Raw genomic sequence first — 109,936 nt, 5'->3', positions numbered from 1 at the left:
CATATGCTAGTGTATGAAGTCCGGAAAATACTGTCACCTATTCTAAAATAATATTGGTTTACGATTGGATTTCCTGTATTCAAATTAAGTGACAAAAAGAGGATAGGTATAACGCAACGCAACTAACAATAGTGGTTTTGTTAAACAGGATATCCTTAATTATGAGGGGTTAGGGAGAAATGACTGCTAGTTCCGGGCAGAGGACTAGTTCTTTCATGTCTATGCTTAAAGCTCAGTATTTGAAAAAGTACATATTGCATCACAACCTATTGGGGGGTATATGGCCCCAGAGTCCCAGAGAGTATCTATCACACAGATAGCTAACAGAGACGGCAGATGTTTACAGCTTCTGGGTGCTTCTGTTAAAGATAGTCAAGGAATGCAAAACAACACGCAAAGAACTGACGACAACACGTGGAAATATACTGGATCCAGACTTAACATCACGTAGAAGATTATGACGACAACATCATGGAAGAAGCCATGAGAGTTGTGCAAGTGGGACTCCTGTCCTGCGCATCCAAGAAGGCCCATCACTTGGGCCATCAATGTTGAAGGCAGTACAAATGCTGAAGAAGAAGGGACTGCACCTTCTAAATCACCTTTTGTGGAGGAAAGGACCATGGAACTCAATGATATATGTGAAACTCCAAATTACCCCCTACAAGGAGAATCATCATCTTCTATTGCTAGTCTGGTCATGGCTCATTTACGCTAGGTGATACTTGTTAAGCTAGGACATAATTTTCTAGAGAAGAAAAGCAATGTATCCAAGGCAGTACTGAAACCCATGTGAAGGAAGGCTAGTGACTGAGCAAAGGTGAAGCAGGAAATGGTAATACATATTGCCATAAAAGAGACTAGTAACTAGAAAACAGCATCATGGTCATTACTCCATAATTTTCAGCAGCAGCAACTAGAAAGGAGACCATCAACAAAGTGAGAATATCCTAGACATGTAGTTGGTGAATAGACAACTCTATTCTTATCATACATCCACGACAAGAAATCTATTCAAATAGGGCCAAGTTCGACATTTATCATAAATGTCCTCTTTTTACTTTGCAACTGTATAATCTTTCTAAATCTCTTCCTCTTTTTGGGTGTTAAAAGGTCCTTTAATCCCAGAACGAAAGATGCTAATGAATGGCAAGTTAGAAAGCAAGAACTTATAGTTTCTATTCAAAGTGCTCATAATTCCAGGCGCATGACAAGAGCAAAAGGCAAACGAGGACAATAATGAAGTCATAAAAGTAATACTATTAACATTAAAAGTTAAAACTCATTACATTTAAAATTTATCCAATATGTATTAGAAACAGATAAAAATATAACATGGAGAAACAGAAGCTAGGAATTCATACTAAACTATTGAATGATGCACATAGCTGATGTACGTCCCTTTTTTCATCAAACAGACAGATCCATGGAGTAACAGCCTAAAGGAACAGATCCACTTAGCGAGTAGCCACCAGATTCCCCATGAGTCCACCAGCAATCTCGTAAAATTTGACATCTGAAAACCCAACCGCAAGAGCTAGCTGCTCCAATTCCTTTCCTGCACCAAGACAACCTCAAAGATTGAATGCAAGTATGCAACTAGGTGCCCTCTTGAAGTCTTCTTACAAATTAATAAAAGTATGTATAAATAGTTATGATGGAAGGATGGACAAGCGAGGGAAAGAGAGGGAAAGGAAAGGGAGGTGAAGGGATTGAAGGAGTGAGCTTGCATTTTCCTCTCAAATAGTTCCAAACTTCCAACATTGGAAGGATTATTTATTAAAAGGGAGAGGACGATGGATCCCCTTAATTCACTTCCCGTCCCTCCTCACGAGTCATATCCAAACAAAGAAAAATCAACCCTTCACTTTCTCTCCTCCTCCAAATTACCGTATCCAAACACACTAGTTTCCCCTTGTGGCATTCTTAACAAACACAAACAGAAGCATTTAAAAAGAAAATGCATCATATGAAACTTCAGTAAGAATTAAGAATTGAAGAGAGTGCCCACATAACCAATCTACGCTACACAAACCCGAATTATTGGGTAAATTTATTGCACTCACCTGTCAGAAACTCCTGAATTGAGCTTTTCAGATATCTGTACTCCTCAGCCAGGCCATAGCTAGTAGCAATAGGAACAACGACATTGTCTATCATCAATTCCTAGATAACAAGCAAAATATAAATAAAAGAAAAATTATTCTTTCATTCATTGTGCATTGCTTTAAGTGCAGCTGAAGCTATGAGATTCAAATAATGCAACAAATATCATAAATATTCATCATGGAAATAGAATATCAAGCTCAACTCTCTTTATAAATTAACTACTCCTATATGCTATTTTGGACGATTGCAAATGAAATTCAGGGTAAATTAAAGCAGCCTTACAGGGAATAATTGTCTACTTTCTAATATACTGCAACATTCTATAATTTTTCAAGTACTCATATATATTCTTATGTACAAGTTAGTAACCAAATACACTCTTATTCATAGTTAATGGCATAAATTTCTTAGAATACAAAAAAAATGAACACCAATCTGTAGCTGTAGGGTGCCACAAAAGCCAAACACAAGTACACAACAGAATTCATGTCTCAGCTATAAACTCTGTAAAAACAATACCTGGATTACACCAGTGATCGGTTCCATGCTTTTATTAAAATCGAGGATTGAAGCCTTGCATCCTAACAAAGAAATTCACCATTTTACTACATAAAAGATATAATCTCCTCCATAAATGTGCAGGCAATTGAAGAGATCGACAAGACCTGGTTTAAGAACTCGATATATCTCTTCTATAGCTCTCTCTTTATCTCTTACGTTCCTCAATCCATAACCCATTGTGATGGCATCAAAATGATCATCACGGAATGGTAAATTAAGTGCATCACCTTCCAACCACCTGTGGTGCATTAGCTACAAATTTAACTCCCTCTTATGAAATTGTATACAAACGGAATACTCGAACAACATCCCCAGAATTACCAGTGCTCACTCTATGTTTTTGTAGCAGGGAGTTGACCTTTCTTTCTGCCGCAATGAAGCAACTAACAATTGGTTCCTCGAAAAATCCAAACCGGTCACCTGCAAGTAGACACCTAGTGTGACGCACAGAAATCTAGGTAGGTACACTTTCACAAAGACAGACAAAGAAACTGAAGACCTGTCCATCAAGGCCAACTTTTTCGGACAAAAGAAACGCCAAATCCCCACTTCCGCAGCATATGTCCAACACACTATCCCCTCTCTTTGCACTGTTGCCAATATAGAAATGACAGAAAGGAAACTAATCATGTTTTCAAAAAGAAGTTTGGAAAGTTATGTTAAAAACACATAAGTTTGGAATCCAAATTACATGCTTTGTTGTTTGGGAAATTATGTTTAAACACAGAAGTTTGGAACACATATTATCAGTATGTTGATTTATTTTATTTATCTTGACAGGAGTTAAATAATTCCATTTACATGTATAATCATACACATTTCCCATAACGTCCCTTGCCACAAGAAGAAAAGGCATAAAATGCTCCCCAATTAAAAGTTAAACTTATCCATGTCCTTCAAATTAGATTAACCTTTTCCTAAACGTGTTGGTTACTGCAACAGAGCCCTTTTCTTTCACCAATACAACAAGCTCGCCCTTTCAAGCATTTCAACAGTCAAAACATTATTCACTTCTTCTCTTCTTCATGCACACATAATAGGAAGTCTGGAACCATACTAGTATTAAAATAACCCTAATGTCTCCAATTATAACATTTCTGCAACAGGTGAAGTTTATCATCGATGTATCACTTGAGACATCTTACAGAAGTATAACAAAAATCCTATTCTTACACAACTAAAAGATACTATTTCAACCACATCACAACAACGAAAAGTTTTTAAATACTTCATTTATACTATCCATATTTTCTAAAACAAGTGCCTTCTCTAACTTCTTATCCAAATATCATCAAAAAAAAGGTCAATTTCATATGAATGACCTAAATACCTAATCAATCAAAGGTTAAACAGTGATGATCACTACATTGGTGACAATCTAAAGCTATTTCTAATCGATTCAAATGAAATAGGAGAAACAAAACCAAAAATACATTTGATAATTGGTTAAAAATGCAAGGATCAAGGATAATTGGGTATATTACAAAATGTTCAACGATTACACTTCAAATAAATTGTAAAAATTTTGACACACAATTAAACTTCAAATAATCAAAGATAAAAATTATAACCAGAATTATGCTGTACAAATTTGAGAACAATGGTGAAAATTTACCCGCTCCAGGACACGGCCATGCGCTTCCAAACACGGTGTTGCCCTAAGCTGAGCAAATCATTCAACTGCGGGAAAAAATTCAGTTTTAGATTTTCCAAAAAAAAGAGGGGGAAATCGGCAAATTAATCATCGAAAGGAGAAGTAAAAGCATAATTGAAGTGAAATTTACAGGAAAACACAATTGATTGAGAATGCATACGCTGTCGTAAACAGGAGCAATGCGGCTAAAAAGCGTCAGGCGTTCATCTGAGCATCGAACAATGAATTTCCGGTGACGGGAAATAGATTTTCCCGGCGAGAGGAGGGAAGGACGGCAGTGTGATGGTATTAGTTGCAGTGTTGTCATTTTGGCTTATCCTCTCCCTCTCTTTCTGATTTTGGAGATGTTGTCACTGTTATGGGATTGATTGGGCCGATAATCTGGTTGGGCTTTGTGAACCATAAATTCGATAGTTTTGGTTGGCCCTTGTCATTTTGCCTCTGTTCTGTTCGTCTGATCTGATTTAGTCTGGTTTTTTTGATTGATGGTTTGGTCTGGCTTAATTTTTCTAAGGGTGCGTTCTGTTCAACTTATTTGACCTGAACTTATCTGAACTTATCTGATCTTATCTGAACTTATCTGATCTTAATAGAACTTATCTGAACTTATCTGATCTGAACTTATCACCCAACATTGGTTGGTTACTCAAATGAGCTCTCCATTACAATTAATTGTATTTTTAACTAAAGTTATTATTCAATTTTCAAAGTTACTCCCCACTTTTCAACGAGAATCAACTCTTGAAGGGCTATTGGGCAAGAGCTACCTTTAAGTAGCTCTCCATAAAGAGCTACTCAAGAGCCCCTCAAGAACCACTCAAGAGCCCCAATGTTGGCCAAGAGATAGTTCTTGTTGGAGAGCTACTTGGAGGGAGCCACTCCAAGAGCCCCAATGTACATGCTTAGTCAGAAAAGAAAGAGAAGAGATTTTGCTTTTGTATGTTTGGTTTAATGGAAGGGAAAGAAAATATAAATGACAACATTTAATTTTTACGGCCCCTTGCAAAAAAGGGCGACTGCTACACGGATATAACCAAACTTAGAATTTCTTCTCCTATGGCAATACGAACTTTACGAACATCAATTTTAATAATCCATTGGTTAGAATTTCTTCTCCTATGGCAATACGAACTTTACGAACATCAATTTTAATAATCCATCCGTCCTTAAATGATTGCTCTAAATTTCTTTTTGGATGTTCCTAGTTATTTGCCCCATGCCTTATTTAGTTAAATTTTCCACTTTATCTATCTCTTCCCTATTACTCACTTTACCAAGCCAAAGTGTACATTTAACGCCTAAATATTAATAAAATGTTTAAGAACAGAGTAAGCAGTCGTTAATGAAGACAACAATTTTCAGCTGAAAACTATCAGGAACTGAAGAAAATCAAATAAAAAGTACTAACACAATCTTCTGAGAAATTAGCCATTTCATTTTTATGAGGATACATTAGTAGTACATCGTTTGGTTTACATTGCAATGAGAATACAAATGGTGGAGGGAGGATATATTTTCCCTCCATTAATCGAAAATGAAATTAAGGATCGAAGTGATTCTCAAATTGGCAAGGTAAGATTACCATTAGCACATATACATAAGCAGCCAGATTAAATACGATTCTCGTGTCAAGAAGTGAAGGGTTGAGTCCTTACTCCTTAGTCATCTGTGAAGTATTGCCCGTTGAAATTATCCATGAGCGCGTATTGCATGTTCTCGGATGGTTTCCAATGACGCTTCCGTTGGTTTATGAACCAATTGTTGATTTGCCTTTGATCAAGACCTGTCATTTCAGCTAGTGCAATTTTATCGGCTTCCTGCGCAACAAAAGCCCAAAGATGTGAAATGATACTAAGGCTCTATTCTGTTCACCTTATTTTCACTCATTTTAGGAAAAATAAGTTCAGATAACTTATGTTCAGAAAAAAGAAGGATTGACCAAGTACAATTTATAACTAAAATAAGTTTTGATAAGTTTTGATAAGTTTAGATAAGTTCAGGAAAAATAAGTGAAAATCAGGTAAATAGAACGCATCATAATATTCATGAATTATGAAACCTCAAACACGAAACAAACAAGCTAAACCATGAAATTCAGATTATTGCACTAACATCATGCCATTATAAATTCCACCAAGGCTTATTGCAATGTACAATTAAGATAATGGATTATACATACAACGCGAATAAAAGCTAAGGAGAAAGGGGTACGTGATATGGTACTTACAGTAGGATATGGCCACTTATAGTGAGCGTTCCACCACTCGAAAAGCATTTGCCTTGCTTCCCTTGGTAGCTTCCCTTTCTTCTTTTTCTTGGAAAATTCAATCTTGAGGCTGCTTATATGACTCCCAAATCTACGTAAGAGCTGATCCTTAAGATCCCGTTCTTCATCTTTTTGCTGCAGATCATGTACATATATCTCTCCACCGCTATACTCCTCGTCTGATGACACGGCACCTTCCTCTGATAACGTAGAAATACATTATTAATGAGAAGAAAATAACGGATGGAAGTGGATCCTCAGACAAATAGGAGGTGGCATGTAAAATGTGTCACACCACAAAGTTAATCCAAACCTTACACAGCTAATCTATATTCTACGTATAATTAGTTGAATCATTTTAATAAAGACCAGGAGTTACACTTCTATAACAACCTAATCCAGAAAAAAGCAAGACTTGAGGGAAAACTAGCAAGGTTTCAACAACCTATCGAATTTCTAACCTTTCACTGATTAGTCAAACACAAAAACAGATTTGTTATTTTACATGAAGTTGCCAAGTTAAAACAAACTGTTGATCATATCAACAAAAACACGAGGTTAATAACTATAACTATAAGATGTCTTGCTTGCAATCTGATGTTACCACGGGGGGGGGGGGGGGGTCATAGACATAGACACATAGTCCAACATCCGTGGTTAATAGTTTGTACTCAATAACAGCCTTACACATCTTATTCGTAATTGATCTTGGTAAGTACTCCTTAATAGGGACGACATTCAAAATGAAACCAACTGTCCCTACTGCATTGAAAAGAAAACATGACATTTTTTGTGTCATGAAATGCTAGCTTTGATTTATCAACTCCAAAATCATGTTTCTACAACAACAGATTCCTGATTAATATTCTTTAAGTCTTCTACTCCGCACAAGATAACTTCTTGCCACTAAGTAAAATGCAAGAATAAAGGGTAAATCTGCATTAACTAGAATAACCTCTCTTTTTTAACTTTCAACACCAAAAGAATAAAATTTAATTTTATAAATCACCAGTTCACCACAAGCCTTCAAGAAACTACTGCCGTAATGTTCTGTAATCTTCAGTCACTTGATCTCAACATATACGTTTAAAAACTCATCTTAATGGGTTCTTAAACATGGGTTGGGGGAATGACGGAATGAGCTTTAAGATTCAATATGGGTTTTCCACATTTGCTGGGCTGCTAATGTCAAAGTGAGATTTGTTTTCAAATGTTCAATATTACTCCCTATGAGTAGCAATAGAAGAGTTATCTTACTATATTACTGAGCAAAACGAACTTGCGAAGTATAAAAATCCAACTATAAATTACGAAATTTACACAATCAAGCAACTACTTTAACTAGCTACTCCTACAAACAATTAGTAACCCGCTAATACAAACAGCTGGTCTAACCAGCTAACACAAACATCCAGTCAAACCAGCTAATATAAACAACGCCAGATTGCTAGAGGGAAACAAGAGAAACACAGTATGGTGTAAATGTGTAATACTCCTACTAGTCGTACGCATGCCAAAATTTGGAAAAAATAAAAAGGGAAACTTAGAGCATCAATTGTAATGCACTCTTAGCCCACTCTTAAAGAGAGAGAAAAATTAAGAGTTAGCTCTTAATAAAAAAAGAGCTAACTCTTAGCTACCTCTTATTTAGAGGTTGATTAAGACATCCTCTAAATAAGAGGTAACTCTTAGAAATAAGAGTGGGGTGAGGTGGATGATTGTGGAAATATTATACTTATTTTTGACATTTTTGTTAAAAAATAATAAAAATAAATACATGTAAAAGGTGTTTAAGAGGGAATAACTAAGAGATTGCTATTTCTTGGATTTTTTGAGAGGTAACTCTTACTTCGTATTAGGAGAGGGTGATGAGGTGGATGAAGAGAGAGATTAAGAGTGGGTAAATAAGAGTGACCCTTATAATTGATGCTCTTAAGAAAGTAAGGAGAGGGAAAAGGTGGTGGAGGACAACAGGAGAAGGTAAAAAGAAAAGAGTCATAGACCAGTCCTTTCCCAAATCAGAATGGACAAGACGGCACAGTCAGAGGCTGCAAATATCAAAAACTACATTTTTGATTAAAAAAAATTACATAAAAAACAAAGGGCAGTCAAATCCCCGGAAGGCACGCTGATAAGTTGTCACTTGATGTCAGGGTATGTGACCCCCTACCCCTATAGACCCTAATCTACTCTTTTCGTGGGTCCCACTATTATTATTTTATTATTTTTACTTCCACTTTCAGGAATCATGCAAGTAGCAGAATATAAACAGTGACATAGTTCGTCCAAACAACAAAAGATACGAGGAAAATTACTCATTTTACAACTATACTTTCATCTGCTTCGTCAATCATGCCATTGGGACTCATCACTTATTTACCTGTATCACTTATTTGAAGTTCTCCACAAATGAATGCCTTAACCGTTAACGGCAACATCATCGGCTAATTGAACTTCTTGTCTTCTGACTTTGTGAGCCAAGTCAATTACGGAGTACGAGTGACAAGTTATACAAACTTCTTGCCTTCCGACTTAGTGAGCCAAAGCAATTACGGAGTACGATTGACAAGTTACACGAATTACTCCATATGAACTATGAAGTTAAGCAAACAATTCTAACTCTTGTGATGAATGTTTTTTGGTGTAGAAAAAGCCACAAATGACAAGACGACAAATGGTGTAAACAGAATTTGATTATAGGTCTTGGCTTCTTGGGAAAATGTTTAAGTATGCTCTACTCCGTACTGACTAAGCTAGTTGACATTCACAACCTGGATGAACGTGATAGTGTTTGGGATCCAAGATGAAAGATGAACAACGGTATTACTCAATTCTTACATACTAACCATCTAAATGGTGCGATATTTAGGGAACGGGAGAAAAAAAAACACAATTTGTACAGACTACAGACTACAGAGTGATGGGAAACAAGGAAAAATGAGAACTAATTGGGATATATGAAAATACAAAGAAGGCGAGAGTCGAAAGACTATTGTGGGGCGAAAGGAGTGCGGAGTATGATACTCCGTATAAGAGTGCTGACGTACAATAAAATAATTGCAATGCATAACTAATTATTTTATGGGATTAAGATTGAGAACGAGGCAGAAGTACTAACAAGGTGGCGGATAGATTAGCCAAGATTTGTACAAGATTTGTTGCGGGTTTTCCCTTGGAGATAGAGCTCCATAGACTTTGTTATTTTGTAAAACTTTGAACTCTTTAGTATATTGCCCCTAGCTTGTATAAAAAAAACTTACTATTTTAGTGAAGTCGTAATAAGTTGTGAGGTGTGTTTAGTTCAACTCATTTTTAACCTAGTATTTTAGAAGGAAAAATAAGAAGACAAGTTCAATTCACATCAAAAACAAAATATGATTATTTCTTACTTCGTATAAGATTAATTACAACTAAATTACTCCTAATTTCAAATATTAGTTCAATAAAACATACCCTGGATTAGTACCACCTAAGAAATACGGAGTACAGACCAACATTGACCTCGCCCAATCCAAACAGTAATCCAAACCCACACATATCTGAACCAACTAAAGATATCCGTTATAACCTGTTGTAAATTCAATTCTGAAGTATTGAGCTTAATCCAGAGTAATCCGTATTGGTTTACTAAATACGAGGACGGAGAGGCCAATATCTGATATGTATTTCAAGATACATATAATCCCACTAAACGACAAAATAGAAATAAGACAAAAATGAAAGCAAGTGCCATTTTTCAAATAACAAATGCCATTTTGAAAAAACGGATACCATTTTTAAAAAACTAGTGCCATTTTTAAAAAACGGATGTCATTTTCAAAAAAAATTGATTTTGTCCTTTGATGTTTGTCTTATCCTTATTTTGTCGTTTAGTGGGAGATATGTATTTGTGAAATACATATCAGATATTGATTTATACTTCCTCTACCAAATACAAAGTCTTGGGAGTTAAAAAATTTAAAATCATGTTTGGTATATACCGCGACGTATATATGACATCAATTAACGATTTTCATTACCTAATGTTTGGTATAGGATGGGTGGCAAGTGACAACACAATTCATTTTCTAAAGGGTAACCATTACCTATACGTTACCTCTCCCAACGTTATGATAACAAAATAGTTACCTCCTCAATCATCAATTTATTACAAGCGATTCCTTTTCTAAAGTATACCAAACAACTAATAATGGTAATAGTTAACATTACCATTTTCCCTACTTATTTATTTTGTTTCCGTTCAATTTCCTAAGTTTATACCAAACCTGCAAACTAGATAAGGAAGAAATCGACCACAACAAATACCCCGTAAAAGGCAGGGAAACATCCTCACGCTCACACCTTAACTACCACCACCTTAACTACCACACAAGCTAAATCAGTTTACAAAACACAACCCTTGTACAATTCCCCATCAATGTCGTCCGTGTCGACTAATCAAGTACTCGTAGTAAGAAAAATCTAAACCAAAGAATCAAAACGCACAAAACATAGTCAAGTGACAAAGAGATAAACAGAGAAAAGGCAAGTAGGGACATGACAAAGTAGTAAAAAGACAATAGGGACCCCCGGCCACTCCCCTTCATAAAACCATGGTAGCGTCTTAACTAGAGAGAACTCTGCAAAATCATACATGCAAAATTGACCCTTCAATGCAGAAACTCAATACAGGAAAATGACCCCCCAAAACAAGAAGACCCACCACCTTTGCCAACAAAATGTCAAGCCATATATTAAAAGATGTTGCATTTATAACCCCTACTTTTTTGGTCATTTTCAGCGTAAACTCCGGGAGTTTCCATGTGAGATGATGTGAATTTAAACCCCTCCACCCAACTCTCTCATCCTTCTCCAATAATTTCATACTCTTTGCTTTCCCTTTCAAAAAGGAAACTGACAACGACTACGACGACATTAACCGTATCATCCAGTATGATTCCCGGGTTTTGGCTGGTCGATATGTATGTTACCGGTTATATATCAAGTTAGAAACTAGAAACAGCGTAATACATACTAGATCCAGTATGAAGTACTCGTATATGCTTTGAAAACGATATATGGAGTACAACCATTCATAAAAGTACACTAGAATAAAAACAGTTCATAATAACTATCGATCCAATAAGCCAGCCAAAATCAGTCAATACCTCGTTAACATTTACCCGGATCCAACCCTTGTACTCCCTCCGTCTCATTTCACTTGTCCTATTTTGACTAAAAACTATCACACAAAAATGGTCAAATTGAGCGAGTAAACTGAGACAGAAAAGAGTAAAAGTTTACCATGAGGAACTCCCATAGTGTCTCATTAGAACTAATTTTATTTTGAAGTCATCTCACTTTCATTTTACACTAATTTTATGCAGAATTGATCTCTTTATATACTCGTGTGACCTTTTTGAATACTACTTGTCTATAAGAAAACCTAGGATACTAGACACTAGCTTCCATCAACATCTAAAGATCAAGCATTTTCCTCAAGAAAATCCATGACAAGCTAAGGGATTGCTCTTTGCACAGGTTATCCTCAAAACATGCTAAACTGTAAGCATTTGTCTATACGACTACCAACCACGGTTATGTTGCTCAGCTCGTGGACCATGGCTTTATGAGCCTCTTCACAGACTAAAAAAACATACTTGTATCTAGTTTCAACGGGATTTCACGAAATGATTGTTTAAATCAAGCTTTCAAAGACAGTCCCGTAATGTTAGAACCTTTTTAAAAAAAATATCTGAAAGCATACTAGTCATAAACCCAATCTATAACATAATTACCTTCAAGTGAGCCTTGTTCTTGAGAGGACTCCCTTATTGTCTCTGAATCACCTGTTGTACCGAAAGGAAAGACATGTTAAAGACACTTCATTGTCAGCTTGAATCTTTACAAATTTCCCACATTGCACAAAAGAATTATGACAACTAAACAAAGGTATATAAAGCATGTTGGGCAATCAAGACTAGACCAAATTTATATGAAGGCAAAAGGAAGAGGATTCCAATCTCAACAAAGAAAAGTACACATCATACACTCTAAAGAAGCTTTGGCACAAACTATCCCTAGATAAATTAGAAGTTTCTCCATGGCTTCGGCCATAAGCCTGAATTTCACAGCCGACCACAAATTCATATCCCAAACCATGTTGTAAGCCAACTTCAGAATCAAGGGCAAGCAAGATTTCACGGAGAATAAGAATGGAAAGGCTGAACACTTCAAGCAAGCTAGTGATTCAAGAATATATAGCTACAAATACATTATCATCTCCTTAACTATTTGATCAGCTGACATTCCGAGACAATTCAAGGTTTGTTCTGCTAGCTAAAAAGCAAAGTTGACAATATTTCCTAAAAAAAGGGGGGAAACTGATTTTTATCGCTAGAATAATAAAACTATCGTGTGAGTTAAACTTTTGCAAGTTAAATATCAAAAGATTTAGCCCTTATTTTTGGCCAAGTGGAAGTTACCAAGAATAGTACAAATGAACTAAGATATACGGAGTAGATGAAATATCGACAATAAGAATAGATGCATATCATAAAAGGATTAAATTAAGTTCCAACAATGTAGCCAGTGGCGAATATTAGAATCGAAGTAATTAATAATAAAACCTTTCTACGGCTAAATGTGCGACTGAAAAGAAAGCAATCACATAATCACTGTGTCTTAAATGGCAAGTACAAGGTAAGCATGTGGTATATGTCAAAACTCATCCAAGTGGGTATGCGCATGTGTCGAAGAGAATCTTAATCAGACTGAAAACAATTAGCAATTAAGTGCAAGATTAAGATAAAACAGACCACACGGGGCAAATCCACAGATCAGATTAGAGTGCCAGAAAGTTAGTTTGTACTTTGAATGAAGAAAAATAGTTTCCTAACAGAACCAAAGATCGCCTTCATTATGCTTTTGAATAGTTTAAGCATGAGAGATGTTTCAAGCATACAATCTTTTTAAAGTATCAAGCAGTTAAGCCCAAAATAGTTGGATAACCGCGAGAACTAGCAAATGGAAATGGTTGCAGCTTTTTTCCTGACAAAGGATGTTAATAAAACACATCTTTGTACTTTCATTAATCATATAATCGAGTTTAAAAGTCACATAATCATCTACAAGATGTGCTTAACAACAAATGCCACCAGTACATGGTCTGCCTAATCATCATCTCAGCTTTAATTAATTTAAACAGCAAGACTATCAAACACACAGCATGACAAGAGATCTTAAATTTCAAAAAAGTACCCGGGAAAAGACATTTTGCAAATAAAAGAAAGCAAGTCAGTGAAGAGAAACAGCACACTGTCCATGCAAGCACGATATCAGAATAGCTCGTATGCGAATCTTTATCTTAAGATAATTTTCTTATTTTCGATAGGTAGCGAAATGGTGGCAACAAAAGTACCTAATTACCACTTCAAAAATAATCACACACAATCTGATCAGCCTTCCTTTATTCTTTATGATGATAAGAAGATAATCCTTGAGATAAAAAGCCTTGATAAATAAAGCAGTCCAAAGCAGGCATTCCCGAGGCCCAATTCCACCTCTTATTAGCTGCAATAAAGAACTCTCATGCACCATTGGAACTTGAAACCCTTTGAAAGTTACAAGGCATGGCATTATCAAAGGCAACAATGAGACTCAATTAAAAATAAAGACCATATATTCACTTGCCTACATCCAGATAAGCCAATTGGATGTCCAAACTTTTGAATTGACATTATACAACAAGCTTTTTCTATGCCTCAATATGATAGGAAGCATTTTCTTTTTCTTCTATCTATCTTAGTTTTAAAAGATGATGATTGTTCAACAACCCCCACACTCACCAAGGCCTTCTACATCCTCTTTTTAGCTCTCGGAATAAATGCGGCAATCTCAAGAAGGAAGAAAAGTTTGTTAATGTCGATGCTTATTAGGGAGTATCAACTTATAGTGATTGTACCCATTTGTTCTTTTAACGAGGGCATGAGGCTAAATGGAAGTTTGCCAAATCATTCCAAGGATTTCAATATATTTAGAAAATAGGACTTTTGACAACAACATTTTGTAAGGTAAGTAATGCAAGAGATGAACTTTAGCTGACATGCAAGCGCAACACTTTCAAGTCAAACAAGAAGTGGAGTTTCTAGCAGCAAAAAGGTTCGAACATGTATGAACATACACACGTAACGATTTAAACCAACAAAATCATTGTACTGTATGCACTTTGATTATCAACTAGCATGATTTTCTTGAAAGAATATTTATGATTGGATGTAATACATGGTATTCTTATAAAGGAAAGAAGCACGAACAAATTACCCTACAAAACTTAGTGTTAAAGTTTCCCATACATCAAATGCTATACTGATCACCAAGAAATGTGACCTCTAAGATGTAAGTTGACATAATTGATTAATTCTCTTTTACTTGTATTCTTTGTTCTACCTCAAGTACCCATGTTGAACCCTGGCCACTTCAGCATAAATATGGTTGTAAAGAAACTTTAACACTTCATTTTGGACCGACCGACATGAAATAATTTTTTGGACACGTACATATGTCCAACATGAACTTCCAAAACCAAAGTCCGAGTATAACTAACCTAAACACAACCGGAAAAAGGGAGTACATATGTTCTAAATCCAAAAGAGAGATGTTAAAGATTGACATAAACTAACATTACAAACACACACATCGTTATCCGAACCACATAACCATTGCCATTTTAAATGTGTTAAGAGACTGCCAGATCAATTATTTTACCTCAAAAACTTAGGAGAAAGAAGCTGGAGGAATTTCTCTTAAGAAAGAAAACAGGTCATGGAAGAGCTATAAATAAACACATGATTACAATTGAAAATGGGTGAAAATTGGACCTACAATTTCAGAACTTTTCCAGGCTTCCACAACTCCACAAGACTACAGTTATTTTAGGGAATGACAAAAACCAGATGATTTTTAGTACTACTACTAAAAAAATCTAAAGCTATTAAATTTAATAAAAAAAAAAACTGTAAATATTCTGCAATGAACTGTTTTCATCACTATACTTTACTTCATCTGAAATGTCAAATTCAGAATCTCTTAACCGTGATTTCAAGTCACAATCTTTCCCTTTCCCTCTCCTTCTCCCTTTATGATCTTATCTGACACAATACTCAGTAATTTCAAGGTAAAAAGATGAAAAGAGAAACCATAAAATCCGAAAAGAAGAAAAGCATTTAAGATGATCTTGGTTACACTTACACCCGTTACGGACATTCGGACAAGGCATTAGTGTATCGCATGTACGGCACGTACGACATTACGAGAGATTGTTCTCGATTAATCCTTTGACGAATAATCAAAGAAACATGTAACAAGAAGTAGTACTCCGTAATAAAAAATTAAAAAAAAATGAATGCTCTCCACATTGCTAGGGTTTTATAATGTTGGTTGAAAACTACTAGTATAGTTTTTTTTTGGGTTTGCTTACTCTATACTCCGTACTCCTTAGCATAGAACCATGGACAACCAATCGTTAAAACAATCATCAGACGAAATTCTATGCACAAAGCTCAATGAATTTAAGATGAACAATAATGAATAATCTACTAGTATACATAATCATATAAGCATTACGGTTAAAAAAATATGGAGTATTACACGAAAGAGAAACAACAGTTAAGAACAATCAACAGACAAAATTCCGTGCACTAAATTTGGTGCACACAGCTCAATGAAACTAAGCTAAACAACAATCATATAGGCACTACGGAGTAGTATTGAAATTAAAATATTGAAATAAAAATAAGAGATGAAAACTAACCAGCCGCAGCGGCGCTCTTTACAAAGGCTCCCTTGCATAGATTCCGGAGCTGCGTCTCCATTTGGTTTAAGAAGTTGGTAGCTTCGTCAAAGGGTCTTGAAAGATCTGACTTATACTTGTCCAAAATCTCACAGTAAGTCTCCTGAATAAATTATGCATTTTTTTCCCAAATAAAGTCAAAAACATATACTCCTAACATAATCCAAAGATCATACGGAAAAAGGGCGTTTAAGTAGGGGACCATGAATTCATCAAGCTCAGGATCAACTCCTATACACGTCCTCCCTCCTCCTCTTCGTCTATACAAGTCGTTTTCCTGCTTCATTTCCTCCAGCATATTCGCTATTTCCGGCGGCGCTCCCACCTATAACTCATAATTCTCAAATCTCAATTACTCATAATACTCCATACTTGTACGACAACAATATCAGTATAAAAATACTCTTTACATACTGATATTGTTATCGCACAACAGATTTCCTCATATATACCGGGAAAGCTGTATGTGATGGTACTCTGATAGTACCATCGCATACTGATCAAAATTTACAACTGCGAATTTTGAAAAAATAAATAATAAACAAAAAAAGAGAGAGAGAGAGAGAGAGAGAGAGAGAACAAAAGGACTGCACCTTGTGGCAATTGATATAGGATTGAAGAAGGCGAGAATAATGAGGATGAGAGGCGATCTTAGCCTTGATGGAGGTAGACGTGTCATCATCTCGTTGCTGCAACTCAGGAGTGACGGAAGCAGACTCAGAAATACAAGTAGCGGAGATCAGTTCATCGGAGCCGAATCGGACAGCGGCGGCGCTACCGGAATTCATGATCAATGAATGATAATCTGAATTCAGGATAAGATTATCCGGCGACATCAACGCCTTATCGGAATAATCGCCACCCGCAGCCACCACCGGATGAAGGCCGTATATCTCATCCATCATAACCACCTCTTTCACAACACTAACACTACCTTCTTCGAGAACATTCAACAATTTGACGGGAGAAAATGACGAAAAAATGGAAGTTAGGTTTTTTTTTGTTTTGGTTTGGGGAGGAGAGAGAAAAGGTGTATAAAACGGAAATGGAGTGGCAAAAAGAAAGGTCTGTGATGTTGGGAAGTGTGAAGTCTAAGAAGAGGAAGTATTGCAGTGATTCATCCACTGGATTTTAGCAACTGATAGAAGGAAGAAGAAAAAAAAAGGAGAATAAAAAAAATTAAAAAGGGGAAGAAATAATACCGGAGTAATAGATGCTGATGAATGATGATGGAAGAAAGGGGTAAGGTTATGGAGATAGTAGTAGAGATGTTTGTTCATGTGCCTCTTGTTTTATTTTGTTCTTTTTCTTTTTCTTTTTCTGTACTTTCTTATTATTATTTATTACGGATAATTTGTTATTTTGTAAATGGATTTTTTCTCTTGTTATCTTTTCAGATAAGCTTGATTAAGGTTAAGATTAAGATGCTTGTTTTACTATCTTAAGATATGGAGCATAAATTATGATGAATAGTGTTTATGTATTTCATGCAAGACATAATTAGTTGTATTTGGTTAGTGGTGCCGTTGTTTGTTGCTTATTGAGTGATTAAAAGAATTTAGAGTGATCTAATTGTTATACTTGGTTGCTTGGTCTAACTAGAATATGACTTACACTTAATTTTTAAACGTTATTTGTAATTTCGTACAATGTTGCCCACATGCAGAATGATAATAGGTACATCATCAATGGTGTAATTGACAAATATGTGAGTTAAATCTGTAGTAGGTGAGATATTTGTCATAATATACAAAGTATTATTGATTTATCAGTCTAAGTACATTTTTAATTACAACAATCGTTAAAGCTTTTCTAACGTAAATTGACTTTAGACATATCAAATCAATAGACCAAGTAAAGTCAAGGGGATCAAATAGATATCGGTTATTATAAAGGTGACAACTTTTGAAGCTAGCCATATTGTGTAGACAATATTTTTATTTGGATAGTGAATTCCGAAAACTTTAATTTCACAATCAATTATACGAGTTTTCTTCGATTTTTAAAGCATGTTCTTATTTGAAATATGTCAACTAAAAACTTACTTAATTTGTCCATAATTTTTCACTAGTATTTGTGTATAATAAGAAATATAACTATACTCATGTGCATGTAATTAATTTCAAAAACTTCTTGTTAAAGCTTTGTTACGTTCGACTTATTTTGACTTATTTTGACTTATTTCAGACAAAATAAGTTTTGTTAAGTTCGGATAAGTTCAGTTCAGCAAAAATAAGTTTTTTTCAGACATTTTCACACACAAATAAGTTTATTTCAGACAAATTAAGTTTTTCAGATAAAATAAGTTCAGTTAAGTTCAGATAAGTTCAGGTAATATAACTCCAGTCAAAATAAGTCCAATAGAACAGAGACTAGGTCTTTAGAATTTAAGCTCTGTTCTATTGGACTTATTTTGACTGAACTTATGTTATCAGAACTTAACTGAAATTAACTGAACTTATTTTATCTGGAAAAAAACTTATTTTGTCTGAAATAAACTTATTTGTGTGTGAAAATGTCTGAAAAAAACTTATTTTTGCTGAACTTATATTATCTGAACTTAACTGGACTTATCGGAATTTAACTGAACTTATTTTGTCTGAAATAAGTCAAAAAGAACAAAGCCTTAATAAAAGATATAGAACCCTCCATGGAAAAGGCAGTAAATCACATCAATATAATAGAGGGTATGCAAAATGTCCGATTTACAACAACGTTTGATGAAAGAAAATTTCTATTTTATTCAATTGGCATGTATTTATATGACTTTTTATCAACGAATTAATTTAATTAAATTGATGGTCGCTAAAAATAGTAATAAAACAAAATCTATCAAATCCATGTTTTTTTCATTGATGTCAATTAAATCTTAAATATTGTATTATTGTCGTTTGGCACATGAGAATGTGATAAGTAAGACAGAAATGGTGTTGTAGTCATAAATGAGAAGGAAATAAATCAATCAATAAAAGAAAACAATCTAATGCAACCATTTCCATTTATGCAACTATTTCCATTTTTGAGATTTGTTGAATTTTCTACTTCATAGTGTGTTGACAGTTTGCTCTCATCTTCATTTATTGCTAATTCAAACGGCCAAATTCTTAACCATTTAGGTGTATGTAAAATAAACATTGTGCGGATAGTACGATAAGAGTAAAATTATCCTAAAAATGATCAAAACTTCAAAAGTAAATAATAGTTACCTAAACTTTACCGATAAAATTATCTCTTCACGGAAAATTTAGCCATAAAACCACTTCATTACGTGATTCAGACATGGTAAATTTTTTTACCTAAATACTGATATACAAAGTATAACGTTTTACAATAATATTGATGTATACACGAGACTACGAGAGTATGTGACCCATAAAATATTTGTACACATGAGCCTAAACACTATTGAATTATTGAATTTAAATTGGGCTTTTCAATTCAAAGAAGAAGAAAAAACAGAAAATAAAACTAAAACCGAAATCAAAATAAAACAGCTCCACTTTTTATTTAGCGATATTTTGCTCGGGTTGTTGGTTAAATTGACCTCAAATTTATCACGACGATGTGGGCATGCAATACCTGGCAATTTTACTCACTCTGCCTACATTAAATTGGAAAATTACACAACACGAGTGACAATTTTACTCACTCTCCCTCCATTAAAATGGAAAGATTGCACGAAGTACAAGTACAATATAATGTTGGCCACGATATGAAATAAATGTATTTTAGATTATTAGAGTATGTTACAAATATGCGATTCTCATTTTCATTTTCATAATATTCTTACCATATATATGTTGTTTGTTTTGACACTATTCAAATATGCATCGTGAATCAGATAAGGTAATAAGCCGCGGAGTATTTGTTTTCCTCCCGGAATTAAGTGTTCTTTTCTTTTGACGGGCGGATTGAGTGTTCTTAAATGGGTTTTTATGATATGATTTGATTTACCGGTTTGACTAAACTTTGATAATAATTGCATGTGCATGTCAGTATAAGGAAAAAAAACATTATTAATTAAGTTGGGAATTGTTAGAATCTTTATCATGTGTATTTTTCAATTATCAATTTTTTTTTTAATAATTTCTACTACAAATACGGAATTAATGATACATGACATTAAGGAAACAAAAATCACGAGATCACTTCGAACGTTCTGGGACGATATAATATGGTTTAATTAAAAAAAAAAAAAAAAGTAACAAGTTTTTGAAATATAAGACGAATATAATAGAAGAAATCCTAAAGCTGCATTTTACCTAAATACAAATACGAGTTAAAAGTTCCATGCAAAATCAAATTAAGTTTCAACGTAGATGATGGTTAACTTCATCTACGTATATGTTAAAGTTTGATGTCATACTATATTACATTATTACTATATAGCATATTAGAAGATTGCACTATAAAACTCCATATGATCGGGAACTAACATCAAAATTCAATGTTTGTTTGAGTTCTCCAATTGATCAATCTCATGTTTTATGTTGGTTAAACTCGAAATACTTCCCAAAAAACTGTTTCATTATCTCATGTAGTGGTTTTTTTTAACATGTGCAAAAGGTTGTCTAGTTAACCATGAAAATAACTTATTTGGTGATTACCAACAACAGTTGTACATTTTTGGTTTCCGCAAATTTCCACTTCCCATTACTTTTTTGTGTTAACTAAACGAGCACTAAATTAATTAAAGATGCATGAACGAGATGAATTAAAATACCCATAACTAACTATGCTTTGATTAATTCTAATTATTTTGACAATATATATATACCTATGTGCATGGACTATTTATTTGCTAATTAAGCAATCAACAATAATATTTGTTTGGGCTCCTAATTGAATACCAATTGGGCCACTAAGTCCAAAGCCCAATGGCTCAACACAACAACATCAAACCCACTGTCCACTCAACATGGCTATCCAACCACCAACAAGGCCCACGACTCAACAGTAATAAATGACCTATGGGCACATTTATTACACAAACACTATAAATAGGCCACCAAGGCTCACACCTCAAGGTACGTCCAATTTATCGCCTTAAGACTACTCTCTAGAGAACTTCTCTCTAGAATCCGAGCATCGTTCTTACTTATGCATCGGAGGGCTTTCCTCGGAAACACCCCCGAGGTTAGTAACTTTGCCTTTGTGCAGGTGAATTCGGACACAACTCATTCAAGCTAGCAAGATCTTCAACACACTCGAAAGGGTCTTCATTCGAAGCCCATTGTTTCCACCGTTTCAACACCGGAACAATATTCACATGAGATAATCAACTCTACTAATCTAGGGTTAGAGGGGGCGAATTCAGAAAAATATTTTCGTCATACAATCGATTTTAATTTGCCTATGTTTTATAAGTACATGCACATAGGTAAAAGAAAAAGAAAGATAAGTGTACAATCGATTGTAAATAGAAAATTACGGAAAGGAGAGGATATGCAAATCGAATACAATTAAGAAAAAGAAAGGAAAGTTAGAGCTTGTGGCCGACACGATTCCTATTGTAAGCCCAACCTAGCACAGTTGTAATCACCAAACATAAAATTGATTATCTAATTCGCAATTAACTCCATTTTCTTAATCTGGAAATTTCTGGTCAAAGCATCTTTGACACTTACCATATTTTGACTTCCGTAAAATAGAGGATTTCTTTCTACAGATGGATTCCATACATATGCCAAATTAAGAGAAGTGCATAGTTTAATGATTATCTCATAACAAATAGTTTGTTTTTAAAATTAAGATTATTTAATTGGGGTATTATCTGTCACATACTCACATTATATACTCTCTAAAGTTTAAAGAACCGGACATAACTTGCTCCTTTCTTACTTAGTTTTTGGAGGTCACTTCTAAAATTTAAGTTCAAACAATGTTATATACTAACTCCATTTCAATAAGTTCTTTACACTTATTATTTGCACAGATTTTGGTATAATATTTGACCATTAATATATTCACTACCGTAAAGCAAAAAAAAAAAATTGATATTTATAAAATACATTTCGAGACGAGATATTTTGTTAGATTTTTCATTTCGAGACGAGGCGATACATAGAAAAAGTTAAGAGATATTTTCATTAAGTTCTTCAGGGGGCGTTTGGTAGGCACGGGGTAATGGGAATGGAATCAACAAAGGGAAAGAAAGAGAATGTGAATAATTCCCTTTGATTTTAAATGTTGTTTGGTTATTATTTTCAATATCTCTTCTTTCTCTCACCCTTATACCTCTGCCAGACTGCCACAACCAACATCAAGGGCAGTTTGTACATTTAGACCACTGGCGAACAGGAGGCAGGCGACGATCAAAGCCGCCGCGAACAGGATGCAAATGACGTTAAAAGCCGTAAATGACCCAATTAACTCGGCGGCGAACTGCACAGATCCTGGTGGCAGGAAAGAGAACAGATTTCGGCGGAGGAGGGGGAGTGGCAGTGAGGCAGAGGTTTAGGGTTGAAGATCTAGGGTTAGAGGTGGTGGTCTGGCAGCGAACGACATAGATGGTGGTGGTCTGGCGGCGGACGGAAGAGACGGTGATGGTCTGGTGGCGGACGGAAGACGGTGGTGGTCTGGTGATTGTTGGTTGTGGGTTGAAGATGTAGGCTTAGAGGTGGGAGAGAGGGGGTGGGAAGTGAAGTGGGGAAAGGGAATGGGAAAATCTAGGGGGGGTGGGGAATGAGTGTAGAGGGTTTTAGGGTTAACTCATACTTGAAAAAGGTTAAAGGTAATGGTACAAGAGACCTACCAAACAATAACAAAGGGAATGGAATCAGCCCATTCCCTTTCCCTTTGATTACTACCTCAAACTAAACGCCCCCCAGTAAGTCGTATTACCACCCTTATTTGTTTATTGCATTACCCTCAATCTAAGTATGCCTTTAGGTGTGTCAACGGGTGTCTATTAGATGTTCATGTTCAAAGAGGATTCTTATGTATTAGTCACTTTACAATCTCGAGGATTTACGTACTACTCCTGTTACAAAATGCATTGATTGTGATGAAAATTCATTTAAAATTGTAAATGGTCCAAACTACCTATTAAGAATATTCTCACATGTGAGTTAAGATTAATTATGTCACATTGAGAAAGGAGAGAGACAATTCCACTTGGCCCAGTGAAATTATCACTATTGCATCCTTATTTTTAGAAATCCCATGCCTATTTTCATAGCTAAGGATGTATTATAAGTGTATCCTCCATAGTTTACAATCATTCATGGTTGGACTCGACTTGAATCCGGATTGATCATCATTTAGTAGGCTCTGATTATCGGGTGATCCTCGGTAAAAATTAGACATTGTATTCAGTAAGTTGTAGTCAACTAAAGAACATTCACCTGCAACAATAATTGAGAGGAGACTGGAAACCTATCTCCCAGACATCGCCACGAATCCGGATTAGCTCCTAGGGTGAATCGGGTACTTAATTCATAGCCTAGTACTAGTGTACTACGTAACAAACAACCAACTGGTTTGCATCAAAAAAAACAAACAAACAACCAACTCAAACTTTAGAGGCCCAAAAGGGCCCATTAGTAATTGGAAACATCCAAACTTGCCATATGATTGGGCTCCGAATAGGTATCCAGACAGGGCCCGATTTCAATAACGAACATACTGGCTAGTGGCTTCTGCCTACTGGTACCGTTTCTCCAAAGAAACTGTGAGATTAATTCTTCAATTTCAAATTATTATTTTAAGGTCAAAGTCATGAATTTCGACCATGTATTTTTAACTCACATAAAAAAGATACTACTCCGTATTTCGTACTCCATCCGAATCTAAATATTTTTCTCATTTCCTTTTAAGGTGTCTCAAAATGATCTTCCTATTTATTTCTTTCCTTTTTAATCTCTTCCTTGTAATTTTAACTTTGTAATTCTATTGGTTTATCAATAAAAACCTTGTAATCTCATTGGTTGGTTTAAGTTTGGATGGATTAATGAGTTGACATTTTTATTCCTTAAATTCTATTGGCTCAACTATTTTGTTTTTTTGTGAAAATAGAATAAAAAAAACAACAATTCCCCATAAAACTACATTAATAATAGTAATCTTACAATGTTTCTTTTTCCTTAATAACCGCGTAAAGTGATAAACGGGAAAAACATTTAGATTCGGAGGAAGTATAATAGTTGCATGATATCTTGCTATTTTCATTCGTTATCCTCCCTCCTTTCCTTTTTGTATGCACTAATTTTCATATTGATATGTTGAATGTCCTTAAATACACTTACATATGTTTCAAATCATATACGAAGTATGATCATATACGAATGATGAAATGATACAACCTATCTACTTGACCTCCTTATAAATTATGTAGACCTAATCAAGAGACAAGTTGAGTAGGTTTTGGATCGGGCCATGACCAAAAAAATATGCCTTTTATGGGGTATGGGCCAAACTATGTGATGCTTATTTCTACCAAAGATCTGCTAATTCGGGTAAAAAATATAGAGCTTTTCGTGTCATGTTTGACCGGGCCAATTTTCAATTTTGAGTTTCCAAGAACCCACCCAACAATTTCCTCTACTTACTAAAAGAATCTCCAACTCCTAATTTTAGCATCATTTTTTTTTTCTATTATACCCCTTAGTTTGTTTATTATTTTTTGTATTTCCATAACGGCATAACCTTACAACTCATCGATAAATTTCCTTTTTCTTTTTTTTAATATAAACACTTGTATTTTTTATATTTTCTCTATTACTTATTTTTATCTTTTCCCTATTACTTACAAAAGTCGAACACTCACCCCTCGTTTGCGTTTTTTTTCTCCAATTTTTCTCCTCATCAATGTAATGACATACTTAGCTTTGTTTGGATGCCTATTGGACAAATCCATATTGCATTTGACGTACTAAGGTTCTCTATGACACTCATTTTCCCAAAAAACTTATAATAAGTATATGGCCAAATCCATATTACTATTACTTTTAACCATATAAAAAAAAAATAGTTATGAATTTATGATGTAAGAGTATGATTATCAAGACTTCAAGAATCAAGAGTGTATGATCAATTTATCTTATTTCCATACGTCAAAAACATTTTCAGATTAATAATTCTTTGCATTATTTTTGCTTGTTTGGCGAAGAATTACATCATACACAAATATATACGCATAATTTTAAATATTTAAATGAATATAATTATTGAATACTCTATATAGTTATGTGGTATTTAAATAAGGAGTGGATTCATCGTGTACAAAATGTCAAAACTAATGGAGTTACCGGTTAATAAAATTAAAATGAATAGGCCTATTTCGGGTTCACTCGGAGCTTTAGCATTGAACAACACAATGTAGAATGTAGTTCAAGCTTTCGAGAAGTTTTACAACTTTATCATACGTAAACATCATATACGGATCGAGTACTCAATCGTCAAGTTTTGATTAATCTCATAAATAGTTCATTTGAAGGATATTCGTTTTCTTTTAATTAGTTTCTTTATGATCAGCAGAAGGATCACCCCGAACTTACTCATCAAATTAAAGCACCGATATCCTTCTTACATGAAAACCAGAGTCGTTTGTTGAGTATCACACTATTTTGATTTTTATACTATTAACACTATGACTTTAACCATTTTTGTGATTCATACGTAAGAAAATTGTTGTCATACGGGACCATGTAATCCTGTTAGATTCGTACTGATTGTTTATAATTTTACTTATACATAGATATTAAGAATCAAAGTGTATTGGAGGAGTAAAAATCAACCATTGTGCCACATTTAAGGAACGGAGGAATTAAGTACAAATTACCATTTCTACCCTTATATCACATCCCCTCCTCAGTCCCTCACTCAGTTAACTCCACCCAGACCACAACCATAACGACCAGACCCACCCTACCCCCACTTAAATTTCCCGGCCACCACCACTACCACAGCCACTCACCCGAAGCCCTAAATTAGGAAATTGAATATGATTATACTTTATTAACCTAAATTAGGTTTTCAATTAGTAACGATTAACTGTTTGTTGTTGCTATTTCCAGGGAATTTCAATTAATTTGGTTTGTTGCTGATAGAAATGGCTACTTTTTCTGGGTTGTCGTCAAATTCTTCAGGTACCAACCTCATTTACTCTACAAATCACTGAATTTTCTGAATATTGTGAATAGTTGTATGGAAGACATTGAAAAATTTCTCACTGCGCTTTTTATTTAATGTAGTTTTGGGTTATAATAATGGCAACCCAATGCTTTCATTTCGATATCGAATGTCGATTGAAGCCAACACTAGAGGCTTGGTTACTTGTAAATTTGTACCAAAATGGGTAAAATATTTGTCTAATTGTTCTATTGATTATGATTTCTCTAAGCATATTAGTGTTTTGTATTGATTTTTTAAATTGCCTATTTTTATATATTGCTAGGATTTAAGGTCAGAGATCCATTATTCTCACAAGAAGCAGGTTCAACCTCGGTTTTCGATGTCTCGGGGAGGAAATTATGGTTTAAAGTTTGATGATGAGTGTGCTGAGGACCCATTTTGGCTACGTTTCTCTAAGGAAACAATCAGGTATTAAGATTAGAAGCAATTGTGTGGATTCTGGTTTCACATTGGGGTACTAGTAGCCTGTAATTGTACTGAGTTGTTTGTTGTGCCATATTCTTTTCAGGGGTTTGAAATCATTGGTTAGGTTCCTTGTTCAACAACCTGGGCAGCTGAAGTACATAGAATGGCCGAGTTTTAACGACACGGTACAATCCTTGCCTAAATAATGGATACATCTTTGTTTATTGCATTTTATTTGCTTCTGTAGAATAGTTTAGGCCTTGTTCAGTTTGAACAGATACTTGTCTGAATTGTGGTAGTATGATTGCCTATGTTATTTAACTTTAAACAGAAATCGTCGAATAAGAATATGTCAATCATCAGGTCATTGTGCGAACAAGATGCATACTACTTCTGTTTTAACATAGTCTAGTCTCTTAGTACTCGTAAATGAAAGTCCATAGATGAATTGATGGAGTTTCTAGGACATCGTATCTCTTGAAACCTTTGGCAAAGTTTCTATGTAATTTTGCTATATATGGAGCATACTACAATTAGATGCTGCAGTTGAATGATTAGACCTTGCTGGGGTTGAACTTGTTGTAAAATTTGTTTGAATGTGTTCTTGAAATATATTGACAAAAGACTTAGAATGCAAACTTGGGAGCTCTAATAACTTGGTTTTTTTTTTGGGTGCAAACCTACAAAGTTTTGCTATTTATCTCATTGGCGCTTTTAGTGTAATTTCCCATGGAAACTATCCTGGTAGACTGGTAGTTTGTTTGAGATCTACAGGACATCATCTCATCATATTGCCTTAGACTCGTGAGTCTAAGAACAGCACTGTAAGTGCCTTATTGATTATATTTCATTTCTTTCTTCCAAACCAAGCCCTTATCGAAGAGCATGATTTCAATTTAATTGTAACAACTTGATGTGTCTGGAACATGTCGATTAGGTATAGTAACAACGTTGATTTGGTTACAGAGATGCATAATATTTATACGGAGTACATAACAGTCTTGTGTATTTTCTTTTTTCTCCCCTCTTCTCTCCCAATAATGGCGCTGGGCCTGGACATGCTTGCAATATTATTTGGGTTATTTTCTATGATGTTTTAAATCCTTTCTGTTGTTAGAAAGCATTATTGTATGACTCTGACTGAACAAAGGGACCCTAGATTGCCTATCAAAAAACCTGTATGTTTAATGCTAAGTGTAAGGGTAGTTTGGGTATTATATTAAAGGTGAGGGCATTTGGTGAATTTTGTGAAAATTGAGGGGCATTTCATGACAAATCCGTATTTTTTTAATAGTTTGTAAAATGACATCCATTTTGCTATACTTTGAACATGTTTAAATTTTAGTAATCATTTACTTGATGAAAGAGTGGAAAATGGGTGAGGAATTGATGAGTGTTTTTTTGGGGTGAGGGAACCAGGAGAATGCAAATCACTACTCTGTTTAGCTTTTTGGTGAACGCCTCAAGTTATTTGATGAAATTAGTCTGACCAAGATAATAAGGAGAAAAAAATTTAGAAATAAAAGAGATCAAATATGTACGAGTTTTCCACAAGGGCAATACAAATTAGTGAAATTACAAATGGGGAAATATGATAGCTCTGCTAATGGGGCTAGGTTATGACTTTTGAGTGGGGGGTTTGGAGAGAGGATATACTAAAATCATGTAAATGAATTAGAATTACTTCCATCGACTCAGATATCATACAGGATATACTGTTCTGTTTATTTAATCGGTCTTCACTTACTGGTTACATAAAGCAGTTCTAGATCAGAAGATAGTGACCTCGAGTGTTTGGTTTAGAGATCTGTGGAACTTTACTGTGTACTGTCAATTAGTTGTAGCTCAGACGCCTAAGGATTCAAGAAGATTAAGTTGAGTCGGCTGTAGGTGGTGAAGAGCAGGTTGGTTTTGAGTCAGCTGGTGGTGGAGCACCTAGCTGAAAATAGCATGGTTTAAAAGTCAAATTGATTTGATGCTCCTGGTTCACTTGAATAGTTAAATCTGCCGAAGAAGTTGGGGTTTTGATTGATTTAAAACTTGGGCAGATTGAAGCTTAATACTAAAATCTGTGAAGTATTCACCTTAGTAACAACTAACAAGGCAGTTGATTTCTTTGCTTGCAGCTGATGGCTAATTCTGTTTAAGAAAACAGGTTTGTTTGATTGATTTATTGCATAGGCTGCCTTAGATGAAACTAATCTAGCCTTTGCTAAGGTCCAATTGGGTAACTTTGCCAGAGATTACACAAAGTAGTTTTGACAACAGGGTTAGGGGAGTAGAGGCAGAAGAAAGAATGTTTAGCACATTAATGCTGTGTGCCATAGAAAGCAGTAAAGTGGTGCATATAAAAAGTCCGAAACCTAACCTAGCCTGACATAACCTTTGGTGCCTGATGTATTGATTAAGAATTAAGATGCTTGATTGCTTGTTTGTGTCAAAAGCATGCGTTTTGTGAGGGGGAATCTAATAGTTTTCTCCTTTTGTTTTTGGTTGCAGCTGCGAACTGCCACCCTCACCCTTGTACTTGTAGCCGGGCTTATTGTTGCTTTGTCTTCAATTGATGCTGGACTTTCTTATGTGTTGGCACTACTTCTGCGAAAACCTGCATGACACAACCTGTTTTGGTCTCGGCTCTAGCTTTTCTGACAGACAACACTGATTTTACCAGTAGCGTCGACAGAATTTCATCTTTGGAGGCTCAACTTGATAGATTTAAGATCAGTGTACATTGTAAACTAGTCAACTAGGACAAAGGGCTTTGGTAAAAGTATGCTGTAAGTTTGATCTTGTCTATAACATAGTACTTTGTATTTCCTTACCATTAAAGTATGTTGATCATATAATTGTTTTACCATTAAATGGCAAGTAACTAAACATTTTCCGTTATAAGTTGCTCTGTTGGTAACCAACACAAGTTGGTTGAGTTGATGGGGAACTCACCTTGTGATTTGGAGGTTTATAGGGTCCAGCCGAGCTTCCTCTGGCCATGAACAACTCCTTGCACCTTCAAAACTTCTATTAGATTGATTAGAAATTACCCGACTTTCAAAATCATAAGACCGTGAACTAAAAAATGACAGTAATATACTAATATCGAACAAACCCTTAATTCTCAAGAATCTCAACCTCAACAACTGCAAATCTTTAAGGTATTTCTTATAAGTTGTTGAAAATTCTTATATGCACCTTAATGCACCCAAGGTATTCCCCGTGAATAAACCGACCCAACCTATACCGGAATCGTACCCGAAACTGGATGTATCAAAAATCATGACTAGACCCGACCCGACCCGACGTAAATCTAATGTAGTCGAAATTGGTTAGTTTTTGTACCCAAATTCATTGGGGGAGAGTCAATGGAATAGTAAAACCAACCAAAACAAGAGTCACCAAATAAATAATTTGGCTTATGATGGACCACGGCCCGTGTTGGCGGCCCAGTGTTTTACCAAGATCAATTGGTTCCGGATCAGCCTCAAAAATCATGCGAATCAACTGCCATCTCAGACGTATACCTTGCGGTAATTTCTCTTTTTTCGTTAATTCAATGAAGTTGAATGATCAGTTTGTGATGCTCAGTTATCGAAAGATAAAAATTTGGATGATTTTGTTTATTCATGTTTATGGGTTATCTGTTTCTAAGTATTGTGAGAAATTTGTTTTTGGAATTTAGAAATGCAATTTGTGACTTTAGACGAAACTACGAATACAAATTTACCCTTGTGTTGAACTATCAAAGTGCAAATTATGTGTTTGTGAGATGATTTCACATTTTGTTTGTTAAATTCAAGGTTTGTGTGCTTCCAATTTCTGTTTTGGGAAACCTAGTTCTTTTGATAATTGGTTCTGAAAAGAGATTAATATGTGTAGTTATTATGCATAATGCTCATTTTGTTTGACCGGATGCCGTTCAAAGATACTCCCTTCGTCCCGGAATACTTGCAACGCTTTTCTTATAAAACCGTTCCGGATTACTTGTACCGTTTCTATAAATGGTACTCCGTATACTTTATTAATATTATACTTACCCATAGACCCACCTATATATCTAGAGTTAAGCTAAAGTTTGGGGTCCAACCTTTTGGGTTTTTCACCATTCAGGACCTATACTTTTTTTTTCACCTTTTGGGACCTCATTCACATTTTCCAGCCATTTAACCCACCTTTAACTCACCGGTGGTTAATATCAATTAAGATCCTTTATTTTATTTTATTTTTTTAAAAATACAGCATTTTACAACCAAACTGGTATTACCGCGAGAGCCCAAGATAAGATGCGATGAATTCGGAGCGCGATCACAATTTTGCGATGTTGTAATTATAATTGCGATCAAAATATTTGATTGCTCAATTCAACTCCAGACATTAATTAGAGATTCATCTTGATCCAATGTTCGTTGTTGGTGCTTCACCCTGCTCTTCTTTTTGTCCCTACTCCGATCCAACGATCAACTAGGCTATCATCGTGTGCGAGCGCCACCTCAGTTTGGTGTCTACCGTCCGCATCAACATCTTATTGCAGTGTCGTATTGTTGCTACACAATATTCTCAAAAATGGAAAAATTCGCAAACCTAATAGACCTGTCCTCTCAAAAGACCAACCACAGCTTTAGTGTTCTATTTAAACAATAAGGGAACGGTTATTTGAAACGTATGGTATCTTTACATGAGTAATTCATTCAACCCTTTGAAATAAATATTAATTTTTTTTTTTTTTAAATATGTACCCATGTATATTAAATTAATACAATTTATTATTTGAACTAGTTAAATTGATTGATAAGTGTTTGCATGTTTTAGCATATAATTCCTATACATGTAGTCGTAAATTAAATAAAAAGTTACGGATTAATTAATAAGTTTACAAAAAGCGTAATCGTTAATTAAATAATTAATAGTCTTATTATTATTATTTAGTTTATTATGTACATCGTTATTAGGGAATGAGTACACCTACGGTGTATAAACCAAATTAATGGCGTTGTATTAAGTTTACCCATGATAGCAAACCAGGCAAAAATTTCTATCCGATGGAGAACACCGTAGGTAATGGAATGAATTAACAAATCGAAATTTATGAAGCCCCAAATTTTCCAAAGTTGTTTCTCCTCTCATCACTTTATGAGATTTTTAACATTAGGGTCTAACCTTTTTAACTTGAAGATAACTTTAAGGGTGCCATGTGAATTTTTAACTCAAGGGTCCAACCTTTTAACTCAAGGGACTAATCTTTTCTATGCCTTGGTTAAATTTGGCCGGAAAATGAATAGTAGGTCTCAAACGGTGAAAAAAAAAAGTATAGGTCCCAAACGGTGAAAAGTTGTAAAGGTTAGTCCCCAACTTTGTACTTAACTCTATATATCTACTCCCTAAAAAATATATTAAAAAGTGAGTCATTTTCCACTATCTCCTCGTAAAGTTGACACATTTTCCACTATCAATATTAAAAAAAAACCGGCTATCAACTATTCCCTCCGTCCCAAAATTATAGTCCTGTTTTCCAAATCGAAAGAAAATGTACTTTATTCCTTTTAACATGTACTATTTTCTCTTCCCCATATACTTTATTCTTTTTTACATGTACGGAGTATTATATTCTACTTTTTTATCATCAATGAACTATATTTCAATTTCCCACACAGTTAATTCTATTTTTCTTAAAATTCGTGTTTTTAGTCAAACAGGACTATAATTTTGGGACGGAGGGAGTACCATCTAATTAAATAAGAAGTCAATTACATTGCATTAAACTGTGTAAACCGATTCGAGTATTCCGGGACAGAGAGAGTATTGTTTAGTTAAAAATAATTTACAAGTAAGTTAGAACATTTGAAAGTTAGACACGTACATCAGTACATTGTACAAGATGGAGAGTGGGAGATGACATCATCATAACCCACAATTGATTATTCAAGTACAACCATCATCAATTAATCATCGGCTAAACAAAAGGCTTATAGAGCTCCAAACCTCGGCTTAAAAGTTCTAAAACTTGTCCATTTAGGAGTGGTGCCACGTAAGAATGCTAGAAAATTAGAAGCTTGTGATTGGTCCGAGTAAACTGGCTAAGCTAGCTAGCTTGTTAGCCAAGCCGCACGCCGGCTAGCAAATAATAAGAGGGAACATAAGTTAGTGGTTCTACCGGTACGGCTTGGACCGTGGTACATACACCATATATAGCAAAAGACAACCCACTCAATCAATAAAAAGTAGCCACGAAAGTAAGAAAGCACCTCTTATTTTCAACTAATATGTTTAGTACAATGTCTGTTATACCCCTCTTGAATTTAGCACGAGTAAATAACAAAAATAGTCTCAAGTTACATAAAACAAAATACTCCGTAGTTCACAAACTACAATCTACTCCCTCCATTCCCTTTTGTTCTTCCCCTAAAGAATGTTGGGTGTGGTTTAAGAAAACTGAATCTTGGTTTGTATTGGGATATGAGTAATGATTGGGTGTAAGAATAATGATTGGGTGTAAGAAATTGAATAAAATAAAGAGAGAGAAAGTATTTAATTAATAGGGAGAAAAGTAGATATTTTATTAAAGTAATGAAAGAAATCAGAAAAAAAATTCAGTCACATGGGGTATGGGACCCATCAGCTGTTACATGGACCAATCAGATTTAATCATACAATGACTCACGTTTTTTTTGGCTGGAAATTAAGCCCAAACAATTGATTTCAGTTTTCCCTCCAAATTTTCCCCCCAAATAAAAAAACAGGGGATTTTTAATTTCCCTCCAAATTTTTGAGGGGTTGACATAGTGAATTCCCTTTATAAATAGGGTCACTTTCCCCCCACAAAAGACCAAAATCTGACTTTTACCAAGTTCAATAAATACAAGCAAAACACCAAAATTTCTTCCTCAATTCAGCATTAAATAGCAAAAAAACAGGGGACTTAATGGCTTCAGATCAAGAGGATGACGATTTCCTCGGATTTTCTGATGATGAAGGCGATGGCATTAACTCCGATTCTGACTCAGAGGTAGGTGATGATGCTGCTGACTTGGTACAAGCTTCTCAAAATACTGCTGCTGATTTTGGGGACATTGGGTTTATTGAAGATGTACCAAACAGCACTGAATATGTACAGCAAGTACCAGAAGTAGAAGGGGAAGGGCACCAGCAAACTACCAACTTTCAAGAGGTACCATTTCTTTTTGATTTGAACTTTCCACCACCATCAGAAAATGCATCACCAATTCATCATCAAACAGCAACACCCAGAACAGATCATCATAAGCCTAGGACTCCTAGAATAAATAATGAATTGAGGCTTGAAATTTTGGTGTACCTGCTGAATAGAAAAATTCCAGATTCAGAAACTCTTTTGTTTGGGACAATAAGGGATGCAGCCATAGAATTTGATTACAACAGAAAAACCATAGGGTCAATATGGGACAAAGCAAAAAAGCAGAAGGCAGCAATGAATTCATATGTGGTGGAAAGTAAGTATCACAAGTGTGGCAGGAAAAAGGTTCAAGTCACATATGACTCTATTGCACAAATAGCCATGGGGGACAGAACATGCATTGTAGATCTTGCAAGAATGCTCAATTTGGGACCAACAATAGTATGGAGGCTCATCAAGAGGAAAATTATTAAGCCACACTCAAGTCCCTTGCATCCAGGCATTTCAGATGCATGCAAAATGGCAAGGATGAGGTGGGTACTCAGACTAATAATGGATTACACTATACCACAGGAACCAACTTATTACAGCATGTATGACTTCATTCATATTGATGAGAAGTGGTTTTATTTGACTCAAAAAAACCAGAGAGTTTATCTTGCAAACAATGAACCCTATCCACATAGAAGTGCAAGTTCAAGAACCAAGATACCAAAATTCATGTTCATGGCAGCAGTAGCCAGACCAAGGTGGGGTGAAAATGGGAATTGTGAATTTGATGGTAAAATAGGCATATTTCCATTCACAAATGCAGTTGCAGCCAAGAGGACATCAAAAAACAGAGTAAAGGGGACCATTGAAACAAAGCCAGTGAAGTCTGTGAATCAAATTGAAACAAGGGCAATGATGATCAACATGCTAATTCCAGCAATCAAGGCAAAGTGGCCACCACATGAAGGGGAAAAGGTCATCTATATCATTCAAGATAATGCAAAGGCACATATATTGCAAAATGATCCTGAATGGCAACTACACTACAAACAAGATGGGTTCACTTTTGTGTTGACTCAACAGCCAGCAAACAGTCCAGATTGCAACATCTTGGACTTGGGATTTTTCAGGTCAATACAATCACTTATGCACAAGAAAATGCCTAAAACTGTGGAGGACTTAAGTGGAGCAGTGTATGATTCTTTTAATGAGTTGCATCCTAAGACATTGTCTAATGTGTGGATGACATTACAGTTTGTTTCTAATGAGATTCTAAAACACAAAGGCAACAATGATTACCAACTTCCACACAACAAGAAGAAGATTTTAGAAGATGAAGGCAGACTGCCAGAGCAAGTCAAGGCACCTATATGGGCAGTTAATGAATGCATGCAACTCTATGATGAATGGAAAGCAAACCAGTGAAGCAAGGTGAAAACAATTAGATAACTTTTTGTGTTTTGGGGACATGTTTTTAAATTGACAAGTAAAACCAATGTGTCACTTTTGTAAGCTTAAATGCAAGCATAACATGTAGGCAAAACATTTTGTAAGCATATCTTTTGGAAGCATCAATGAATGAATCTCATGTTTAAGTTTAGTAAAGTTTTTTTTCCATCATTCTTATTCACATCAATGTAGAGTAATCAAGGCAAGGCAATAAACATCAAATGAGTACATAACAAGAACAAGGCAGCATAGGCACAAGAGGTAAGGCAGCATTGGCAACACTATAAACAAGGCAGCATTGGGTTCTTAAGAACAAGGCAGCATTTGCAATATCACAACTCTAAACACATCGGCTTCAAAATGGAAATAAATAATAATATCACATCATTTTCAGATGGAAATTATTCCCATTTTGAAACCGATGTGTCAAAAGATGTAATTTTGACAAAAACAATCAATTCATCATTGATAACACATGGAATATGCCTCACATAAACAAAGATTCATAAATATCTCAGAATGTCCCCAAAAATCATTGAATCAAACCCTTTCCAATTAAACTTAGCTCCTGAAAAACATCATGGATGCTAATGGTGCATGAGTTTGATTGAAAAACAAAGGGTTTGACACTCATAAAATGAAGACTCATCACAGATCACAAGGCATAAGTACAAAAACTTTATCACATCACATCTCTAAACACATCGGCATCCAAATGGAAAGAATGCATATCACATCATTTTCAGATGGAAATTCTTCCCCATTGGATGCCGATGTGCCAAAAGATGTAATGGACAAAGAAACAAGAACAAAGCAGCAAAAACAAGGAAGCAATGAACAAGGCAACATCATTGACTCACAGTTAAGTTGTTTTACATCATTGACAGATTTGTTTCTAAATGATTAACAACCTCACCACCAATTCACCAAAGGGGATACTAGATCAATCAATGATGTGACATGATCTGTATTCCCTTTGGTGATTGGTGGTGAGGGACATGTTTAGAATCAAATATCTCAGGTTATCAACACATACATCACAGATCAGAAACACTAACATCATTGAATATCAGAAACACATTATACATGTTTTGCAATACATGAATTGCCTCTCCTGTCTAACCTGACATAAGATCTCAGAATGTCCCCAAGCATCATTGACACAAACCCTATCCCCTAACACTTAGCTCCGGAAGAGCATCAATGATGCTAATGGTGCACAAGTGTTATTGGAACATTGGGTTTGAGTCTCAGCAAATGAAAGACTCATCACAGATCAAGCATAACAATAACAATCAACAATGCATCAGATCACCATGAACTGATCAAAGCATAGGGTTTGAACCTCATCAAATGAAAGACTCATCACAGACCTCCACTGATTCATGGGACATGAAGCATTAAACAGATCATTAACATGTAGGGTTTCATTTCTCATACATATTGACACACATCATTGATCAAGTAGTTTCAATACTATCATATCTTTAACATTCTTCTGCCGAATGGAATGATTGATATTCACATTCCATTGTGTGAAATGACATTCACTCCGTTCGACAAAAGAAGTTAAAGGACAATTATCAAAACAAAGATCTCAGAATATCAACACTAACATCATTGAATATCAGAAACACATTATACATGTTTTGCAAGACATGAATTGCCTCTCCTGTCTAACCTTACATAAGATCTCAGAATGTCCCCAAGCATCATTGACACAAACCCTATCCCCTAACACTTAGCTCCGGAAGAGCATCAATGATGCTAATGGTGCACAATTGTTATTGGAACATTGGGTTTGAGTCTCAGCAAATGAAAGACTCATCACAGATCAAGCATAACAATAACAATCAACAATGCATCAGATCACCATGAACTGATAAAAACATAGGGTTTGAACCTCATCAAATGAAAGACTCATCACAGACCTCCACTGATTCATGGGACATGAAGCATTAAACAGATGATTAACATGTAGGGTTTCATTTCTCAGACATATTGACACACATCATTGATCAAGTAGTTTCAATACTATCATATCTTTAACATTCTTCTGCCGAACGGAATGATTGATATTCACATTCCATTGTGTGAAATGACATTCACTCCGTTCGACAAAAGAAGTTAAAGGACAATTATCAAAACAAAGATCTCAGAATATCAACAATCACATCATTGAAGATCACAAACCTCCTAATATTGATCTCAGAATGTCCCCAAGCATCATTAAAACAACTCCAAACCACAAACACTTAGCGCCCGAGAAATATCATTACTGATACTAATGGCAGCACGAGCATTTGTGGTTAGTTGGACTTGTTCCTCAGCAAAAAAAAGACTCATCATCGATCACAATAAATGAAGGGACATTATTGTATCCTAAAGGGACATGCTTGGACATTAAGCATTCAACACCAGGCCACACTGAGAGGACTGAAATAACTCAAACCCTATCCCCAAATTATATTCATTTCATGCCTTTACTAATCCAAAACATAGTTATACTGAACAAATCTCAAACTCACCAAAGCATCATATTTATCATACACAAAACATACCATAAAACAGGGGACATTAAGCCATCAAATCATGTTCATCACACAGACAACATTCCACAAAATTTCATAACCATATGGAAACACCATCATCCAATCATCATTATCAATATCAATATCATAACATCATTATCTAACATCAACATCCATACAACTAATCACAACATCATCATCCAAACAACAACACCCCTGGCCAACAACAGATCACAGTTGTTGGCATCCACCTTATGACTCCACAGCTAGCCAGCATTCAATAAAATGAAAAAAGGGAGAAAGGAGACAGACTTATCTAAGCATCATCAGATGCTGAAGCCGATTTTTTTCCCTTTTCTCCTTTCTTTGAGGAGGGATAACCAGATGAAAGTTGTCCTGGAGACCCAACAGCATCACCATTCTCATTTTCACACTCTCCAACATACACCAGATCAAATGAATCAGACCCACTTGGTTCCTTGCAATCAATAGGGGACAAACAACATGATTAGTGCCATCATAAAATAACAGGGGACCATGAATTAAAATCAGATTTAATCAAACAACTCAAAATAAAGTTCCAAATAATTTCAGATCACCATGGTTACCACATGCAATGAGATAAATGAAAGCAAATCACACAATAATTCCATTAAAATCCAACTAATTTTCGGAATACATCCAGATCCCATTTTTACCCAAAAAATGTGAAATAATATCCCAAATACATCCAGATCCCATTTTTAACCACATGCAATGGGAAAACAGATCAACAAAACACATGAATATTCCGATTTTCTTCAAATAATTTCCAAATAGCTCCAAATAAAATCAGAACTCAATTTTAACAACATGCAATGAAAAAACAGAGCCCAAAATAAAATCAGAACTCAATTTTAACAACATGCAATGAAAAAACAGAGCACAAAATAAAATCAGAACTCAATTTTAACAACATGCAATGAGAAAACAGAGCAAAGAATAACATAAAAAGCCCGAATGAATCCAACAAATCTCCAAAAAATTCCCAAAAAATTCGAAAAAATACCAGATCTGCATTTTTAACACATGCAATGGGAAATCAGAGCAACTACTCCAGAAAATAATCCGAGTTTAATGAACAATACTCCAAATAAATCAAACATTTATCAAATCCCACTTTTTTAGACATGCAAACATTCATCAAACCATTTTAATAAAATCGACATCAATAACCCTAAATAAATCGCAAAAAATCAAAATTAATACCTCATCGGAATCTCCTTCACCGAAAAAACGCAGATCTGAGGGAGTGGGTTTCCGATCGTCATATTTTGACTCAACCTCCTCTCCTGGCTCCACTTCCCTCTTCCGAAACCATTCTTCCAAATAGTTTCGAGTACTCGTATTTTCTTTTTGGGCCAAATACAGATTGTTTTTATATTCGGCGGAGTAGGAATGCTCGTTATTGGGACAGTTGCACTTGGATCCCCAATCACAGTTGGAATCGGGGATTCTTTGACCAGAAGTTCCCACCCCAGAATCACCTCGAGTTCTAGACAAAGAAGAACCCATAAAGTACCAGAAAAACAGAGATCAGCGACGATTAGGGACCAAAAAGGGGACAAAAATAGAGGGGATCTGATCGGAAAATGATTCCGAGTAATTTTTATGAACGTTTTTCTGCGAAAACGTTTCAGATTTGCGAGATTTGGAGAGGAAAACCCAGATCAGAGGCGGAAAACCTAGGGTTTTCTCAAGAACAGGGGAGGAATTTTAAGAGAGAGAGAGAGTGAAATAAGAGAGAGAGAGAGATCCGAAGAGGTGAGAGAGAGAAATCAGAATGAGAGGTGAGGGAGGGATTGTGAGATAGGGACGGGTAATAAAGGGAGGGGGGGTAGGGTTAGGTTAATTAATTAAATAAGGTGGGTGGGGTAAAAGTGGGTGGGAAAGGGTAGAATCTTAGGGTATTTTTTGTAAATAGTGGGGAATCTTAGGGTAAATTGGTAAAAAAACTATGGCCAAAAATAGTAAAGATTCAGTAGGGGAAGAACAAAAAGAAATGCTAAAAAAGGAAATGGGAAGAACAAAAAGGAATGGAGGGAGTATAACTCATTTAGCAAGTCTGGGGGGATAATATGAGTTCTACTACGTGATACAAACCGCTTGTAAATACTAAAAGAAACTAATAAGATAGTAGCCACCTCGTTCGTTGACCTTTGAATGATGGCCTCATCTTGACGTTAGGATCCTATTGTATGTTAGGGGGTGGCGGGTAGGGGAAGCCCCCCACCCCCCGATCTTTCAAAAAAAGAGTTTATAAATAATTTAATGGAAGAAGAAATCATACTGATTCATGCTTTAGTGGTAAAGAGTGTTGTGATAGAGCTTTATATGCATTTGGTCTTATATACAACGTCTAGATCGAATTGTATGAGTCAGATTAACATGCGAGTCAGTTAAGTACTTAAGTCACGACAAGGTCATTGTTCATTTAAAATCAACACGTCAAGACGATCCACTTGTTTTTAACCTTATATATAAACAAAAAATTGTACGTCAGTATGTCACCATGTGTGAGTCAAAAGGTACATAGACTTCATATATGAACTATCGGCACGAGCATGACACAACACTCTTCTTTTATCCATCATAGGCCTAGCCCAATGGGCCCCACACGTGGCGCTACATGGTGCCCAACTCTAGTTGCACTAACACCACATGATTATTTATAAGCAATACAACAATTACATACACCCAATTAGTGCCCAAGAGAAAACAAAACCAGCTACATAATACAAGTACGTACGGGTCAATATAGTGACAATGCGACTAAAGAAAGAACACGTCAAAAGCACAAGAAAATGACTCATAATTCCTCATCCAACCTTTTTCATATTGGAATAAACAAAAACAAGAGCCAAAAGAAACTGCTGGAAAGAGTCATCATCTTGTTCAGTTATGATTCTCAACTCCCGCAATCATATACTTGTTCCCGTTTCTTTTTGTTTGCTCCATTTATTGTTTTGATTCGTTCATAAAAGACTGTACCCATAAATATATACATTGAGATACTCCCACGTAAAATGCATATTTCCATTATTTTTGTCCTTTCTCAATTAAACTCCATCAAAAACTAATACTTCCTCCGTTCCTAAATAGTTGCACCGTTTTGACTTTTGACACTATTCACTTGTGTTTCTTTGATCTCAATTTTCTACTAATAAATAAAATTAAAAACTATTATATAAAGTATTATTAGGTTTATCTTAATATATATTTTAAATATATCAACTTTTTATAATTTTTACTAATACATAATTATAAGTATTGATGGTCAAAGTTATGCGTTGGGAAATGTGAAAGTCAAAACGGTGCAACTATTTAGGAACGGAGGAAGTATATTAAAGAAGAAAATGGCTTGGAGGCCGGGCAAACAAAAGGGAACGGAGGTAGTAATATAAATATGTCCACTACATAAATTTATTGCACTCCCCACTTCCTATATAACAAAATTCACTTAGGAAGCATGGCTTAACTTCCTCAAAAACTCCTCCCAAAAACTATCCCTTTTGATAAATATGGTTGTGCTTATTACAATATGGGAGGAGTGTCTTCATGGATCTTGAGAAACACGGGTCGGGTTTCATCGAATTCGACCGTTTGTTTGTGCTTTCAACATTCTTCTCTTGGTAGTCACATAAGGATCAGTATGATGGAATTGAAAGCAATTATTATTATCAAACGAGGAAGAAGAAGAGTAAGATTTGTGAAGGGAGATGAATGATGAAACACCAAGCAAGCCGGCAAGTCAATACAATGGCAATTTGGGCTATTTTAATTTAAATATATATATTTCTGTTAATTACATCTTTGTTTATGTGTAAAATTATTTGTTATTTTTGGGTTTATTTTGGTCCGTTTTAAAAGAAATGCAACACGAGAACTTCTCAGGAGGTCAGCGTTGTTTTTGTGTTTTTACTTGTTAAATGAAATGTAAGCTAAATTAATTGTTGTTTGGTTTGAGGTGGTCAATAATAATAAAATGATTGTGTCATTTTTTTTAGATTGATAGATCAATTCCTAATTTTTCATTCATCTTAAGCCTATTTGTGGATGACGAATGACTCTTTTAATTCAAAGAATTTTAATTTTTCCACGGAAATCACCTTTTAAAAATGTTGATTAAATTAAATTTATGTAACATACGAGAGTAAAGAAAATCCGATTTAAATTGCTTGTCAATTTCTTTTTTCTTTTTCTAGTCGTTTCCTAGATTTAAAATTGATCAAGATTGTGTTGATAAAGAGCAACTAAGGGTTCCTTTCCCAACTTCATGGTAGGTTTTCAATCATTCTTGGTTAATCAGGTTTATATAAAAGATAATCCTACGTGTTTGCATTTTAGTTGAAGAAAGAACTCTCCTTGTTATGGTGGGGAAAACACCTTTTTTTTTCTTTTCCTTTTTGGATTTTGATATTCAATCGTTTTGTTATTTATTTTGTTAATTTGAGTATACTCAAGTCAGAGGACTACAAGACCAGAAAAATTTAAAGCACATTTGATCAAAACTACTGAAATTTAAAGCACCTCATTTCAAGTGAAAAGAACAATTTCATGTTAGCTCATTACATCCGTTTTACCTTTGTGCCCGACGCCTAGGGTGTTAAGAAGGATCTTTTATAATCCAAATTTTGCGAGAAAAGATCTTATATAACTTTTTTTGTAAAATCACACCTTACTGTTTTTTTTTTGCAAAAGACAACCTAAGGGAATTTTTCAGCATTGACTGAACTTTTCCAGCCATTGACTTACACGTGTGGCTTAAGTTTGGCTAAAGACACTTATTTCTCGAGTCTTGAATTTTTAAGCTTGATTTTTTTTTTTCAACTTTAGGTTTTGAAGCTTAGAATTTTGGAGGAAAATTGGATGTAGTTAGCAAAATAAAGCCACACGTGTTTTTCACGTGCAAGTCAATGACCAAAAAAACTCAATGAATGCCGAAAACTTCCATTTTGTTGTCTTTCGCAAAAAAAAAATTACATTAAGGTGTGTTTTCACAAAAAAATTTACATTAAGGTGTGTTTTCACAAAAAAAAATTACATTAAGGTGTATTCTCGCAAATTTGGGTTACAAAAGGTTTTTCTTGACAATTTCCTTTTTTTTTTGATCAATTAACTTTTAATGGGCTGAGTGAGCCCAATGAGGTTAATTTATGAAAATATATGGCTTTTCAGAATCCAGGATCACAAAGGCCCATAGGTCATAGGCGTGAAACACGTGCTCTATCTATTGAGAAGGAATTGGATAAGAGTGAGTGAGGGAGTGAGTGAACAAATTGAGTGGTTAGTGGTTGAGCAAATAATCAGAGATTCAGAGATGGCGAAATTTCCATTAACCTTAACCTTCTTCATCGTGGTCATTTCAGCTCTGCTTTTGCTCACTCAATCAGGTTCAATTCTCTCTTTTTCTTCGTTCCGTTCATTTGTTTGAACTCGTTCCGTTTTCTTTTGATGTAACTGTTTAGACTATGAGTCGAGACTCTCACTAAACTACTCGGGCTCAGCTAAAGCTCGTGATGTTCGTTTATTTAATAACTGTTTAGACATGAACATATGTAGCTCGTTCATTTAAGTTCATGAAGAACTCGTTTATTTATGTTCATGAACAACTCGTTTTATTTTATGTTCATGAACAAGCTCATTCATGTTCATAATCAAATTTGTCATATATAATTGATTCATTTTAGGTAAAAATCATATTTTTAACTTTTAACATCCAAAGATAATGTCATGGAATAAATTTTTTAAAAATTGAATTTGAATTGCTAAATTAATGCACATTTCAAATTATGTTTTCAAACAAGTTAAACTCTAAAGAGCAAAAATCGTTTATAAAAAGCCCGTTTAAGAATAAAAAACATGTTTATGAACTCGATTCGATTCATAAACGAGACGTTCACGAACCGTTTATGGACACAAAATCTGTTAAACGAACCGAGCTTTAACATGTTTTTGAGCTCGGTTGAGAGCTCGGGCTCGCTTAAATTAAATGAACATAACATGAACAGTGTAGAACTCGGCTCGACTCGGCTTGTTTGCACCCCTATGTTTAGTGTAGACTCTTGTTTCTAGGCGAACTAGTTCACACATCTTGATTGGTGTATTATTCCTCGAAAAGAGACTTAGTTAGGTACATGTATGTTATGTTTTTATAGGTGAAACATTTGCTAAGAAGACAAATGTAGAGGATGAACTAGGGAGTGGAAGCTTATTAATGCAAAAATTGATAGAGGCAGAAACAAAAACATTAGTATTGGTCAAAGAAATAGAAGAAGATGCAAGTTTAGAAGATCAGTTGAAGTGTATACCTTGTGGTGCAGCCTGTGTTTCATCGAGAAACTGCTGTAGGAACTGTTATTGCCTTATCAAATGGGAGATTGTTATACCTCGATGCGTTCGGAAAATACCATCTCATCAACTTAATTAGAGTTTAGTACTTAAACTACCATGATTTCATGTAATAATGCGGCGAGTCTAAGTAGGTTTCTTAATTAACAACAATGTCAGCTTATTCTCTGAATTTGCTCACTGTTTCATGTAATTCAGTCTCAGTACTGTATTTATAATAAGAACACAGAGATATTGTTCCTGCATTATGGTATAATAATAAGCATGTGTGTTATGTAGGAGAAACCTTTACTGATGAGAAGATAAAGGTGGCTAGAGAGGAAGAAAATGGAAGCTTACTTAAGCAGCTGCTTGAAGCAGAAGCAGTTCTGCAACTGCATGATGTTCGTGAGCCGTCAGAGTTTCAGGAACAGGATGAGTCTTCATCAACATCAACCAAGTTGAAGTGCACTCAATGTGGTGGAGATTGTTCATCCTGGAATGAGTGTTGCGAACCATGTCGTTGTGTACTTAACTCGTGCCTGTACCTACCCAACAGGGGAATTATGCTCAATGCAGAGTGACTGTAAACATGCTCCATCAATAAAATCTGAAGCTACCTTGAATAACAGAAAATCTATGCAGAAACGCGCATAACATGGATATTCATTCAACATTGTTATTACTTGCAAAATTACATAAAACTCATTGCTTTCACTGCCTACCAAACGGGTTGCTACAATATCGGAGAGCAACACGTGCTGCTTAATATTACATACACGATACACCAAACGAACCAAAAGCACTAGAACTGAACAACTTTCCTGGGAATCTCTGATTTTAACACCAGGCCACTACCAGTAGCAACAACATTGAATTTTGCACCAGCGGTCCTATCTCCTAAACAAAAGATATCATCTACTTATAAACATGCATGATGCACCTAGCTATATATGTGTTACCAAGCATTACCATTAGTATATTTCTCAAGCAAAGACAACATTTGCCTTCCGAGAGGCCCTTGGAAAGCCTGATAACTGCAAAATGAAATCGTTTTCTTCTGTTGAATAAAGTTCATCCTTCTTGTTGCAGACAATAACTAATTTGTCCAAGACAACTGCACTTTTGAGCACAAATTTTATCAGCTGAAGTAGACCTTGACAAGGTTTCTCATATTCACGAATTGTGACAATTTTGAGTCGCCGCATCACACTTGAAGAAGAAAGCTCATCCAGAAGCAGATCACAGTCACAGAAAAAATCCTGATGGTAGTTACATGAAATATTCTCTGTTAAATGAAGGTTTTGGCAAAAATATTAGCTAGATAAACTTGATTTACAGATAGACTTACCACATCCGCATATATAATAAGTTCCTTCAAGCGCCGTGAGTTTCTCAGCAATCTACAAATGCCTAGCAGACAGCTTCCGTGGATCACAGACCTCAAAGCTAAATGAGTCCATCGATTTTCTCGAAAAGCTAGTTTCTCACTACCACATTTTTCCAGTTGCTAGTAAAGAAGAAAAGAACATCAGAATTATTCCACTTTTGTCAAATAATAGTGTCGAAAACTAAGCAATGAACACCCAACAACAGAGATAGAAAGCACTACCAATCTAACATGCACTTAGACGTTGAGGTTACAGGTTAGCTTACTTAAATATATCTGAGAACACAACACAATAACTGATAACGGTAATGCCACTTAGTAAACATTGTTCAGTTTGACTACGTGACGTAAGGTATCCTGCATAAAATGCTTTTACCACAACCATGTAATAAGACACTGAGAGTCAGAGAAATTTAAGACTTAAACCCTAGAGTCACATAGTATTCTGCTGCTTTATACCTCAAACGTAGCGAACTCAGCTACTAGAAAGTGAGGAACAATAATGTAACTTAACTAAACCATCTTCTTCCCAATATCCAGAAATGAGACCTATGATTCACCCACAGTTTAACATCTTTCACAAACAAGTAGATTCACCCACAGAGTAACATCTTTTTACCATACACTCCTCCACAGTTACACCCACCTGAGATAAATTAGATTACGAAAAGATTTTCCTCTCCTAAGGATCTAACATTCAAGGGATATAATTCAAACAACTAGGTTTTTGTATCTCGGAAAAGAGCATAAAGATTATATACGAGTGTAATCACTAGACCATATAGGTGACAGATATGTTTTCATATTAAAAGCGCGGCAAACTGTACAAGACATAATATTGGAAGTAGAAACAAACCAAAAGTGCAGGGTTCTTCACAAGAAAGAACAAGGAAGCAGAAACTCACCAAATAAGCTTTATCTCCCAGTTGGAAAATCTTAGCATTTCGAAACTTCTCGATCAATATTTCAAAATAATCAACATTGTCGCGAGACATGCAGCACTCAGTGATTTTGGCTTCACGAACAGATGAAACATCAATCAAATCCAGAGTTTCCAAACATACTTCATTGATGTGCAATAGCTTCAAGTTAGGGCAATCAAGTGAGAATCGTTCGTGGTAAAATATACTATTCACGCAAGTCGGCTTTCTCATATTCAAGCAAAGATCAAGCTCCAACTTCTCAATACTCGGAGCACCAAAATGCAGGGCTTGTAACATTTTAGGATACTTAATAACCAACTCTTGTAAACAAGGGAATCCAGCTAACAGAGTTTTGATCCTCTCATTACTCTCACACAAACAATTAAGTTCCAATTTCTTGAGTGATCCCATATGAATCCGAGTACAACGAGTGAACCCGAGGCACACTTTAGTAAGATGAAGTGAAACAATGAATTGATTTCTCCAAACAACACGAGGGACCTCAAAACTAAAGTCATCAAAATGAATACCCAATACCTTGGTCTTTTTTTTCAAACCAAAAGTAATCAACTTCATCAACTCTTCTTTTAATGGTCCAGATTTCTCCCTAATCACAACCTTATCAATTATGGGACTTTTGAGGTACTTCATCACCTTGTTGATAAACAGACCGTCCTGCCCGAAATCATATTCAATAAACCAATCGGCGCGTCCGAAATCATATTCAATAGCGTCCTGTCTGAAATCATATTCAATAGTACGAAGCAATGTCCAGAGTTTACCAAATCGGCGAAGTAAGACAGTTCTAACAGCATCTTTAATTGGCAAAAGTGATAGAATGTGGATAAGTATTTCATCTGGCAATTCACTTAACCTATCTATGCAATTGCCTTGTTTATCACAAATTTCATGCTTCTTTGAACTCGAATTCATGATTTTTCAAGTATAAATCTACCCAGAAATTGAATTGGAAAAATAAAATCAGCCCCAAATCATATTGAGCAGTAATTGCAAAGATAAGTTACTTCCAGCAAAATTGAGAAAAGGGAGGGCGTGACTTACTTTTGATAAAGAACAGAGCTTTGATGAGAGATTGGCTGTGTTCATCGGAGGAACCATTCAAGCTCACAAAATGAAGGGTTTTGGCAGTGCTTCATTTCCTGACAAGGAATGAGGGTTTGTGTAAAGAAAGTGTTTTTTTTTTACTTTCTAAAGGTGCAATTTTAAGTTTCCGCAATTTGGATTTTAACCCGTTAAGGCCGCGCTTGATGATTATTCATTGAGCACTTAATGACATGGAAACAAATTCAATATACATGTACAAGAACATATAAATGACATGGATAATTTATATTATATGTTTTTTGGATTTAAATGATATGTTCATTTAAAAATAGGTACATTTTGCACTAGTGCACAAAAATCACGTTTTGGAAACAAATTTTGGTCGTTGCTTGTGGGCCCCACTAACGGAATTTTGGATGTCCGTTAACATTTGGTGGTGATTTCTTAAAAAAAGAAAGTTTAAGGTGGTTATTTTAAAAAAAAATATATAAGGTGGTTATTTCAAAAACTGCAACTTTAAAAGGTGGTTTTATCCAAAAAATCCTTATATAAATTACAAGATATTATATAAATTCCAAGATATTCAGATGCACAAATCTAAGCTATATAAATTATATAAATTCCAACATATTCAGATGCACAAATCTAAGCTGCAAACCATGCTACATTTCATCTGCTCCAAACTAATTACCAGAAATCATATTCAACAAGTAGCATATACAAACTTGTTAGTTGATGATGTGGCTACAAAATACGATGCTTAACATGGAGTAGCATATACAAAGTGAACTTGTTAGCTGTTACCATTCAATTTGGTATTTTGGTGACAAAATGATGTCCAAAAGGGGTATGGGAAAGTAAAGGAGTGGCTGAAACACTTGATCCACAACAAAGATCCTAACTCCGACACATAAGATACCTTCTTTGTCCAAAATACGTGTTACTGCATATTACCATTAACATATTTCTCAAGCAAAGATAACTCTTGCTTTTCTTGAGGCTCTTGGGAAGCTTAATAACTGGAAATAGAATTCTTGCCCCTCTGATGAAAACAGCTGATCCTTCTTATTGCAGACAATAACCATTTTTTCTAAGACGACTGCACTTTTAAGCAGAAATTCTATCAGCTGAAGTAGGGCTTTGCACGGCTTCTCATATTCACGAATGGTAACAGTTATAAGTTTCTCCATCACACAAGGAGAAGGAAGGTCATGCAAAAGCAGATTGCAATTACAGAAAAAACCCTGACAAAAATACATGAAATATCTTTATGTTATATGAAAAGGCAAGCCCAAATACTTGTAGTATTAGGTAGATAAACTGGATAAGCAGATAGACATACCACATCAGCATATATTATAAGTTGTTTCAAGCGCCATGAGTTTCTTAGCAATGTACTTATGTCTAACAGACAGCCTCCTTGTATTCCTGACCTCAAAGCTAAACGAATCCATTGATTATCTCGACAAGTCAGTTTCTGACTTCCACAGTGTTTTAATTGCTGGTAAAAAGGTGAAAGAACGTTAGAAACATTCCACAGAAATGAACACCCATTACTGAAATCTATCCAGCTACTGCAACCCTCAAATCCGCATACACGGTATGAAATATCAGCCATAAGCAAATAAAGAGTAGAACTGTAAGTTAATTCACCTTATCTGCATAAATAAAACACCATACAACTACGAGGAAATGAGCATTATGCTTCACCATACTCATTACTCTAATATTATTGGATGACCTAAATGACAACTCCTGTGATCCTGACCCAAAAACCCAGGAACAAAGATACTCATGTCCTAAGTCCTAACATTCGGAGCATAGCACACGAACACGATTGTATGATGAGAGGATTCAGTATTTCATCTAATCGAAAATATAAATCGTCTCAATACATAAGCAGTTCTAGAATAGCAATTCAATATGTTACCAAAGGACATTTTTTAACATCCATACAACATTATACATCGTTTTATATTAATGATACCTTATAAAGTCACTTTATGTTTCCATCATAACATCAACTACATTTAACTAACTTCTTACAAAGTACTCCATATTTCTTAATAAGTATGTAAGTTGCTAAAACGACTAGTAATTTGAATAGGAGGGAGTAATTAATAGGCACAGAACAAGCACCTGAACTACAGTATGAGTACAAACACAACAATGTTGGGGAATGTGTGGCATGAAAACATAATAATACAGAGTGACGAGAACTGAGAAATAAACCGAAAGAAAGAATAAGGAAACAAAAAACTCACCATGTAAGCGTCATCTTCCAACCGGAAAAACTCAGCATTTCGAAAATTTTCAATCAACTTTTCAAAATGGTAACGGTCAAAAGCTATGCGACAATAAAGGATTTTGGCTTCACGAACAGATGAAACATCAATGAGTTTTAGATGCTTCAAACATACTTCACTAACATGTAAGATCTTCAGGTTAGGGCAATTAAGTGAGTAAAATGCATCATGTTGTATTGCAAAATGTAGACAAAGATCAAGCTCCAACTTCTCAATGCTTGGGGAAGTAAAATGTATGTCATGTAAAATGTCAGGATTCATTATAACCAACTCTTGTAAACAAGGGGATCCAGATATCACAACTTTGAATGTTTTATCGTCGATACTCACAAAAAAAAGTTCCAATTTCCTTAGCGACTTCATATGAACACGATTGGGGAGTTTGATTGACATATTGTAAAGAGTAAGCGAAACAATATATTGATTCGTGAAGAAACGAGATGGCAGATTATAATAATGATTCTCACTATAAACCCTAAAGACTTTGGCTTTCTTGCTCAAGGCCATATTTGTCAACTTGATAAACTCTTTTTCAGAAAGATCATGTCCTCTCGACAACTCCAGTTCATCCATTGTTGGACATTTGTGATATTCCATAACTTTGCGGACGAATTCTTCCTTGTCGCCCTCAAACTTAAGAGTAGGAAGAAAAGACCACAATTCTCCAAATCTACGGAGTAATACAGATCTAACAGCATCTCTAATTGGCAGAAAAGACAGAATTTGAACAAGAATTTCATCTGGTAATTCACTTAACCTATCCCTGCATTTTCCTTGTTCATCACAAACATCTTGCTTCTTCTTTGAACTATTTTCCATGATTTTCAGGTTTCAATCTACCACATAAAAATTCAGTTATTATAAAATTAAAATCAGGCTTGGAATTTTCATACGATTATTATAAATAACTTCAAAAAATTGATAGCATGCAAGAACATAAATAAATAGAACAAAATTGAGAGAAAAAGGGAGGGCTTACATTGTAAAGAACTGGGCTCATCAAAAACTCTTCCGGATTTCACGGCTCGGAAAAGGGGGGGTTGCCACAAAATGTTGCTAACAGTGTTTTGAGTGTTGGAGTTGAAATGGGGTTTTGTGTAAGCAAACTGTCTTTGCCAACAACTAGTAGTACACTAGTACTTGTACTTCCTCACTCGTACAGTCCAACCTTGCTATATTTTGAAAATATTCCACGATTTTAAACTAAAATAAAGTATCGGAGTGTCCATATCTATATCCAAATATATAAGACGCGATAATTTTTGATATAAAAGCCATGAAACAAAGAGTACGAGTAACATAGAGCCACATTCCTGATTTTACTTTACTAGTATAAGTTTATTCATTAGACTTTACCTCATATTACAAACTCTGCCACTTACTAATTTTACTTACTTTTTATTTTTATTATTCAAACTCTATTCCAGAATCACTTAAAAATATCCAAAATTAAGTTTGACATTTATGGTAAGTTATTTATGGAGTAGGAGTATATAATTATGATAAACAAATGTGCAAAGACGAGATTAAATAAGATATAGGGCTCGCTTGGATTGGGTGTAATGGATTATGTGGGGTAATAAAAGTCAAACCACCATAATAAAAGGACAATGAAGGTGAAATGAGGTGGTTGCAAGGAGGGTGGTGTGGTGGTATTGTGATGAGAAGTTGTGGTAGTGGTGGTGGTGTGAGAAGAAGGGAGGAAGTAATTACCCCCAAATGAGGGTGATAATCACCCTAGTGGGATGGTGGGTAACTATTCTCCCCATGATGAGAGTATTTTTGTTCCCCTTTCCCTTTTATTTTCTTCTTGCCAACACTAGTTTGTTCCCTTTGCCACCACTTCATCCCCTCATCATCACCTTAGTTTGACTTTTATTACCCCTTTAATACATTACCTTCAATCCAAGCATACCCATATAGTAAGTTTTTCAGTTGATGAGCAAAGATCCCCTGTAAGTTACATATTGCAATATTCAGAAACTGGGGAACATAAATTAGAGGACGGAGAATGCAATTACTCAAGAACATTGTGAGAGGGGCAGCAATATGAGCATTGCCAATTTGCCATAAGACGTTCCTTACAATTTCTCCTATAAGATTATTACGAGTTCCCGTCATACCAATTACACGTTGGTTCAGTGGTAATTGAGGCTGAACTTGGTAGGGAGGACCGTGTTTGATCCCCTGCAACAACAATTGGGAGGGGACTGTAATCTATCCACCCAAAACTCGTCCCGAATCTAGATTAGCCTAAGGGTGAACCGGGTGCTAACACAAAAAATTACGAGTTCCCGTCATTCATTTCCAATCAAATAGTAACTAGATGTGTGCTATCACTGATTAAAATAACTACTCCGTATGTTCAGTTTCCCGTTCACTTCCTCTGCATTGATATGTACTGAAGATGAACCGATGGAAAAACAGGTGACTACAATAGGCAAGGGGGAAGAGGATCAAGGGATGACATTAGAAAACACTGCACTATAGAACCCCCATTAGGTTTATACAAGGGCACTACCACTAGCAGCAACACTGAATTCGCAATGGTGGTCCTTTGTTTTTGTAAGCACAACAAGGTCCTAACACCATAAGGTATCTACACTTTTAAACTATACGGGTTACCATTAGTATAAATCTCAATCGAAGACAACCCTTGCATTTTGTGAGGCTCTGCGAAAGCTTAATAACTTCATCATGAATGCATGCCCCTCAATTGAAAGAAGTCGATCCTTCCTGTTGCAGACAATAACCAATTCGTCCAAATTGACAGCACTTTTGAGCAGAAATTCTATTAGCTGAAGCAGTGGTTGACATGACTTCTCAAAATTAAGTATAGTGACTATTTTCAGGTATCGCATCACACAGGGAGAAGAAAGCTCGTACAGAAGCATATTGCAATCACAGATAAAATCCTGAAAAAGATAACAAATATTATGTGTTACATGAAAGGTGGACCAAAATATTAGCTAGATGAACGCGATTCACATATTGACTTACCACATCGGCATATATTATAAGTTGTTGCAAATACAATGAGTTTCTCAACAATCTACAAACGCCTAGCAAACAGCTTCCACGGGCCCCTGACCTTAGAGCTAAACGGGTCCATGTATTTTTTTGAAAAGCCAGTTTCTCATTTCCACAATGTTCTAATTGCTGGAAAGGAATGAAAGAACATAAGCAATATTCTATAGTGTGAGAAACTAAGCAATGAACGTACTATAAAAGTGAGATATAAAGCACTAACATGACTTGGTTGTTGAGAAAAACTTAAATCTATCACAGCACAAAACACAACAATTCAAACTCAGATTCTGACACTTGGTTAACATTGTTCTCTTGGACTAAGCTACATGATTTTATGAAGCCTAAGTTAATTGCTTTACCACAAACCATGTAATGGTCAATCAACTCTGACAGCCTAAATGTAGCATGCACAACATGAAATTTCAGCAACAAGAAAAAGAACACAGACTAAACAATAAAGAACAAGGGATAGAAACACAACTGACCAAATAAGTATTATCTCCCCAATAGAAAACCTCAGCATTTTGAAACTTGCCGAGTAAAATTTCAAATTGATCTTGTTCATTAGACGGTAAATCAACTCTGAAAGAACCTCTGATTATGGCTTTACGAACAGATGAAACATCAATAATTTGGAGATTTCCTAGTAAAACATCTTCAATTTGCAGGATCTTGAGGTTAGGGCAATCAAGTGAGTAGTATCTGTCTTGTGCACTACCTGATTCTGTACTAAATTCAAGCTCTAACTTTTCGATGCTCGGAGCAGTAAAATGCAGCTGATGTAATTTGTAAGGAAATACAATAGCCAATTCTTGTAAACAAGGGCATCCAGATATCATACGCCTGAAATCCCGATCACAAACAACCACAAAAGCAAGTTTCAATTTCCATAGTGATCCCATGTATACTAGACGGGGGAGTTTAATGGATAAACTGGTAAGCTCAAGCAAAACAAGACACTGGTTTGTAAAGACACGAGGTGGGAGATACATAACACAAGGTTCTATGCCGATGGCAACACTCAACACCTTAGTCTTTTTTCTTAAAGCCATTGTTGTCCATTTTATCACGTTCTTCTGGGAAAAGCAAATCCAAATCATATGCCCAAAAAAACTCAAACAAATCAATGGTGGGATTTTTGTGATACTTGACAACATTGCCGATTATATCACTCTCATTATAATCAAATTTGAGAGTGGGAATCAAAGTCCAAAGTTTACCGAATCGGCGAAGTAAGACAGTTCTAACAGCAAACCTAATTGGCATAAAAGTGAGAATGTGAACAATAACTTCGTCTGGTAATTCACTTAACCTATCTCTGCAATTCCCCGCTTCATCACAATCCAGAATTGCCTGCTTCTTTGAAATGATTTCCATGATTTTTTAGGTTTTAATTGAAATGGGGGGAAATGAAAACCCTAATATTGAGTAGCAAGAGTATAACCAAATTAATTGTATAGGATAAAGAGAGGGCTTGACTTACTTCGTAAATTGGGGAAATCGATTGCAGAAGACAGAGGGATTGTGTTCGTCGGAGTGTACAATTGGAACCGAAACCCCTTCTGATTTCGACGAGGCACAGCCGCACAGGTAACCCCTTCCGGTTATGTTACTCGGTAATTGTTAATCTTACCGAAACATAGGGGTGGGCAATTGGGCATTTCACCTTGATCCAAAAAGCTGATATTAAAAGCTGTGACATTAAATGTTCTAATGAATTTAATCCCTCCGTTTCAGAATACTCGCAAGTCACAAGTCACAACGGTTTGACGTGACATATTTGACAATGTACAACTTTGACCATAAATATCTTCAATTATATATTATAAAATCTTATAAAATATTAATATTTTAAAAATTTATATATTAAGATGAAGCAAACAAACAACGACTACTTTTGTATAAGAACACCTTATATAAAAGTTTGTAAACAACATATTATAAGCTAACACTTACTTTTATATACTATAAATAAAATAGGGTCAAAGTGAATTATGTGAATAGTGCAAAAAGTCAAATCGTTGCGAGTATTCCGGGACGGAGGGAGTAATTGGTTAAATTATTTGGCATAATTTTTGACAGAATATTAATACATTTATGTGATAATATAAAATATAAAAAATGTAAAGAACAAAATGTGAACCAAAGGGAGTACGAAAAAAATAAAAAGGAACGGGGAGAGAGTACCACTTAAAACAACAAACTCAAGATTACCAAATAGGCAAATAACACTCATTTATAATACGCAAGACTCATTTGATAGCCGTGGATCAAATAGACAAATAACTCTGAAATGTTGATGTGATTTTTGTTGCTGCTACTTGCAGGGAAAATGAAAACCTTAGGGGTGTTTGATATGACATTTTTTAGCGCAAGAAACAGAAACAAGTAACAATTGCCGTTACTTTTTGTTTGGTCAGTGAAGGGAAGTAACAATTACCGTTTCTTGACGGTAACACATCCCCCCATTTTGTTTCCGCTCAAAAACCCAAGGAAACAAAAACCGTTTCCATTGGCTCAAACACTCATCAACCTGTCATTCATCTATCTTCATGACCGTTTATCATCAACCTTTGATCATCATCATCCACCATCAACACCAATTGAAACGGTTCAAGGGTTGCAGCATTTGATCATCATCATCCACCAACATCATCATTAACATCAACGGATGTCTAGGTTATTTGAGATTGATCTGTTTGTTTTCATGATGATTGAACATGATGACGATTGATGGTCGCGATTTGATGTTGATGGTGGATGATGATGATTAACGGTAGTGATGATGGATGATGGTAATAGCTGATGACTTCGTGAGCCATGATCTGTTTTTGATGATCTGCTGTAATGATTTTGAGTTTTGATGGTCTGATGATTTTGTCATTCTGATGATGACTAAAAGAAAAAAAGATCAAAGAAGACGAAAAAGACAGAATTAATTGAAGAGAAAAAAATAAAAAAGAGTTTGCTTGTAGTTGGAGGAGAGAGAGACGTGTGAAATAGATGAGAGAGAATTGTAAGTGGAGGAATCTTGTGATTAACAGTACCAATGTTTTCATTTTTCTTTTTCCTTTTTTTTCAATTGAAAGAAATATGCATAATAAATGAAAGTAGTGTTTCCTTTCCATTCCTTTACTAATCATTCCAAACAAAAAGAAAGGGAATGTATTATAATTGTTTCCATTCCATTATAATACCAAACAATCATTTAAGGTAACATTTTTTATTACCATTTCCCCTTCTTATCAAAATCCTTTCCATTCCATTTCCAGTGATCTTACCAAACACTCCCTAATATTGAGTAGCAAGACGTAGAACGTAAACAAATTAACAGTATGGAGAAAAGAGAGGGCTTGACTTACTTAAATTGAGAAATCGATTGTAAAAGAGAGAGAGAGAGAGAGAGAGAGAGAGAGAGAGAGAGAGAGAGAGAGAGAGAGAGAGAGAGAGAGAGGGGGGGGGATTGTGATCGTCGGAGTGTGTTGCCTGTAAAATGTGGAACGGAAACCCCCTATGATTTCAAGGGTAGCTAGGTTTTCTAACGCCTTGTTCGGCCTGTTTGGTTGGGAGCGGTTAGCGGTTAAATATTAGCTAGTTTGAATTAGCTGGTTTGAATTAGCTGGTTTGACTAGCTGGTTGAATTAGCTGTTTGTATAAAAGTGTTTGGCTGTGTTTGGTTGTTAGAGGATTTAGCTAATTTAAAGTTTGACCAATTCAATCCTCTAATATAGGTATTTGAAAGTTAGAGGATTGGGATGAATCTTCTAATTCCAAAAAGTTGCTCCAAGTAGCTTTTTCAATTAGAGGATTGTGTTGGGTAAGTTGAAAAGACAACTTAGTCCTCAAGGTGAAATATGATCGATATACTTTTTTCTTTTCTTTATTAACTTTAGTACTTAACTTTACTACTTTGCTTACCTTTTTATTTTAAATTTTATTTAAGTATACATTTTTTCTTAAATAGATGATGTAAAATACAATTAAAAATAAAAATAAAAATCGAGTTTCTTTTATAGTATGGATTTATGTAAAAAGTATTTCTTAGTCAATCCTATTTTGCAAATAATTTATTTTCGTAAAAGTTGTAAATGGGATCAACAGATTTTCAATTTTTTTAGAAGGAGCCTAAAAGACACTTAATTTTCTTTGCTTAAAACATCACCACTTAAACACAAAAGAACATTTGACGAAAGATTACTACCCAACGAACGCCAACCATTGACCCACGACAATCAACGAGCTATCTCGTGGGCAACAATATTACTACTTCTACCAACAAAAGACCAAGAAATATTAGAAAAAGAACTCAACAAAAAAATCAAGAAATAACATTTTCAATTTTATAGGAATGTTGTTTAATTACTTTTCATGTTACTACATTTAATTCCAAAAAATCTAACCATACATTACTAATTCTCTATAATTAAATAAGTCAATGTCCTTATTGCTAATTTTACACAATCAAACAACTATTATATATCAGCTATTTACCAAACACTTTTACAAAATCAGCTAATACAATCAGCTAGTCAAACAAGCTAATACCAACAGCTAGTCAAAACTGCTAATAGGATCCGCTACCGCTAACCGCTAGTTGCCAAACAGGGCCTTTAATGAATTAGCTCCTTATGTAAAAATGTTTGGTAAATTAGCTGATAGTTCTTATTTGTTTAATATGAAAAATGACTATACATCAAAGACATTGACATACTTTGTTTCTTATTTTTTGAATAAACATTGAATAAATAAAATAATATTTTTAAAAAAAATATTAATTCTTTATTTTGTTTTTTTAATAATATATTATTTGCAAATATAGAAATATTACTAATGATACTACAAACATGATTGAAATAGTTTTCAATTGCTTCAAAGTACTAATATAAAATTTAGTACAATGGTTGTAGCTAAAGATTTGCTTGCAATTTTAGATACAATTACCAACTAATCACTATGAAGTACTTTAGTATAAAAGATGACCACATTTGGTGAATTGCTTGAAAATTATCTTAGCTCGTTCGAAATTCGGATTAGCCTAAACACGAAAACAAACAAAAAAACAAAAAAACAAAAAAACAAAAAAATCCAACAACCCGTTGTAGCCAACAAGGCTAAAACATAAATGCCCAACTAACTAATTAACGTACCAACATCAATCAAATGCATGACAGGGACAAAAGATAAGCAGGACCGATGTTACCCAATGTAGTAGATAGTAACACCACTACTATATTGTCTATATATAACATGATATGTGGTGTCTCTCTATTACACATATTATCATTCTAGAACTAACAAATAATTAAGATGGTTGTTTCGTCATCTGTTCTTCCTATTAACCCATCTGACCATTTTCAAGAGCTAAACAAAACTATAACATGCAAACAAATCCATGAAAATTACATGGACAGTTCCATTATTGATCTTATCCTCCTTTCGGATTCATCATCAACCCAACACGAAGCCGAATTGCGAAAACTTCAATCCGTTCTTACTTCATGGAGTAGTTTTCAGGTTTGCTTTTGATAAACTTCCAAGAGTTTTATTGCTAGGATATTTGTTGTACTTTCTTAGATGATCATTAGGAAGCTAAGACTCAGTTCTGTTTGGCTTATTTTGACTTATTTTAAACAAAAATAAGTCCAGATAAGTTAAGATTATATAAGTTCAGACAAAATAAGTTGAATAGAACGAAGTCTTAGCTTATTTTTCGCTGCTATGTTGATGTTTTTTCAGCTAATAAATCATGGGTTATCGAGCTCATTACTTAACCAAATTCGTCAAGTTGGGAAGGAATTCTTTGCTCTGCCTTTAGAGGTGAAGCAAAAGCAAAGCAGTACACTCGATTCATATGAAGGGTATGGAGGTGATAGAGTCAAGAATGATAGACTCCGTCTCAAAGTTAGCCCTCTTGATCAAAGAAATCTCAAGATTTGGCCTGAATCTCTACCAAATTTCAGGTGATTTTTAGATGCAATGTATACTCGTAAGTCTATATGTCTTTGGAAACCTACAATGTGGGACATTGCTTATGAATGCCCAACAAACATGGGCTCTGATACCCCATGATAAATCTCATCAAGCCAATTCGAGCCTTATGTCTGAGGAGAATATAAAACTGATAGCTAGGGTTCATCATCAAACCAACTAGCATTTTGACCTATGCAATGCACGAGAGCATTTTGTAAAGTGTTATACGAACTTACATTGCTCAACTTACAATGAATTTAGGTATTAATAAATTTTAAATTGTTTATGCGCGTCCATAAATTTTTGCTTAATGTAGAACATAAATATATAAATAAATAGGACCATGTTTTTTTTATATAGATGTTAAAGTTATTACTAAATCTAACAACCATACATTTAGAAGAAACAATCAACGAAAGTGATAATGTAACATATAATATAACATCAATAGCAAAACAAACAGTTAAGTAAATTACATAAGTAATTGATGAAAATTGAAACTTAGCCATAAAAAAAAAAATTAGACACATAACGTAAAACACACATTACCTCTATAAATGTATGATGATATAAAGTTGATCGATTGTGTAAGTGATATAACGAAAATGATTGTTAGTCAATTTATTTATAAGTAATGAATGGAGATGAGAGGTTGATGATTTATTTTGAGAAGATGGTTAATTTATTATGCTTATTTTTTGGTTAATAATTTTAAATGACTATTAATTCATAAGTACTAATGTCTATTGTTATTGTTATTATTACGAAATATTAATACCATTTTAAGTTAGCTCATTGAGTTTTGATTATTTATTTTGATGGGTGTCTTTTAAGTTTTTTTTGGGTTTTCCCTCTTTTAATATAAGTACATATTAATATTGATGTCTTTTGAGCGTTTTCTATTTTAATAATAAAAAAAAATAAAAAAAATGGGAGATTGATAAGGTGAAGACACATGTCTCATTATCAACAATGGTTTTAGTTTTTAAATACTACTAGGTCTAGATAGAATATGTATAGATCAGTGATAGTGGAATAGTCCACTAATCTTATATGTTAGTAATTAATCTCTCTTTATTTATTAATGTGGGAAAACTAGTCTAATACAGTAATACTCACATGTGGATTATACTAACCTCTATTATATTTAAACATGTCCTATCTTCATGAATATATGATCGATCCCTCGGTTATATTTTACTTCCCTCATATATGTCTTTGTATAGATGTCACACTTGATCTCTGCACTATTCACGTACTTTACTTTGATAAACTTTTGCGTATAGGGAAACATTGGAGGACTACAACACGGAGATAAGTAGAGTACTCGAAATGATCCTGAACGCCATTGCAAAATCACTAAATATAGAAGAAAACAGGTTCTTTAAAACATGTGGAGGAGAGGAAGGTATAAATATTTATGCAAGATTCAACTATTATCCTCCATGTTCATCGTCATCGGGTCAATTTTTAAGTCTCGAACCGCATTCGGATGGTACTATACTTACCATTCTTCTGCAAGACAAACAAGTTGAAGGCCTTCAAGTTGAGAAAGATAACCAATGGTTTAAAGTTCCAATTGTTCCCGATGCCCTTTTCATCAATATTGGTGACCAGTTAGAGGTAATACTACATCCGTTTCATAATGATCTTTACAGTTATTATTTGCACAAATAATAAGACAAAAAATTAAGAGTATGTGAAAAGATGAGTAAATATAATAAAATATGGATATGGTAAGAGAAATGTGTAAACAGGTAGGTGGTGTAAGAAAAAAAAAATGAATAATATAAGAGAGAGGAAGTGAAAAATAGTTAATGTTGTAAGTAAGAGGGATAAAATAGAAACTTTTTATGTAAAAGAAGAGTAGTTCATCACACACAACGTTTTTGTAGAGTCTCATCACCTGAGACATGCTTGGAAATGGCTTAAGCGAAAACCTGCGTAGCTGAGACCTGAGCTGAGCTGACTAACATGTACTAAGTAGTAATGTAGTATCGTATTGGTTCAGTAGAGTCTCTTCCTCTTACCTAATATTGTTTTTTTCAACATTTATAGTTGTTTGGACAAGTTTTTAAGTTTTATCATTGATCACATGTTTAATGTTAAATGAGTTGAAAATGGGGCATCAAAAATGTACTCTAAAAGAAGAAAATTGTTGGTTGTATGCAGATAATGAGTAATGGTATACTGAAGAGCGTGGTACACAAGGTTGTGATAAGTGACAAGGAGAACGAAAGGACATCGATAGCAATAGGATGTGTTCCACACCCAGATAAGGAAATTGGGCCATTTGATGAGTTTATTGATAGAGAAAGACCTCAACTCTATAACAAGGTTACGAATTATTTTGGTGTATTATTCCATAATAAGTATCGAAGAGGAGAAAGGGGCATCACTTCAGTGAAACTAAATTTAGAACGTTATACTTGAGTGATTCATGTTGCAATTCGTCGTGTGGGTCTTTCAGAAACGACATTATTTCTGTCGTTTTATGAATAAGAGATAAGTTTGCGTACATTTAAATCTCGCTCGATCAGCAAAATTAATAGCTAGAAAACGATGGTTGTTGTTGTTGTATTCCTAGTTGTATACTTGTATGTAAGTAACGTAGTTCAATTTAGAAGCTCTTTGTATTACAGCTTTGTAAATCGAGTGTAGGACAATCCTTTGTAAGCAAAAAAAGGCCTGCGTTCATTATTACTTTTTCCGTTCGGAGAAAAACAAGGGTATTAAAAAAAATGTATACGTGTGCAAAAAAACAATCATTGTGGTGTACTTTTATAGAGAATGGGAGAAAGTAAATGATTGTTTATGGGGTGTTTGTTTTGTGGTAAATGTTGTAGTGAATGGGAATTTATATCCCAACTTGAAACAATTTCCATGTTTGTTTGGTGGAAATGGGAAATAGAGGTGAGTTTGGGAATGGAGAATAATGGCCAATTTCCTTGGATTAATTCCCTAGGGAAAGGGGGTGGGAATTGAAAATGAGATTTAAGAAAGAAATAAAATGTCCAAATTGACATTAATGAAATAAAGGGTGAAGCGTATTACAAGGTTACGTAAATAAATCTCCATTTTCTATTTAAGATCACATTGTTTAGTTCCATGAAAAGGAAATTACGTAGGCTAGAGGGTAAAGAGGGAGAATTGAATATTTTTACCCACCATTGTTAACAACCCACACAGGCTCAAGACTTAGATCTTCTATTAGCTGCGCGCAAAGATAGTTCCATTATACCGAGAATGTAACCTTTTTACAGCTAGAGCCTAGAGGGAGTACATTGTTTAGTGTTACTCCATATAACTACCCCAAGATATTCAAGGTAATCAAGTCCGTCATCAGTCATCACTCATCACTGCACTAGTTCCAAATGTCTCCAAGATGTCCTGGTCTTACTTCCCATGGACCGACAGTTTCCTTTCATCTAAAAGCATTGCTTTGAAATTTGCCTTCAACTAGAGCTGATCATCATGACCCGGCCCGAAAATTAGCGGGTTTTGATCATCAGGTCTACCTTCAACATAACATCATATCCACCTGCTATTTAATACTCGAATAATATTTACATGTACATTCGGATAACATCCAAAATTCCAAATGGGGCAAACAAATTAAAAATAACAAAAGGGACAAAAAAGGATAAAATATCGGGTAATCTAAGGAATCTAGGCTTCAAATTGATAAGCATTTCCATCAAGTCAGTTCGAAATCCATGACCCTGAACGACAAATTCAAGCTAATATAAATTGATTCAATTTTAATTTTTTTACACCATAAAAGTAAAAAGTAAAACCACATTGTAAGCGTCTCCTTCTTCAATATTCTACAAATTAAACATCAAAAACATTGTATGTAGGTATTAAATTAACTAAATTGATCACATAAGAAATAATCTTCAAGGTAATTACCCCCCAGCATCATTTATCTCCTGATTAGGAAGTTTCAATGAGAAATATTACAAAAGGTCTTGCGTGCACAAGTTATACAATAAATTTATTGTGCACCAACATAACTTTAATCTAGTTTTCTCTAATTTTTACTCAGTTTTCTCTAACTTTTATACTTAAAAAAAAAGTTAATAGATAAACATTTTAAAGTGTTAAATGATTAATTTTATACGTAGTACATTATTAGTGATTTTGAATAAATATTTTTTATTAAAATGAAATTTTTTATTACTAAAAAGTTAAAAAGTAGATAACTTTTACATATATAATGGTGACTTTTAAGCATTTTACGTCAACTTTAATTTCGGTGTACAATATTTATCGTACACCTCATGTAAATAAGAATACGTGGAAATATTAATGTTAGTCTCGTGTGGTATGATTTAATATTGTACCATTGTTTTCATAGGTTAAAATAATGTCGGTGCAACATAGGAATGAACCATAATGGGCTTAATAGAATAATAGTACTCCAATCCTACCCTAAACCCTAATTAACCTTATACCCTATACAAATAAATTTGTCTACAAACAACTATAAAACCCTAACTTAAACTCTAAAAAGCAACTCAAAGCAAAGTATGTAGCTATGGCGAAAATGAGAGGAGGAAGAAAACAAGGACGAAGGAAATCAAAAATAAAACATCTCCCAAATGATGTTTTACTCGAAATCTTCCACAAATTACCTTTCATATCCGCGGTTAAATCCAAGTTAGTATGCAAACAATGGAATTCCATACTCTCTATTCCAACGTTTATGCATGACCATTATAAACTCACTGGTAATCCCTTCATTTTTGTGGTTGAATCTTCTTTATTTAATGTAGATATTTACGAGTCGAACTCCATCAATTTCATCAACAATACCAATAACTAGTTTATATCTCAAAAAATTCCTTAATCTTACGGTTTTTGCCTTCTTGCTTCCGATACATTTCAAGAAATTCTCTAAAGTAGTAATTCCGATAGAGTCGAGGATGATGTATTGTTCATCAATTAAATCTTCAATTGGACCAATCATAGCATCTTTATCCGGACCATAAAACATTCCTAATGATATCCTGCTTTGACTTTCATTCGTTACAACTCTATGCAACACGCTTTTGTATTTTCCATTACTCAAAACCTACATCCAAACATAAATTTTAAAAATTAATTGTTGGGAGAACGAAGGCAATAGAATAAAATTAAGGCTCTATTATGTTCGACTTATTTTGACTTATTTCAGACAAAATAAGTTCAATTAAGTTCAGATAAATTTAGAAAAAATAAGTTATTTTTCATACATTTTCACACACAAATAAGTTTATTTCAAACAAAATAATTTTTTCAGATAAAATAAATTCATATTTCGTACATAAGTTTAGTTAAGTTTAGATGAGTTCAGATAAGTTTAGCTCAGTCAAAATAAGTCGAATAGAACAAAGCCTAAGGCACGAACCTGAAGTTGATCGCCTACGTTAACCACTAATGCATTTGGAAGAGGATCAACCACTATCCATTTGTTATCTTTCATAACTTGTAAACCTTCCACGTTCGGGGTTGGTAGCACAATGGTGAGTGAATCTCTATCAGTATGAACCCCTAATCCAAGTGTAAGATCAGGATTTGGACAAGGTGGATAATAATTAGCTTGCACAGCCCAGCACGAAAGAAAGCAACAGGAACAACATGGCACGGGAACGGAAAAAACAAGGGAGAGGATAAATTTTATGATTCGCACGTTTTTATCTTTCTCTAATACGAAGTACTAGATACGAGAGTATATACTCCCTCCGTCCCGGAATACTTGACCTGTTTTCCTTATCGGGCCGTCCCTTAATACTTGACCTGTTTCTAAAAATGGAAATATTCTAACAATATTATATTATTTCTCACTCCACCCCTATTAACCCACCTACCCCCTACTACATACAAAAAATAATTAAAAATTCAACCCCTACTCTCCCCCAACCCCACCTCTTAACCCACCTCCCACTGACTACATTAAAATAATACCCCACTATCAAATACTATCTATTAAATTAAATAAGTCAATTCAAGTCCCTTAAACTCTGTGCCGGTCAAACCGGGTCGAGTATTCCGGGACGGAGGGAGTATATTAGAACTATTATACTATATCTAAAGGTGGGATTTAAACCATTTAAACATTTGATCTGACTGCAAGCTTGTCATTTCATGATATGCATACGCTAGATTAAGCTCTTCTTCAATATGATGCATCAATTTAGACTCATATTTCAAAAGAATGTTGCTCTGCTTCAGGGCTTCTCTCCAAGGAGTTGCACGTCCATCATTTTTCATATACCCCTTAGCATCAATAAAACCTTTGCTACTGAACAGTTCGAATAGCTTCAATGATGTGGTATGGTTTAAATCCGTAACTCTATCAGTTAGCCAAATTGGTGTAAGTGGAAATTCCAAGCACTCAATCTTCTGAACTTCAATGCCCTTCTTTCTTAACATCTCAACATGTCTATCAATCTTCCTTCCTCTTCTAACATCCTTAGGCATGTGCAGGAAGAGGGTAGGAGGGTAATTATCCGGGATGCTAACCATCCGATCAAACAGTCCGGAAGAAATCATAAGAACAATCCCTCTAAACCTTACCTCCGTTGCAAGAACAGAAAGAAAATACCCACCAGAAGAAGCCCCTAAACCAACCAACGGAGATTTCACTAAATCATGTTTTTCTAACCACCATTGTATAGTTTTTTTCACCCTTGACCCGTCTTTTCTATATGACCAACATACATCAGTGCTTGTTACGACAAGAACAGCTAAATTTTGAGCGAGTGCATCAAGGACAATTCGCTTTTCTTCGGGCAAACCCACACAATTTGGACAACCAAGACATGAATCCCAAAAGTTAAGGGCACTTCCACCACAACCATGAGCTATAAAAAGAACAGCTTTAGGATCTGATGGTATTTGCCAAATGACTTGTGCTTCTTCTATATATTCCACAGTTGGGTTGGGAAGCACTTGAAATTGGAGTCTTTTAGTTTCATGAGCGCGTGAGCTTTCACCTTTGGCTGGATTTTCCCTACTACATAGAGAAAATAAAAGAGAGATAAAGATGACTAACCCCAGAACAGCAGCAATGCTAGGTAAATGAAAGTTCCGAACAGATCGCCATAGAAAGAGTGGTTTATTCCCTCTTCTGAACATAGCTTATTTCCTTGATAGATTGAGTGGAACCAACATTAAGTCCTGGGTAGTGGAAGCTCAAACAAAACAATGCATCTAATATCAGATTATCAGGAATCAAACTTTACCATTTCAGATTAAACAAATCATTGGTATAACTTTTATGTCAAGAATAGAGTCTCATCTACATGACAGTTTTCGCACATCAAGAACAAGATATCAATCAACGGTTTCTATATGCCGAACTGAAGATCAAACAAACCATCCATGAATAATAATCGCGAAAATAACATTAACAAAATTATTTTAATTTTTAGAATGTTCCATTGAGCATTCTGATTTCGGGTTACTGATCACAAAAAATGCCTCACTAATCATAGGCTGCATCAACAAAATAAATGAGCTGCAATTCAAAATTCAATTGAAACGCTACACAGATTACCTTAATTAAGTGAGACGGAGACATAAAGTTTAGAGATTAACAGCTCAAAATCAAAACCGATTAATTAATTGCTTGCTTTACAATTGCAGATTTGCAGAAAACAATAATAATAAATAAAATTGTGTTCAAATGTTGTGCAGTTGAAGGGGAGAGAGTAAGAAGGCTTAGCGGCGGTAATTTAAGAGTAAACATATTAGGTCTTCAATATCACCAAATTAGGGTTGATGTTCTTCCCCAATTATTCCCAACTGATTAAATGCAACAAATTGAAAAGAATTTTCACTGAAAATGAGAAAATGGAGGAGGGCGGGAATTACCTGCAAACTCTTCTTGATTCCGCGGATCGCACAAACTGAAGGGATGAGAGATTGAGAGAGAAGTTGAATGGGGTTTTGCCGCTTTGGCTTTTTGGGGGGAAGAACTGTTCCCTAATGTTCATATTTTTAATTTTTCAGTGCTTCTCTTGGACCTCTTGGTCAAGTGATGAAATTTGGTCAAGTCACGCCTCAATAGTGGATTTTTTTGGGGGGGCTGTAAATGTGTCACAAAAATAAAAAAAATATCTAACCACTAACAGTTAGTCAAACCAGCTAAGTGGCTAACAGGCGCAAATTAACAAGGCCGTTTTTCTTATTTTATATCTTGGTAGTAGTGGTTATGTTGTGGTGTGTTTGGAAGTGGTGGTTTGCCTGCAATAAGGTTGGGAGTGGTGGTTTGGGTGTGATGTGGTGCGGTAGTGGAAAATGGATTGTGGTGGTAGTGGTGGCGATTGCAGTGACAACTATAACTTAAAAGAAAGTGTTGTGTGAAAAGAAAGAAGTGAGTAGGTTGACTGGTTGAGGTAAAGTAAAGATAGATTTAGCTTAGGAACGTGATGTCGCGGTTTTAAGTATTATTTTAACTCATTTCTAAAATGGCACAGGGTCTAGGCACGACACGACCCAACATGAAAAAAGCACGACACGACCCAACATGAAAAAAGCACGACATGGGCTCAACGTCATGGGCTTTGCGCCTTTGCCTGGGCCATATTTTTATTTGGAGAAAGTACGACAAGGCACCGCAAGAAAAGAAAAAGAAGAACACGATAAATTTAGTGAAATTGGGTTTAAGCACGTAAGACATAAAGGTGACTAAAGTAAAGCAACTAGCACATAAACCACATCAACAATATTAACATAAAACACAAAACACTGCAACAAGGACCAAACATAAGCCCCATCACTCCATCAGGCCATCACCAGAAGGATCAACACTGCAAGTCTGCAACTGAACCATTTACCTTGCAAACTCAGACAGTCAGACCAGACCACCATCACTAGTGGCAGCGCGGAAAATATACACAAAAGGGATCCTAATAACTTACCCTATGGAACTTTTTGTTAAATACATAGGCAAAAAAATGTTGTTCCTACTGTATGTATTACCATCAGTCAAGCAAAGACAACTCTTGCATGTCGCGAGGTCCTTGAGAAGCTTAATAGCTCCAAAATGAATTCTTGGCCCTCTGTTGAGAAGAGCCGATCCTTCCTTTTACAGGCAATAACCAATTTCTCCAAGGAGTCAGATCTTTTAAGCAGAAATTCTATCAGCTGCAGAAGACCTTTACAAGGCTTCTCATACTCACGAATAGAGACAGTTCTAAGTCGTTCCATGAAACAACGAGAAGAAACCTCTTGCAGAAGAATTTCATTGCAATCACATACATAATCCTGAGATCACATATGTTATTATTGAAGAGTTATTATAAGTTCTAGATCACACGCGAATATTGTATATATAGATAAACTCGACATACAAAAAGACCTACCCTGTCAGCATATATTATAAGTTCTTCCAACACCATTGAGTTTCGCAGCAATCTGCAAATGCCTGTCTGACAGCTTCCACGGATTCCGGGCCTCAAAGCTATGTGCGTCCATCCATTGCATAACATATCTAGTTCCTCAATAAAGTGATGTCCGCAGTGTTTTAATTGCTGGAACAAAATGAATGAACATTACTATTATGACTTGTTTCTTATTTACTACTGTCACAAACTCACAAGTCACAATAAGAACATGGAAACTGAAAACTCCAGGAATACACACCCAATAACAGAGATAAAAAAGCACTATAATGCACAAAGTTATTCAGGAAAAGATAAACTTGATTAAGTCTCTGAGCACACAGCACACAGCACACAGCACAATAGTTAGTTTCATCAACCGCACTTGGTTAACATCGGTCTTTTAGAACACACTCATGGTAGCTAAACATATTAGCTCCACCAGAGTCTATTAATGATCATCAGAAATTAAGAGGCCGAGAAAAATTAAGTCTAAATGACGTCAGAGTCGGTGTCATGTAGTATACAGGTGCTTAAGCCCTCAAATCTCAACTACAAAAAAGTGAAGACAAAAACTACCCACCATACCATTCTCCTTCATAGTTTCACCTTCCTGAATCAAGTTGAATTTACTCAAATGATTGTCCTCGATTCTAACAGGTTAACACTCTAGGAGCAAAGATATAACAAAAACAGGATTATAATTCATTATCGCAGCTCGAAAACCTGAACAAGATATACTGTAAATGTGACAGGAAAAGTAAAAAGATAAGAATAGTAAGGAATAAGAAATGAACCAAAAGTGCAGGATTCTTCAAAAGAAAGAACCAGGGGGAAGAAGAAAACAACTCAGTAACTCACTGTATAAGCTTTGCCTCCCTGTTGGAAAAACTCAGCATTTCGAAACTTGTCAAGTAATATTTCAAAATGGTGAACACTTCTTGCACTTATATCCTGGTCTTCAAAAAAGTAACAAGTCCTGAATGTGGCTTCGCGTACAGATGAAACATCAATCACTTCTAGAATATCCAAAAGTACTTCTTCAACATGCAAGATCTTGAGGTTAGGGCAATCAATCGAGTAACGTTTGTATGATGCTACTTCAGGTGTTACTAAAAGGTCAAGCTTCAATGTCTGAATGTTCGGAGCACTAAAATGCAGCTTCTGTAATCCGCGAGGAACTTTAATAGACAATTCTTGTAAAACTGGGCATCCAGATATCATAACTTCAAATGTCTTATCACTTATGACAATGTGATCAAGTTTCAATGTTTTGAGTGATCCCATGTATACAATTCGAGGTAGCTTGATAACCAAATTAGTAAGTTCAAGTGTAACAAGGCATTGACTATGGAAAACTCGAGGTGGTAGAACAATTACACTAGTAAGAAACCCAAATTGAAACTTCAACACTTTGGTTTTTTTTCTTAAAGCAAAATTAGTCCATTTCATCAACTTTTCCTGGGAAACGCCATTATAAAACCATAAATCAAACACATCAATAGTGGGATTTTTGTGATATTTCATCACATTGTAGATTAACCTGTCCATGTTGCCAAAGAACTTAAGAGTTGGATTCAAAGTCCAGAGATTTCCAAATCTGCGAAGTTGGGCAGTTCCAATTGCATCTCTGATTGTCAGAAAAGATAGAATTTGAACAAGTATTTCGTCTGGCAATTCACTTAACCTATCTCTGTTTTTGCATTTTTTGTCGCAGCCCTTTTGCTTCTTTGAACTGGATTTCATGATTTCAGGTTTTGTATCTACCCAGAAATTCAATTAGAAACTTAAAACCAGCCCCAAAATTATGATGGATTTTACAAATATAAACAAATCCCGGAAAAAAATTGAGAAAATGGAGGGTTAGACTTACTTAATACGGAGTACTTCGTGAAATTGAGAGTGTTCATTGAATTTGAAGTGTGTTGCCTGCAATTCAGCAAACCCTTGTCACTCCCACGGCTCACAATATGGGGAACGCCGGTGACAATTGATTTGAACAGTTTATAGAAATTCGATCTCCGTCGAAATCTTATTTGAAATTATGTGACCTAATTAGACGAAAAAGTAAATTTATTGGACTTAATCGGAGTTTATAGAATTACCGCCCTTATTCTTATGGACTTGTGGGTAGGAACCGAATGACCATGGTCTATGGATAGGGTCTGGATAGGGTCTGGCAATACCCGGATCCAGAGCCTAATTTTTTGACCTATACCCATAACCTACCCTTACCCTATAGGGTCTAGAATGACAAGACCCTTACCCAATAGGGTAGAGGTAGGGTCTAGGGTCCGAAGCGGGTCCGTATGGCCTAACTTTTCTATAACTTTTTTCAATTTTTTTTATATTCAACCATATGTAATGCACACAAAAAAAAAAAAACAAGACAAACGATTAATTTGACATTTTAAAACAAATAAATCCTAGTGCCCCAAATCATCCTTGTATTTCCTTAAACATATTACAATTTAATGTACTAAGGTCACGAATTAAAAAAAAAAATCTCAGGTTCTCAAGTACACAATGTCAATGTTAGAGGTTTTTTTGACTAGTGAGTGGTAGTGTTGGATGGTGGTTAGAGGAGTAAATGTGATTTTGTGGATTGCCTTAAGGTTTTGTGTTATTTTTATATTTCTTTAATGAAATTTGAACGGGTTTATTTTAGGGTCTGGGTAGGGTATGGATCTTAATGGTCTATTTGTAGAGTAAGGGTCTGAAAAAGTTGGATCCTTACCCTACCATATTTGATACATCATATATCCATACCCTACCCTTACCCTATAGGGTCTAGAAAATTAAGACCCATACCCTAATTTTAAGATAGGATCTGACAGGGTCGGGCTAGGATCCTGGACCCGTTACCATCTCTACTTGTGGGTGAACGTAAACCTTGACCAAACAAACCCATCATAGATGATTATGTTCGTATTAAAGGCATATTGAACTATTAAATAGTTGACCCAAAGAAACATGGACACCGACCAAAAACTATAAGCTTAATAGTTAATATTAATATAGGGTTCGATTGATGTTCAGACCTGGTTAATTATATTTTCTAAAATGGCCCGTATTAGTCTAAGAACTTATGACAAAACAATGAATTTTCTAAAATGGTACTATCCATATTCATGTTTACATATTCCCTATCAAAAAAAAAAGGTAAAAGAATGTTTATATACGGAGTATTCAACTTCTTATACATAATCCTTTTGGACCGTGTATATGATTTCATTTTTCTATTTATGGGTAGTTCAAACTCAATGTGACCTGGATGTTAGATAGAGAACAACTGAACAAGAGATGGTAAAAGTTTGTTCGACCTGAACGTAACACGGAATTAACGAGTTTGGTATAGTGTTTGTTTTCAACCCGTTTAACTAATGAATGGGGTTAGAGGGATTCTAACCTGATCCCTATTGTACACAGGTCATCAGTCTTAACCATTAAATCAAGACATCATTGGTACCCGTTTAACTAATTGAATTGACCTGACATGGCACAATTATCAAATGTTTTGGCTTAGGGTTTGAAACTTTGAACTTTCAAACCCGAGCTAATTCTACCAAGATTACTAACTGTATCAAAAGCTGAAGTTAGACCATTGATTACAGAGTAGCACATATGACAGTCCACCACATTACAAAATACAAACACATGAATTGCATCCTGTTTAGTTGAAACAATCGAAGAAGGATACGTGTTAACTGTTACAGGATCTACCTATCTGTATTCTGAACCTGAGTGCAAGAACCTAGTTAGTAATTTACAATCATATAACACTCACTTAATCGCGCACCTTAACACAAAGCGCTTAATCTTACCACTATCAAATCTTGCTCTACATAATCCATGCTCAAACTTGACTTTGGAATCCCCATCCAACCTTCAGAAGAGAAGCATAAAGTAACTCATTCCAGAAGTCAGGCACACCAGGTAAACACCAATGGCTGCAATCTTGAGATTGCTCGGCCTCAATTCGCTCCTTTTCATTCTCATATGACTTTCTGTAAATCGAAGGGTGAGCATCCTTTCGGTAATCTGTGAGCCTGCTTATGTTTAAGTACATCACTGGGGTCTTCATTTTCCCCAAAACTTGCTCAAGAGCTCTCATCTTTGAAGGGTATCTCCCTAAGTAAGTCTCGTTGAAGATGGGTTCAGTTTCCTTATGGCATTGCCCTCCTGAATTCCACTGACCTCCTCTGCATCAAATGCTAATTAACATCAATTCAGAATCTCAAAGAAAACTAACTAGTTTGTTCTTTAAGAACTTGGACAAGGGATCACACTCAGCATAAATTTCAATGGTAAAAACCGATATTCTGGCCAACAGTTTACGAGTTAAGAACTTGAGATCAGTCTTAGACACCCGGCCCGGGCTAACCCGGCAGAATTTTCAGGCTGAATTTTTTATTTTTTGAGCAATTCAAAATTGCAATTTTAGTTATAATTTTGGCCCGGCCTGAAAATTGCCCGAAAAGAACCACTATTTTTTGCCCGAATAGCGGGTTTTGGACAGGAATTTTTGGCCCGAAGTATGGCATGGCCCGGTAGTGGGCAGAATCTTTAAGTCATGCCGCCCGAATCCGGCCCGGCCCGCAATTTGATCAGGTCTGCTAATTGCTATCTCCTCTGTGTTCTCTTTGGACAATGATCAATATAAAGAGGTACAATCACTTTTCACTATCCCATGCAAAGAATCGTAAAAGACTTGTGAGCAAGCCATTATCCATCCGGACGATGATATGGGTCGCAAGTTGTGACAACATTTTGTTGTCGCAAGTTGTGACAACATTTTGTTGTCGCAATCTTATGTGTCGTCATTTTATTGGTACATATAGGCGCCATGTAAGCAACATGTCATCAACTTTTTTTTACTATCAATTTAATATTTTTACTATGAAGATATATAAGTAAATCAGTCGATACAAAGAAGGAAACAAATATTAATTATATTTATAGTAAATATATATTTCCTTTATCTTATAAATTACAGTACAAATTTAAAAAATAAATATTATAATCTAATAATATATTTTTGTGCAATTTAAAAAATAGTACACTAATTTATAATCTAATACTTCATATGTTTTATGTAAATAAAATTCATAATCATACATTACTTCATAATAGTAGGAGGGCCGTTCATCTCCAGCCTCCTCAGTCCTCACTACACCCCAGTCACCGACTCCCATTTTTTCCGTCAACAAGACACCCATCTTTTCCTTCTAACATCACACCCATTTTTTATTTTCTAAGTACAGTATAAATTAATAAATGTATTTTTTATTTTAATTTCCTACATATATAAATAATTTTTTTTTTTTTTTTTCTAATTTTCTATACAAATTAGAATCATTTACATTATTTATTTTGTAAATTAGAATATTAAGATTTTCCTACCTTTTTTTTTAATAGGTTACATAATCTAAAGATTTTAGTTTCCAAATACATTTATGACACATAGGCGTGACATGTCACCACTGTGACACGGCTTAAAGGTCGCATGTTGCGACCTTTATCATTTCCGTATCCATATACACTACCTCCTTCCAGACATAAAAGTTGATCTTAAAATTGTAAGATGTCTGTAAGAAGTTGTCACGTTCCCTACTGAAGTAATGGTTCATAATTAAGTTACTCAATATTTAACCAACTAAATTAAGCGATATTCATAAAGAGGGGATGGCATTATGAGACAAGTTGACAACAAACTCCAGATCTGAGCACTTGTAGTATCAAATTAATCAAATCCCAGAACATTTTCAGCATTAGATGAATCAAAAGCCAAGCACAAGCCAGTAAATATGCTAACCTGAAATGAGTGCCAGAATATCCTCTAAAGAAAACAAGAGTTTTCTTGTAATCAATATGCCTGTCAACCCATCTACCCCAAGTGGCGAGGGCCTTCCTGTAAGCCTTAAGAGCTTTAAGCCGAGGATGAACATGATTACCTTCTTGGTAATACTCTTCCCTGTAGAATGATAAGATGCAGAGAACTTTCTTATTACTCTAACCGTATAATCAATTATTCCATAATTGTGCCAGATCAATTGTAAAAACTCACCCCTTAGAAGTTTTCTCATGTGTCCACCAGTGACCTGTGTTAAAGACTAGAATATGAGCATCATGATACATTTGAGTCGTTTGGTCCATTAAATCGAGCCTTAATGTTGCCAATGATCCGTTTTTCTTCTGAAATGTGGATTCCCTTACTAAAAAGGGAGCTCTTACATAGTCAATAGTACAGTTGTAATCCTGCATACAAGAGTCATGATATCTTAGAAATAATAGAGGAAAAAGGAAATTTACTCTGATCAAGAATGGAAAGAGCAATGATCTTGCCTCGAATCTAATAGCATAGATACCCTCCTTTTTGAATTCGCTCTTCCCGGATACCTCGTACACCCTCCTCTTGTCTTTGATACTATGCCAAAGAATGCAAACAAGAGACTCCCACATGTTCCGATTCAACGAATCCCCAATAAAAACCAGCTTCCTTCCTCTAATCCGCTCCAAGAAATCAGTGGCATTCATTCTAACAATTACATCAACCAATAAATCAACAAGGCTTTGAACAATGGAAGCACAGAAAATAACAATTTTGGCAAATTAAGCAAACCAAACTAGTGAAAGAAGTCATATCCTTGACAAATTTCCATTTACAAATTACAACATTCAGTCAATTCCTTCCTCCCTCTGCCAAATCCTTCCCACTCTCATTTACCTAGGAATGTTAATAGGGTGAGGTGGGTGCAAACTGCAAAGCATGGTCACCTAAAATCATCTACACCCATGGCCACCTAAAACCATCAGTAGTTCAATTCATCTACACCAGCTTTCCATACTTCAAGTCATCAATAGTGTGATCATCAAATCTAAATCACAAGCTACTAGATAGCTAAATCAACAAAATCTTACTCAATACATCCTAAATTTAATGTTTAGTATCCAGTAACAACCCACATCAGCAAAACAAATTACAATAGTATAAACATAATTTCAACTGAAAAACATGAAATGAAAGGCATAGGTTATAATTGAAAGTTACCTAGGGATGTTGCACCCAAATGGCTGCCATTTCCATCTGTAATACCCAGTATCAGGTCTTCCATTAAGCTGACAATTAAAATCTCTATCAACAAAAGGGCAAACCCCAGGTGGGTAATGTGGCAAATCATCATCCCTAACCCATTTCCCATCAAAAATATCACAATCTTTTGTCAAAACCCCAGAATTATTTCTCAAACCCTCTTCATTTTCATTGCTATTTTCACTATTTCTGGAAAAGTTGATTAAAACCCTTGATTCCAAACCATGGAAACTCACATTCTTCAGCTTCAAATCAAGGCTGTCAAAGTGGGTCCCACTAACATTAACATTAACAGCAGTGATTAGTGAAGAATTAGTAGAATTAGAAGAAGATAAGGGCGTGTTTGGAAGGGGAAAATTCCAAGAAACAAGAGAAGAAGTTGCGGGTGCAGTAGTTTTGTTGGTAATCAAGATTATGAGAGAGAAAAGGATGAATGAAGCAGCAGCAATGCATAAACCAAACCCAGAAATTATTAAACCTCTTTTTGGGTGTAATTTTTGCTGCAAATTATCGAGTAATTTTGTTTTTATTGACGCCATAACTGCTCATTACTCTGCAATTATCTGCATCACTGCATGCACACCAATTAACCAACAAAATTCCTCAGAAAACCCCCAAAATTAAATTTGGAAATTTGTTGTTTTTTAGTTTATTTTGGATTAAAACGAAAATGGGGTTTTTTGTCTCTCCAAAATTTACGAAATTAACAGTAGAGAGATACAGTAGTTAGTATTCTGCTCTTTCTTTTACAGTTGCAGAGGAGGTGGAGGAGGAAAGGAGGGAAAACTTGGAAGTGTGATTCAGTTTGAATGGACTATTTTGCCCTTTCGTTAATAGAAATTTCTGCCATGGTTTTGAATTTGGGTCTTCACTTGTAAAGGGTAATTTTGTATTTTTAAGTTTAAAGATTTCTTGGGGTTGAGTAAAGTACTAAAATTAGGGACAATGAGTAGTGGAAGTTTTTAATTTTGGCATTTATTTAGGAAATTGATTTGGGTATTGTTTATTTATTTGGGTTTGCCATATGGATTCAATAATTATTGCAAGCAAAATATGGGTTGGGTTTTAATAATTTAACGCTTTGTGATTTACCACTTTTTTTTCTTCTTCTTTTTTTAAGGTAGAGGACTAAGGAGTAGCGCATTAATTAATTAAGGGACAATTTATTTCTAAAGATCATACGGGTCAACCTCACAGAGACAATGGTTCACCAAACTTGTTCAACACCAATAGACACTACCCTAGGAGGATGGATAGCCATGGGGCATCACTTTTGGGTTGACAAAGTTGGTGGGTTTTACAGGGGATCTAGCAAACCACCAAGAAATGTTTGTTTTGGTGTAAATTACAAATAGGGGTGAGGGAGTTTGCAACTGAGACTTATTGTACATAGATAAACCTCAGTTTTAACCATTGAGCCAATAAATTATTGGTCACTAGCTAGGTAGAAATGTGTCACTTAATACGTAGTATTATTATATTTTTGTTGACGGGGTAAGGGAAAATTTCATTAAAATAAAGCCATACGGCATCTACAATCAATTTTTTCCCTAAACAAGAACAAGAACAAATCTAAAATATAATAACAAATTCTTTTTTCCAAATAACTAAATGAGCAAATACTGAATAACGGCTCCGAAATCATGGTATATGTGTAGCCATGAAATAGCTTCGATGTCAAACCATATTTTCGTTGGATGGAGGACCTTGTTACAAACGTTATAGTCATCTTGAAAATGAATCTGCTTCATATCTCGGATTGATCTTGATCTTCAAAGTGCATACATCATAGAAACAACACAATTTCTACCATGAAATACACAAATAACACCCATCGACTCGATACCAACGCAAAAGCAGAAAATATTTCGAAAAGAAAAGAGAAAAAACCCTCTCTTTCAAAGGAGAAACGTTCCTCTCTAGAGGAGGAAACGTTGCTACACCTACGAAAACAAAAATTAAAGGAAACAACACAAGAAATCAAAACCGTTGAGGCTTTCCACCGGTAAAAAACCGATGAAAGCCCCTCAAAAATTATCAATGGAGGCTAGGGTTTGGAGGAGAGAGCCAGAGAAGAGAAAAAAAAGTTGTCACGTAGTATTATTACATGCATATTGTACGTTGTATTAGAAAGTTATATTATTATTATATGCATATTGTACGTTGTATTAGAAAGTTATTGTATGGATTTTGTATTCTAATTAATTTTTTTGATGGATCGATAATATATATGGAGAATGAATGACCTAGCTAACCGAATGTTTTCCACGCACTAACTAGTAACCAAGCCTAAAATTAATCGGGTTAATTATCTTCTTATGTCCGGCTTTGAGATTAGGGTTGAACTCATAACATCAAGACTAAAACTTTACGAATTTTATCATCGGTTAAAGATTTAATTGATTCTAAACGAATGAATTAGCATGTTTGGATTGAAATTTGATAAATACTCCTTATTAATCAATTGCATAAAATATACTATGGTCATGCATGCAAAGATGGTGTTTTCCTACGGCGTTAAGCTCCATTGCATGTAAATTGTGAAGTATGTGCGTCGTTGTAGGCGTTGTAGCCGATCTTCTAGTGCATGCGATTTAATTAAAATGTGAGTGGGAGTGTGATTTAGCAATATATCTTATGTTCCTTTTTGTCTGCTTAATTTTTACTTTCTACAATTTTCGAAAGGCAATTTGAGATCATTAATTTTAGATGCGCAAACAAAATTCTAAAATATTGATATTTTAAAAATATGCTTCAAACCAAATTTAATAAGCTTTTTCATGACTATATTATTTTTTATCGTTTAATGTAAATTCATAGTCAAACATTTTAAAGCTTAGCCCAAAAAAATGCAATGATGCGAACATTAAAAGACAAAAAGAGTACTCCGTAACAAAAGTAAAGAGTAGAGACATGTACTATACTACCTAATTAATTGAATTGAAGCATATAAAACGTTTCTATAATACTCCATATGGGATATATGAACCTTTTAAATTTAAAAGAAAGTTTATATCATTAAATACTCCATTTATTAAAGAAACAAAAGACAATTAAAGTAGAATATGGAGTATAATACTTCTATTAATTTCATTATATTTCTAAAAAAAAAAACTTAAAGCGCAGCGCTTAAAATCACCATCTTGCTGAAGTATTACTAGCATACTCGGACGTGATTTCTTGATGATGATAGCTTCGGTCACAACCGCAAAAACGACAAACTGTTGATGACCCTTGATAGCCAAAGTTTGGACATGAAGAACAATTTCTGCATCTCTTATATCTTACCGTTGTAATTACAACCCTTTTGCCATTGTCATTAGAGCCACTAGCATTATAACGTTCCATTATAAAACAAAGCTTTTTTTTTTCCAGAGAGAATAATAGGATTGAGACAAGTTTGAATAATATTGACTCGGCCGACCAATATATATATATACATCACATAGGAATGTATTCAACTAAATATATCAATATGTTACAAAAATAACAATGATATTGTACATAATTACAGGATATTCATAAATCAAATTTACCACGAATTTTCACATAATAAGAAATGTTGACTAAAATGAGAATTTTAGCATAGAAATAATTGTAATACAAAGCAATAATATTCTTTTTGTAATAAATGGCGAGTATATTAGTTTATACTAACAAGCACTCCGTATAAATAGGGTAATATACTTTATTAGTTAAGTATATTAGTTTATTATAATACGAAAATGTAATTTAGGCAATATAATAATATACTCTATGTAAAATTAAACTATATTAGTAATAATATTCTTTACTAATTTACTGTAATGAAATAATATCAATTATCTTGTCAAGAAAATAACTAAAAATAATACCAACTCGAAATTAAGGGGTTTTGCTATTATAGTTGCCTCACTTTGTATTGACTTGGGCCATTAGTAATAGCCCGCCCGTCTTGAATTAAGTTTTGAAGTGGAGTGAGTGAAGAACTGAAGAGTGAAGACCACCGATTATTTATTTAAACTACTCATGCATGTTTGGCCATACGTCATTCAGATTACGGTTGTGCAACAACCCAAGGATATAAGCACGCCACTATATCATGCGCATGTAACTATGCTATTGCTAGCTTTTTGGACCGGTATATTTATATGGCATTGTACGACTTGGCACGATTTGGTGAGTGTACGTTGTGTTGGATTTGAGGCTCAAATTTTGTATCATGTGTTAGATTAGATGTGAATGTGATGGATTCAAAATATAAGACCCAAAATCTGATACTTAAAAAGGGTGGTTAAAAGTTAAAACTGACTTGATCAGACTGACATTCACCAAAATCAGAGTGACCAAGAAAAGATAATAACACATTTAATTTGCTATTTAAAATGATCCCGCATAAAATACTATCTAATTTGACCTGAAATGATTATAATGGTTTCATAATCGATCGATGATAATCCTCGAACTCTCTAAGAGCATCTCCAATAGTTATAGCTAGGGACTAGCTTGAAATTTATAAAAGTTTCAAGCTAATAGCTAGACCATTGGAGTGAAAATAATAAATTAGATTGGCCAAGCAAATTAGCTTAATTGTCAAATTAACTTACAATTGGAGACGTTCTAAGCAGAATATTGTGGGACGCATTCACGCGATATTCCGTACTTTTTTGTTGCGAATTTGGGATCAGCTAGCAATTTAGCATGGCCCAATATGAGTTGGTGGTACGAAATATTGACTTTAAACTTCACATGGATGATGGATCCAGTCACCCATCAGTCAAAAAGGCCCGACCAAATAGGCATTTGACCCACTCCCGTTTTCTGTTTCCAAATAATGTTCAAGAGCAACGGATCCAAAAAATATACTGCCTTCATTCCTTAAATAATGAATTGTGGTTGACTTTTACTCCTCCGATATAAATATTATTTTAACAGATCATCACTATGTGATTCAACATACGGTTAACTGCACTAATCACAAGTTTTACGGCTCTAATCTTCACGAAAAAATGAGAAACGTACGATTATTAACCCTTACGGTTGACAACCCTCGTTCAAGAGAGAGAAAAAGGCGGTAACGTACCTGCTTTTCTAAGCTCATAAACTATTAGTACAAACAAACACACTATATAATTACATTTCTCAACGGCTCAAATAACCTCAAAATTTTTCTTTCAATACTCTAAAAAAACTACAAAGATAACAACCCTTACCCACCTAATTCTAACTTCTAAGCCTTATATATTCCATTCAATATTCCTCTTTACAGATTGAGTTACATTCATTCTATTGACATCAATCACATTGTCTTTCTTCTTCCTCACTCCAAATGCTTTTGCACTCGAGCGAAAGAAGAGAGAGAGGGAAGCAAACTACTAAAACTAAAGGGTAAGGATCCTTTCCAGTAACCAACCAGTTTTCAGTACTAGAATTTTTCATCTTTTATTCCTTCGTTTTCTCTTTCTCGCGATTCTAGTAGCACCTGGTTCAGTTACCGGAGAGAATCCTGAAATGGCACTTCACATAACTATAGGCCGGACGTGTCATCTTGGGCCAGAAAGCTCAATAGCTTCAACCACAAGTGAGGATTCTTCAATGTAATCTGAGTACCGTTGTGGCTCGCTGGACCTTGACCGAGGAGTTTCAATTCTCTGTGAATTCTCCCATTTTTCGGCTAACCCGTCATCTTCCAACATCCTTAACACGTCAGACATTTTGGGACGATGAGTTGGATTAAATAGTGTGCATAAAAGAGCTACCTGTACCATATCTCCTAATTCCACCCTGTCGTAGTTGTTCTTTAAGTCTTTATCTACTAACTGGTCAAGCTTCCCATCACTGTGCAACTTCTTTACCTGCAACATTTCAGCAAACTTTGTAAGCAATTAAACAAAGACTGTTTACATGTTTGGCTTTGGTTTCAACTGAAATGTCTTTGTAGACTTCTCTAATTAACTGAACTTAGCTGAACGTATTTAAGACTCTGTTTGATACGCCATTTCAGGCGTCTTAAATGATAAGGTGTTGAAATTTTAAGTCACCTTAAATGATTAGAGCGGTTTGTCAAGCACCTTACATAGAATATAAGGTTTTGAGATTGACTTAAATTGATACGTTACTTTGAGTAACGTTTCAATTTTCGGTCCTTAATTTTTCATGTATACCTTTAATTTTTATTTTAAAACAATTATTTTATAAATTCAGCTCATTAAACCATTAATTCTACCAAACAACTCATCTAATCTGATATCTTATTAGTTTCAGCTACAACCTCAGTTTCAACTCTATTTTAAATAGTTTGTCAAACATAACCTAATTACCTTTTTAATTTTTTATTACAGAAAGTTGAGAGGACTCAGAGGAGGGTAAGAGAGAGGGGGAATACCCAATCAAGCATGACACCTTTCTGATTAGATGCTCGGCCAAAATCCAAGGCTTTTTCCCCGGTGATCAACTCAAGGAGCAATATTCCATATCCAAAGACATCGGTTTTCTCAGATGACTGGCCTGTACAAAGATATTCAGGAGCAATATGTCCAACTGTGCCACGAACTGCTGTTGTAACATGGGAATCGCGGTGATCCAACAGTTTTGCTAGTCCAAAATCACCAACAACAGCCTCAAAGTCCTCATCAAGCAGAATGTTGGCCGCCTTTACATCTCGGTGAATGATTTTAGGGTCACACTGCTCATGCAAATACAGCAGCCCCCTTGCCGTGCCTAAAGCTATGCTCCTACGCCTCGGCCAGTCTAAGACGGGTCTACCATGAATATGATCTGCAAATAAATGGCATTCTCGTCATTTTCATGGAGCACAGTTGGAACCATTTCTTAATGGTGAACAAAACAATACTCCCTCTGTCTCTTTTTGTTCTTCTTGTTTGGTATCTTTTTACAACAACAACAACAAAGCCTTAGTCCCAAAATGATTTGGGTTTGGTATCTTTTTGTGAGACAAAAAAAGTCGAACCAGGAAGAATGTTTAGAGACGGAGGGAGTAAGTGATTAAACGAAAAAATGGAGTTTGAAATAGCATAAAGTAAATTAACATGATTTTAGTTTATCATGTTAGTTTTTGTTAATGAAATAATAAAATGAAACTTTCAAAACAAGGGATAGTTTCACATATAACGATATACGAGTATAAAGTAAATTAGCATGATTTTAGTTTATCATGTTAGTTTTTGTTAATGAAATAATAAAATGAAACTTTCAAAACAAGGGATAGTTTCACATATAACGATATATATAGACAAATCTCTCAAGAGAATACTAGGAAAGTAAGCCTGAAAGCCTAGTAAGAAGATTACCTTTTAGGCGAGATGCGACACTACCATTTGACATATATGGATAGACAAGAAGCCTTTCATTCTCAGTTGAACAGAAACCACAAAGGCGGAGAAGATTCCGATGAACAGCTAAACTGATAGTCTCAACTTCTGTCTGAAACTGAATTTCCCCTGCAGTTACGTTATAATCCTTTAACCTTTTCACTGCTACTATCGTGCCATCGTTTAGGCAGCCTTTGTATACTATGCCAAATCCACCTCTTCCGAGTATATTCTTTGAGCGAAAATGGTCAGTTGCAGAACGCAACTCTTTGAAACTATACCTCTTCAAATGCCCAAGACATATCTCTGGGTCATATGGTTCTGCAAACCAAACCATTATTAGCTGAAAATACGGTCTAACTATCTAAACGGTAACATACAGAAACTAGGAAATAAATCAGCTAAATTTACACAATAAATTGAGGGGAAACCAGATAAAGAAAGTGCTTAAGATACATATTTTGTCATTTAACACCTTAAAAAAACCAGCTTTTGTAATTTAACACCTTACTTGACATATTTAAACACCTTAAAGAATAAAAATAAAATAGATATCGACACCAATTAACGATTTTCATTAGGAAAAACGTTGGCTTTAAATCTATGCTATAGTTCCAAACAATAAGGAGTTGTCTACCATCAAATCACCAATGGCTTAAACGAAACACAATCTTCTCCATACATTATGTTATTAGTCTTTATTAGTGTGTAACTTATTCACGTTTTGTGTTCCTATCTACTTCTTAATTGTCCAGGAATGATGTTTGCCTCTATTTCTGATAAAGTCCGTGTTCAAAATACCCACAAATGGGATTCGTGACAAATACTGCACTCGACAACGATCTATGCGGAAACATCAAAATTAAAAATTCACATTTTATCATAAAACATCATAAGTTCACATGCAACTCAAAGGGAGGGTTTGAAAGAGCAAATGAGTGGACAAACCATTCACATCAAAGAAAATTTGTCTTTTGCGACCATAACACCACCAAATGGCCAGCCCGACAACGCCTATGGTTAAAACAGCAGCACCAAAGCTTGCACCAATTGCTACAGCTGCATGGTGACTTTTCCCTACAGAAGAATTCGATTGATCTGGAAATTCATAAAGCAAACACGATTTGACTATACGACTTTTGAATTAAAAAAGAAAGAACATAAAAGCACCCATAATAGTAAAAGGCAACATAGCACTTATTAGTTGCACCTTCTGACAATAAACAGAAGCGTATATATTCTTTGAATAAATACCTCTAAGAGCATCTGGTGGAAAGGAAAGTGGTTCAGGTGATACCACAGAGCAATTGGTACTAGAACTTGTTCCACAAATTAAAGGGTTGCCAATTATCCTGAAAGGAGGAATAGTCAAGTTAAAACCTTTCCAACAGAAGAAGTATGAATTATGCAGAAAGCTGCGTTACTTGGACTCGAGTACTTGTGTCAGAATATGTAAGTGTCGCACTCGACTAATTTACGAAAAATTTCATGTTCTTTTATCAAACTAAAGCATACATATCCATGTCAAAGTATCAAGTAACCGGAAATGATGAGTCCAAGTAGTAAGCACGAAAAATCAAAATGCCACATAATAGAGCAAAAGAATGGTATACTTGAAGGTCCTGGTGGATATCTTTGGTAGTGAGCCGCTTAAATTGTTGAATGAGAGGTCTCTGCAATCAATTAAAAAACAAAATGATTGTTTCATATTCCAAGTATCTCGCCAAATTTGGCAAATTTTAACAACTATGAAGTTCAAAGGTGAACTTACACAAGAGTTAGACCTTCAATTTTTGAGAGAGAATCAGGGCAACGTCCAGTAAGACTGTTGTTATTTAATCGTCTGGCTTGTACAGAGAAGGAAAAACAACAGCAATTAACAATAATAATAACAAAAACAGACACATGTACAGATCATCTGAAGCTCAAAATCAGGAAAAACGTAACAGAACAATTCGCGCTAAACCTTAATTCATGTTCAAATTGTTCTACCTATCTCAAAATTCTGAATAAATGTCATAACTTGTCCTAGCACATTGAAGAAAATGAAACTTACAAATAATTTAGATTCTTCAAATCTCCTACTGAACTGGGAATCTCTCCTGTAAACCCATTGTTTGAAAGATCTAATGTCTGCAGCATATCCAACTTTCCAATCTCAGTAGGAATATGACCTGATATTGCATTGTTTTGCAGCAACCTACATCACGGCCACAGCGATAAACAACCATGCTCAATCACTCACCCAAATTACAAACTCCTACTAGATGCAAAGTATGGTAAAAAAATACTTGAAGAAAACATTGATGCAAAATATTCCTATGGCAGCAGAAAAAAACTTACACTGATTCCAACTTAGTGAGGTTCTGAATTGCAGGAGATATCATCCCAGATAAACTCTGACTAGGCAGTCCCCTAACAAATATGTTCAATCACAACACTCAGAACTCTTTCCAGAATTCTATTGAAATTTTGAAATAAAAAATACAAAAAAGAAAAAGAAAATCAAAGTGTTTAAACATACAGAGCAGAAACATAGCCATCTGAAGAACAAGTAATCATCCTCCAGCTGCAAGGATCTACAGAGTTTCCATCCCAATTCTCAAGAACATTATAAGGATCCTTCAATTCTGTTTTTATGGCCATAAGAGCTACAACTGCAACAATTTCAGATAATAATAAAATTACAAAAAATGCAATTTAACAGGCAAATAAAGAGTGAGAATTTCAGAAGAATTTCCAGAAAAAACCAACTGCACAGAAAGAGTATGTTCTTATTGTGTATTAAATGAAGTCTATGTTCTTATTGTGGCCCATACAAAAATTAGGTGGAGAACAAGGAAAGAATTTATTTCTCAACCTCAAATTGGAGACTAACATATTACATATATGTACATTTATGAGCAGAATCTCACACACATACAAAATTAAAATTCATGGGAATAATGATTGATACAACAACAACAACAACAACAACAATGCCACGGTCTTAACTCGATAGGGTCGGCTACATGAACCAAGATTTTATCTTTTCCACGAAAATTCGTATTTCTTCATTAAGAACAAAAAAAAGGTAGAATAAGAGGTCTAACTAACCTTCATAGTTGACACCAGCAGGTGAGAGAGTTGCAGAAACAGCACCCACCAAAATCAGGAAAAATAATCCTACTATGGTAAGTACGGAAAACCCCATTATCAATGTTCTTGCTTCAAATCATCCAGCAGGCTTCAAATATGCATAAACCCACTTACCAAATTTTCATTCTTTTGACATTTTCTGACAATTTTTGAAATTCACTTTCCTGAAAAAATGGAATTTTAGGACTTATCCAGAGCCTACTTTTTTAACCCCCACAAAAAAGGTGGCCTTAAAATGAGAATCCTAGAAAATCCACCATCATTGCCATGAAAAGAAAGAACTCAGAGAGAGAAACGATGTGACTTTTACCCTTTTTAGAACAAAAAATTGAGCTTTTACTGCAGAATGAAGAATACCCAGATGCTTAAAACTCACTGCTTCAAGCAATTCTCACTGTAAAAGAGTCGGAAAGAAGGAAGAAGGGAAAACTCAACAAAACACAACAAAGAGGATGAGCAAGAATTATTTGAGAGGAACAAGAAAAAACACTCTGAAATTCTGAGATCCTAGAGATCTGGGAAACCCCGAAAAAATTGAAATTTTGGAAAATAAAATGAAAATTATGATATTTGTGTGAGTACTTTGCTATCCAAAAACAATTAGTAGTAACTGATCCCCACAAAATTCCATGTGAAGTTGTGTAGTTTGGGGTTTAGCTTTGTGCCTTGTTTCAATCCCAGTGATTCCCAATTCATACCACCATTATCTTCTTCTTCTCTCTTTCTCTCTCCTCTGAAAGCTAACGAAATAGGATCAAAGTCAGTGTGGCCTTCCACTGATTTTGCAGAAACAACCAAACAGGCAAAACCCACAAACATACTGCCAAAATGAGGGGGACATGTGTTTATAAAAAGTGAGGGAAATTCGACTACTGTTGTTAAAAATGATATTCTCGTTCATCTTAGTTTCACTTACTCTATATTTAAAGAAATTTAAGTTCAGATAAATTCGAGTAAATTTTAGATTAATAAAGTTAGGATGAATAGAAATCAAATGTAGTTACTCTGTATTTGTCAATTGATATTTGTACTTCGTATTTAGACTATTATCGCGCATAAGGTTATGTGTAACACTTTATTCTTTTTTCATTTCATTTTCAACATGTCTAACATCTTTGACTATTAATATCTTTAATAGTTTTTTAATTTATAAATCTTTGATATTATGAAAATGTATGTTGTAAGATTTCCAATTAACCTAATAACATCTTTTGTGTTATACAATAACACATTTTTTATATATAAATTATTACTCGTATCACGTATGACTGAATCAATTGTTGTTTTAGATCTTTATATAACCGACCGCATATCCGATTTGAAATATATATTATAATTATAAATATTCACAATTTTGAGATAGAACTCCAAGAAGAGCCAACTATGTTCCATTAAAAGTAAGTTAAGCATATTATATTAGAGAGTGTATGATTATTACTTTTACTAGTACAAGAGAATAATTAGTGTTAAATAAAGTTTGAGGAGAAAAAAACAATAAAGTAGGGTGATTGGATTGAGGGGGGTATGTATGGGATTTTGATCAGAATATTATCAGGGAGAGAACAATTGGATGTCTGCTAACATAAATTAAAATTAGATTAATGATAAATAATTAGTATACCTTTTTATAAAAAGAAAATATTGGCAGAAAAAGTATTTTGGCAGGTCACGTGCTTGAGTTGTCTATCGGATTTGTTGGTTTTTGGTGCCAAATTATTTTGTTTTTTGAGTTTTCTTTCCCCCCCCCCCCCCTTTACGTCTTTTCTTTCTTCCACCATGGGCCTCACTTTGTCACTGTGCTAAAAATGCAATCCAGCAAAGGTTTGGAGGGGGTTTTGGCAAATGTGTCGACTCAGGTTTTGTAATTTTATTTGGGTTCGTGTTCCGTGTCGAATATAAACGGGTCGAATAATCTTAATACTAGAATATCTTAGGTGAATTCATTGTGTCATAAACCTTTGACATTATCTCGTTTTTGTGTCTGTTATAGGCTTCACTTTGTCATTGTGCTAAAATGTAACCCAATAAAGTTTTGAAGTGGTTTTTAATCGATCATACATTCATACTCCTTGTTTTCATTTAGGGCGCATTCTCTTTGTCTTAAAGTCATAAATATTAGGCTAATAAGTGCATATAAGTTATAGGCTTAGTTTGCAATTGGATGTTGGTTGTCGGGTGGTTCACTTGGTTGGTTTGACCGGCGTCTTGTATTAGTTTTTTTTTTTGTTTGTTTGAGTTCTTATTTGTTTAAAAACATGTTTGATAAAATCATTTGTTGATGTTAGAAAACCAAAAGCTACTCCAAAAAGAATTTTCATTTTGGCTTAAAAGTCATCTTTTCATCCGCCTAGAAAACCCTAGTAACTGAACATAATTCTTGGTTGTTTGACCAAATAAAAAAAAACAATGAGAAGTTATTACCAACACAGGGCCATAATCCATTTCAATAAGTTTCAATCACAACAACAATTGGGAGGGGACTGGAACCTAACCACCCAATTGCTTGTTGGTTCAGTGGTGATTGGGGCAGAACTTGGTAAGGAGAACCCGTGTTCGATCCCCCACAACAACAATTGGGAGGGGACTGAAACCTAACCACCCAGAACTCGTCCCGAATCCGAATTAGCCCTAAGGGTGAACCGGTTGCTAACACCAAAAAAAATCACATCCAATAATTATACTCTTTCAAGTTTACTCTTTTGTAATTAGGTCTGATAAAGTACAATAGTTCCAATTAGGTACAATAAAATATAGTAAGTACAATTCAGATGTTCATGAAAGATGGGATAATAAAAATGGAAGTATATTTCATAGTATGTGTATTTGATTTTATAAAGTAAGTACACTTAGGGAATGTCATTCATATAGTTTATATGATTTACGAATTAAAAAAAAAAATCAAATTCAATTCACAACTACATTAACTTCAAAAAAGTTCATAAATAGCATGTTAAAAAATCAAATTTATACCAGAAAAAAATCAAACGGATAAAACGTACCCATTAGTCCATTACCTAATTCCCAAATTGGGATTATAAGTCAAGAAAAAGTAGAAATTATTGTGGCCGTGGACTATTTGATGGTAGGTTAAAATAGTTCCCACTTTCTATCCTTTTGGTATCCAATTTCCAAGTTACAGTAATTTTGAAAAAGAGGCCCAAAGTGTTGAATTTTGTTGTTTTTAAGGGTTAAATTAACTTTGATAACTAAAAACTTTTCAATATTTTTCCAGAAAACAAAGTCTCTCAATATAAATTTTAATAACAAGATTCTAAACAAAAAGAAGGATTGAAAATTACTTTTAAAAACAAGACTCTCTCAATGTACTTAAATTCGCATTTAAAACCCCACTTCCAAAACTAAGGTATTTCGTTCACCTCAAATTATAGTTTACCTCAATTTTCTTTCTTAGACTCTCAAATTATTTACTCCTTTGAGTCCTTTCCTTTCTAGCTAGGGTCAATTATATACGTTCAACTTAGGCCGGGTATTTTCTAAGAAAACACGAAAAGTGTGAGATTTTTTAAAAATAAATCAATATGGACTAGTAATAAACTTCAAAAAAAAATAAAAATAAAAAAATTAAATAAATAAATAGAACGCAGTCATGTTGGACGTAAATCGATCGGGATCTGATGAAGTGCTCCGTATGAATAATGATACAAAAATATGGTTTCATGGTTTGAAATCGGAAAGTGATACGGAGTATTCTTTTTTTTTTTTTTTGGTTCTACTACGAGGAGTTCCCACCGCTTTCGGCGAGGTAATCTCCCGTGGGAGTTTGCATGGGTACCTCGATGGGCAGCATCCCTCCCAGTTGAGATTTTTTCCATTCCCAAGGCTCGAACCCGAGACCTTGGTTAAGGAGCAAGAGACCCTTAACCACTCATGCCAACCTCAATTGGTGGAGTATTCTTGTTGCTAGTATACTGACTTGTACTTATCTGCCAGATTATTGTGACTTTACGATCGAGTGAAAATGAGTGACTTGGGCTTCCCACAACGACCAGACCACCATTATACACTGCCCCTCATCTCCATTACGCGTTAGATGTTGTTCGGTGTGTTCTATTCACCTTATTTTTCTCTTATTTCAGAAGAAAATAAATACCCGAATATAAGTTAGTAAGTCTGTATAAGACTCTAAGAAAAACAAGTATTAATTTAGATAAGTACGTTTAGATAAGTTTAAGTTTATAAGTGTAGATATGATAAGGTTACTAAAATGATAAACTTGGAATTTCTTCGAATAGACCGTATTGATCAACTTTGACAATTTGAAAAAATAAAAATAAAAATAAGTGTGTTATATTTATTTGAACTGATCACAACTTAGTTTAGTTGTAAACTATACTGGGGTACTCTTTATTTATCTGAACTTGTGTTTATTTGTTTTTGTTTTTTTTTTTTCTGAAATAAGGTAAACAAAATGCACTCTAACTCATGATAATCTACTTCTTATATCCAAAATTGAATAAGTTATCCAATCTCTCTAGTTTATGAAGGAGCATTTTGTAATATTTTGACTTATCAAAGCACATTATTGCCAAATCTCAAAAAGTGGTCAAATATTCAATAATTTGACTAATTTCTAATAATTTTATGAAATGAAATAATAAACAAAAGGTACTTCGTATATCATTTATTCTCTTCAATATCTACTACGTATAATATAGTGTCCGATTGCTTTACAATTCAGTTAGCACTAACTACATTGCCATAATGTAGCATATCCAATTATCCATATATATACTATATCTAATTGTATTCCCTTTGACATTCTTCCATAGGGGCATTTTATTAGTATTATGCGAAGTACCTTATATAATATATATGAGTGCAAGGTGTATGTGCGCATGCATGTGTGCGGGGGAGATTGGATAGAGTCCACAAAGAAAAAACACGATTTATTTAGGATTCAAATGCATATAACGAGTATCTCCCCTAATTTAACCAATTAAAGTAGTTGACATATGTTGTGTTCAGTTAATAACAAGCTAGTATCAGTACTAAAGAAATAAAAGGTGTTGTAGAGTGTTTCGTACTTTCGTGCCACGAATTACGGAGTACTCCGCAATTCTGTGTTATGTATTTGCTGATTTGGCTGCTAAAAAATTAATCTTATATCTCAAAATATGGTTTTAAGTTATTGAGTGTGTCATGTTGTGGGTACACCGTGCACCTAGAGCTGGCAAAAGCTGACCCAACCCATCAACCCGACCCGAACCCAACCCGTTATTAATGGGTTGGGTCAAGATTTTCCAACCCGTTTAGCTAAACAGGTCAACCCAACCCAACCCGTTTAATAAATGGGTTGGGTCAGGTTGAAAACTTCAACCCGAAAGCAACCCGTCTAACCCGTTTAATTATTGGGTCACAGGTCAACCCGCCAACCCGTCAACCCGCTAACCCAACCCACAACCCGCTTAAATGTTTTAAAAAAAAAATCACTAAAAAACTTTAATTATTTCTGGGCTTTTTTTTTGGGCTTTAGCTTTTAAGTCTTATTCTCTAATATCATATGAAGAAAACCCTAGCATATCTCACGCCTCTCATTCTCTCACTCAAACACTCAGTCTCTCTCTCACTCTCTCTCTCTCAGTCTATCTCATTCTCTCTAAACTGAAACCCTAATCTCTCAAGCGGCGCCTCTCATTGATCTCCACTCACCACCGCGCCGATCGTCGGTCTCCGGCTCAACGCAACGCTAGTCGATCACTCACTCTGATTCAACATCCAAGTATCAAGTATGTGTTTTGAAAACTTTCATTCAATTTTTTTGTGTGGTCATAATTTATTTTTGTTTTGTTGTTTCTATTTGTTGTTAAGATGGGTTTTGTTTGTCTTGGTGAATTGGTGATAACATAGTACATGAGTTTGACTCCAATTACGATTAGGAATTAGAACCATGATGATGATGATGATTAGGGTTAGATCTTATATAAGTACTAAGAAGTGCCCGTATTCCATTGTGATTTGTCGAGTTTCAGAATCAAATCAATTTTTCTAGGGTTTTTTGATTTTTTAGGGTTTTTGTTTGAGAATAATTTTTTTAATTAGAGTAAATTTAACAAAACCGACGATGATGATTAATTTTTTAATTAGACTAAATTTAGCTGGTCATTAATTTTTTTTAGGGTTTTCGATGTTTTAGTGATGATGATGATTATTCGATCTCACAAATAATGAACAGAACTGAACATTATGTTTTAAGTCAGTGAAAACATGAATTTCATTTCTGAATGACCAGCTTAAAGTTGAGCATTTTCGTGTATTTACCACCAAATTATGTGCTCAAAAACAGTTTGTTGTAGTTGAACATGTGAAGGTTAAAAATTCAGATTGTTAAAATGACTCTCTAAATCATGACTTCCATTACTAAACTCTTGAAATTTAAAATATTGTTTTGTGTTTCTCGTAATGTATTGCCATTTGAATTAAAATGTTGTAAGTAACAGTTTCTTATTTATGTTTGGTTTTTTTTACAGCAATGGAAGGCTTCACCAGGAACTCAAGATTTCAACAAAGTTTGATTCATATTAAACTAGCTTAATTTGAACAATTTATTAGCTTTGTAACTTATTTGAATTTTAGTTTTATGTTGGATTGGGTCACGTATTAAACTTTTATTTCTGATTTGGTGATGTATTAAGCCTTATGACTTGTGGCAGGATATTAATTAATGGCAAATTTTGCCAATTTACGACTTATTATTTAGAAGATTGAAAAACATGTTATTAAGTTATCAGATTGTTTACAAAAAAAAAATTAAGTAAACAGGTAAGCAGGTCGAAAACAGGTTGACCCGTTTATTTCCAGGTTGGGTTGGGTTGAAATTTTCAACCCGTTTAACTAAACAGGTTGGGTTCAGGTTGGGGAAATCTCAACCCGTTTATAAACAGGTCGACCTGATTTCGACCCAACCCGACCCATTGCCAGCTCTACGTGCACCTGACAAAATATGAACTGAGATTTGAGAGAAAACGAAGAAAAGAGAGAAGCAGTGTATTTCTTATTATTGCAAAACTTATTAACTGATTATTACAGCAAAGTAGGATATAAATAGTAATGAGAGCTTCTAGATTATTCTATAAGTTGTTATAACTAACTCCTAAAAACTAGGAGAGGAGAATAACAGAATGTGTGCATGAAAGCAGCATCACAGCAGCATCACATTATGCAATCGTGAAAGCTAAAGCTATAACTAACATCCCCCCTCAAGATTGAGCACCACAAGCTCCAATCTTGGACAGTAATGTCTGAAATTGTGTAGAAGAGAGAGGTTTAGTAAAGATGTCTGCCAATTGCTGCTGTGTAGGTAAGTAAGATAAGTGAAGTAATCCTTCCAGCACTTTATCTCTAGTAAAGTGACAATCGATTTCTATATGCTTTGTTCTTTCATGGAACACTGGATTTCTGGCTATGTGCAAAGCTGATTGATTATCACAATGCAATGTTACTGGCTTTAGATTGTGCACTCCCAAATCTTCCAATAAGCTTACAAGCCAAGTAACTTCAGAAGCTGCTGCTGCCATTGCCCTATATTCTGCTTCTGCAGAAGATTTAGAAACTGTGCCTTGCTTTTTAGACTTCCAAGAAACTGGTGAACCACCAAGTAATAGGATATACCCTGTGATAGACCTCCTAGAATCTGGGCAAGATGCCCAATCTGAATCAGAAAAGGCCTGTAAACTGATGGTATCAGCTGCCTTTAACAATATCCCTTGTCCTGCTGTGTGAGCTAGATACCTTAGAGTATGATGAAGTGCCATAACATGAGGTTCTCTTGGACTGTGCAGAAACTGACTCAGTGTTTGAACTGCATAGGACAGATCAGGTCTGGTGTGAGTTAGGAAATTCAACTTCCCAATTAGTGACCTGTATTTCTCAATATCAGAGTAAAGTGCACCATCTGTGTTTGATAACTTAATGTTGACAGGCAATGGAGTGATTGATCTCTTTGAAGTGTCAAAACCACAATTGTCAATCAAATCTTTAGTGAATTTCTTCTGACTCAAAATGATTCCTTCTGAAGTGTATCCAACTTCCAAACCAAGGAAGTAGTGAAGTTGCCCTAGATCCTTGATGCTGAATTCTGAATGTAAATAAGCTTTCAAGTCATGAAGTTTAGCAGTGTCTGTTCCTGTGAGAATAACATCATCTACATACACAGCTGCTATATTAATGTGACCATCTTGCTTGTTGATAAACAAACTGTAATCATGTTTAGATTGAATGAATCCCTGTGTTTCCAAAGCATGCATCAACTTCTCATGCCACTGTCTTGAAGCTTGCTTCAAACCATAGATAGATTTGATTAATCTGCATACTTTCTTGGTAGGATTAGGGATGCCTTCTGGAACTTGCATATATACTTCCTCTTTTAGATCACCATGCAAGAATGCATTGTTCACATCTAGCTGAAATAATGGCCAATTCTTACTGGCAGCAACAGCAATTAAGCACCTTATAGTACTCATTTTCACAACTGGGCTGAATGTCTCTTCATAGTCAATGCCATATCTCTGATTGAAGCCTTTGGCCACTAGTCTGGCTTTGCATCTTTCTAGTGCTCCTGTTGATTTCAGTTTGACTTTAAAGACCCACTTGCATCCTATTGCCTTCTTTCCTTGAGGTAGTTCCACCAACTCCCAAGTATAGTTTTTATCTAGTGCCTCCAGTTCTTTCTTCATTGCTTCAACCCACAAAGGTTGTTGAGCAGCTTCTGTATATGTTGTAGGTTCAGTAATGTCACATGATTGAGACAAAAAAGCTTGAAACTCATCAGGGAAAGTCACATAAGATACTAGATTGCACCAGTGTTTTGTGATTGGGATGAGATCATCTTTATCAGTGTATGCAGAGAAACATTCATATGCATCTAAATACCCTGGTTTTTTGTGTGATCTGCTTGATTGTCTTGTTGGGAGAATGGATGGTGCAACATGAGCATGTTCAGAATGAGAAATGGTTTCAGAATGGGATTGAGGAAAGTTAGGAGTGGAATTGGGATTAGTCTGTAAAGGAGAAGAGGAAATGGAATCTGAGGGTGAAGAATGTAATGGAGAAAGAATTGTATTTGTGAGGTCAGGTGAGAAGTTTGTGTTTGTATGATCAGATGTTTCCAAGGTGTGAGGTGGGAATGTGGTTGCAAGGGTGGAGAAATCTGGTGTATCAAAAACATCAGATGAAAGGAGAGTTGGTAGATAAATGGCACTGGTGTATGGAGTAAGGGAAGAGTTGTGTTTATGGTAGAGATGAAATGGGAAATGTTTTTCATGGAAATGAATATCTCTGGATACAAAGAATTTGTGTGTATCAATTTCCAGCACTTTGTATCCATTTTGAGTGGTTGAATACCCCAAAAACACACAAGGTGTGGCTCTGTTGTCCATTTTTGATCTACCAACCTTTGTAGTAGACACATAGCAGAGACAACCAAAAGTTCTCAAGTGTTTAAGACTTGGAGTCTGTTTGTACATTCTGAAATATGGTGATTCAAAGCCTATTGATTGGAGTGGCATTCTGTTAATCAAATAGGCTGCACAAAGAACACATTCACCCCAAAACTTCTGTGGAACTTTGGACTGAACATACAATGCCCTAGCTGTTTCTAACAGATGTTTATGTTTCCTTTCTACAACTCCATTTTGCTGAGGTGTATGACTACAGCTGGTTTGAATTAAGATTCCAAGTTTCAAATATAATTTCTTCATATCACCTTCACACAATTCCTTAGCATTATCAGATCTAACACACTTAACCATGACACCAAACTGAGTTTGTACCATATGTAAGAAATTTTCAATGATAGCAACACAGTCACTTTTGTGTTTCAGAAAGTGTATCCAAGTAAACCTGGTGTAATCATCCACTATAGTCAAAAACTGATTGCAACCAGATGGAGTGTTTACAGAATGAGGTCCCCACACATCCAAATGTATCAAATCAAAAGGATTAACAGACTTAATCTCACTGTGAGGAAAACTAAGTCTAGTTTGTTTTGCTGCAGGGCATACTTGACAAATAGTGTTTTGCATACAATCACCAATTTCATAGCTAGGATCTATGTACTTCAATTTATTGAAAGGTAAATGTCCTAGCCTTAGATGCCAGAGTTTTGCATTATCCACTGTAGATGAACAAGCTATACTACAGTTGTGTGTCTGCACAGAGTGAGCTCCTTCCACCCTAGATTCTGCCAAATTGTATAGACCAGATTGCACCTCACCAAGAGGAATCAGCTTCCCTTGCTGACAGTAAACAAAACATCTGTTGTGAGTAAAATGAATTTCACAACCCAAGTCCTGACAGAGTTTATGTACAGATATCAAGTTATACTTGAATTCTGGTACATGCAGCACATTGGTCAGTGTTATATCTCCATTTATCATCACAGAACCAATATTGTTAACAACAACTTTACTCCCATCAGGTAATGTAATAAAGGTGTTGGACTTGTCAATAGGCTTATAGTCAGTAAATTGAGATAGATCATGACAAAAATGGTCAGAAGCACCACTATCTAGGAGCCACCTAGTATTAGAATGAGATAACAGACAGAGATTACCTGCCATCATGGCTAGATTAGGAGTTGTAGCAGCAGCAGCATTGTTTTGTTGTTTGGCCAAAAGATCCATCAACTGTTGGTATTGCTCCATAGTGATTGTTGGATTAACTTCACTGTGATGTCCAAGTAAGACATTCTCACCAGAATTATCTTCATGTGATAGTGCAGCTACTTTGTTTTCTTTGAAATTCTTGAAACCAGGTGGATATCCATGAAGCTTAAAGCATCTGTCCACACTGTGCCCTTGTGTTTGACAATGAGTGCAAAAGTAGTTAGATCCAGGTCTGCCATATCTGTTAGTAACTCCTGTCTTCTGATAACCAGAATGAAAGTCAGATTGCTGAGTTTTGTAAGTTTTGTTGTTGTTGTTCCAATGTTCTCCACTGAATCTTCTTTTCTCAGCTGCAAAAGCCAATGTTTCTGCTTGAGTGCTAGCTTGTGATACTTCTTTGTGTCTCTCCTCTTGAGCAAAAAGTCTGTATGCCTCTGAGACTTTAGGTAATGCTGGCATCATCAACACATTACCCCTAATTGTAGCAAATTGCTCATTTAACTTCATCATAAACTGCATCACCATTTTTTCTTGCTGCCTCTGAAAAAACTTCCTAGTAACATTACAGGTACAATTATTGCATGTGCAATAAGGCATAGGATGTGCTTCTTCAATTGCATCCCAAACAGATTTAACTTCAGTGAAAAATTCAGATACAGATTTGTTTCCTTGTGTTATTTCAGCTAACTTTTGTTCAAGAGAATAAACCTGAGCCAGAGATGTGAATCCAAATCTATCCTCTAAATCAATCCAGATGTCTCTAGCAGTTTTCAGAAACATTACACTCTTAGCAACCACCTCATTCAGATTGCCTAAGATCAAAGAACATACCAGATCGTTGCATCTCTCCCAAGCTTTGTACTCAACTGTACCAGGATCAGGCTTCATAATGCTGCCATCAACAAATCCAATCTTATTCTTTGCTGACAAAGCCAATATCATCGATCTCTTCCAGCTAGTGAAACCTTCTGCACCATTGAACTTGAAGGAAACAAGCTGAACTGAGTTTGCATCAGAAGGATGTATGTAATATATGCTAGAAGGATCTTGATTTGGTGGAAGATTAGCATTGTTTCTGTGTGAATTAGCAGAATCCTCATTTCCAGAAGGCATTGTCAAAAATTGTTTGAAAAGATGTTGGAATCAAACAAGTATTCAGATAGAAGAAGCAAAAGAATTGAAGAACAAACTCGATTTTTCAGAACAAAGATCACCAGAAATTGCAGTAAAACAGGAAGAATCAAACAGAATCAAGAAGAGGAACTTGCGGAATTTGAGAAAAATGAGCCGAGGATCTTTAATCCTGCTCTGATACCATGACAAAATATGAACTGAGATTTGAGAGAAAACGAAGAAAAGAGAGAAGCAGTGTATTTCTTATTATTGCAAAACTTATTAACTGATTATTACAGCAAAGTAGGATATAAATAGTAATGAGAGCTTCTAGATTATTCTATAAGTTGTTATAACTAACTCCTAAAAACTAGGAGAGGAGAATAACAGAATGTGTGCATGAAAGCAGCATCACAGCAGCATCACATTATGCAATCGTGAAAGCTAAAGCTATAACTAACACACCTGGTGGGATATAATCCGAAGAGAAAAGAAAGTGGTTTTAGGATGATTGTATTGAATTAGTTAGGTAAATTAGTGAGAGATAACTCTCTGCAGAGAGTCATGCCGTTAGCTTATGTACGTTAGTACGTACCCAAAAATGTGTTATCCGTCGAGTTTTAGTTACATGACTCTCCGTCGTGGCATTTTTTATATGCACTCAGAAGCAAAAGTGTATTTTATAGAAATACGCACTCACTTTTTCCCTCTACTAACCAAGTAAAATCAACTGATTATCTTTTTATAATTAACTTTATATCCATCATACACTATTTATCCTTGGCTGCTTTATTTAAGGGTTTGTATAAACAAAATGTCTTGATAGGGTAAAATGCGGGAACCCCAATCCAATAAGGTATATTTGTCGCATTGGGAGAACGGATTATTCCCTAAAATCCAACTAACACACTGAGAATTTCATCAAACAACACAACTAAACAATATTACTACTTGGAAGTTGGAACTACCAATCCTCAAATTATGTTTGGTACGTAGGCGTTGGGAATATTTCAATTTATTCTCTACCTTTTATTATTGCACGCTATGTCTTCTACGACTAGCATAGCACGTCCCAATTAAAATACTACTTTGAATTAGACACTAGTTTTTGGGTTCAGACGATATCTCGAGTTATTGATTGGATAACCTTAACTATATATTTTTGCAAAAAACAATCATCCTACTCTTACTAAGTTGATCGTCACTTATCATGTTTTATTTGGAAAAAATAACCATATAGGCATGTAGCATGATATAACCAAGCGGATTAGTCATTAGCATTTGAATCAAGTGGTCGCAGGTTCAAATCTTTTACCAACTATACACATGTATCTAATTTTGGGATTTTGGAATATATGTGGATCGACATAGAATATAATGTCATGTAATCGAATTGGAGGAGGAGAACGCCACATGACATGGTAAACTGTTAAGATTTGATTCATGAAACAGCACGTTGATAAAAGATAAGAGATTTAATCACTTAATAAGGCCAAGGGGCTACTCCCCTTATTGCCATATAGTTTTAAGGTGGAACCTTGTACGGCCTTGTTAAGTGGACTCTCAAACGCTTTTTAATAGATTACTCCTTATTTGTTACGTGACTAATACCACGACTTAAACCTATAACCTCTCATTAAATGTATCCGTTTGCAACTATTTGTTACGTGATTAATACCACGACTTAAACCTACAACCTCTCATTATATGCATCTGTTTGCAACTATTTTAGGGCTTAAGGCTTGAATAGTTGATAGTTGTATGCGTCCATCGGTAGTTGGGAAGTTTTCCTCTTTCTTCATTTTTTACAAATGTGCCCAACTAATTAAAGTTGTTAAAAATATTTCTTACTCCTCTTTTCTCATTGTCATTTCTTACTTTCTAGAAGTGTAAAATTATGTCACATGCATGGCCGCATGGGTACGTCTTAAGGTGTACATAAAAGGAGGCCTACAAAATCATAACCCCTTTTAAATCAACCCGATCTGAAACATCATTGAAATCCATTTCAAATAAATGAAATAAACTCTAGGCATTCATTTTTGGTAGGCAAGACTAAACCACTTTCAGATCAACCTGAGTGGAATTAACGGGATAGATATTTTGAGAGTTGGCGGTAGAAGCATAACGAGATCCCCTCCCCCCAAAGCGCCCATATAGAGATTGAACCCTAATTTTAAATTAGGCCAAGCTTAGATTGGTAAACGTAGCATACTATGAGGAACATGTGGACGATATAGGAAAATGGAAGTTAGCTATCAATTCAAATTCATAGGAAAATCATGGGCCTCTTGGCCAATATGAGTATATGATCATTGCTTTAATGAAACAAAGCCTTCGGTCCAATTTTATAGTCTAATATACTGAGAGGTTTCCGACTATCCGCGTGGGCTATTTTTGGATGTGGGCTTACCAGAGCATATATTACATAGATAAATGTTCATTTATAAATTGTTTGAACATTTAGGTGAAAAGAACACTAATAAAAGCCCACGCGAGTACTAGTACTTGTTTCCATTACAGACAAAGAAGTTGGGGTAATATAAATAAAATTTAGGTGAAAAGAACACTATGGAGTACTAGTACTTGTTTCCATTACATGGCTTGAATAAGGCTTTGTTCTGTTCGATTATTGATTTATTTCAAACTAAATAAGTTCAGATAATATAAGTTTAGAAAAATAAGTTTTTGAGACATTTTAACACACAAAAAAGTTTGTTTCAGTCAAAATAAGTTTATTTCAGATAAAATAAGTTAAGATAAGTTAAAATAAGTCCAGTTAAGTTTAGATAATTTCAGATAAGTTCAGACAAAATTAGTCGAATAGAACATAACTTAAAAGTAGTGTGAGTTTGAAAACTTACGGAAAATAATTTTGCCACTCCGTATTAATGAATGAAGATCTTAATAGAACATCGAGTTTATTTATAAATGAACAACAACTCATATAATTAAGCATCAAGTTTATAGGATCACCTGTTACGTCCTCAATAATTAAGCATCGAGTTTATTTATAAATGAACAACAGCTCATATTTCATACACGTAAAGAAACCAGTTACCAGTCATCACATATTTAAAACTTTAAAAGATCGCTATAGAACCTTGTCTTAGCTTTCTCAATTTGTGACCTCCCCAACTTCCATTACAGTATTCGTAATCAATCACTAATCAATACACATAGTACAATAAAAGTATAACTGTATTTTTTGGTGTTAGCAACCGATTCACCCTTAGGGTTAATCCGGATTCGGAACGAGTTATGGATGGATAGGTTCCAGTCCCCTCCCAATTGTTATTGTGGGGGATCGAACACGAGTCCTCCCTACCAAGCTCAGCCTAATCACCACTGAACCAACAGACAATTAGCAATAAGAGTATAACTGTATAAGGCTAGAACAAAACACTATTTATGACAACGTACAAGCTTTGGACCATTAATATAAATAATGTTAGTCGAAGTTGACATTATATGGAGTACAATATATATTGCAATTGGGAATAAATAAATAACGGTTAACATAACATCTAACCATATTAGGTTAAGAATAAGACGCTAGGATAATACCCATAGTAATATACGTAGTATTATTGATGCTAATGTCACTATTGCAAATGCAAGGACTTCTTGCGGGTACTTCCGGGGATTCAGTTGGACTATCCGTGCTCCAAGATGCACTAAGTCACTAACAAGCTGGTTGCAGATAGGTTGGCTAAAATTTATCGTACAGATAAAGTAGTTAATTTTAATTAATTTAGAGTATTTTAAACACACACCCGAGTATGTTTTGGATGTTATTTTGGAGGACAAATCTCCTTGAACTCTCTTATAACCTATTAACTTTTTAAAATTAACGTACCATGCTTGCATCACAGGAAAAAAAACTCAAACCATGAGTGATCACATGTCCTCACCTCATCAACCGTTTTTTTCTTCTTCTTTTTATTTGTATTAAAATAACGATTATCAAAAGACACTCATTTAAGAAAATAACTAGTGTGTGGCCCGGGCGTTGCTCCGGGTTTTACTTTTAATCGGGTTTACGTTTTCTAAAAATGTGCCCAATTTTAAAAGATTGTATTTTACATTTATATGTGAAAATATGACAAACATTGTAGGTAGTTCAGATGGTAGGAAGTGAAACTTTTAATCCATGAGGTTTGATGTTCGATCCTTGCTACATGCATGCTTTTTTGGTTGTCAATAACATACCATGATGCTTATTAGTGGTGACATGGCGTAATACGGAGGGAATCTACGCGACACATATACGTTTTCACAAACGCCTTTTAATATATTAGTATAGATAAACAACTCAAAATACACTTACGAATTTGATAAATAATCATAAACCAATCAACTAATTTAATTGAAATTAATCATTAATATTCCATAACAATAATATGAAGAGTACGTTAATACTCACAACTCACAAGTTCATACTCTTTCAAATTCTTAACTAGAAAAATTAAGAGTACAAGAAAACCAAACATCAACTCATATAAACCATTAACTTCTCATTTTTCATGCACTTCTTATAAATAAATTGGACTACCAATCATTTCGGTATGGCTCTCACGCAATTAACACTATACATTTCTAAGAGGTAATATGCCTTTTACTTTATGCATCTCTCATCTTTTTATATGGCTAAATCTCAATATTCATCCATTTATTTTGATTATTTTAATAACCATTTGTTTTTCTATTGAGATTAATTGTACGCTACACTATCACCGTTGTTAATTGTTGCTCTAAATTCTGTTTAGATTAAGTTTATAATAACCTAAAATAGACATAGTTCTATTTATTTAATTTGTTACATATATTCATATCTTACACGAATCAAATATTTGCGAATGTACATAAAGAAATTAAATTTTCAGATACCTAAAATTTGTGGTATGTTGAGTAATATGAGTTATTCAAACAATTTACATGATGCATATAATATTCTCGTGCATTGCACGGATCAAACCGCTTATTAGGTTAAGAATAAGATGCCATATATGGAGTAGTATATCGAAGTTGAGAATAAATAAAGAATTGTTAAATAACATTTTATCTCTATTTTATAAGGGAACCCCTACAACCATTAGAATAGGCTATAATACATTAATACCACCCCCACTAAACAATTTAATTCAATTATTTTTTATGCAAATTGGAATTAGTTAAAAAAAATCGAATATTTAATGTCAAATTAATAACTAATCAAGAAAGTCTTTTTTTACATGGAAACAATTGTGCAAATCACATTAAAAAAAGTCAAAATATTATTTAATGCTTGCTATGCAATCAGGAAAGTCTGATGCAAAATGCCTACAATCCTCAATCTCTCATTTATTTTATAGGAAAATAATTATACAATCACCTTGCCCTGTATCTCAAAGCAAAAAGGACATGAAAATGCATGTGGTTAGGCAAGTATATCAGATACAAAATAAACAAGTGAAACATGCACTACTCCGTACTTTAGTAATTCGCTATGAATATTACGGAGTACATTATTGCACTATTTAGATTCGATGTTTTAATAGAGATGATGTCAAAAAAAAAAAACAAAAAAAAACGTTGTGAATAATTTTTCTTATCTCTTATTTGAGGTGATTATATGCATAACACAATTTTTAGTTTTATATACTCTTGACGCACAATATGTAACAATTTCAAACTCTCTTTCTCCCATTTATTATTTGTATAGCCCTTATAATTTATGCATATATGTATTGTGACTAGACCTGGTTATTGGACAGGGTAGTCCAATGGATATAGGGTTAGGGTCAAGTTAATAGGGCTTTTATTGGGCAGGGCTCTTATTGGACAGAGCCTTTATTGGACAGGGTCATTATAGGGTCAAACTTATACTACAATTAGTTTGAAAATAAAAATAGTAATGATACAAAAAATTACATGCATAGCTTCGTATTTATTTGTACTTGCACATGGCTCTTTTGTTTTTCATTTTTCATTGCTCGTTTATTGACCCGCCCAATAATGACCGCTATTGACCCGCGACCCGCTTTTGACCCGCCCATTATCGACCCTCTAAAAATGACCCTTTCAATACCCGACCCTCTTTTGACCCGCACCGACCCTGACCCGCCCCGCCCGATAACCAGGCCTAATTGTGACACGGATGAAATAATATGTAACTAACCACATGCAGAAGTTTACGTTGTGAATAAGGTAAGCAAATAGAGATTGGCATCGGGGAAAGAAAAAACTGCTAATGAATAACACAAGAACATAAAACCCTTGGATTATATTACACGTTCAACAATTAATGTAAGATTTTGAAACTTTATTTTATTTTGCCACAAATGTGAGATTTCTAGAATTCATTGCCATGTGCAAATCAGCAATATCAACCCTACCACAGCTCATCACCATTTTTGATCCAATTTTGCAGTCATCATTCAAAACTATATTTGTCACACTTCCCCAATTGCATAATCCACCTTCAATAATTTCGCAGAAAATTATTTCTTCTGGATCTGAAGTTTTGTAGATGTAAATGAAATCTTTAGTTGCCAATAATGTAATCGAGGATAAGAAATAAGAGTTCTCCCCCTGTAACTTCTCTAATAACTCGAACGGGATCTCCCCGATTTCGTCTGATCCCATAACTTCAAGGTTGATTCTCCATAGTTTGAGGGTTTTGACGTCTTTGGCGTGGCCAATTAAGCCGGCGATGATTAAATCATCGCCGGCGAATCCAATAGCTGAGAAATAGACACTTGGATCGGGCCGTAGATTATACGGCCCGTCCCAGGTCTTGATTTTTGGGGTAAAAGAGTATGAAATGCCGGAAGCTTTTTCTGTTACATACATTTTGTGTTGATTGGATGCCATGGAAAGCCACGTGGAAGCTGCTGAGTCCTTAAGGATGCTAGGCATGGATTGACACCTAGACCAATGGGAGGTCTCCATGTCATACATCTCGACCGTGAGTGGGTCATCCAACTCATCCCAGTAACCCGAGCCTCCACCGGCTACAACGACGTGGGGCCCGACAAGGGCCACGATGGGTTCCACCCGCCATACACTTGGCGGCGGGATGTGGTGCCAAGAACAATGAAGGGGGTCCACCGAGAAGGATAGTCCTTCGTGAGAGAGTTCATAGAAAAGGGAGGACCCCGAGGATTGAAGGGGCTTGATATATTTAGTAGGCATAGATAATTGACACAACTCAACCCACGTACCTGATCGAGGGTCATAAGCATGAGTTGTAATGCTTTTGGCTATGGACGTTGTTTTTTGGGTTTGAACTATAAGCCACGGCTTAACTTTGTTGATATGAACTAAAGAAGATGAAACCGCGAATTCCCATGATTTTGATACATGAGATGCACAAGCTAGATCAATGAGGGGCACACGAGCGAAGACCTCTTCTAAGAGGTCTCCATAGATTGGTGACCCTTCTTTTTCTTCTTCTTCTTCTTCTTCTTCTTGCCTCTTCATGTCTTTAACAGTTTAACCTCAATGATTCTCTTTCCGTTTCCCTCTATTTTGGAAGGTTTTTGAATAATGAAGAGGTGACAAAGTTTGTGGTTCACTATATATAACAAAGGCCAGTTGTTTTGCATGTATTATGAACAGGATATTTTTCATTTTCATCATATCAAATGTTTGGCCCCACTTTATCTGAAGATTGTGAAACAAAGTCGTTATTTTAAAACAAGCGGCCATATTAAGGATAACGGTTAGACGAAACAATGATCAATACTCGATTTCCTCCCTCTTTGTTTACCCTATTAAAGTTATACCGAGTGCGTGAATTGATAATAGAAATAGAATAAAATATTTTACGTGAGAGTAAAATACTGATTTTAATTTATACTACGTTATATGATACTCCGTACAAATTTAAAAAGACAACTGTAAAATAGAACGATTTTTAAAGAATGGAGAAAACACATGACAAACACCATTATATTGTCAAGATCACCAGTTTATCTAATTTGAAATGACTTTGACAATGACTTCATGTGTCACCCACCCACTTTACCAATGGCCCCCATTGCCCATTAATCCAATTTATTTTTGTAATAGTCTATTGTTGATCTACTACGTATAGTAATAATTAGTTGAAAATAGGAGTTGCAGTAAAGAGACCGCATGTTTCACATTCTCTAGGGCCTCTCTAGCTCAAGGACCTCTTGTCTAGACCACTGTCACTGAGTTAGAGTAGGATGTAGTATCTTACAATAAAGGTTATGTTATTATCGAACTTAACTAGGAGCATTTCAAAGATGGAGAATCGAGTCGAACTCTAACATGACTATGCTCGGTTTGTTTAAGTTTAACTGAGTTCAAACTCGAGTTCGAACTCACTTCGAGCTTAAGAATCATAATCGATTTAGCATTGATAAGAGTTCTTCGAGCTCAAACCGAGATTAAGGAAAACTAGAATAAAGTGAAAAGCAAAAAGGAGAAGGTTGATGTGTATTATTTGATACATTTTTTTATAATAATTCTAATAAATATGTCAAAATAAATTAGAATTAAATTATTAACTCTTTTTTAAGGCATGGTCCACAATAAATTTAGTATATATGAACCAAGTTCATTTAAAAGTTAGTGAAACTGTGGTGGTTCCACCTAGAAATTTACGGAGGACCAAGTTTTCAAGAACTACCATCTTTTTTAAAAAAATTAAAAATTGGTACCACCAAATTTCGCGTTTTGAGTAGGAAGGGATACAAGAGGGGCAATGTGTTGGTTTTTTAGTAATTAGAGGACGTTATTCATGAACTTTTTGAGTATCCAAACTTTGCAAATATCAAGATTCTGCCCTACCTTCAATTTCATTGTGTTACTCCCTCCGTCCCTTAATACTCGTAGCGGTTTGACCGATGCGGAATTTAATACGCTTGAATTGACTTATTAATTTAATGGATGTTAGTTGATAGTGGTTTTTTTTTTTTTACTCCGTAATATAGTTAGTGGGAAATGGGTAAGAACTCATCAGGACGTGACACGCGTCAATACCGGTGTATCTTTTAGTATATAGTACTCCCTCCGTTTCTTTTTTATGTATCCATTTGGAATCTGGTGTGGTTTTTAAGAAAATTGGAATATTGGTTTGTATGGGTATAAGTGTAATGATTGGGTGTAAGAGAAATGATTGGGGGTAAGAGATTATAATAAATAAAGGAGTGAGAAAATAATAAAGAAATAAGGTAAGAGAGAGGAGTGATAATGATGGGTGATAAAGGAGGTGAGAGAGTGGGTATATGGGGAAGGGGAAAAGAATTAAATATTAAGGGTGGGGAAAATTAAGTGGGAATATGGGTAGAATCTTTAGGTGCTTTGGTAATTAGATGGAAATATAAGGGTATTTTAGGATAAAATGTAGGTCCAAAAATAGAATAGATTCTAAATGGATACAACAATATGAAACGCTTAAAATGGAAACGGATACAACAAAAAGAAACGGAGGGAGTAATAGATAGATAGATAGATTGGGTGTTTATGTTGTTTGAGTCAACCAAAAATTAAATTGCTATTATTGCCAACCCCCCAATTAAGTTAGCTTATTTTTTCATAAAAAATAAAGTAACCTAGTGTTAAACGATTTGTAATATACTCAACCATATACCAGGAAACATACTGGTTAGATAGAATTTGACAAATCTTTATTTTAACAATTATGTGACATTTTCTATCCACGCAATACGTTTATTTTATATATGGTTGTGCATATTACAGATCGTTTAACAACTAAGATTGTTATATGTTTTATGAAAAATGAAGCTAACTTTAATTAATGGGAGTTATTTTTTGGTTGACTCTAACAACCAAAAAAATAAACTAGCTTATTTGAGAAGCTTGTTAGTATAGCTTCTCTTTTCAACTACATAGATATTCAACTTGCTAAAATCTTCTCAGAAAATAATTAAGACACCACAAATAATGATTGAAACTTTTCAGACTATTTTTTTTTTTGATGTTAGCACCCGGTTCACCCTTAAGGGCTAATCCGGATTCGGGGCGAGTTCTGGGTGGATAGGTTCCAGTCCCCTCCCAATTGTTGTTGCGGGGGATCGAACACGAGTTCTCCCTACCAAGTTCAGCCCCAATCACCACTGAACCAACAGACAATTGGTACTTTTCAGACTATTAAACAGTAGTATAATTTAATCATTGTGAAGTATCATTTATTAAAGTTGTTAACTGTCTTTACTTCATTTCTTAATCATATAAACATAATAATTGGGAAAAACAAATGCTCACAAATGGCTTTCCTCGTAAAACACACAAAACAAATCCACATACCCCCAATCATTAAATTGAGCAGTGGTTGAACAAAGTTTACCTTGTCTGATCACATTGGTGTTTGTTACGGCAGTATTTGTATCCAATTGAAGATGAAGTGACGAAAAGCTTAGGTAAAGAACTAAAAGAGGTAAATAGATAAAAATTAAATACATCATTTACAATCTGGCAAAGTGGCAAACTGTAAGACCTCATCTTCAGTGGGAGAACCACATAAGCATATTTCCCAAGCTTTTAATGGTATTAATAGCTAATTAGTAATTACAATTAATTAAATTGAGGGGTCATCCCTCCATTAGTTTCTCATGTAGCTGTAATAGTTTTAGTACCCATTCAAAACTAATTTAATTGTGGGGCCACCTCTCCAACTAGTTTCTCAGGTACTCCGCTGTTAGTCGTTTAAGTAGCCGTCCACAACGAAATTAACTTCGCTGACAATAATGGGATTTCCAAGGTTTTAGAGGCTAATTGGGAAAAATTGCCAAATGGCCCCTCTGCACTTAGCAAGTTAGCAAGCTTGTGGTGTGATAAGATTAACTGTGTCTGTGGTCTATTGGAGCAGTGGGTGCTAGTACAGTTACTACTTACTAGTACCAGTAAAACGACTACTACTAAAAAGCATATACCAATGATGTCTTGGCCTAGTGGTTAAGACTGAGGACTTATGTACAATAGGTATCAGGTTCGAATTCCCCCGTCCCCATTTGTAATTTGTATTGCCCATGTGGCTCATTTGAAAAAAAAAAAAAAAGCATAGACCGTCCCACAATCTGACTTGCAATGTGGTTGCCGGTTGTCAGACAGCTTCATACAAATATACGAATTAGTTTGCATATAAGGATGTCCCCCCATTAATTCTTAAAGGAATACCCAATATGAAATGGCTTCACTTGCTACAGTAGCAATATATCCCTAATCATCAATCAATCATGCCCAACAATTTCACCCTCACTTGGACAACCCTTCTAATTCCTAAAACTCTGCTTGGGTGACGATAACAATACATATCAAATCCCTGGAACCTATTCAACCCAATTCAGGAAAATAAATAAATTAAAAGATCACTTTCTGATAGGGATGCCAATGGGTCCAAGACCCAACCCAGATCCGGTTGGACCCAGCCCATTTTTAAGGGTCTGGATCCATAAAAATTAGACCCTGTGGATCTGGGTCTTTATTCAATGGGGCGAGTCTGGGTACGGGTCCAAGAATTAAAGATTCAGATCCGGTCTTGATCCGACACACAGACCCATATATATAATTTTTTTTAAAAATTATTAAAATTTAAATATATTTCAATCTTTACGTGCTAAACTTTATTCAATTCTTATGATACTAAACTATTTAAAAATTATTTGATGTGACATAAATAATAATATTAGAAACTTTAAATACTTATTGTATCACAAGGCTAATATGATATTTTTCCTAAACAAAATTAACGAATATTTCATATTTAGTGGTTTTATTAAAGCAAAGTTACGTTTACATACAAAAAATGGGCGGAAAAATTACTTAGTATAAGAAAAATGAGAGACAAATTTTTTTAGAAAACAAATACGCTTAGACCCATTTAGGACCCAGATCTAACCTTAGACCCAGTGGATCTGGGTCTGGATCTGATTTTTTTAGACCCAGCGGATCTGGATCCACCTCTTAAAAAGCAGGTCTGGGTCTGAATCCATCGGACTCGATCCAGATCCGACCCATTGCCATCCCTACTTTCTGGTGCCCCAAAACCTTAGACAGAACAACTTTTTTAAAACAATACTAGTCCTATGGGTACCTTAGTTATGCAATTGATCAAGCAACAAAAGAGCAGAAAACCAGCCTCAGAGAACTCAATGTGAGATTTCCTTATGCAGTAGGGTTACTTTTTGTA

At 35.0% G+C, this 109,936-nt stretch overlaps 13 protein-coding genes and 1 long non-coding RNA gene across 17 annotated transcripts; 4 read left to right on the top strand and 10 right to left on the bottom strand.

Annotated features, from left to right (window-relative positions):
- Positions 1-1,240: 1,240 nt before the first annotated feature.
- Positions 1,241-4,676, bottom strand: LOC110785625 (2-phytyl-1,4-beta-naphthoquinone methyltransferase, chloroplastic). Of its 2 annotated transcripts, none has more exons than XM_056829644.1 (8): positions 4,455-4,676; positions 4,286-4,350; positions 3,170-3,260; positions 3,002-3,090; positions 2,775-2,908; positions 2,629-2,690; positions 2,067-2,166; positions 1,241-1,558 (listed from the first exon to the last, which is right to left on the bottom strand). In XM_056829644.1, exons 1-8 carry the CDS (start codon positions 4,629-4,631, stop codon positions 1,458-1,460), a joined length of 819 nt encoding a protein of 272 aa, XP_056685622.1. In that variant the 5' UTR covers positions 4,632-4,676; the 3' UTR covers positions 1,241-1,457. The 2 variants fall into 2 exon arrangements, with proteins under 2 accessions (XP_056685622.1, XP_021845805.1); XM_021990113.2 differs by having other exon boundaries at positions 4,485-4,670.
- Positions 4,677-5,738: 1,062 nt separating this feature from the next.
- On the bottom strand, positions 5,739-17,679 carry LOC110785623 (homeobox protein knotted-1-like 6). Its single transcript, XM_021990112.2, has 6 exons — positions 17,013-17,679; positions 16,622-16,744; positions 16,381-16,522; positions 12,368-12,418; positions 6,552-6,790; positions 5,739-6,141 (listed from the first exon to the last, which is right to left on the bottom strand). The coding sequence occupies exons 1-6, from the start codon at positions 17,322-17,324 to the stop codon at positions 5,983-5,985; spliced, it is 1,026 nt and encodes a 341-aa protein (XP_021845804.1). The 5' UTR covers positions 17,325-17,679; the 3' UTR covers positions 5,739-5,982.
- An 8,549-nt stretch (positions 17,680-26,228) lies between these two features.
- Positions 26,229-29,820, top strand: LOC110785540 (uncharacterized). Its single transcript, XM_021989991.2, has 5 exons — positions 26,229-26,507; positions 26,613-26,716; positions 26,816-26,961; positions 27,062-27,143; positions 29,458-29,820. The coding sequence occupies exons 1-5, from the start codon at positions 26,471-26,473 to the stop codon at positions 29,569-29,571; spliced, it is 483 nt and encodes a 160-aa protein (XP_021845683.1). The 5' UTR covers positions 26,229-26,470; the 3' UTR covers positions 29,572-29,820.
- Positions 29,821-43,346: 13,526 nt separating this feature from the next.
- Positions 43,347-45,078, top strand: LOC110785621 (uncharacterized). Of its 2 annotated transcripts, none has more exons than XM_021990109.2 (2): positions 43,347-43,505; positions 44,743-45,078. In XM_021990109.2, exons 1-2 carry the CDS (start codon positions 43,433-43,435, stop codon positions 45,024-45,026), a joined length of 357 nt encoding a protein of 118 aa, XP_021845801.1. In that variant the 5' UTR covers positions 43,347-43,432; the 3' UTR covers positions 45,027-45,078. The 2 variants fall into 2 exon arrangements, with proteins under 2 accessions (XP_021845801.1, XP_021845802.1); XM_021990110.2 differs by lacking the exon at positions 44,743-45,078 and adding an exon at positions 44,271-44,708 and having other exon boundaries at positions 43,377-43,505.
- Positions 45,079-45,080: 2 nt separating this feature from the next.
- Positions 45,081-48,044, bottom strand: LOC110785620 (putative FBD-associated F-box protein At5g56400). Its single transcript, XM_021990108.2, has 4 exons — positions 47,818-48,044; positions 46,738-47,706; positions 45,794-45,952; positions 45,081-45,704 (listed from the first exon to the last, which is right to left on the bottom strand). The coding sequence occupies exons 2-4, from the start codon at positions 47,686-47,688 to the stop codon at positions 45,429-45,431; spliced, it is 1,386 nt and encodes a 461-aa protein (XP_021845800.1). The 5' UTR covers positions 47,689-47,706; positions 47,818-48,044; the 3' UTR covers positions 45,081-45,428.
- A 364-nt stretch (positions 48,045-48,408) lies between these two features.
- On the bottom strand, positions 48,409-51,300 carry LOC110785539 (F-box/FBD/LRR-repeat protein At2g04230-like). The gene is made up of 4 exons (XM_021989990.2): positions 51,106-51,300; positions 50,085-50,962; positions 49,163-49,321; positions 48,409-49,064 (listed from the first exon to the last, which is right to left on the bottom strand). The coding sequence occupies exons 2-4, from the start codon at positions 50,943-50,945 to the stop codon at positions 48,789-48,791; spliced, it is 1,296 nt and encodes a 431-aa protein (XP_021845682.2). The 5' UTR covers positions 50,946-50,962; positions 51,106-51,300; the 3' UTR covers positions 48,409-48,788.
- A 1,290-nt stretch (positions 51,301-52,590) lies between these two features.
- On the bottom strand, positions 52,591-56,049 carry LOC110785619 (uncharacterized). Its single transcript, XM_021990107.2, has 4 exons — positions 54,640-56,049; positions 53,642-53,999; positions 53,127-53,285; positions 52,591-53,041 (listed from the first exon to the last, which is right to left on the bottom strand). The coding sequence occupies exons 2-4, from the start codon at positions 53,993-53,995 to the stop codon at positions 52,766-52,768; spliced, it is 789 nt and encodes a 262-aa protein (XP_021845799.2). The 5' UTR covers positions 53,996-53,999; positions 54,640-56,049; the 3' UTR covers positions 52,591-52,765.
- A 2,362-nt stretch (positions 56,050-58,411) lies between these two features.
- On the top strand, positions 58,412-61,829 carry LOC110785618 (jasmonate-induced oxygenase 4-like). Its single transcript, XM_021990105.2, has 4 exons — positions 58,412-58,670; positions 58,893-59,116; positions 60,413-60,749; positions 61,299-61,829. Exons 1-4 carry the CDS (start codon positions 58,464-58,466, stop codon positions 61,557-61,559), a joined length of 1,029 nt encoding a protein of 342 aa, XP_021845797.2. The 5' UTR covers positions 58,412-58,463; the 3' UTR covers positions 61,560-61,829.
- A 1,686-nt stretch (positions 61,830-63,515) lies between these two features.
- LOC110785538 (F-box/LRR-repeat protein At1g55660) lies at positions 63,516-70,602 on the bottom strand. Its single transcript, XM_021989989.2, has 5 exons — positions 70,371-70,602; positions 69,359-70,260; positions 68,480-68,647; positions 66,166-68,381; positions 63,516-64,203 (listed from the first exon to the last, which is right to left on the bottom strand). The coding sequence occupies exons 1-4, from the start codon at positions 70,405-70,407 to the stop codon at positions 68,103-68,105; spliced, it is 1,386 nt and encodes a 461-aa protein (XP_021845681.2). The 5' UTR covers positions 70,408-70,602; the 3' UTR covers positions 63,516-64,203; positions 66,166-68,102.
- LOC110785616 (uncharacterized) lies at positions 64,680-66,248 on the bottom strand. Its single transcript, XM_056829588.1, has one exon. The coding sequence runs from the start codon at positions 66,246-66,248 to the stop codon at positions 65,199-65,201; it is 1,050 nt and encodes a 349-aa protein (XP_056685566.1). The 3' UTR covers positions 64,680-65,198.
- Positions 70,603-72,122: 1,520 nt separating the features above from the next.
- LOC110785614 (protein trichome birefringence-like 2) lies at positions 72,123-76,378 on the bottom strand. The gene is made up of 5 exons (XM_021990097.2): positions 75,549-76,378; positions 74,843-75,035; positions 74,565-74,755; positions 74,313-74,471; positions 72,123-72,699 (listed from the first exon to the last, which is right to left on the bottom strand). Exons 1-5 carry the CDS (start codon positions 76,127-76,129, stop codon positions 72,354-72,356), a joined length of 1,470 nt encoding a protein of 489 aa, XP_021845789.2. The 5' UTR covers positions 76,130-76,378; the 3' UTR covers positions 72,123-72,353.
- A 4,298-nt stretch (positions 76,379-80,676) lies between these two features.
- Positions 80,677-86,952, bottom strand: LOC110785613 (protein NSP-INTERACTING KINASE 3). Of its 2 annotated transcripts, none has more exons than XM_021990094.2 (11): positions 85,997-86,952; positions 85,425-85,557; positions 85,244-85,315; positions 84,957-85,100; positions 84,672-84,743; positions 84,514-84,573; positions 84,155-84,252; positions 83,849-83,998; positions 82,880-83,221; positions 81,955-82,346; positions 80,677-81,424 (listed from the first exon to the last, which is right to left on the bottom strand). In XM_021990094.2, exons 1-11 carry the CDS (start codon positions 86,091-86,093, stop codon positions 81,113-81,115), a joined length of 1,872 nt encoding a protein of 623 aa, XP_021845786.1. In that variant the 5' UTR covers positions 86,094-86,952; the 3' UTR covers positions 80,677-81,112. The 2 variants fall into 2 exon arrangements, with proteins under 2 accessions (XP_021845786.1, XP_021845787.1); XM_021990095.2 differs by having other exon boundaries at positions 83,849-83,977; positions 85,997-86,940.
- A 4,275-nt stretch (positions 86,953-91,227) lies between these two features.
- On the top strand, positions 91,228-92,744 carry LOC130461465 (uncharacterized). Its single transcript, XR_008921751.1, has 2 exons — positions 91,228-91,785; positions 92,527-92,744. It is a non-coding gene; the product is annotated as an uncharacterized lncRNA (long non-coding RNA).
- Positions 92,745-103,983: 11,239 nt separating this feature from the next.
- Positions 103,984-105,586, bottom strand: LOC110785536 (F-box/kelch-repeat protein At1g23390). The gene has a single exon (XM_021989988.2). It carries the CDS (start codon positions 105,235-105,237, stop codon positions 104,083-104,085), a length of 1,155 nt encoding a protein of 384 aa, XP_021845680.2. The 5' UTR covers positions 105,238-105,586; the 3' UTR covers positions 103,984-104,082.
- Between the last annotated feature and the right edge of the window lie 4,350 nt (positions 105,587-109,936).

This window comes from Spinacia oleracea, chromosome 1 (genome assembly GCF_020520425.1).
Source record: "Spinacia oleracea cultivar Varoflay chromosome 1, BTI_SOV_V1, whole genome shotgun sequence".
In the NCBI taxonomy this organism is placed as follows: domain Eukaryota; kingdom Viridiplantae; phylum Streptophyta; class Magnoliopsida; order Caryophyllales; family Amaranthaceae; genus Spinacia; species Spinacia oleracea.
Note: the sequence above shows the minus strand (reverse complement) of the source record. Positions and strands in the feature narration are given on the sequence as shown.

Excerpts from the sequence above, each read along its gene's own strand:
- LOC110785620 (XM_021990108.2), bottom strand. The coding sequence starts at position 47,688 with ATGAATTCGAGTTCAAAGAAGCATGAAATTTGTGATAAACAAGGCAAT. Across the intron at positions 45,953-46,737 it reads TGGGAGATAAAGCTTATTTG|CAACTGGAAAAATGTGGTAG; the intron begins GTGAGTTTCTGC and ends CTTCTTTACTAG. Across the intron at positions 45,705-45,793 it reads TTATTATATATGCGGATGTG|GATTTTTTCTGTGACTGTGA; the intron begins GTAAGTCTATCT and ends AACTACCATCAG.
- LOC110785625 (XM_056829644.1), bottom strand. The coding sequence starts at position 4,631 with ATGACAACACTGCAACTAATACCATCACACTGCCGTCCTTCCCTCCTC. Across the intron at positions 4,351-4,454 it reads TCAATCAATTGTGTTTTCCT|TTGAATGATTTGCTCAGCTT; the intron begins GTAAATTTCACT and ends TTTTTCCCGCAG. Across the intron at positions 2,909-3,001 it reads CCCTGCTACAAAAACATAGA|GTGGTTGGAAGGTGATGCAC; the intron begins GTGAGCACTGGT and ends AATGCACCACAG.
- LOC110785619 (XM_021990107.2), bottom strand. The coding sequence starts at position 53,995 with ATGATATCTGGATGCCCTTGTTTACAAGAATTGGCTATTGTATTTCCT. Across the intron at positions 53,286-53,641 it reads GGGGAGATAATACTTATTTG|CAATTAGAACATTGTGGAAA; the intron begins GTCAGTTGTGTT and ends ATTCCTTTCCAG. Across the intron at positions 53,042-53,126 it reads TTATAATATATGCCGATGTG|GATTTTATCTGTGATTGCAA; the intron begins GTAAGTCAATAT and ends TATCTTTTTCAG.
- LOC110785616 (XM_056829588.1), bottom strand. The coding sequence starts at position 66,248 with ATGTTCAGAAGAGGGAATAAACCACTCTTTCTATGGCGATCTGTTCGG.
- LOC110785623 (XM_021990112.2), bottom strand. The coding sequence starts at position 17,324 with ATGATGGATGAGATATACGGCCTTCATCCGGTGGTGGCTGCGGGTGGC. Across the intron at positions 16,745-17,012 it reads CCTATATCAATTGCCACAAG|GTGGGAGCGCCGCCGGAAAT; the intron begins GTGCAGTCCTTT and ends TATGAGTTATAG. Across the intron at positions 6,791-12,367 it reads AGAACAAGGCTCACTTGAAG|AGGAAGGTGCCGTGTCATCA; the intron begins GTAATTATGTTA and ends CTACGTTATCAG.
- LOC110785614 (XM_021990097.2), bottom strand. The coding sequence starts at position 76,129 with ATGGCGTCAATAAAAACAAAATTACTCGATAATTTGCAGCAAAAATTA. Across the intron at positions 75,036-75,548 it reads TTTGGGTGCAACATCCCTAG|AATGAATGCCACTGATTTCT; the intron begins GTAACTTTCAAT and ends TGTAATTGTTAG. Across the intron at positions 74,756-74,842 it reads TCTATGCTATTAGATTCGAG|GATTACAACTGTACTATTGA; the intron begins GCAAGATCATTG and ends TCTTGTATGCAG.
- LOC110785618 (XM_021990105.2), top strand. The coding sequence starts at position 58,464 with ATGGTTGTTTCGTCATCTGTTCTTCCTATTAACCCATCTGACCATTTT. Across the intron at positions 58,671-58,892 it reads CTTCATGGAGTAGTTTTCAG|CTAATAAATCATGGGTTATC; the intron begins GTTTGCTTTTGA and ends ATGTTTTTTCAG. Across the intron at positions 59,117-60,412 it reads GAATCTCTACCAAATTTCAG|GGAAACATTGGAGGACTACA; the intron begins GTGATTTTTAGA and ends TTTTGCGTATAG.
- LOC110785613 (XM_021990094.2), bottom strand. The coding sequence starts at position 86,093 with ATGGGGTTTTCCGTACTTACCATAGTAGGATTATTTTTCCTGATTTTG. Across the intron at positions 84,744-84,956 it reads TTGAAGAATCTAAATTATTT|ACGATTAAATAACAACAGTC; the intron begins GTAAGTTTCATT and ends TGTACAAGCCAG. Across the intron at positions 83,999-84,154 it reads TCCACCAGATGCTCTTAGAG|ATCAATCGAATTCTTCTGTA; the intron begins GTATTTATTCAA and ends ATGAATTTCCAG.
- LOC110785538 (XM_021989989.2), bottom strand. The coding sequence starts at position 70,407 with ATGAACACTCTCAATTTCACGAAGTACTCCGTATTAA. Across the intron at positions 70,261-70,370 it reads CACGAAGTACTCCGTATTAA|ATACAAAACCTGAAATCATG; the intron begins GTAAGTCTAACC and ends ATTTCTGGGTAG. Across the intron at positions 68,648-69,358 it reads AGGGAGGCAAAGCTTATACA|CAATTAAAACACTGCGGACA; the intron begins GTGAGTTACTGA and ends ATTTTGTTCCAG.
- LOC110785536 (XM_021989988.2), bottom strand. The coding sequence starts at position 105,237 with ATGAAGAGGCAAGAAGAAGAAGAAGAAGAAGAAGAAAAAGAAGGGTCA.
- LOC110785539 (XM_021989990.2), bottom strand. The coding sequence starts at position 50,945 with ATGGAAAATAGTTCAAAGAAGAAGCAAGATGTTTGTGATGAACAAGGA. Across the intron at positions 49,322-50,084 it reads TGGAAGATGACGCTTACATG|CAATTAAAACACTGTGGAAG; the intron begins GTGAGTTTTTTG and ends CCTTTTTACCAG. Across the intron at positions 49,065-49,162 it reads TTATAATATATGCTGATGTG|GGTTTTTTCTGTAATTGCAA; the intron begins GTATGTCTATCT and ends TATTTTTGTCAG.
- LOC110785621 (XM_021990109.2), top strand. The coding sequence starts at position 43,433 with ATGGCGAAATTTCCATTAACCTTAACCTTCTTCATCGTGGTCATTTCA. Across the intron at positions 43,506-44,742 it reads GCTTTTGCTCACTCAATCAG|GAGAAACCTTTACTGATGAG; the intron begins GTTCAATTCTCT and ends TGTGTTATGTAG.
- LOC110785540 (XM_021989991.2), top strand. The coding sequence starts at position 26,471 with ATGGCTACTTTTTCTGGGTTGTCGTCAAATTCTTCAG. Across the intron at positions 26,508-26,612 it reads GTTGTCGTCAAATTCTTCAG|TTTTGGGTTATAATAATGGC; the intron begins GTACCAACCTCA and ends TATTTAATGTAG. Across the intron at positions 26,962-27,061 it reads TTCTCTAAGGAAACAATCAG|GGGTTTGAAATCATTGGTTA; the intron begins GTATTAAGATTA and ends TATTCTTTTCAG.